The 121,068-nt window shown below is 51.5% G+C and overlaps 3 protein-coding genes across 4 annotated transcripts; 1 reads left to right on the top strand and 2 right to left on the bottom strand.

Annotated features, from left to right (window-relative positions):
- Window positions 1-3,345: 3,345 nt before the first annotated feature.
- POU2AF1 (POU class 2 homeobox associating factor 1) lies at window positions 3,346-96,583 on the bottom strand. Of its 2 annotated transcripts, XM_068159943.1 has the most exons (21): window positions 96,496-96,583; window positions 95,703-95,866; window positions 89,690-89,760; window positions 73,604-73,700; window positions 65,562-65,985; window positions 65,059-65,161; window positions 62,523-62,600; window positions 58,338-58,495; window positions 44,312-44,468; window positions 35,360-35,619; window positions 21,321-21,448; window positions 19,959-20,001; window positions 19,583-19,854; window positions 18,500-18,774; window positions 14,647-14,752; window positions 13,906-14,052; window positions 11,139-11,190; window positions 10,598-10,764; window positions 10,143-10,259; window positions 7,447-7,611; window positions 3,346-6,024 (listed from the first exon to the last, which is right to left on the bottom strand). In XM_068159943.1, exons 10-21 carry the CDS (start codon window positions 35,373-35,375, stop codon window positions 5,953-5,955), a joined length of 1,560 nt encoding a protein of 519 aa, XP_068016044.1. In that variant the 5' UTR covers window positions 35,376-35,619; window positions 44,312-44,468; window positions 58,338-58,495; window positions 62,523-62,600; window positions 65,059-65,161; window positions 65,562-65,985; window positions 73,604-73,700; window positions 89,690-89,760; window positions 95,703-95,866; window positions 96,496-96,583; the 3' UTR covers window positions 3,346-5,952. The 2 variants fall into 2 exon arrangements, with proteins under 2 accessions (XP_068016044.1, XP_068016045.1); XM_068159944.1 differs by lacking the exons at window positions 3,346-6,024; window positions 7,447-7,611; window positions 10,143-10,259; ... (7 more) ...; window positions 95,703-95,866; window positions 96,496-96,583 and having other exon boundaries at window positions 18,330-18,774; window positions 65,059-65,270.
- On the top strand, window positions 65,345-78,641 carry LOC137451959 (uncharacterized). The gene is made up of 12 exons (XM_068159942.1): window positions 65,345-65,585; window positions 68,042-68,163; window positions 68,684-68,732; window positions 68,993-69,036; window positions 69,176-69,837; window positions 72,728-72,833; window positions 73,685-73,831; window positions 73,978-74,038; window positions 74,636-74,802; window positions 74,885-74,992; window positions 75,667-75,776; window positions 76,213-78,641. Exons 1-11 carry the CDS (start codon window positions 65,345-65,347, stop codon window positions 75,760-75,762), a joined length of 1,803 nt encoding a protein of 600 aa, XP_068016043.1. The 3' UTR covers window positions 75,763-75,776; window positions 76,213-78,641.
- A 4,759-nt stretch (window positions 96,584-101,342) lies between the features above and the next one.
- BTG4 (BTG anti-proliferation factor 4) lies at window positions 101,343-105,161 on the bottom strand. The gene is made up of 5 exons (XM_068159945.1): window positions 105,105-105,161; window positions 104,584-104,785; window positions 103,864-104,001; window positions 102,717-102,912; window positions 101,343-101,815 (listed from the first exon to the last, which is right to left on the bottom strand). The coding sequence occupies exons 2-5, from the start codon at window positions 104,754-104,756 to the stop codon at window positions 101,639-101,641; spliced, it is 684 nt and encodes a 227-aa protein (XP_068016046.1). The 5' UTR covers window positions 104,757-104,785; window positions 105,105-105,161; the 3' UTR covers window positions 101,343-101,638.
- Between the last annotated feature and the right edge of the window lie 15,907 nt (window positions 105,162-121,068).

Genomic DNA, 121,068 nt, shown 5'->3' with positions numbered 1-121,068 from the left:
ATGGCCATGGTGGTGTTGGGTTGATGGTTGGGCTGGATGACCTTGGAGGGCTTCTCCAGCCCAAACAATTCTGTGATATCAAAGTCTTCTGATCTAAATGGAGGTGGCACAACTCCTGCTTTCTAATTCCCACTGTCCCAAGGCCTGAGTAGCTCTCTGTGTGGGGTACACAAACCTGTAGCCCTGAGGATGATGATGAAAAGGGAGGTCCTTGGCAGGGGATTCCCCCAAGCCTTTCCTCTTCCCCCTTTCCCTCAGCTTCCCAAGAGAGGAATCCCATGATTCTATGTCAGTGCTTTTCTCTTGCTGCTAATGACCCAGGATCCTGGCCCTGAGCCTCTCAGCAGCAGCCCACACAAGGAACAGCTCCTGAGCAGCATGAAGGTCTCACTTACCCCTTCCAGCAGATAAAAACTCTGTACCTATCGAATCATTTGGCTTGGAAAAGACCTTCAAGGTCCTCAGGTCCACCCAGTAGCCAACTCCACCAATGCTAGTGCTCAGCACCCAGCACACAACCTAAACCACCCCAAAACCCACTGTGCAGCACCCCACTCCGGGGTGGGTCACAGCTCCTTAGCTGCTGCTCAGGCTGCTGTCATGACAGTCCCTGATGGTTCTTGCAGAGAGACAAACCTGCTGTTTGCCAACCGAGCTCAGGGCTTAGCCCCTGGCTCCTGTGCCAGAAGGAGCCCTCAGGCATGCACAGAGCTTCAAACCAAACTCCTCTGGCTGCTGCTCAGCGCCAGCTCCCCTGGGAAGGCAGAGCTGCAGGGAGAGGCTGGTGCAGCTGGGCAGCCCTTTGTCAGGTTTGATCTGCTGGGATCAGCTTTGCTGCATAGCAGCTGAACAGGAGCTGAACGTTTGTTGGTTGGTTGTTATCAGAGCTGAGGATTCCCTGGGCTTTGCATAAACCCAGACCCTCCTGTGGTTGTGTCTCACCTCCTTCTAACAGCACTTGCTGAGGCAGGCTGCCAAGCCACCAGTTTCTCGGCTGAGCAGCCAGACTGGGAAGGAAGAGAATCTCTCCCACAATAAATCCACCACAAACAAGCAGACAACAAACAAGAACTGGCTACAGCTGGGAGGAGAAACCCATCATGGAACTAGCAGTGCACTCACCTCCTCCTCCAGACACTGCTGCAGTTCAGTGCAAAGCTCTCCCCTCCCCAGAGGTGGAATGGCTCACGTGGCCAAGGAGGCAGCAAAGATATCTGATGGTAGCAGGGAGGTTTCCTTCCTTCTACCCCAAACCCCCAACCAGTATTTCCTCACCTGGTGAAGCCTGTGAGGAGCTCACTGTGACATTTGGTTCATGAGACATGTTTATATCAAGCCAGTTACTTCAACCTTCTACCCCCACCTCCACCTGCAACCAGAGCTGGGACCCCCAGTGCAACCCCCAGAGGTGTCCTCACACAGCAAGGGGCAGGTGAAGAGGGTAAGTGGCACTCAGCCAGGAGAGCCCTGAGAAATGTGGAATTGTTTGGGTTGGAAAAGGCCTCCAAGATCCCCCAGCCCAACCATCAACCCAACCCCAGCACAGCCACCAAGCCATGGCCCCGAGCGCCATGGCCACAGACTGCTTGAACACCTCCAGGCATGGGGACTCCACCACCGCCCTGGGCAGCCTCTGCCAGTCCCTGACCACTCCTGCAGCAAAGAAACCTTTCCTCATCTCCAGCCCAAGCCTCCCCTGGCACAATTTCAGGCCATTTCCTCTCTTCAGGCCATTTCCTCTCCTCCTCTCACCAGGTCTCTGCAGGTATGCAGGTGCCTGCTATGGCAAAGGCCAAAGCTGGGCTGAGGTGGAGGCTTTGCCAGGCATCTCTAGAATCATTAAGGTTGAAGAAGACCCTTTAAGACCTTCAATCTCAACTGTAACCCAACTACCAAGGCCACTAAACTATACCCTGGAGTAGCTGCTCTCAGCACTGAGCTTCCCCACTTGCAGGGCTTGCAGGTGGCTGAGGTGCTGAGATGGGAGCATGCTCTGTGCCCTTACAGACAGCAGACACTTAACAGCTGCTGGCCTCACACTGCATGGGCCCAGCTGCCCTGACACCCTCAGCAACTGCAGAGCTGGCATGAGGACATTTCCACTCAGGTGTTTCCCTGCACTGTGCTCTCTGGGCTCTCACAGCTTCCCCTGATAAGCAGTGCTGCCTTCCATGCCTTGCAGCCTCCTCTTGGGTCTCTGTTTCTCTCCTGGTTGTTTTGCAGCCTCCCATGCCAGGGCCTGGGAATGTATTTTAGGCAGCTCCACATCAAGAGCTCCAGATAGCACAGCCAGTGCAAGTAAAAGCTTGCTGGCTGTTGACACAATGATGTCTTGTTGACACAAGGAAGAAAGGGGGGGAAAAAAACCCCAACAACCAAAAAAAAAGGGCCAGAGGAGGACTGTTCAAAGGTTGATTGTGCATTGGCTGGCTGTGCAGAGCACATTTTTTCCTTCTTCCACCTCCCTTCCCACCCCCCCCAAAGAAAACCTCAGGAGGGGTTAAAGGAAAGTACCTTGGGTCACATCTCCAAGAGAGCTGGCACAGCACTACTGAAGCCCTGGCATCTCATCTGCCCCTGCCAGGTGAAGCTCTGCCAGCCTATACAAACACAAAGCCCAGGATCACCTCAGCCTTGAATGGCAGCAAAGCTGGGGAGGGGTCTGGAGCACAGCCCTGGGAGGAGAGGCTGAGGGAGCTGGGGTTGCTTAGCCTGGAGAAGAGGAGGCTCAGGGGTGACCTCATTGCCCTCTACAACTCCCTGAAGGGAGGTTGTAGCCAGGTGGGGGTTGGTCTCTTCTCCCAGGCAAGCAGCACCAGAACAAGAGGACACAGTCTCAAGCTGTGCCAGGGGGGGTTTAGGCTGGAGGTGAGGAAAAAGTTCTATATAGAGAGAGTGATTGCCCATTGGAATGTGCTGCCCAGGGAGGTGGTGGAGTCCCCATCCCTGGAGGTGTTCAAGAGGGGATTGGATGTGGCACTTGGAGCCATGGTTCAGTTGTCAGGAGGTGTTGGGTGAGAGGTTGGACTTGATGATCTCTGAGGTCTTTTCCAACCTTACTGATTCCATGATTCTATGATTGACAAGAGGCAGTGGTTTGAAACTGGAGCAGGGTAGATGTAGGCTGCACATCAGGAGGAAGTTCTGCACAGTGAGAGTGCTGGGACACTGGAGCAGGCTGCTCAGGGATGTGGGGGAGGCCTCATCCTTGGAGACATTCAAGGTCAAACTTGATGCCTCCCTGAGCACCACCACCTCCCTGGGCATCCTGTGCCTGGCTGATTCTGTGACTCTGTGACTCCAGAAGTAAGCCACAGTTACAGAGGGGATAAAAACGAGGGGAGGTTTTATTTTCAGGCTCTTTACCAGCTGCACAGAGCATTTGATCAGACAGATTCCCTCGCCAGCCTGCTGGTGATTGCTCCATGGGTCCACTTCAGCCCATTGGCTTGGTGAGAAGGAGCTTGTGTTATCCAAAGGCACAGGTAGGAAGAGATAAGCTGAGCAAACAAGGCAGTGCTGCTGAGGCTATAAAAGCTACATTGCCCCTGAGACAGGCAGGGGTTAGCTGTGAGCTAAGAGGTTGCTCAGAACAGTTAAGCTCATCCCAGCAGAGAGGATCCAATATTCAGGCCACCTTGGAGCCTCCAAAGGGATTTTCTGGGCACACAGGCCAGGCACTGGCTGGCCTGGCAGGGAAAGGTGCAGGTGCAGGGAGAGGTGCAGGAAGCAGCAGCCTCCAGCTGTCTGATGAATCCAGTCCAAAGACAATATGAGCAGCTTGGTAATTGTGGCTGGCTTCAGAGCTGGCCTCTGATCTCTCAGCTTTAGGAAGCTGAGCACAGATGTGCCTGCAGGGAGAACAAATCCTTCCTGGGTCTGTCACAGGTCCTGCCCTCTGCCAGTCTGCTCTGTCAGCTCTGAGTGACACCAGGGGGGTGATTTCAGTGGAGGAGCCACATCCATCCTTCCCCAGGCTGACATCTCCCCTGGTGGTGCTCACAGCTTACCAAGTCACAGCTTTGGGTTGGAAGGGATCTCAAAGACCATCCAGTTCCAACACCATGCTGGTGGCAGCTCTGCACTGAATACCCAACAGCAGCAGGGGAAACAAGCAGGAGAGAAGCCCAGCTCATGTGTTTGCTCTTCACTTGCTGCAGAAGGACTGCTGCCATCCCAGGGGCATTTCTCCATGGCAAGAAAAGCTTTCTCCATTCCTCCCCAGGCATCACCTGCCACGTGCTGGTCACAACTGTGCACTTCTGCTGCTGGCAAGATCAGGAAATGAGCATTTTATTGACCACTCTTCTCTTGACAAACACCAATGCAGTGAGCACTCAGTTCAGGGCTGGTTCTAACACCCCTTCCAAGTAAGAAAGCACAAGATGCTGCTGGCTGGTGCCCAGAGACATGCAAATGTGTGCAAACACGTGTAAATACAGCCCTGCTTCTTGCTTTTATGTGTGTCAGTGGATGTTGGCAGTTTGTAGATATGACAGAGTGAGAAGCAAAGGCAAAGCAGCAGAGAGGAGGGCTGAGGAAGTCCAGAACCTCGCTGCCTCTCTTAAGGGCTTCTGGTCAGCTACAGAGGGGCTTGAACAGCCCAAGCCTGCCAGACTGCCAAAAGTGCTTTGGAAACCTCCATCCCGTTGAGGTGGGCAGTGGGGTGATCACTGCAGTGATTGAAGGCATCTGCTCTTCACCTTTTTGTCCAGTCCTGTGAGGGAAGAGAGCTTGTGCAACCTGGAGGAGTTCAGAGGGCGCAGCGAGGAGGAGCCAGCCCTCGGGAGGGGGCTGTCAGAACACAGCTCTCACTGCCCTCAGGCATCTGCCTCCAATCAGGCTGACCTGGCAGGGGCACTGCTGCCAGCTGATTGCACAGCAATTCACAAATCATTTCACAGAAAGAATAAGAAGGATCCATTAGAAGGCTCCCTTGGACAGGAAGGGGAACGGGAGAGCACCACATGGCACTCGGGGGCTGCTGCCTGGAGGGCTGCATGGCTCAAGGGTTTCCTACAGCATCCAGACCCAAAGGAAGCCACTGAACCCTACACAGGGGAGGGCTCAGCTCCCCACTCTGAGGTGCTTCCCAAGTGCTTCTTTGCCATCAGAGATGGAGGATTGGATTGGATCAGATGGCTCAAAGAGGAATCCTTTGCTGGGCAGTACTGAGGAGCCACACAGACCTCTGCTGCAGAGAACCTGCCCCGCGAGCTTGCTCTCAAGAACATCCTTTCTCTTCTCTTGGAGTGTGGCAGGGGACAGCTGCCTCAGCTGACCTCCACCAAGTGCTCAGAAGTGGGGGAGCAGCAGCTTGTAGGAAGCACCAGCTGGAGCTCTTGGTTTGGATGTCCATTCACACAGGAGAAATGCAGCCACCAACGGCACCTCGGGCTGACTTCACCTCTTGCACTCAGCCTTTTCCCTCCCCTCAGCTTCCTCCATTCCCAGGCTAGCAGGAGCCATGGAGGCAATTGCACATCACAAAGGCTTCACTTCAAGCAGTACCTCTGCACAGGACCCACAGGTGGCACAGTTTGAGCAGGGTTCAGAGCAGTGTTTCCCAACCTTTCACAGCCCAGCTACCACCTGGAGTTCCATCACCACCATGGGTCTCAGCAGCCACCAAGCCAAGGGCTGGCTGTCAGCTGAACATTTGCTTGCTCAGGTGACAGTCACTTACTTTGTTTGCCTCCTTGCTTGCAAGCAGTGCTTGAGGTTTGGGAGTATGCTTTGGTAGCAAAATGGAGCTTTCACCCACTTCTGATCTGATCTTCTGGTGTCCTACATGCTGCTCACAGCCTGCAGCTTGAAAAATGCTGCTCTCTCCCCCTGCTTTAGAGGCTCTGAGAGCAGAGACAGCTTGGGTAAGAATCCCCTGAATGTGTTTTAAGAGGGCCTTGTGCAATCAGCAGGGGCTGAAGTTGAAGCCATTCCAGACATTGCAACCTAGAATCTGGCATTGTGGTGGCTGGAAAGGAATGCAGATGCAGCTCTCCCTCTCTTCAGCAAATGCCTTACCTGCCCAAAAAGATATGTGGGACCTCATAACAGTGTCTGAAACTTGTCTTGCAGGCAGCCCAGAGCATGGAGACACCCCAGAGCATGGAGACACCCCAGAGCATGCAGACACCCCAGAGCATGCAGACACCCCAGAGCATGCAGGCAGCCCAGAGCATGCAGACACCCCAGAGCATGGAGACACCCCAGAGCATGGAGACACCCCAGAGCATGCAGGCACCCCAGAGCATGGAGACACCCCAGAGCATGCAGACAGCCCAGAGCATGGAGACACCCCAGAGCATGCAGGCACCCCAGAGCATGCAGACACCCCAGAGCATGCAGGCAGCCCAGAGCATGCAGACACCCCAGAGCATGCAGGCACCCCAGAGCATGCAGACACCCCAGAGCATGCAGGCAGCCCAGAGCATGCAGACACCCCAGAGCATGCAGGCACCCCAGAGCATGCAGACACCCCAGAGCATGCAGGCAGCCCAGAGCATGGAGACACCCCAGAGCATGGAGACACCCCAGAGCATGCAGACACCCCAGAGCATGGAGACACCCCAGAGCATGCAGGCACCCCAGAGCATGCAGACACCCCAGAGCATGCAGGCACCCCAGAGCATGCAGACACCCCAGAGCATGCAGGCAGCCCAGAGCATGCAGGCAGCCCAGAGCATGCAGACACCCCAGAGCATGCAGGCAGCCCAGAGCATGCAGACACCCCAGAGCATGCAGGCACCCCAGAGCATGCAGACACCCCAGAGCATGCAGGCAGCCCAGAGCATGCAGGCAGCCCAGAGCATGCAGGCACCCCAGAGCATGGAGACACCCCAGAGCATGCAGACACCCCAGAGCATGGAGACACCCCAGAGCATGCAGGCACCCCAGAGCATGCAGACACCCCAGAGCATGCAGACACCCCAGAGCATGCAGGCACCCCAGAGCATGGAGACACCCCAGAGCATGCAGGCACCCCAGAGCATGCAGACACCCCAGAGCATGCAGACACCCCAGAGCATGCAGGCAGCCCAGAGCATGCAGACACCCCAGAGCATGCAGGCACCCCAGAGCATGCAGGCAGCCTTGCATCCATGCATGTGTGTAGCAATGCACACATACACATATCACAGAATGGCTTAGGTTGGAAGGGACATCAAAGACCATCCAGTTGCACCCCCCTGCCATGGGCAGGGACACCTCCCACCAGCCCAGCTTGCTCAAGGCCTCACCCAGCCTGGCCCTGACCACCCCCATAGAAAGGGACCACAGCCTCCCTGGGCAACCTGTGCCAGTGGCTCCCCACCCTCACTGGCAAGAATTTCCTTCTACTCTCCAGTCTAAGCCTGCCCTCCTCACTGTGGCCCTGGGGAGGACAGGCAGCTGTGGTGTGCCCAGAGGTGCTGGGGAGCAGCAGCAGCAGCAGTGCAGCTCAGGTACCTGCTCCCCAGCCTCTCCAGCAGGAGCCATGTGGATGGGCTGATCGTTGTCTAGGTTTCGGAGGCGGGGGTCTGCCCCGTGCTGGAGGAGCAGCTGGATGATTTCCTGCTGGTTCTTGTCACCAGGCAGTGCAGCTGCCATATGCAAAGGGGTGTTGCCATGTGCCTAATGCAAGGTGGGGGGGGAAAGAAAAGGAGAAGAAAAAGAAGGTGAAAAAGAAAACAAGGGAGAGAAACCTCCTGCTCAGCTGAGCCACCTCTGAGCTCCCCTGGAAATGGAGTCTTGAGAACTGAAAGCTGAAGAAGCCTCAGAAGTTTCACCACCCTCACTGTAAACAACTTCTTCCTAATCTCCAGTCTCAATCTGCCCTCCTCAAGCTTCAATCCATTCCCTCTCTCCATCCTGTCACTACAAGCCCTTGTCAAAAGCTCTCCAGCTCTCCTGTAGCCCCTTCAGGTACTGGCAGCACAGGGAGAAAACACCTTAAAGGCTTCAGTGCTTGTTCTCATTGTGAAAGCCACAAGGAAACAGATTTGGAACGAGACAATCCCAGCAGGAGAGACAAAACATGGACCACAGCATCCCTGCTTTCTTGCCATCTCCATGTTTGGAAGGGCTAAAAAGGCCAGGAGGGGTATCAGGCAACCTTGCCATCATATTCCTCACTGTTCCCAGACAGCTGACCAACAAAACTAAAGGCTCCAAGTGATCCTATCACAGTAGGAAGCTCTCACAGGATTGTGGTCAACAAACAGCAGCAGACTCCCATGGACAAGCCAGCACCTGCCTCATGACTCCCAAAAGATAACAGCAAAAATGCAGTGAAGAGGCAGCAAGGCACAAACCCAGGGCTGTGCCCCACATCCACAGAGGAAAACAACTTTGCTCTCCAGGCCTACAAGAACCTGCAGGGGAAAGCAAACCACAAATGAAGCTGCCCAGCACCTGCTTCCCAAGTGTGCAACTGAGCTGCCAGAAAGCAGGAGGTGGAGAGACCTCAGTGCTCCCTGGAGAGGCTGCAGTGAGGTGGGGGTTGGGCTCTTCTCTCTAGTCTCAGGTGACAGAACAAGAAGAAATGGCCTGAAGTTGTGCCAGGGGAGGGTTAGGCTGGAGAGAAGGAAACAATTCTTGGCTGCAAGAGTGGTCAGGGACTGGCACAGGCTGCCCAGGGAGGTGGTGGAGTCCCCACCCCTGGAGGGGTTCAAGCCATGGCACTTGGGGCCATGGTTTAGTGGCCATGGTGGTGTTGGGTTGCTGGTTGGGCTCAGTGATCATTGAGAGCTTTTCCAACCCAAACAATTCAGTGATTCAGTTCCCTTCTGATGGACACAAGCACGTGGATTCTCTGAGGAGAGCAAGCAGGCTAAGAGACTGGAGCTGTTGAAACAAAAAGCTGCTGCAGTGACCCTCTCAAAAGAGGCAGCTCTCTGTCCTGCTCTGCTCAAGAGCAGCCTTGTGCAGAAGCACCCAGAGTCACCCAGCCCTGCTGAGAGCAGCCAGCTAGCCAAGAGCCAAAGCTCTGGCTGATGGTGCAGGGTGCTGGATGTCTCAGCTGAGGCAGAGGAATGTCAGGAGCTTTGCTTTGGAGCAGGGGGAAGCTGATCCCTCTGCAAGATAGCCTCACTGCTTGGTATCTGCTCAGAGGTGAAGCGTAGGGCAGCAAGGGGCTGGGGGACACAAGAGCAGCACTGGGGAAGTTTCCAGCTTGATGGACACAATCTAGGGCTGGCTGTGCCTGCAGAAAGCCTGCACTGAGCAGCCAGTGTGGGCAAAACTTCAGCTCAGTGAGCAGGGCTGCAGAGAATGTGATCCTGTGATCCTGTGAATGCCTGAAGTAGGGTCTTGAGCACCCAGGGTCAGAGGTGGTCTGCTTGCCACAGTGCCTGGGCTCAAGCATGCTCAGCAGGGATGGTATCTGACTTCAGAGAGCTGCTTGCCTCATGCTTCAGCTGCCTGGCACTGTCAGTCACTGGTTCCCTGCCTGCAGCCTCTGCCTGCCTCCAGTTGCTGCTCCTGGCAGCCGCCAGAGCTTTTGTGTGCTCTGTGAACATTTTGCTTCTCCAGGCTCAGGCCACCACCACAATAAGCAGTTTGTGCTCAGGCAGCAGCAGAGCCAGGAGACTTGTAAATAACACTCAAGGCAGAACATCATCATTTCCCTTGACTGAAACAGCAGCTTCACCCTGCCCATGGGTGGCACTGGTGACAAGAGAGACCACTTGATCTGTGGCTGCCAGCTTCCAGCACTGCCTTGCTGCCAGCAGCAAACCATTGCACCACTGCAGCTCTCTTCTCTCAACCTTCAGCCCTAAGGTTCCTCCTCAGGTAACCACTTCCCATGGCCTTCCTCTTCCCTGGTTGTCCCACTCCCTCATTCTGTAAGCCTGCTGGGAGAGGGGGCTGTGTTTGAGGGCACAACTCAGAGCTCAAGCCAGGCTCTGCTTCCTGGGGGAAGTGCCTGCTGGAAATGCAGCTGGGGGTTGATAATAGTAACAATTAAAAAGTTCAGATTCATCAACTGTGGCTGATGGCTCTCTCCCTGCACAAAAAGAGAACAACTGAGTTCTGCAGGACCCCACAGATCTCCTAATGTCTCTGTCTGCCTGCAGGCTCCCACCACAGCACAGCCCTGCTCCCAGCACCCCATCTGCCTGGGAGCTCACACACAGATCCTGCCCATGCAGGGCCTGACTCACCTTGCTGTTGACAAAGTCCTTGGACTTGAAAGCATTCAGCTCCAAGAAGTACCTGAGCAGGGAGATGTTCCCATCCTGGACTGTGTAATGCAGGACTGTCTTGTTGCTTTTCACATCCTGTTTACAGGCAGAAAACAGACAGCCAGCATTCTGCAGGTCAGCCTGCAGGTATCAGAAGATACAAACCCAGCAGAGAAAAGCCCAGGCCAGCCCTGCACCTCCTTCCCTCCTGTGGCCCTCTTGCTTCAGTGGCCTTTGCACTGACCCTCAGCATTTGCTTCAGGCTGCAAGAAAATAACCCAAAGGCAGCAGCTCCCTCTGCAGCCAGTCCCTTGACATGGGAACAGCCTTGGTCCTCCTGTCAGCTCTTTCCTGCTGCAGATCTGGAGCCCCAGGGCAGACAGGGGAGTGCTCCACACAAACAAACAGCATCTGGCTAACAGCTGGCCCCTTACCCTGCTGTGGATGGAGGCTCCTGCCTGCACCAGCAGGTGGATACAGGACTCCAGCTCTTCCCTTCGGTGCTGCAGATCTTTCTGCTGCTCCTCCTTCAACACCTGGCAGCCTTGCTCCCGGAGCAGGGCACTGTGTGCCAGCACAGCACAGTGCAGTGGGGTATGGCCTGGAAAAGCGAGTGTGGGAGGGAGGTGATGGCAGAAGCCAGGATGCACAGGGAGGGAGCCAGGGTGTCTGCAAGTCTGCATGGGTGGTGTCCAGGCACAAGCCCTCCTCTGGCTTCAAAGGCACCCTGCTGGCTGCAGAGACACTGTGGGACACTCTGGCATGGGCTCAGCACCAGCTGGGCATCAAACCACCACTGGATCCATCAGCACCAGTGAATTCTGTGGTGGTTGAGCACACAGCCACAACTCTTCCCCCTAGGCAGTTTCTAAGCACCTCCAACCACCAGTGAGGTTCAGCCAGGGAAGAAAAGGCAGCACAAGCTTTCTTTGGAGGTCAAACACCCCTACAAAGTATTTGCACAAAGCTCTTTACCTTCAAAATCCTTTGTTTCTAAGTCAAGAGGGAAACCCAGTGACAGTATGACCTAGGAGCAAGAGAGAAATGGGAAGGTTCAGTTCAGCAGAATACTGCCCAAGCCCAAATCAGCCAAAGCTGACAATCAAACCAAACCACACCAGGTCATTATCACTGAACTACAAACTGAGCCTTTATTTGACCCCAGGGTTCAGTGCTGTGAAGCTGTTTCTCAGTGGGGACATTCAGGGCTCTGCAAGACAGTCCTGGAATGGTTTAGCTTGGAAGGGAGCTTAAAGATAATCTACTTCCAAACCCCTGCTGTGGGCAGGGACACCTCCCACCAGCCCAGCTTGCTCGAGGCCTCATCCAGCCTGGCCTTGAACACCTCCAGGGAGGGAGCAGCCAAAGCCTCCCTGGGCAACCTGCTCCAGGGTCTTTCCACCCTCACTATAAAGAACTTCTTCCTAATCTCCAGGCTAAGGTTAACCCCACAACTTGTTGCAATGGCTTCAGCAATGAGGATGCAGAGCTTAAAAATGGCTGTGGGATGTCCCCTCCCTGCAGGTGTTCCAGGCCAGGCTGGATGAGGCCTTCAGCAAGCTGGGCTGGTGGGAGGTGTCCCTGCCCATGGCAGGGGGGGTTGGAACTGGATGCTCTTAAAGGTCCCTTCCAACCTAAACCATTCTAGGAATGGCTTGAAATAGTGGCTTGGAGCTGAGCATTGCTTGGGTTTAGGAGAGAGTGAAAAAGTACCAACTTTGATACTTGAGATGTGCTGCAGCCAAGTGTCACTGTCCAGAGGAGGGCAAGGAGGCTGGGGAGGGGTCTGGAGCACAGCCCTGGGAGAAGAGGCTGAGGGAGCTGGGGTTGCTTAGCCTGGAGAAGAGGAGGCTCAGGGGAGACCTTCTTGCTCTCTCCAACTCCCTGAAGTGAGGTTGTAGCCAGCTGGGGGTTGGTCTCTTCTCCCAGGCAAGCAGCACCAGAACAAGAGGACACAGTCTCAAGCTGTGCCAGGGGAGGTGAGGAGAAAGTTCTTCACTGAGAGAATCATTAGCCATTGGAATGTGCTGCCCAGGGAGGTGGTGGAGTTGCTGTCCCTGGAGGTTGGCTTGGATGTGGCACTTGGAGCCATGGTTTAGTTGTCAGGAGGCCTTGGGTGCCAGGTTGGACTTGCTGATCTCTGAGGTCTTTGCCAACCTGGTTGATTCTGTGATTCCATGATCCAAATGTCTCCTTCTCTGTATTGTTACAGATGGGGGAGGGAGGGGGGGAGAGGTTGGCTCTTGATTGATCAAAGCAAGTTTTTCATGTTGCAGAGCTTGGGCTGAGAACTTTTGGAGGGCAGTGACTCATCCAGAACCTTGTCAAGCCAGACAAGGAGCAGGACAGAGCCCTCCTGCTGAGGGATTATCCCCGGCACGGTGAGGGCCTGTGCCCTCCTTTCATAACAGAACCTGCCCAGCTCAAATATTGACAAGGAGCTGTGAGGTGCCTGCTGGTCAGAGCTCAGAAAGCTAACCCACTGAATCAAAACCCACCAATCCAAACAAACAAACTCCCAAGCATTTGAGGGCTGTGACCACACCGAGAGCCAAACCCCTGGGCGCTTCTCTCTGGTGGTTCTTTATTGTGCCGAGGCAAAAACCCAGAACAAACCAAACCAACCTAAACAACCCAAACCACAAACCACCACAAAGCACTCTGAGAGGCTTTGCTGGAATCATCTGGATGGGGAAGGCTTCCCCCAGCTGAATGAGACACCTGTTTTCCAAGGAACTCAGAGTGTTACACATTAACTGCCTGCTGATGACTTTCACCCAGGCAGTGCCCAAGGCACAGCTAATGAGGGCTGGAGGTGGCCTGCCAGCATGCCAGGTACCTCCTGGCACTGCCACTGCCACCTCTCTCCCCAGCAGTGGGCTCTGCACCCTGTCCTTGGGTAAACTCAGCACCAACCACACTGCTGCAGTGAGACTCTGGACTGAGGCTGCCCATCCTCAGCCCTGACAGCAGCCAAGGAAGGCAACTTTCATTAACTCCCTTTTTGTCCTTGGCCAACTGCTCAGTGTTTGAGATGTTCCATGTCCATACCCATATGTTCCATGCTCTTATCTCTGCTGTGCAATCCCTTCCAACCCCCCCCACAGTGCCTTTTCTAACCTGCTCATTTTCTCTTCAGGGCTTTCCAGACACCACACTCACAGATTCATGGAATGTTTGGGTTGGAAGGGACCTCAAAGATCATCCCTGATCCAACCCTGACATGAGTCAGGGCAGGCACCTCTCATTAGTTCCATTTTCTTGGCCAATAGCTCAGTGTTCAAGATGTTCCCTGTCTATATCCATATGTGCCATGTCCTTATCTCTGCTGTGCAATCCCTTCCAAAATAACCCTCAGTGTCTTTTCTAACCTGCTCATTTTCTCTTCAGAGCCTGCCTGACACAAAACTCACAGATTCATGGAATGGTTTGGGCTGGAAGGGACCTCAAAGGTCATCCCTGACATGAGTCAGGGCAGGCACCTCTCATTAGTTCAAATTTTCTTGGCCAATAGCTCAGTGTTTAAGATGTTCCATGCTCTTATCTCTGCTGTGCAATCCCTTCCAAACCCCCCCACAGTGCCTTTTCTAACCTGCTCATTTTCTCTTCAGGGCTCTTCAGGCACAAAACTCACAGATTCATGGAATGGTTTGGGCTGGAAGGGACCTCAAAGCTCACCCAGAGCCAAGCCCCCAGCTGAGATTTTTGTTGCAGCAATCAGAACCACAGAAGCTTTTCCTACCTGGAGGACTTGGCCATAGCCATATGTTGCAGCAAGATGTAAGGCTGACTGCCCTTTGTTGTCTACAGCATTGACATCTGCTCCTGCCTGGATCAAATCATAGACAATAGCTGGCTGCCTGGCAGTGACAGCCACCAGCAGAGGAGTCTGAAAACAGCAGCACAGCAGATAAGATGTGAGAGTCTACAAACAGATGCCACCATAAAACAAGGGACAGGGAAGGGCAGCCTGGGCTGGAGAGCACCTGGAAACCCAAGGGTTGTGGTGCTTAAACCAAAGACAGCTGCTCACAGACAGGTTTTGAGCCCCATCCATGGCTTCAGAAGATGGGAGGGGAGATTTCCCAGCTCCTGTTGAAGTCTCTCTGGTGTTCTTCAGCCCTCACTTGGATGACAACCCAAATCCAGCAATCTTGAAACACCCTTGCTGTCAGGTGCAGCACTCCTAGCACTGCTCATAAACCCTTGGGCCTCAGAGGCTGCTGCCAGCACAGACACATTTCCCTGGCATCACGTTGCCTTAGGTCACTTTATGAGCCATGGGGTTGAAAAGGCAAAAAGCTCCTTCTCCCCCCCACCTAAACTCAGGATCCTGCCAGAGGCACCTCAGGAAGGTCCATGCAATGCCCAAGGCTTTCTCTGGAGTAACAGAGGTGGACTTTTTGAGGGCATCATTGGCTCTCAGTTACCCACAGGCCCATCCCAAACACCACAGTGGGTAGGAGAAAGTCATCCACGTTACCTTTCCTCTGTGTTCCCTGGCATCAAGTCTCCGCAGCGGCTTCAAGCGCTCTGCAGCTGCCAAGGTATACTCCCTCATACCTTTAGCTGCATAAATATGTAGGATTCTAAGACAGCAAATAAAGACAGTGATCACTGCTTGGCCATGAACCACCCTGGGAGCACACAGTCCTACAGGGCAGCACAGCCACTTTGGGGGTTTGACACCCAGTGTGCTACAGAACCATCCCACCAGCCCCTCAGGGCTTGACCCTCAAGGCACCAACTCCATGGAGAGGGTTTCCTACCCCATAAGAACTGCCTTGCTCAGGAGCCCTCAGCACTCAGCTTGGCTTGCTGTCTCCTTTCCACTTCAGGGCTTTCTGCCAGGTGAGATTCACCCTCGTGCAAGGAGGTGTCTTAAGTCCTCCACAAAGCCTGGTGTTGAGGCCCAGCCTCCCACACAGACTCACAGAATTGTTAGGGTTGGAAGGGAGCTCAAGGCTCAGCCAGTTCCAACCCCCTGCCATGGGCAGGGACACCTCACACCACAGCAGGTTGCTCACAGCCACCTCCAGCCTGGCTGCAAACACCTCCAGGCAGGAGGCTTCCACCACCTCCCTGGGCAACCTGTGCCAGGCTCTCACCACCCTCCTGGGGAAGAGCTTCTTCCTGACATCCAATCTCAATCTCCCCATTCCCAGTTTTGCTCCATTCCCCCCAGTCCTGGGCATGTAGCACTTGTTGGGGTGACAAAGCCTTGTGGGTGAAAAACAGCCCTTCCAAACGGTGTCTTTGCAGGCAGCCTGCTAAACTTTACCTCCTCATAGCTCCTGGGGAGAGGGACCACAACCTTACCTCATTCTTTAGACAGAACTTTGTCACAGCCCATAGCAGCTATGGGCTTGCTAATGGCATGACCCTGAGAGACAGGGCAAGCACTTCAGTGCTGCCCTTTGGCTGGAGAGAAGGACACAGAGCTGCTTGCCCCTTCCATTCTCCTAGGTCCTATTTGCCAGGGCACCAGGCATGCACAGGCAGCTTTGCAATTCCCCTTTGCACAGAAGGGCAACATCCTACAGGCAGTGCACAGAATGGGTTGGGTTGGAAGGGACCTTAAAGATCATCCAGTTCCAACCTCCCTGCCCTGGGCAGGGTCACCTCCCACTAGAAGTTTGCTCAAGGCCTCATCCAGCCTGGCCTTGAACACCTCCAGGGAATGGACATCCATGACCACCTCCCTGGGCAACCTGTTCCAGTGCCTTCCCACTGTGCTGAACCACAGCTGGGTTACCCTTTTGGACAGGAAAGAAAACACTCCAGGCATGTGAAAGTTACTGTAGACCTTTATTGACAAAGATGTTGTCCTTTTCTAACCAGAACAACCCAGAAAGGAATTCTGAGGACAGTTCCTTGTTGGTTTTTTTCTGTTCACACAGAGAATTGACACACACTGGAGTGAGAGGGATTTAAAAAGCCATCTTAGCCACCACAGCCTTGAGCCACAACTGCACCATCCCAGCTTCACCTACTGAATGCCTTTGCACCTCTACAACTGGAGCAAGCAGTGGTGACCTGAGCTCCTCCTCCTCCTCCCACTTAATTTCCTTGCTGGGTTTTCCTGCAGATGCAAGGCACTGCTGTCTGGGCACCTGGGCTGCTGCTCTTTCCAACCAACCTCCTGATCTGTTGCTTATGTTCTTCCAGATTTGTCAACACTCAACCAACCAAAAAACTGTGCTTTGAAAGTCCTCAAAGCTTTCCACCTGGGCTTGAGCACCCTCACTCAGGGATAAAGTGTAAGGTCACTTGAGATGCTGCAATAAACAGTGCAATAAATTATTTGGCAGTTGGTCTTGCAAGCAATAAAACCACCTAAGGATTCTGGGCCTCAGAAAGCAGAAAAACCCAGAGAAATTGTGTTCACCAGCCAGGAGTGCCTTGGGTAAGGAAACAATGAGCAGAGTTAGCAGGGGGATGCAGCTCCTTGCAAATATCTTTGCCTGTGGCACAGCACTGCTGAGCATCTACAATGTCTATAGCTGCAGTGGAGGAAAAAGGAAAGGGAAGGGAATCAGAAAGCCATGAAGAGAATGTGGGCCTGGGAGAATAGAGCACAGAGAAGCTTTCCACAGCACAAGAGAGGTCTCTGAGGTTCCCTGGCACAGCATGGCAACACCAACTTCACACTCCAGTGCTGCAGAAGAATGAAATGTTGCTGGCTAACAGGAATTCCATGAATTCCTTGTCAGACTGAGGCCTCGATTTGGGAAGACCCTCTCTGCTCAATGGGCTCCTGATACAGGGCCATGTCTTGCTATCCTGACACCTGCAAAACTCCTGGTGGCCTCAGTGGGACCAGGATCTGGCCATTGGTAGGATGTGCAGCATCACCAGCAAGCCACAAAAATCAGCCCCTCACCTTGAAGGTGGATCATTTAGAGTCCAACCCCCCAAAACTGGAGCACCTCTCCTATGAGGACAGACTGAAGGAGTTGAGGCTGTTCAGTCTGCAGAAGAGAAGGCTCCGAGGTGACCTCATTGTGGCCTTCCAGTATCTGAAGGGGGCCTACAGGAAGGCTGGGGAAGGACTTCTCAGGATGTCAGGTAGTGATAGGACTAGGGGGAATGGAATGAAGCTGGAGGTGGGGAGATTCAGGCTAGATGTGAGGAGGAAGTTCTTCACCATGAGAGTGGTGAAGCCCTGGAATGGGTTGTGCAGGGAGGTGGTCGAGGCCCCAGCCCTGGAGGTGTTTAAGGCCAGGCTGGATGAGGCTCTGGCCAGGCTGATCTAGTGTGGGGTGTCCCTGCCCATGGCAGGGGGGTTGGAACTAGCTGATCCTTGTGGTCCCTTCCAACCCTGAATGAAACTATGAAACTATGAAAACACTGCCCCACACCTCCTCCTCCTCCTCCTCCTCCTCCTCCTCCTCCTCCTCCTCCTCCTCCTCCATGGCTGTCTTCCCACAGCAGACAAGGTGAGACCTTCAAGTTGCACCTCTGTGTGACCTCAGATATCTTGTGTTGCTCTGAAACAGGGAGGTCTGACTGCCCAGGTGCTTGGTTTAGCTCCCCTGGCTTTTTGCCCTCAGACTCATGCCCCTGCCTGCACCAGGAGAACAAAACTACACATTTCCCTGTTCTCACAGAGTCATAGAATGGTTTTGGGTTGGAAAGGACCTTAAAGATCATCTAGTTCCAACCTTACCTTCACTAGTCCAGGCTGCTCAAGGCACTGCCTAACCTGTCCTTGAACACTTCCAGGGAGGGGACATGCTTGACCTCCCTGGACAGCCTCTTCCATAGTGCAAAAGAAGCAGTTCAATTTAGGAAAGGAAAATGTCAGCTTAGGCCCTAAACCTGGTTTTCTGGTGCTCTGGAGGAGGGAATGGTTCAAAGGCATCCTCACTGAGCTCAAAGAAAGTAGTCCTACTAAGCTAGGTCTTGCCAAGAATAAGGAGCTCGTGACCCCTCACCCAAGGCTACAGCTGGCCATGGCTGCACTGTGCCAGTTTGAGACCATGCCCTGTGTCTGAGGGTGAAAGCCACCTCGTGCTGATGCTGAGCTCAAGAACTGTGCAGTGCCAACAGCCCACCTAGGAGAGGCAGCAGGAACTGTGAGAGCAGAGAAACCCTGTGCTGGGCCTCAGGACAAAGCAAGTTTCACACAACACACAAGCCATGGCGTGCTACAGGTGGACACCAACACCGCAAGTGACATCCCCACCCTACCCCCACCCCCCCAACCCGGCTCTGCTTTTCCTCTGTACTCAAAGCTCACTGTGGTGCCAGGTGGAGTATTGAGTAGGGGAGGATCAGGCCCCAGAAGTGCAACTTAAAGCCCTTCAACAGAGAGAGCATGGCTTAAAACATACGTATCATTGTCTTCGTCTTCCAGCAGCAGCTTCTCGAGGGGCAGCGTGCCGACGGCCCGTCTGGCGTCCTCCAGCTCCTGGGGGCCTGGCTCGGGGATGGAGATTGGCACAGGCACAAACTGCGGCCCAGAAAGCGTGGAAGAAGCTGGCTGGTACTGCAAAGAGGAGGCTGGCAGCGCAGAGAGGGGCTGTGCCCACGGGAAGTAGGTGAGAGGTGGCTGCTGCTCTGTCACCTCCAGCTGAGGCACAACGGCAGGAGTGGTGCTGCGAGGCTGCTGGAGGAGAGCACAGGGAAAGCGACATGGAAGAGCTGCCCGGGTGGGGAGGACACAAAACAGCAGACTAAGGATGCTCAGCCTTCACAGCCCTTCCCCTGGCTCTCTGGGTGAAGTGTTACCCTGGGGGTGACACTTTTCCCACGCTGGCTCCCAGGAGAGCAGTGGCTGTGGGTGTCCCAGGTGCTGGTGGCTCACACTCGTGTCAAGTTCCCTCCAGCTTTCTGTTCCCACTCCCACCCGCAGCGTAAGCCCTTGAGACAGTTACATCCTGTGCTACAAAACTGCCTCCTCTGACAGCCTCTCTTGCAAGCTGAAGGCATGGGCAAGACTTTGCAGCCACAAGGCTGAAGGTAGCTTGTTCTGGCCTCTGTGACAGCACACCCTGAGCAGAAGGCTGGGGAGGGACTTGTTACAGGGGCTTGTAGTGATAGGATGAGAGGGAATGGATTGGAGCTTGAGGAGGGCAGATTGAGACTGGAAAATAGGAATCAATTCTTTCCAGTGAGGGTGGGGAGACACTGGCACAGGTTGCCCAGGGAGGCTGTGGATGCCCTCTCCCTGGAGGTGTTAAAGGCCAGGTTGGATAAGGCCTTGAGCAACCTGGGCTGGTGAGGGGTGTCCAGGCCCAGGGCAGGGGGGTTGGAACTGGATGATCTTTAAGCTCCCTTCCAGCCCAAGCCATTCTCTGAATAAAGACACAAAATATCATTAATTAAATCACAGTACTTAAATCTGGCACTCCCCAGGGCTCTTGCTAGAAGGTAAGGAATTTGCTCTCATTTAATCCAAAGTATTTCTGACTTACTGCAAAATTGGTGAGCAGTGGCTGAGAAGCATAAGTCAGAACAGATGAAGGTCCCACCAGTGTGTAGCTGGGACACATAGGCTGAACATACATATCTGCTGTGTATGGAGAGCTGGCAGCTTCATGAGGCACATAATCAGGGTAAGTGGTCCACTGAGTCAAAGGCTGTAAGGCTGTGGAAGAGGGCTGGGAGATCCAGCCAGAGCAGAGTGCTCCTTCATCAGTGACAGGCAGTGCAGTGCTGGTAACATCCATATCAATGCAAGGCTGGCCTGAAAAACAGGAGAGGATTAAAGCTCACTTCAGCACTGCCTTCCCTGCAGCAGGGTTGACAAGCACTTAGAAAGGCAGGGAGAGAAAGGCAGGGAGTCATTACCCATTGGTGAGTAGGGAGGAAGCGGCTGGTGGGGCAAAACCACCTAGAAGAGAGAAGAAAAACACCCAGGAGTTAAGACCATAAGCATTGCATTCATTCCCCTTTGAGAAGCACAGAGGGACAGAGCATGTTAGCTCCCACCAGCTGATTGCTGAGCCAGCAATGTGCACTGGCAGCCCTGAAGGCCACTCACAGCCTGGGCTGCATCCACTGAAGTGTGGTCAGCAGACTGAGAAAGGTGGTTCTGCTACTTGGCTCTGGTGAGACCTCACCTGCAGTGCTGTGTCCAGCTGTGGTCCCTAACAACCCCTAACAACCCCCACCCAAGCAGGACATGGACCTGCTGGAGAGTGTCCAGAGGAGGACCACAAAAGTGATCAGAGGGCTGGAGAACCTCTCCTACAAAGACAGGCTGAGAGTTGGGGTTGTTCAACCTGGAGAAGAGAGGGCACCAAGGAGACCTTTGAGCTGCATTTCAATATCTGAAGGGGAGCTACAGGAAGGCTGGGGAGGGATCTGCTTAGAAGGGCTTGGAGTGATAGGATGAGGAGCAATGGTTTGGAACTGGAGCAGGGGAGATTTAGGTTGGACATCAGGAGGAAGTTCTGCACAATGAGAGTGGTGAGATAATGGAGCAGGTTGTCCAGGACTGTGGTTGAGGCTCCATCCCTGGAGACATTCAAGGTAAGGCTTGATGGGGCTCTGAGCAACCTGAGCTAGCTGGGGATGTCCCTGCTTACTGCAGGGTGGTTGGACAAGACGACCTCCAGAGGTCCCTTCCAACCCAATGCATCCTATGATTCTATGATGCCAGTCTCAGTGTCTGAGTGTTCCCACCTGCCTGCACAGAAGGGCCAAGAGATGTGAGCTTGGCAGCCAGCACACATAACACCAGGGCTGTCCAGGGGCCTAGCCAAAGCCCACAGGTCCGTTAAGCTCAAGGGTAAGCAGCATTCAAACCTTGTCTGGCAGAGGAAATTCCTCTCCAGTGAGGAGCCACTCGACCTGCTTCCTCCTGGGAGGTCAGACAGAGGTAGGCTGGAACTAAGAAAGAACTAGCCCAGGATGGCTCTGGCTGATCTCTTTTTGTGCTTAACTTCCAAGCCACTTCGTGTTCCTAGGAGCCGGATCTTGCCAAGGGCAAAGCACTTTCCCCCCTTCCATTTAAGTCAAAGGCAATTGAAGGTGCTTAGCACTCCACTCAAAGATCTATTCAACGGTATCTGCAGGCTGCGTCGCCATCCAAATGCTTTGAAATGCAAAGGTTTCATTCACTGCCAGAGTGTTGCCAGCTGGTGCCAGGGCTGGTCAATCATTTAGCTACGGAGGAAAAATTTTCCACCTGTTTGTCTTTTCTCCTACCGTTGCAGCTGCCGTTGCAGAGGCATTGTGAGCGTTTCCCCTTTTCCTTTTCAACAGCTCCTTCACCGGCTCTTTGACACGGACACCTTGATAGGGGCGAGGCTGTGGCTGCTGTTCTGGAGCAGAAGCTGGGAAAGAAAGAAAAAGAGAAGCAGGTGACATTGATTTTCCTGTCCTGCCATTTGCACAGAGGCAAAATCCCTGCGGCAGGCTGCTCCTCCCTGGGCTGTGCTACAGCCAGAGTGGGAAACGACTGGAACAGGTTGCCCAGGGGGGTGGTTGAAGCACCTTCCCTGGAGACATTCAAGATCAGACTTCTTGTGGCCCTGGGCAGCCTGCTCTGGCTGGAGCTGTCCCTGCTGCCTGCAGGGGGGTTGGACAAGATGCCCTTGGAGTGTCCCTTCCAACCCGATGCAATCTGTGAGTCAGGACTTAGAAACATCTTCTTCCTTAGCAAGCAGTGGTGTCAGATAGAATCATAGAGTCATAGACTCAGCAAGGTTGGAAAAGACCTCAAGGATCATCAAGTCCAACCTTTCAACCAACACCTCATGCCTCCTAGACCATGGCACCAAGTGCCACGTTCAACAGACCTTTGCTATTTGGACACTCTGATTATTACAGGTTGGACTTGATGATCTTTGAGGTCTCTTCCAACCTTGGTGATTCTGTGATCTCTTCTTGGTGATGCCTAACTACAGGGCAAGGAACAATGAGTAGAAGCTGGAACACAGGAGGCTCCACATCAACACAGGGAGAAACTTCTTTCAGTGAGGGTGACAGAGGCCTGGAGCAGGCTGCCCAGAGAGGTTGTGGAGTCTCTACCCCTGGAGGCTCTCAAAACCTGCCTGGATGTGTTCCTGGGTGCCCCTGCTGTGGCAGGGGGCTTGGACTGGATGATCTCTGAAGGTCCCTTCCAACCCCTAACATTCTCTGGTTCTGTGATCACACAGATCGATCACAAGGCCAAAGTAAGCTGAAATCAGTGTGCTTGCAGTTCCCTCCAGCTGTTGAATAGCTGCAGCAGTACTGAGCCTCTTCACCCTGTTCTCGTTTCTGGGCTTGGGTTTTGTTGTGGGCTTTTGTTGGTTTTGTTTGTTGGTGTTTTTTCTTTCTTTTGTTTCAGAAGAGCATTCATGCTCAGCTCACAGGATGAGAGCTTACACAGCTCACAGCTGCTGGGATAGTCTGGAAGCCAGGGCTGGTGGTTTCCTTTCTGCACTGGCAGGTGTTTTTATGGTCTGCAGGAGCTGTGTCCTATCAGGCATAGAGTGTGCTGAACATCTTCTGTTGAATTATTAGGCTTTAGACATCTCTGAAAGCCAGGGAGGATGGAGTGCAAAGAAAGGCAGCTGCTGGGGTTGGAAGGGACCCCAGAGATCATCTGCTCCAACCTCCTCCTGCACTGGCAAGGACACCTTCCACAAGCCCAGGTTGCTCAAGGCCTCATCCAACCTGGCCTTGAACACCTCCAGGAAGGAGGCAGCCACAGCCTCCTTGGGCAACCTGTTCCAGTCTCACCATACTGAAGAACTTCTTCCTAAGATCCAATCTAAAGCTACCCTGCCTCAGCTTCAAACCATTCCCCCTTGTCCTGTCTCTAGGCCCCCTTATGAAAAGTCCCTCTGCAGCCTTTCCTTCAGGGATTGGAAGGCAGCTCTGAGGTCCCTCTGGAGTCCTCCTCTCCAGGCTGAACAGCCCCCAGCTCCCTCAGCCTGTCCTCATAGCAGAGGTGCTCCATTCCTAAAAGCCATGGCTGTCAGCAGCCCTCCACCTCATTGTGGGGCTGTGTTTTACACTCATGTGGAAGCTGAGATTATTCACCCACGAGTTAGCACGAAGCATTCAGAGCCCATGAACAGCAGGCAGAGGGGAAGCAGAGGCTATCAAAGCTCAGGGAGGCCCCATGTTTGTAAAGGCACTGATAGCAGCAGTGGCTGCCTGCCCCTTTTCACTGCACTTTGCTTTGCAAACATGCCAGTGCCAAAGCTTCCATTTCACAGGATCCCAACTGGCCTTTGGTTTTCTGAAGGACAGGTGGACAGCCAGCTCAACTCTGAAGCTGAACATTCAGCACTGATTGAGATTCCCATTCTGTGCTTCACATCAGAATCAGAGTTGTCAGGCTTGGAAGGGACCTCAAGGCTCAGCCAGCTCCAACCCCCTGCCATGGGCAGGGACACCTCACACCACAGCAGGTTGCTCACAGCCACATCCAGCCTGGCTACAAACACCTCCAGGGATGAGGCTTCCACCACCTCCCTGGGCAACCTGTGCCAGGCTCTCACCACCCTCCTGGGGAAGAGCTTCTTCCTAACATCCAATCTGAGTCACTTTCTGAACCATTTAATCATGAAATAGTAGAAGCCCCATCCTTGGAAATTTTACAGGCCAGGGGCTCTGAGCAACCTGGGCTGGTGGGAGGTGTCCCTGCCCATGGCAGGGGGTTGGATCTGGATGATTCATAGATGCATAGAGTGGTTTGTGTTGGAAGGGACCTTTAAGATCATCAAATTCCACCCACCCTGATCTTTAAGATCCCTTCCCTGTTAGGAAGAAGCTTTTCACCATGAGTGTGGTGAGAGACTGGCACAGGCTGCCCAGGGAGGTGGTAGAAGCCTCATCCCTGGAGGTCTTTAAGGCCAGGCTGGATGTGGCTGTGAGCAACCTTCTGTGGTGTGAGGTGTCCCTGCCCATGGCAGTGGGGTTGGAACCAGATGATCCTTGAGGTCCCTTAATCATCAATACTTTTGCTAGCAGAAGGCAGCACTGCACTGAACTGTTGTCTTTGTTACTTTCATGCACGTTGGGAAAAGATTTGGCTTTAAAATAGCAGCTGCAAAACAAACCCAAACCAAAACAGATGAATTTGCAGCCCTTGCTTGATCCACATTGGCTTTCTGTGGCTATTTTTGTGGCCCTTTAAAAGTGGGCTGCTCACATTCCCCTGATTCCTGTGGCTTTTGAGATGCAGCTAACAAAGAGAATTAAGGTTAAGGTCACTTGAATTGAGCACAGAAGCTGCATCCATAAGGGCTTTAAACACCAATTTAATTGGTGTTAATTTGGTAATGGAGGTAATATTAATTGGTAATAATGAGAAGTCTGGAGCACCTCTGCTATGAGGACAGACTGAGGGAGTTGGAGTTGTGCAGTGTGGAGAAGAGAAGCCTCCAAGGAGACCTAACTGTGGCCTTCCAGTATCTGAAGTGGGCTACAAGAAAGCTGGGGAGGGACTTTTGAGGGTGTCAGGGAGGGATAGAGCTGGGGGGGATGGAGCAAAACTAGAAGTGGGGAGATTGAGATTGGATGTGAGGAAGAAGTTCTTCCCCAGGAGGGTGGTGAGAGCCTGGCACAGGTTACGCAGGGAGGTGGTGGAAGCCTCATCCCTGGAGGTGTTTGCAGCCAGGCTGGATGTGGCTGTGAGCAACCTGCTGTAGTGTGAGGTGTCCCTGCCCATGGCAGGGGGTTGGAACTGGCTGAGCCTTGAGGTCTCTTCCAACCCTGACAATTCTGTGATTCTATGATCTGAGTGCAAACAATAAGGCTAAAAATGCCACGAGGTCTGTGGTGACAGGTTGGACTTGATGACCTTTGAGGTCTCTTCCAACCTTGGTGATTCAGTGAAATAAAACAACATCAAAGTGTTTTGGTTTGAGCTGCACTGAGAACTCCAAAAAGAAGCTGGAGGTCTGGCCTAAAAACCATCCCAAAGCTGCTTCCTTCACCTTATAAGCCCAGGCTGGATGAGGCTCTGGCCAGCCTGATCTAGTGTGGGGTGTCCCTGCCCATGGCAGGGGGGTTGGAACTGGATGATCCTTGTGGTCCCTTCCAACCCTGACTGATACTATGATACTATGACCTCATTGCCCTCTACAGCTACCTGAAGGGAGGTTGTAGCCAGGAAGGGGTTGGTCTCTTCTCCCAGGCACCCAGCACCAGAACAAGAGGACACAGTCTCAAGCTGTGCCAGGGGAAGTTTAGACTTGAGGTGAGGAGAAAGTTCTTCACTGAAAGAGTCATTAGCCATTGGGATGTGCTGCCCAGGGAGGTGGTGGAGTCACCATCCCTGGAGGTGTTCCAGAGGGAATTGGATGTGGCACTTGGTGCCATGGTCTAGTCATGAGGTCTGTGGTGACAGGTTGGACTCGATGATCCTGGAGGTCTCTTCCAACCTTAGCTATACTGTGGTACTGTGATAAGGGATTTGCTTCATTTGGAAATGGTTTGTTTGCACTTTACTGCAGAGCCCTTCAGAGTCCCTCACTGCTGCTGGCCTTTATGCTCCACCAGAGCAAAGCTGAGCTGGGCTCTCGGCTGCCTGAGAGGCAGAGCCGCACCTCTCAGGCAGTATCTCCTCCCTGAGTCATCACACCAGAGCCTGCTTGAAGAGTTAGGGTGGGGAAGGCAGGCTTTTTCTGGCTCCAGATTGGGGGGGGGAGAAGTAGGGGGGGATGGGAAAGAAGAAATTTACTGTAAAAGCTGACAAATATACCCCAAATAGACCCTTCAGAGCTTCCGGTGCGAGCCCAGCAGCGACAGCAAAAAAAAGGCAGAGAAAAAAAAGAAGAAAAAGGAGATTAAAAAAAAAAACAACAACCCCAAAGTCTGCAGAAGATATTTCAGTTCCCCCCCAAGGTTGACCTCCAGAAATAAAAATACTACCAGCACAGCTGCTTTTCCACTCCTCAAGGGTGTACCAGGCCACCACAGCTGAACCACGGCAAAAGGACTTTTGGCCTCAGCGCCCGGTTCTTCGTAAAGAGAGAGCAATGGGATCAGGTAGAAAGAGTTTGGGGAAAGGATGGCTCTTATCATGGCCTTCTACAGGAAGCACTTGGGCTACACAGGTTGATGGAATGCTTTGGGTTGGAATCATGGAATCAGGGAATTGTCAGGGTTGGAAGGGACCTCAAGGCTCAGCCAGCTCCAACCCCCCTGCCATGGGCAGGGACACCTCACAGCACAGCAGGTTGCTCACAGCCACATCCAGCCTGGCTGCAAACACCTCCAGGGATGAGGCTTCTACCACCTCCCTGGGCAACCTGTGCCAGGCTCTCACCACACTCATGGTAAAAAGCTTCTTCCTAACAGGGAAGGGATCTTAAAGATCAGGGGGGTTGGAATTTGATGATCTTAAAGGTCCCTTCCAACACAAACCACTCTATGAATCTGTGAATCATCCAGATCCAACCCCACTCCCTGCCATGGGCAGGGACACCTCCCACCAGCCCAGGTTGCTCAGAGCCCCTGGCCTTAAAAACTTCCAGGGATAAGGCTTCTAGTACCTCCCTGGGCAACCTGTGCCAGCATCTCACCACCCTCACACAACTGCAGGACCACAAACCAGCCATAGAATCATTGAATCACAGAATTGTCAGGGTTGGAAGAGACCTCAAGGCTCAGCCAGTTCCAACTCCCTGCCATGGGCAGGGACACTTCACACCACAGCAGGTTGCTCACAGCCACATCCAGCCTGGCTGCAAAAGCCTCCAGGGATGAGGCTTCCACCACCTCCCTGGGCAACCTGTGCCAGGCTCTCACCACCCTCATGGGGAGGAACCTCCTTAACAGACACTATATCTTGATTTGCAACAGCTTTCTGCAGCTGGAACAGTGTGAAGCATCAGAAGGCAGAGAGAAGAGAAAGGATCTTGTCCAACCAGCAGGAAGCCTTGCAAGAGGTTCTCCATGTAAATATATTTTAGCTCATGGCAATGCTTCTGCCTGGCTGCCTCCCCAGTGCACGACGTGTGTGCACACTCAGGCTCCTTTCATCAATGTTATCTCTCACTGTATTTGTTGAAAGCCAACAGAAGTCCAGCAACAAAAGTCCAGCACAAACTTTGAAGACTCCTGAGTAATCTTTCTAAGTGGCTGGATAACACAGCAGCTAATGCAAAGGTCTCTGCCACGAGCAAGGTGTGTGCAAGCTGCTGGTCCACAAGCGTGTGCTGGTGGCTCAGAGATGGGGCTAGCCCCAGGGATGGGGCTTCTAGTGCCTCCCTGGGCTACCTGCTCCAGCATCTCACCACCCTCACACAACTGCAGGACCACAAACCAGCCATAGAATCATTGACTCATAGAATTGTTAGGGTTGGAAGGGAGCTTAAAGCTCATCCAGTTCCAACCCCCCCTGCCACGGGCAGGGACACCTCCCACCAGCCCAGGCTGCTCAAGGCCTCACCCAGCCTGGCCTTCACCACCACATCCACAGCCTCCCTGGGCAGCCTGTGCCAGTCTCTCCCCACCCTCACTGTCAAGAAGCTCTTCCTAATCTCCAGGCCCAATGTGCCCTGCTCAAGCTCCAGTCCATTCCTTCCCCTATCACTACAAGCCCTTGTGATGCACAGCAGGGCACTGCCAAACACCCAACCCAAGCAACTTCAGGAGCTGTCTTCCTCTACTAATTTTTTTTTGTTAATGCAGAAAGTGGAGGGAAGATAATGGCAAAAAAAACACCAAACCCAAACCAGCTGCTGGAAGGCTGCAGGTATTGAAGTGTGACAAGTTTCAGATCACTAAAACCTTCAGCCTTCAGCCACTCCTGAGCTACAGAGCAGCTGAAACCTTCCTTCCCTCCAAACAAGTCAGAACCATTTCCCATCAGGCTCATTCTCAGTTTGAAACCCCTCTGCTAGTGGCTTGAAGAGCTTGCAGGGGCTCCCTGCCTGCACCAGCAAATGCCACCCTTGTCCCTGCTCCAGAAGATTTACTGTTTCTTGGCTCACACACACTGCCCTGAGACCTGAGATAAGCCTTATCAAACTCATCAGTGTTAACAGGGTAAATATTTTTCTCTTTGCTTCTTTCATCTGCCAGCATAATAAAAAATTGCAAAGAAACACAAGAAAAGACTTTCCCCTTCCCCCTCCCCCCCACCCCCCCTCCCCCTTATTTGCAGTAATACCAAACAAAAAAAAAGGCAAACAGCAGCTCTGGGCTAGCAAGAAAAGAACAATTTAGATCTCAGTTAACCAACTCAGGAATTGCTGCCTGGGATATCCAAGATAAAATCACCTTAGGCAGATCACAGAATCACCAAGGTTGGAAGAGGCCTCAAAGATCACCAAGTCCAAGCTGTCACCACAGACCTCATGGCTAAACCATGGCTCCAAGTGCCACATCCAGTCCCCTCTGGAACACCTCCAGGGATGGGGACTCCACCACCTCCCTGGGCAGCACATCCCAATGGCTAACAACTCTCTATGGGAAGAACTTTCTCCTCACCTGCAGCCTAAACTTCCCCTGGCACAGCTTGAGACTGTGTCCTCTTGTTCTGGTGCTGCTTGCCTGGGAGAAGAGACCAACCCCCTCCTGGCTACAACCTCCTTTGTGGTAGTTGTAGAGAGCAATGAGGTCTCCCCTGAGCCTCCTCTTCTCCAGGCTAAGCAACCCCAGCTCCCTCAGCCTCTCCTCACAGGGCTGTGCTCCAGACCCCTCCCCAGCCTCATTGCCCTTCTCTGGACACCTCCAAGTCTCTCAATGTCCTTCTTAAACTGAGGAGCCCAGAACTGGACACACGACTCAAGGTGTGGCCTAAGCAGTGCTGAGCACAGGGGCACATCTCTGGCACCAAACTTGTAAAATCATCTGTGTAGTGATAAAACTTCTCTCATCCCAGACATTTATCCAATTAATTTGTTTAGAGGGATCTTTGGTTTGTCCATTGCAACCCTGACATTCTATGATTGTATAATTCTATGTGAGGAACAAGTTCTGCACCAGGAGGGTGGTGGAACACTGGAAGAAGTTGCCCAGGAAGGTAGCTGAGGCCCCATCTCAGATCAAGGCATGGGGGGGGGTGAGTGTGTTGGACTCTATGACCTCCAGAGCTCCCTTCCAACCTCTCCTATTCTGTGAGGAGAGGAGAGGTTCGGAGAGGTTCGGAGAGGTTCGGAGAGGAGAGGAGAGGAGAGGAGAGGAGAGGTTCGGAGAGGAGAGGTTCGGAGAGGTTCGGAGAGGTTCGGAGAGGAGAGGTTCGGAGAGGAGAGGTTCGGAGAGGAGAGGTTCGGAGAGAGGAGAGGAGAGGTTCGGAGAGGTTCGGAGAGGTTCGGAGAGGAGAGGTTCGGAGAGGAGAGGAGAGGTTCGGGGAGGGGAGGGGAGGGGAGGGGGAGGGGAGGGGAGGGGAGGGGAGAAGAGAAGAGAAGAGAAGAGAAGAGAAGAGAAGAGAAGAGAAGAGAAGAGAAGAGAAGAGAAGAGAAGAGAAGAGAAGAGAAGAGAAGAGAAGAGAAGAGAAGAGAAGAGAAGAGAAGAGAAGAGAAGAGAAGAGAAGAGAAGAGAAGAGAAGAGAAGAGAAGAGAAGAGAAGAGACGAGACGAGACGAGACGAGACGAGACGAGACGAGACGAGACGAGACGAGACGAGACCAGGTTGGAAGAGACCTTCAGGATCATCCTGTCCAACCCACCAACCAATCCAACACCACCTAAACAACTAACCCATGGCACCAAGCACCCCCTCAAGTCTCCTCCTGAACCCCTCCAAGATTGGTGACTCCACCACCTCCCCGGGCAGCCCATTCCCATGGGCAATCATTGCTTGCTCCATTGTCTTGTCAGTAGCCTTCCCACCTGCAATTCTGTGTCTCAAGGCTCCAGATCTGCACATCAAGGCCCATTAGAAGGAGTGAACACCCAAAGGACTCAATGTGCAGCTCGTTTTGTGCTTCTGCCACAACCAAATCACCTCTGAAGTGCTACCTTTGTGTTTTGTAAACAACCCAAGCAAGGAAACCTGCCCCGGAGAGGATCATTGGCCCTGCTCTTTGTCTCACCGGGGACGGGGCCTGGAGTAAAGCTGGAGCTAGATGCAAAGCACTGAGCAAACACCTGGGGCAGAGAATCTGCTCTATAATAAACAGGAGACCTCAGGAGCATGAGCAAAAGAGCTGAGTGATGGTTCATTGCTCAGCAGAAGGAAATGAACTCAGGAGGGTTCTGAGCATAATGAAATCAACAGACTAAATGTTTTGCTGGCTTCCCAACAACTCAGGACAGCCTTTGATTAGGCCTCTTTCTGCTCTTCTACAGAGCACTGCTAGCAGCCAAAGTCAGTGAAACACTGATTTGTCAGCTCTGGACTTATCATAGTATCAGTCAGGGTTGGAAGGGACCACAAGGATCATCCAGTTCCAACCCTCCTGCCATGGGCAAGGACACCCCACACTAGATCAGCCTGGCCACAGCCTCAGCCAGCCTGGGCTTAAACACTTCCAGGGCTGGGGCCTCAACCACCTCCCTGGACAACCCATTCCAGGGCTTCACCACTCTCATGGGGAAGAACTTCCTCCTCCCCTCCAGCCTGAATCTCCCCACCTCCAGCTTCATTCCATTCCCCCTAGTCCTATCACTGCCTGAGATCCTGAGCAGTCCCTCCCCAGCCTTGGTGCATCAGTATCCTTATTTTCAGGGGTTCATCTGCAGCTGGAAGGCTGTTAGGAATCAAATGAACTTCGGATTCTAGCAGGTCTGTGTGCTCTTGTACCCTGCCTGTGCCTTTCTTGGGGCCATGGTATGCTTTTGATTATTGCCTCCTTCACCTCTCCAGATCACAGAATCAGAGAATGGCTCAGGTTGGAAGGGACCACAGAGATCTTCTAACTCCAACCTCCCTGCCATGGGCAGGGACACCTCTCACCTGGACTTGGTTGCTCAAGGCCTCATCCAACCTGGCCTTGAACATCTCCAAGGAGAGGGCATCCACAACTTCTTTGAGAAACCTGTTCCACTGTCTCACCACCCTCATACTGATGAGTCCCTTCCTCAGCTCCAATCTAACCCTGCTCTCCCTCAGCTTCAAACCATTCCCCCTTGTCCTGTCTCCACACACCCTCAGGAAAAGTCTCTCTGCAGCCTTCCTGTAGGATCCCTTCATGTACTACCAGGCAGCTCTAAGGTCCTTCTGGAGCCTTCTCCTCTCCAGCTCCCTCAGCCTGTCCTCATAGCAGAGGTGCTCTTGTAGCCTCCTCTGGACTTACTCCAACAGCTCTGTGTCCTTCTTATGCTGGGGACACCAGAGCTGGATGTTGGAAGTGGGGTCTCAGCAGAGTCAAGGGGCAGAATCCCCTCTCTTGCCCTGCCAGCTCCTGGGGAGCTGCCCAGCAACCAACACCCCCCAAAGGTCAAACAAGAGCTGGAAGCATTGACCATGTAGTGGTGAGGGCTACCAAAGATTCTCTGTTTCAGAACAAGACAACCTCTCTTGCAAAAGGGAAGCTGAGATAGACAGAAAGTGTCTTAACCATGAGTCTCACCCTCACAGCCTAATTCCTCCCAGCCCATAATACTCTTTCCATTTTAGTAGTGCAGGCTTTCCACTGAATTGCTTCTGTGGTCATTTGTAGAGCCTGGCACCTGCTTTGTAAAGCATGGATGGGCTCAGCTTTCATGCTATCCATCTTTCCCAGTGGGGTCTTAGCAAAATGAAAACTCCCAGGGTGCTGCATCTTGCAGTTTCACCTCTCAGTCTCATTAGCTGAGACTCTCAGAAAAGCTCTAAGGAGCCCTACAGCTGTGCTGGGCAGAAAGGGCTTCATGCACTTCAAAAAGCCTTTGGGAAGAGGCTTCAGAGGTGCCAAAGCTCAGCTGGACCCAAGCAGTCAGTGGAACAGTTAAATAGCTGAATGCCTGCCCTCTGTGCTGAAGTCCTGCCACAGGAACTGAGGTGTCCAAAGCATCCTCACCCAGCCAAAAGCATCACTTCAATGTCCAACTCTTGCACAATTTCACCCTGCTCATAACAGAAACCATCTGCATGAAAGGGCTGCACACTGTGATTCCAAAATACAGCATGGAGTAACTACCAGGGACCCCCATCACAACAGGGACATGGACCTGCTGGAGAGGGCCCAGAGAAGGGCCAGGGAGATCATCAGAGGGTTGAAGAACTTCTCCTACAGGGACAGGCTGAAAGAATTGGGGCTGTTCAGCCTGGGGAAGAGAAGCTCTGGGCAGAACTTCAGCTGCATTTCAATATCTGCAGGGGACCTGCAGGAAAAGCTGGGGAGGGACTGTTTAGAAGGGCTTGGAGTGATAGGATGAGAGGCAATGGTTTGAAACTGGAGCAGGGGAGATTTGGGTTGGGCATCAAGAGGAAGTTCTGCACAATGAGAGGGGCAAGACACTGGAACAGGTTACAGTCTCACAGTATCACCAAGGCTGGAAGAGACCTCAAAGGTCATCAAGTCCAACCTGTCACCACAGACCTCATGGCTAAACCATGGCTCCAAGTGCCACATCCAATCCCCTCTTGAACACCTCCAGGGATGGGGACTCCACCACCTCCCTGGGCAGCACATCCCAATGGCTAAAAGCTCTCTCTGGGAAGAACTTTCTCCTTACCTCTAGCCTAAACTTCCCCTGGCACAGCTTGGGACTGTGTCCTCTCATTCTGGTGCTGGTTGCCTGGGAGAAGAGACCAACCCCCTCCTGGCTACAATCTCCCTTCAGGGAGTTGTAGAGAGCAATGAGGTCTCCCCTGAGCCTCCTCTTCTCCAGGCTAAACAATCCCAGCTCCCTCAGCCTCCCAGAGATGTCCTAGAGGCCCCATCCCTGGAGACATTCATAGCCTTGCTGTGTCCCTGTGCAGCCTGCTCTGGTTGGAGATGTCCCTGCTGCCTGCAGGGGCTTGGACAAGATGCCCTTGGAATGTCCCTTCCAACCCAATACCCACACAAAGCCAAACAAGAGGGTAGCTGGTGCTACCCTGGGGCTGCCAGGCTGCACTGGGCCTTCTCCCATTCAGCAGAATGGTGCCAGAAGCTGGGAAGCCCCAGCCAGTCACTTCTGCTGTGCTGTGGGAGGGCAGGCTTTCGGGCTGAGACAGCCTGGGGTTTTGCTGGGCGGAAGCTCCCTGTGCAGCTCTCTGTGCCGTGACCCTGGGGGAACCATTTCCAGCACACAGGGCCAGCCATGCAGGACTCCCTGGAGGACAAGAGCCTCTGCCCACAGCAGCTGAGGCCAAAGTCTGTTAGGTTTTCTTCTGTTGCTGCAAGGGCTTTCTACAGAGAGGAGTCCCCTACAGAAGGAGCCCTTCAGAAGATGTCCATGAGCCCTCTGGTGGGGTCTCAGGATGGGGAGACACTGGCACAGGTTGCCCAGTGAGGTCCTGGATGTCTCCTCCTTGGAGGTGTTCAAGGCCAGGTTGGATGAGGCCTTCAGCAGCCTGGCCTAGAGGAAGGTATCCCTAGAGCAGGGGGGTTGGAACTGGATGATCTTTAAGGTCCCTTCCAACCCAAACCCATTCTGTGAACCTCTGAAGGGAGTTCTTGTGCCACTCTTAGCTTTCAGTCTGGGAGAGGTTGTTCTTCTTTGGTGGCTTTGTGTTGTTTGGTTTTGCTGTCATGGCTGGGGAAAGTGTGGGGAAATTTCATTTCTCTCTACAAGTAGCTGAAAGGAGATGGTAGTGAGGTGGGGGCTGGCCTCTTCTCTCTAAAACATTAGGTTGTTAGTATTGCTTTGTCACTGCAGAAAAGCAAACCCCAACCAACCCAACCAACAAACCATTAATGGACTTCTGAGGTGGAAGATTAGATTCAATTCCTGAATCTAATCATCTTGCAGCATGCTCCACATCCTCTGCCTACTGATTCTGCCATCAGCAGGAGATGAAGAAGGAAAGAAGGTGTGTTGTTGCTGCAGTGCTCCCACTTGCTGCTTAATGCTTGGCAGAGCAATGGAAGCAGGATTGAGCAGGCAGTCAGAGCTTCTTGCTGCAGTGTGCAATATCCTTGCACAAACACATCTGTGAGTTCCAAAGTATTCAGCTGAAAAAAAAGCCCCAAGATAGATATGCCAGAGAGAGAAAAGAGCACATAGAAGGGACTCATGGAATGGTAGGGGTTGGAAGGGACCTCTGAAGATCACTGAGTCAAACACCCCCCTGCCAGAGCAGGATCAGCCAGGGCAGGTCACACAGAACACATCCACACTGGTCTTGAATGTGGTCTCCAGAGAAGGAGACTCCACAACCTCTCTGGGCAGCCTGCTCCAGGGCTCCAGCACCCTCACTCCCAAGAAGTTTCTCCTCATGCTGAGCTGGAACTTGTTGTGTTCCACTTTGCATTCACTGCCCCTTGTCCTACCACAGGACACCACTGAAAAGAGCCTGACCCCTTCTCCTTGGCACCCACCCCTCAGATAACTATAAACATGGATAAGATCTCTTCTCAGTCTCCTCTGAACAGCCCCAGCTCAGAAAGAAGCTCTGAAAGAAGCTCAGAAAGGCAGCTGCATAGCAACCCAACCTCTGCACAGCCCCCAGGCTGTCATATGAAGCAGATTAATGTGAGATCCAGAGCAGGTAAGTCACTTTGTGCAAGCAATCAGATCCTTGCAGCCTGGTGTAATTCCAGGTCAGTGCAACAGCACAGTGCAAGGCAGAGGATGGCAGCAGGGCTGCAAAGCTGAGCATCCAGGCAGGGAGAATGAAAACCCTGCCAGAAGCAAACACCTACCTGTGTTGTGATGAGTGAATTACTCAGGCAAAGGTGGGCCAGGGGGGAGTGAAATCATCTTGCAAACAGGCAGACTTATTTCCTGTCAAGTCATAACTGGATTGCCCTCACTTGCTTTGGTCCTTATCTTTATTAATTAGCTGAGAAAACACAACCCCAAACCCACAACAACAACAACAACAAGCAGCGAAAAGAAACCTCCACCAAAGTTCCATATCAAACAAATGACCCAGAAAGAAGATTTCTTACAGGTTTCACTTTTCAAAAGGGAAAGAAAAATCTTCTGGCCTGTAACCACTGTGCCCTTTGATAGCAGACCTGCATCCTGTTATTGTTTTTAATGAATCATAGTCTTCCACTTGATTCATAGTGATGAATGCCAACAAAGCAGCAAAGGGGCAACATCCCAGCTGGGGGGGAAAAATAACCCCAGCCCTAGCATCATGCCTTACTGCCCTGCTTCTCTTCATGAGGCTCATCTCCCATGCTATGGGAGATAAACTTCCTTAGCTCATGGCACCCTTCAGCTAGACCTCAGTTAGGGGGGGGAAGAGAAAAAAGCCCCAAACCAGAGCTCACTTACATTTTTGCCAGTGCATATTCTGAGGCAGGGTGGAAGGTGTTTGTCTCTTGGATGAAGGTGGCTTGGCTCTTTAACAGCTGCTCTGTGTTTGACTCCTTTGGGAGGATGTGACCAGTGGCTCTCAGGACGTCCCTGGCAGCTTTTTAAAAGCCCCATGTTCCCGCTGCAGCCTCTGATGTCATCACATCCTCCAACCACAACCACTTCTCTATTTCCCTTGCTCTCTGCCTGCTGCTCTTGGTGATGCTCAGCAGTGGGCTCTGGAAGATATGATGCACAGAAAAGCACTTTGGCATCACCCAAGGGTGGCTGCACCAAGAGCCCACCCTGCAGCCTGCCACTCCTGGGGATTTCAGCACAGATTGGCAAGGTGAGGTCAGGAGGTTACACAGCAGCACAAAACCCCAATAATCATAGAAGGGTAGGGGTTGGAAGGGACCTCCAGAAACCTCTCTTCACTCAGGAGATTCAGAGAGAGCTCTCCACTGCCTGCAGGACCACCTGCAGAGCTCAGCTCACCTCCTCACTCAGCAGATTCATTCTCTGCTTGGCCTAGGGGCAAGGGCTCTGGTAGGAAGCTGGGGGAAATAGGAAAGGTTTGGGGGAATTCCCTGCCAAGAACCTTCCTTCTCATCATCAACAGCAAGGCTACAGCTTTGTGTCCCCTACATACAGAGCTGCTCAGGCCTTGGGATAGTGACAATGTCAACTGACCTTAGAATCATAGAGTCAATAAGGTTGAGAAAAGACCTCAGAGATCATCCAGTCCAACCTGTCACCCAAGAGCTCATGGCTACTAAACCATGGCTTCAAGTGCCACATCCCATCCCCACTTGAATGCCTAAATCATCAAGTCCAACCCCCCCTGCCAAAACAAAGCTCTTTCACTAAGATTTTGACTTTCTGCAGCACTGAGGATGTTTTTTTTCTCAAGCAATAAGAGAAGAGAAGGCTCTGAGGAGATCTAATTGTGGCCTTCCAAGATCTGAAGGGAGCTACAAGCAAGCTGGGGAGGGTGTCAGGGAGTGACAGGACTGGGGGGGATGGAGCAAAAGTAGAAGTGGGGAGATTGAGATTGTATGTCAGGAAGAAGTTCTTCCCCACGGGGGTAGTGAGAGCCTGGCACAGGCTGCCCAGGGAGGTGGTGGAAGCCTCATCCCTGGAGGTGTTTGCAGCCAGGCTGGAGGTGGCTGTGAGCAACCTGCTGTAGTGTGAGGTGTCCCTGCCCATGGCAGGGGGTTGGAGCTGGCTGAGCCTTGAGGTCCCTTCCAACCCTGACAATTCTATGAGTCAATGATTCTATGGCTGGTTTGTGGTCCTGCAGTTGTGTGAGGGTGGTGAGATGCTGGAATAGGTTGGCCAGGGAGGTACTAGAAGCCACATCCCTGGAAGCTGGAGGTGGGGAGATTCAGGCTAGATGTGAGGAGGAGGTTCTTCACCATGAGAGTGGTGAGACCCTGGAATGGGTTGTCCAGGGAGGTGGTTGGGGCCCTGTCCCTGGGGGTGTTTAAGAGCAGGCTGGATGAGGCTCTGGCCAGGCTGATCTAGTGTGGGGTGTCCCTGCCCATGGCAGGGGGGTTGGAACTAGATGATCCTTGTGATCCCTTCCAACCCTGAATGAAACTATGAAACTAAGTTTTAAGGCCAGAGGCTCTGAGCAAGCTGGGCTGGTGGGAGGTGTCCCTGCCCATGGCAGGGGGGGTTGGAACTGGGTGCTCCTTGAGGTCCTTTCCAAGCCTGGCAGTTCAATGGATCTATAACTACTGGGTTCATACACTGCAGCTGCCCTGCCCCAGCCCAGGCTCCCTGCCTGCCCCTTTAAATGTGCAACCCTCCTGAAACACACAACTTGAGTGCTTGCTCCTCCTGCCTTATGAGAATCTCAACTCCCAGGGGCCACTAAATTTGAACTTCTGAGGAAACACCTGTAAACACTTCAGGCCTCATTAAATGAGGACCTCCTTCATTTAAAAAAAGAAACCTCTTTGTTGTTGTTTGGTTTGGGGTTGGGCTTTTTTTTGGGGGGGGGGGAGGCTGTGTTTTTTTCTGTTGTTTTGATCAAAATGAAACATTTCCTCCCAAAGAAGAGAAGGCCCTTCCAGAACAGGCTTGTTACAGTAGATTGGAGTTTGCTTCTAAACAGAGCTTCCTTTTGCTTCCAGCCCAAACTGAGCTGGGCTGGCAATTTTATTCCAGGAGGCAATTCCCCACATCAGCTGGGGGGTGATTTCAATCCACCACGAGGCTGCAAAGTCAAAGGAAGGCTGAGAGAGCCTTGCCATGGCACTTCTGTTGTTAAGAACAGCACCATTCTATCCTAGCACACTGTTGCATGAGCAGCACTTAAACCTCTTAACATTCCTACCTCTCAAAACCACAGAATCACTGAGTGTTGGGGGCTGGAAGGGACCTTGAAAGATCATAGTATCAGTCAGGGTTGGAAGGGACCACAGGGATCATCTAGTTCCAACCCCCCTGCCATGGGCAGGGACACCCCACACTGAAGTGTGCTGAAGAGCTTCATGGTAGCAGGCAATCTATTAGCTAGCACTGCACAGATGGGCAGCTAAGCTGGAGTCAAATTCAGAGCCCAGTGGAACCAGGTGAATCACAGAATCATGGAATTGTTTGGCTTGGAAGAGACCTCTAAGATCATCCAGTCCAGCCAGCAACCCAACCCCACCATGGCCACCAAACCCTGTCCCCAAGTGCCATGGCCACAGGGTTCTTGAACACCTCCAGGGATGGGGACTCCACCACCTCCCTGGGCAGCCTGTTCTTGCACAGGCAAGAGTCAGCCAAAGGTTGCAGCAGATCCCAGTTGATCTCTGCAGCTGATCTCAGCAAGGATGGCAAGAGTGGAGTGCAGAGATGAATCAGATTGCCTGTGCCCCCTCTCCTTTTCCAGCCAAGAAGGTCCAAGTGCAGGAGAGAGATGCCCAGCATCAGCCTTTCCTTCTTTAAGGTACTAGGGATGTGTTCCTCATCAGACAATACTTGCTGGAAAACCAAGGCATCAGCCACAGCACTCAGAAATCTGCAGCTCCCCTGCTAATAAACCACCCAGCACCACCAGCAGCTAAGAGATTCACCTCAGCACTCAAAGACATTTGGGGGTTCTTTGGGGTTTTGTTTTTGCTCTGTTCTGTTCCCCCATTGCAAGGGAGGGCCAGGAGCAGAGCTGAAGGAAGAGCTGGAGACAGAATCACCAAGGTTGGAAGAGACCTCAAAAATCATCAAGTCCAACCTGTCACCACAGACCTCATGGCTAAACCATGGCACCAAGTGCCACATCCAATCCCCTCTTCAACACCTCCAGGGATGGGGACTCCACCACCTCCCTGGGCAGCACATCCCAGTGGCAAATTACTCTCTATGGGGAGAACTTTCTCACCTCCAGTCTAAACTTCCCCTGGCACAGCTTGAGACTGTGTCCTCTTGTTCTGGTGCTGCTTGCCTGGGAGAAGAGACCAACCCCCACCTGGCTCCAACCTCCCTTCAGGGAGTTGGAGAGAGCAAGAAGGTCTCCCCTGAGCCTCCTCTTCTCCAGGCTAAGCAACCCCAGCTCCCTCAGCCTCTCCTCACAGGCCTGTGCTCAAGGCCTCTCCCCAGCCTCATTGCCCTTCTCTGGACATCTCATCATGGAACACAGCCTGAGGCAGCTTTGCTCAAGGCCCTAGAAGAAATCTGCAGTAGGGCTGGGAACAGAGGCCAAACCTTTTGGGGACAGCCTTGTGTAGAAGTCTGCTTGCTAACTGTGTGCTTCCTGGGGAGTCTCTCACCTTCTCCTGTCATTTCTTTTTCCTTTCCTTTTCTAATACTGCAAGCAACATTGGAGCAAGCATGGCACAACCAACTCAGTGATAGTTGGTCTTTTTGTTTTTATGTGAGCCTCACACCTCCCACTTCACCCTCTGAAACAAGTTCTGATTCATACCTGCAGCTTTGATAAGGAACAAATGATGCACTCTTCATACATGCTTGGTGCTAGAGACGGAGCCCTGGGGCACTGAAAGTCACCATAGACCTTATGACCTCTCAAAGAGTGAGGATCTGACCCTGGGGCATTCCACATCCACTCCAGGGTCACTGCACATAGTTTTTTTGCCCCATGAAGCTTAGTCAAAGAAATCAGAAAGAAATCAGAAGGAAATCAGAAAGAAATGATAGAATGATTTGAGTTGGAAAGGACCTTCAAGATCATCCAGTCCCGACCCCCCTGCCATGGGCAGGGACACCTCCCACCAGCCCAGCTTGCTCAAGGCCTCATCCAGCCTGGCCTTGAACCCCTCCAGGGAGGGGGCAGTTAGAGCACTCAACTCACACTGTGGAAGCAACCCATCCCAAACAGCTACCAGGGGCTGAACAAGCCACAGCCAGTGAAGCCTTGTGCCCAGCTCAGCAGGGTAAGGCAGGGACTTCAGTGCCTCCTTTCACACTCAGATTTTGGCCCAGGCTTGCCAAAAGCCAACCAACTGCATTTTTCCAAGCTCAGGGCTTTAAGCAGGTGCTAGATAGTCTACAATCAGCTCAGATCTCCTGCCAGAAAGCACAGTGTCACCCTGCTTCTAGCTAGTTCCCTCACAGCATGACCCTTGCCACTGTTACCGAGGCAGAAGCCGGAGCGCCGCTTGTGTCACAAGGAAAGTGAAGTCACAAGCACCTGGTCCCTCCTGTGAAACATTCATGCTGAGAGTGCTCTCTGAGCACCTCAGCCCCAGAGTTTCACAGAGAAACAGAACTCAGCAGCTTGGGCAGCATCCTCGTGCCTGCCTTGCCCTGAAACCTGCGATGTACAGCTGCAGAGGAGTGGGCAGAGAGCTGCCAGAGCCCCGTGCTGAGCTGTGAAACGACACAGCAGTTCCTGCTGCTTCATTCAGCAGTTGCTTTTCCGTGAGCTCCTTCAAACACCTGGGGAAACCCCTTGAGGGTGCAGCTGGTTCTGAAAACCCAGGACGTTTGCTTTTCCCAGGACACGAGCAGCAGGGGAAGTCAGAGAGAGCTCTCCACTGCCTGCAGGACCACCTGCAGAGCTCAGCTCACCTCCTCACTCAGCAGATTCATTCTCTACTTGGCCTAGGGGCAAGGGCTCTGGTAGGAAGCTGGGGGAAATAGGAAAGGTTTGGAGGAATTCCCTGCCAAGAACCTTCCTTCTCATCATCAACAGCAAGGCTACAGCTTTGTGTCCCCTACATACAGAGCTGCTCAGGCCTTGGGATAGTGAGAATGCCAACTGACCTTAGAATCATAGAGTCAATAAGGTTGGGAAGAGACCTCAGAGATCATCAAGTCCAACCTGTCACCCAAGAGCTCATGGCTACTAAACCATGGCACCAAGTGCCACATCCCATCCCCTCTTGAACACCTCCAGGGATGGGGACTCCACCTGGATTTGGAAAGCAAGAGCTGTGCCAGCTTCATTTAGATCTTGTGCTTAAGAGAGGGCAGAAGATTTTCAAACTGATTTCACAGAACACCCAGAATTGTTTGGCTTGGAAAAGGCCTCCAGGATCATCCAGTCCAAGCAGCAGCCCAACACCACCATGGCCATCAAACCATGTCCCCAAGTGCCATGGCCACAGGGTTCTTGAACCCCTCCAGGGATGGGGACTCCACCACCTCCCTGGGCAGCCTGTGCCAATCCTTGACCACTCTTGCAGCAAAGAAATTGTTCCTCATCTCCAACCTAACCCTGCCCTGGCACAATTTCAGACCATTTCCTCTCCTTCTATCACCTGGTACTAGGCAGAAGAGACCAACTCCCACCTGACTGCAAGCTCCTTTCACATCAGTTCCCACAATCACAATCACTATTGGTATCATAGTATCATTGCATCAGTCAGGGTTGGAAGGGACCACAAGGATCATCCAGTTCCAACCCCCCTGCCATGGACAGGGACACCCCACACCAGATCAGCCTGGCCAGAGCCTCATCCAGGGCTTAAACACCTCCAGGGACAGGGCCCCAACCACCTCCCTGGACAACCCATTCCAGGGCTTCACCACTCTCATGGGGAAGAACTTCCTCCCCACCTCCAGCCTGAATCTCCCCACCTCCAGCTTCATTCCATTCCCCCTAGTCCTATCACTCCCTGAGATCCTGAGCAGTCCCTCCCCAGCCTTCCTGTAGCCTCCTTCAGATACTGGAAGGCCACAATGAGGTCACCTCAGAGCCTTCTCTTCCCCAGACTGAAAAGCCCCAACTCCTTCAGTCTGTCCTCACAGGAGAGGTGCTCCAGCCCTCTGCTCATCCTCCTGGCCCTGCTCTGGACACCTTCCAGCACTGTCCTGAAGCTGTCCTCAGCAGCATTCAGAGGGGAAATGAGGCAAAAGCCACAGTTTAGGCAAAAAGCAAAAGAAATCAGCTTTTGCTGCTGGTGGTGCCTGCCGAATCAGTTTGCTGCCTAAAGCTTTGTATTAGTTGGGTGCAAATGCCACCTGCTGGCCACCTTCCCGTCGAGCTGCGTGGGGTTTAGGGCTCCACACTTGTGCTAGCAGACTGACAAAGCAAAGATGAGCAGGTCTGCAGCTGCACAGGCACCAAGTCCTGCAGCTCAGCCTTGGGTGATCTGCTCTGCAGCACTCACTACAGTCAGGAACTCTTTAACAGCCCCAAAAGAAAGAGACTACATTACCTAAGAGCCTGCTCCAGGCCAAGCTCCTGTGGTCTTCTGGCACTAGGTTGGTAACAGAAAGAACTCTCCAGAGGGAATTTTAAGTGGTGCTCCAGAAAGAGAGCAGAGGAACCAAAGCTGGCAGCAGTGAAGCAGTGGCACAGGCAATAACATGGCTGCCACAGCTGGTCACAGGTAGCTCAGGTTGGTCTTTAAACCACAAAGGTTTGGATTAAGGAATCACATAGAAGAAAGGAAATGTGCTCAAACCAGTTCTCAAACAGACAGAAAGGTGCTGCCTGCAGCTCGATTTGCATAAAGGCTTCCCTCAGGCCAAAGCCTCAGGGCAATCCCAAGCACCAATATAGGCTGGGCAGGGACTGGCTTGAGAGTAGCCCTGAAGGAAAGGATTTGGGGGTGCTGATGGAGGAGAAGCTCAGCAGGAGCCAGCAGAGAGCACTTGCAGCCCAGAGAGCCAAGCAGAGCCTGGGCTGCAGCAAGAGAAGTGTGGCCAGCAGGGCCAGGGAGGGGATTCTGCCCCTCTGCTCCACTCTGCTGAGACCACAGCTGCAGCTCTGGGGCCAGTTCTGGAGCCTCTGTGACAGGAAGGTTCTGGAGGTGCTGGAAGGTGTCCAGAGAAGGGCCACAAGGATGAGCAGAGGGCTGGAGCTGCTCTGCTCTGGGGACAGACTGAGGGAGTTGGGGTTGTGCAGTCTGGAGAAGAGAAGGCTCTGAGGAGACCTAATTGTGGCCTTCCAGGATCTGCAGGGGGCTACAAGAAAGCTGGGGAGGGACTTCTGAGGGTGTCAGGGAGGGATAGGACTGGGGGGGGATGGAGCAAAACTAGAAATGGGGAGATTGAGATTGGATGTGAGGAAGAAGTTGTTCCTCATGAGGGTGGTGAGAGACTGGCACAGGATGCACAGGGAGGTGGTGGTGCTCAGGGAGGCATCAAGTTTGACCTTGAATGACTCCAAGGATGAGGCCTCCCCCACATCCCTGAGCAGCCTGCTCCAGTGTCCCAGCACTCTCACTGTGCAGAACTTCCTCCTGATGTGCAGCCTGCATCTACCCTGCTCCAGTTTCAAACCACTGCCTCTTGTCAATCAGAGAATCATGGAATCAGTAAGGTTGGAAAAGACCTCAGAGATCATCAAGTCCAACCTAATGCCCAACACCTCCTGACAACTAAACCATGGCTCCAAGTGCCACATCCAATCCCCTCTTGAACACCTCCAGGGATGGGGACTCCACCACCTCCCTGGGCAGCACATCCCAATGGCCAATTCCTCTCTCTGGGAAGAACTTTCTCCTCACCTCCAGCCTAAACTTCCCCTGGCACAGCTTGAGACTGTGTTCTCTTGTTCTGGTGCTGGTTGTCCTGTCACTTCAAGTCCCTCCCCAGCCTTCCTGTAGGTCCCCTTGTGATACTGAAGTGTAGTTAGAAGGTCTCCCTGGAGCCTTCTCTTCTCCAGGCTGAGCAACTCTCCCAGCCTGTCCCCATAGCAGAGGTGCTCCAGCCCTCTGCTCATCTTTGTGGCCTCCTCTGGACCTGCTCCAGCCCTCTGCTCATCTTTGTGGCCTCCTCTGGAGCTGCTCCAGCCCTCTGCTCATCTTTGTGGCCTCCTCTGGACCTGCTCCAGCCCTCTGGTTATGTTTGTGGCCTCCTCTGGACCCGCTCCAGCAGGTCCATCTCCTGTTGTGCTGAGGGCAACACAGCTGGACACAGCACTCCAGGGGAGGTCTCACCAGAGCAGAGTGGCAGAATCACCTCCCTTGGTCTGCAGGCCACAGCAGCTGCCATACAGATTCTCTCTGGCTAATCCTTTGGGGGCTGTGGTATCATCTGCTGTCACTTTGCATTAGGGTGTCACCTCTGCCCCAGCCTTAACTGCAATTGTAACAGTCTGGGAGACCTCACCCCAAATATTAAGAGAGCCAGTTCCAGGTTGCCTATTGGCTTAGAGCAGGCCAGGTGATTTCCAAAGAAAGAATCTGAAGTTGCTTTGGTGTTTGCTGAAGGGCAGAATTTCCATATTGGCCAAAGCTCCCCAGGGCTTGGATTACACATTAAACAGTCTTAAACTCATTGACTCCTTCACAACTGCAGGGAGTGAGGGCACAAAGCCTGGGTCTGCTGGAGTTCAAGTACACTGCACAGAGATGTGCCAAATGCAGGCAGGCCACAGCCAGGGGAATAAATTCAGAGCTTTCAGAAAGAGGCTGCCAATGGTGACCTGAAAGCTGTGGGGAACACTTGGCCACAGGTAACTTACTTTCTGTGCCTGTCTCCCTCTCTGCTCTGGGTGAAGATGAAGGGCTGGGCACTGCCACTCACCTGCTGAGCTGAGTGGATGGTCTACAGCAGCCTTTGTGCTTGCAGCCTGCACTCACACAGACTCCCCCAGATGCCCTTGGCAAGGCAGCAGGTGGGAAGGTGAACACTTGGCTCTGCAGCCAGCATCCTTGGGGTGTTCATCACAGTCAGTCCTGTGCTGTGGAAGAGACAGACATTCACTGGAGCCTGACAGGCAGGGAAGAAAAGAATTAACCTCACAGTATCACAGCATCACAGCACCAGAGTATCACCGAGGTTGGAAGAGACCTCAAGGATCATCGAGTCCAACCTGTCACCACAGACCTCAGGACTAAACCATGGCTCCAAGTGCCACATCCAATCCCCTCTGGAACACCTCCAGGGATGGGGACTCCACCACCTCCCTGGGCAGCACATTCCAATGGCTAACAACTCTCCCTGTGAAGAACTTTCTCCTCACCTCCAGCCTAAACTTCCCCTGGCACAGCTTGAGACTGTGTCCTCTTGTTCTGGTGCTGCTTGCCTGGGAGGAGAGACCAACCCCCTCCTGGCTACAACCTCCCTTCAGGTAGTTGTAGAGGGCAATGAGGCCACCCCTGAGCCTCCTCTTCTCCAGGCTAAGCAACCCCAGCTCCCTCAGCCTCTCCTCACAGGGCTGTGCTCCAGACCCCTCCCCAGCCTTGTTGCCCTTCTCTGGACACCTTCAAGTCTCTCAATGTCCTTCTTAAACTGAGGAGCCCAGAACTGGACACAGGACTCAAGGTGCAGCCTAACCAAAGCAGAGTCCAGGGCACAATGACCTCCCTGCTCCTGCTGGCCACACTGTTCCTGATGCAGGCCAGGATGCCATTGGCCCTCTTGGCCCCCTGGGCACACTGCAGGCTCATGTTTAGGAAGCTGTCAATCAGCACCCCCAGGTCCCTCTCTGTTTGGGAGCTCTCAGCCACTCTGACCCCAGCCTGTAGCTCTGCCTGGGGTTGCTGTGGCCAAAGTGCAGCCCCTGGCACTTGGACTTGTTGAATGCCATCCTGTTGGCCTCTGCCCATCTGTCCAGTCGGTCGAGGTCCCTCTGCAGAGCCTTTCTACCCTCTAACTGACCAACATCTGCCCCTAACTTGGTGTCATCTGCAAATTTGCTGATGTCTGACTCAATCCCCTCCTCCAGATGATCAATGAAGATGTTAAAGAGGCTGGGGTCCAGCACTGAGCCCTGGGGGACGCCACTGGTGACTGGCTGCCAGCTGGCTGTGGCAACCATTCACCACCACTCAACCTCTCAGCAGCCAGCAGCAGAAACCAACCTTTTGGAGGTGTAAGGTCAGAGTGCAGGGCACAAAATATCTGCATCATGCTGCTGGTGGTGGTGAAGGGTCTCCAGAATTTGCATGAAGTTTCCTGTGCTGCCTGATAAGATCAGAGCAAAGCAAACCAAGGCAGCTCATACCGCTCCAATGCGAAGTGGCTGCAGCCAGGTAAGGAAGGACTTTCCCAGCCAAACCATTTCAATAGTGTGAAAATATTATGACTCAGTTGTTCTGATTTGTTGCACTTGCAGCCCTGCAAGGCAAATGAAAGCAGCACACACACAAATGGGACTGAGCTGAGATGCTACACACTTGAGTGCGAGGGAAAGCATTGTTTGCAGTTTCAATTCCGAGCTTTGTCAGTGCTCAATTTACTCCAAACCAACTCTGTTTTCTAAACAGCCACCACCAATGGAACAAGTGCAGCCCTTTAACTGAGGCTGAAAGACTCAAAGCACCACAGTGAATCCTGCCCTGGTATTCAATCACTGGAGGCTCAGGACCTGAAGGAGCTGTTTGGTTTGCTGTGTTGAAAGGAATAAGCAATAAGAACAGAAAAAGCCAACCAACATCCCCTAGCCTCAGTACAACACACCCAGCCAACCCCCAAAGTCACAGACACAGAGCACCAAGTTCAGGAGCCAGGTAGGAATGCTCCCCAGGAGGGCTGAGCTCTGTTTCCACCCTCAGTGACAGACCACATCCAGAGAAGGGCAACAAGGCTGGGGAGAGGCCTCGAGCACAGCTCTGTGAGGAGAGGCTGAGGGAGCTGGGGTTGCTTAGCCTGGAGAAGAGGAGGCCCAGGGCAGACCTCATTGCTGTCTACAACTCTCAGAAGAGAGGTTATAGCCGGGTGGGGGTTGGTCTCTTCTGGCAGGCAACCAGCACCAGAACAAGAGGACACAGTCTCAAGCTGTGCCAGGGGAAGTTCAGGCTGGATGTCAGGAAGAAATTCTTCCCAGCAAGAGAGTTGTTAGCCATTGGGATGTGCTGCCCAGGGAGGTGGTGGAGTCACCATCCCTGGAGGTGTTCAAGAGGGGATTGGGTGTGGCACTTGGTGCCATGGTTTAGTAGTCATGAGGTCTTGGGTGACAGGTTGGACTTGTTGATCTTTGAGGTCTTTTCCAACCTTATTGACTCTATGATTCTATGACTCTATGATCACAGAGTGCCTCAGCCAAAGGGCATTGCTGCATTCCTCCTGCAAGCTCAGTGCTCCACAGCAGGACTGCTCTCTGTCTGGGGGCTGCAAAGGGATACAGAATCCTTCATTCATCTCACAGATTCATGGAATGGTTTGGAAGGGACTTTAAAGACCACCCAGTTCCAACCCCCTGCCCACCTCCCACCAGCCCAGGTTGCTCTGGCCTTGAACAGCTCCAGGGAGGAGGCATCCACAGCCTCCCTGGGCATCCTGTTCCAGTGTCTCCCCACCCTTGATGGAAAGAATGTCTTTTTGATGTGTATCTGCTGGGCTGTCTCCTGCAGGAGTCATGACACCCCCTGCCCAGCATCCCAAAGGCTCCTCTTCCATTCCACCCAGAAAGAGGGCAGGCAGCAGCAGCACAGGAAGGCAGGACACAACATGTCTCGTGGGGATGATTGCATTTGCTTCTGGCTGTGACATGTTTTATGGGGACCATTCCACTTTTATGGCTGGTTGTGTTTGGCTCAAGGCATAAGCAGCCTGATGAAGTGCAGCTTTCTCTTGCTGACTCCCAGTGAAAACAACCCTCTTGGCCTGCAGGATGAGAGAGATTTGCTCAGTGTCTGAGGGGTTGTGAGAGCAGTGGGAGAAAGAGTGTGAGCAAGTCAAATGTGCCCTCTGGGACTGAGATCTGAGCTCTCAAGTTTTCTTTCCCCACTTCCAGCTGGTTTGCTTTAGCTTCAAATCTGTTAACATTTTGGAGCTTATCTTAAAGGACCAGCACCTGGAATCAAGTGGTCAAGAGTATATCTCCATTTCATTGAGAAAAGCCAATCCCAGGGACTTGAACTGCAGAGAAGTACTTGCAAACATGAGCCTGAGAGGGTTCAAGATTCAAGAACAGACTAGAGATAGGAAAACACAGAAGGTTGTTTACTCCTCTTTATCTCAAGGTTTTGAGGACCAGGTTTGTGATTTCAGAGCATTAAAAGCTGGGGACAGCACAGGAGCTGGGCACATTGGCTCAGTCAGCAAAGCCTTGCTGCAGCCACTGCAACTTCCCTAATGTAAAGCAGCTAAAACTGTGCTCTGAAGTGGGAGACATTAACCCTGATGAGAATAAAAGCCTTCTGGTGGACATTTCCATCAGCTAGTGGCTGTTCTAGTAGCAGCAAGGCCCTAACCCCCCCTAGGTATCACATTGGGAAGTTCTTTACTGCTTCTGTTTCTTCTGTGTGTAGAAGGGAGTCACTGACCAAGAGAGGAGTGCTGGGGACAGGGATATCAGAGAGTATGTAGATAGATGTACTAGAGAGGGCCCAACAGAGGCTGTGAGGATGATGAAGGGACTGGAACATCTGTCTGGTGAAGAAACAGGCTGCCCAGGGAGGTGGTGGAAGCCTCATCCCTGGAGGTGTTTGCAGCCAGGCTGGATGTGGCTGTGAGCAACCTGCTGTGGTGTGAGGTGTCCCTGCCCATGGCAGGGGGGTTGGAACTGGCTGAGCCTTGAGGTCCCTTCCAGCCCTGACAATTCTGTGATTCTATGAATATGTAGCTAGATGTACTTCAAACATGAGCCTGAGAGTGTTCAAGATTCAAGAACAGACTACAGATATGAAAACACAGAAGGTTATTCACTTCTCTTTCTCTCAAGACAGGTTTTGAGGACCAGGTTTGTGATTTTAGAGCATCAAAAGCTGGGGACAGCACAGGAGCTGGGCACACTTCTCTGAGGGTTGCAGAAACCATGTGGAATCTTGTCAGCAGAGTCCACAGGCTCTGAGTCTTTCTGGACTAAGAGCAGACAAACCCCAAGCTGTATCTTAGGAGCTTCCATCTCCTGCTTCTAGTCCATAGAAAGACAGCCTCCAACAGGTAACTCATGCAAGCCCTCTGAGTTCAGGGGACTCCCCCAGGATGCCTGTTTGTTTCTTGACTGTGCATGGAATGCAGATGACCAGCTGAGATTCCCATGCCTAGATTATAGATACTGCCCTGAGGGCAGATTAACTTCAACCACAGAGACCAAAGACCTTTCTTAAAGTTCACAGAGTGCTGATATCAGAGCTCTGAATCTGACACCAGGCAAAGCAACTCTCCCAGATCACAGCTAGGTGGGTCTGTGCAAGGAGAGAGAAAGAAGCCTTCCTGGGTCCTGTGCCAGCCAGGGCTCTAGTGACTGCATTGGCCTTGCACCAAGCACAAGCTCTCTTAGCAGAGGAGATCAGTTGAAGCCTTGCACATTCACAGCCCTTCCCAAGCACCAACAGAAAGAGTTTCCAGCAGCATGCAAAGCATCACACCCAGGGAATCACAGAATGGTTTGGGTTGAAAAAGGCCTCCAAGATCATCCAGTCCAAGCATCAACCCAACCCCACCATGGCCATCAAACTGTGTCCCCAGGTGCCATGGCCACAGGTTTTGGGAGCACCTCCAGGCATGGGGACTCCACCACCTCCCTGGGCAGCCTGTGCCAGTCCCTGACCACTCTGGCAGCAAAGAAATTGTTCCTCCTCTCCAACCCAACCCTTCCCTGGCACTATTTCAGGCTATTTCCTCTCCTCCTATCACCTGATACAAGGGAGAAGAGACCAACCCCAACCTCATTCCAACTCCTTTCAGGGAGTTGCAGAGAGCAATGAGGTCTTCCCTCAGCCTCCTTTGTTCTACACTAAACATCCCCAGTTCCCTCAGCCACTCCCTTGTAAGACTTGCTCTCTAGACTCTCCACCAGCTTGGTTGCCCTTCTCTGGACACCCTCCTGTGGTGGGTTTCTCCCTCAGGAGAGAGTGCCTGAAGGAACAGCACCTCCATTTCTCTAAAGCACACTTGGACATCCCCAGGAACCACTCAGACCAGTGTCTGAAAGTTAGAGAGCTGACAGTTTAAGGAGCAGTAGGCTTTGGAATGAGGCAGCCTGATGGTATCACAAAGCCTTGGTGCTCTGCCTGTAAATGTGCACAGAAATTGTCCTGTTGAGCAACACCTCCAGCATCATCCCTGTCTTGGTTAAACTGCTCTCTCCCTGGGAAGAGCAAACACAGCACAGCCAATGCAGCTTACAGCCCTGCAGAGTTAGTGCTCTGAGCACTGCTGATCTAATCAGCTGCCACTCAGCTTGCTGTAACAAACCCAAGTTGTCCTGAGGGGAAGCACTCTGGAGCAAAGCCAGGGTGACACGAGGTGTTGGAGGAAGCTCACTGTCACTGAGAGGCATCATGTTACTGCTGTGCCTCGCTGACACTAACACTCTCAGCTTAAGGTATAGCAGAACAACATCTGCTGTGCACACCAGCATTCATCTGCCCTCTGCTTGCACCCCCAGAGAGGGCCTGAGCCATGCAAAAGGAAGTCATAGAGTGGTAGTGGTTGGAAGGGACCTCCAGAGATCATCCACTCCAGTCCCCCTGCCACAGCAGGGTCACCCAGGGCAGGTCACACAGGAACACATCCAGATGGGGCTTGGAAGTCTGCATAGAAAGAGACTCCACAACCTCTCTGGGCAGCCTGCTCCAGGGCTCTGTCACCCTCACAGTAAAGATTTTCATCATCCTGGCATGGAACTTCCTGAGTTCCATTGCCCCTTGTCCTGTCACAGGACACCACTGAAAGGAGCCTGCCCCCCTTTTCTTGACACCCACCCCTCAGATATTTATAAGGTTCCCCTCTCAGCCTTCTCTTCTCCAGGCTAAACAGCCCCAGGGCTCTCAGCCTCTCCCCATTACAGAGGTTCCAGTCCCTTCAGCATCCTCACAGCCTCCATTGGACACTCTCCAGCCCATCCCTGTCCCCCATGCAGCTAGGGCTGAGGTCATACAAAGAAACTTTCTACCTGCTGGCTCCACACAGAGCAGGGGACAAGTGTCTTGTTTCCTTGTCACTCTAAAGCTCAGTCTCACCATGATTTGGATGCTCATCACTGACCACACCACATCTCAATGGCTTTGTCAGGCTTGGGGCAGGACACTTCACCCTTGCATATATCAGAGCCAAATCTGCTAATCTGCCCCTCTCAAACAATTTGCTGCTACTAATTTTAGTAGATCTTGAGTACAGCCAAGTAAGAAGAGATGGAAGAGGATGCAGGAGGACTGAGAAGAGATAGAAGAGGATGCAGGAGGACTGAGAAGAGGTGGAAGAGGATGCAGGAGGACTGAGAAGAGGTGGAAGAGGATGCAGGAGGACTGAGAAGAGGTGGAAGGGGATACAGAAGGGCTGAGAATAGGTGGAAGGGGATGCAGGAGGACTGGGAACAGGTGGAAGAGGATGCAGAAAGACTGAGAAGAGATGGAAGAGGATGCAGGAGGACTGAGAAGAGGTGGAAGAGGATGCAGGAGGACTGAGAAGAGGTGGAAGAGGATGCAGGAGGACTGAGAAGAGGTGGAAGAGGATGCAGGAGGACTGAGAAGAGGTGGAAGAGGATGCAGGAGGACTGAGAAGAGGTGGAAGAGGATGCAGGAGGACTGAGAAGAGGTGGAAGAGGATGCAGGAGGACTGAGAAGAGGTGGAAGAGGATGCAGGAGGACTGAGAAGAGGTGGAAGGGGATACAGAAGGACTGAGAAGAGGTGGAAGGGGATACAGAAGGACTGAGAAGAGGTGGAAGGAGATACAGAAGGACTGAGAAGAGGTGGAAGGAGATACAGAAGGACTGAGAAGAGGTGGAAGGAGATACAGAAGGACTGAGAAGAGGTGGAAGGGGATGCAGAAGGACAGAGAAGAGGTAGAAGGGGATACAGAAGGACTGAGAAGAGGTGGAAGAGGATGCAGGAGGACTGAGAAGAGTGGAAGGGGATACAGAAGGACTAAGAGGTGGAAGAGGATGCAGGAGGACTAAGAGGTGGAAGAGGATGCAGGAGGACTGAGAAGAGGTAGAATGGGATACAGGACTGAGAAGAGATGGAAGAGGATGCAGAAGGACTGAGAAACAAAGTTTCTGAGGGTCAGTGTTGTCCAGAGAACTGCAGGTGGCCAATCTCCTCTTGCTTTGCACAGGTGTAAGACTCAGAGCAGATATTTGCTCCTCCTTCAGCTCTGCCTTTTCCTTCTGGCATTACTGGAATGATAACAAAGAATCTGCACATTTCAGCTATTGACTGAAATTTCTTGTACTGGGTAAATATTTAATTCTTTTGTTTCCCTCCTCCTGTTTTTTTTCCCTTTTCCTTTTAGCAAGGTCTCTTGATGGGAAGTGTGCTTCCACCAGCCTCTTAACCCAGGAATAAGAGGAGCAAATTCCAAGCAGCACCTGTATTTTTGCATTTTCTCATTTCCCTACACAAATTTACCCTCAACCAGTTACATATCACCCTGGAAAGTTGCATCATCTCTCACCTCTGCTCCTTGAGGAGGGTATTTTGTTTGGAGTGGGATGCAGCTCACTGTAGGAAGCCAGCACTCATGCTGTGCTCATTGGCTCAGTCAGCAAAGCCTTGCTGCAGCCACTGCAACTTCCCTAATGTAAAGCAGCTAAAACTGTGCTCTGAAGTGGGAGACATTAACCCTGATGAGAATAAAAGCCTTCTGGTGGACATTTCCATCAGCTAGGGACTGTTCTAGTAGCACCAAGGCCCTAAACCCCGCCTAGGTATCACATTGTGGAGTTCTTTAATGCTTCTGGTTCTTCTGTGTGCAGAAGGGAGTCACTGACCAAGAGAGGAGTGCTGGGGACAGGGATATCAGAGAGTATGTAGATAGATGTACTAGAGAGGGCCCAACAGAGGCTGTGAGGATGATGAAGGGACTGGAACATCTGTCTGGTGAAGAAACAGGCTGCCCAGGGAGGTGGTGGAAGCCTCATCCCTGGAGGTATTTGCAGCCAGGCTGGAGGTGGCTGTGAGCAACCTGCTGTGGTGTGAGGTGTCCCTGCCCATGGCAGGGAGGTTGGAACTGGCTGAGCCTTGAGGTCCCTTCCAACCCTGACAATTCTATGACATAGCTCTGCACAACCTGGAAAGTGTCCCTGCCCCTGGCAGGGGGGTTGGAACCAGTTGATCCTTGAGGTCCCTTCCAACCCTGACAGTTCTATGAGAGGCTGAGACTCAAAGAACAAAGTTGTAGGGTCAGTAGCTGCAGCATAAGGAAGTGGCAGTGGGATTTGCCCGGCAGTGCAAACGACAAAGGATTAAGATGCAAGTTTGGCACTCACAGAGAAATTAGGTCAGACACTGCAAGCCCTGGAATAATTTATGCTAATGAAATATTAACTCCCAAGGAGGGAGAAGATGTTGGCACTTTCATGGGAATTTACAGCTGAAAAAAACATCACCACCCTAAAAGACCATGTGGCAAAAACCCAACCCAAACAATCACCAGGTTAGACTGGTTTGGTCAGAGAGCTGGATCCTCAAAAGCAATCAGTTATTTACTCATGGCTCAAGTAAATGACATGAACTATAGCCAGAATAAGCCAAAGTAAATCTCCCCTATCACAACTAAGTAAATTTCCATTAAGTATAACTACTCAAGAGTAGCAATTCTCTCATTTGTCCTCTTAAGAGAGGTTTCCAGGCAAGAGGAGTTGCACAGAAGGGAGATTTACTCCCTGCCTGCTGGTGGAGGGCTCTGAGGCAGCTGTCAGTTTCCTTACCTGCAGCCTGGGCCATGCTTCACTGGACAGCAGTCACTGTAGGCAGCAAAACACTGCTGTGAGACTGAGAATTTCTCCAGCACCTCACATCTGCAACAGAGGTTTGAGTTCTCTGGGAGGTGTGAACACAGGTGCCTGGAGGAATGAGCACAGAGTTGCCCTGTTTGGCTGTTCTGCAGTAGAACACAAAAGCTCTGGACCACTGCTGTTTAACAGCTGTGGCCAGATGTTGTCAAGCTGTTCACAGAACCATAGATTGCTTTGGGTTGTAAGGGACCCTCAAAGGTCATCTTGTCCAGCCCTCCAGCTACAGCAGGCTGCACAGGGCCACATCAAGGCTGACCTTGAATTTCTCCAGGGATGGAGCCTCAACCACAGCCCTGGGCAGCCTGTTCAGTGTCTCCCCAGCCTCACTGTGCAGAACTTCCTCCTGAAGTCCAACCTAACCTCTGCCCTGCTCCAGTTTCAAACCATTGCCTCTCATCCTATCACTCCAGCTCTTCTAAACAGTCCCTCCCCAGCCTTCCTGAAGGTCCCCTGGAGATATAGAAATGCAGCTCTAAGGTCTCCCTGGAGCCTTCTCTTCTCCAGGCTGAATAACCCCAACTCTCTCAGCTTGTCCCTATAGGAGAGGTTCTCCATCCCTCTGCTCATCTTTGTGACCTCCTCTAGACCTGCTCCAGCAGATCCACATTGCTGTTGGGAGTCCCAGGGCTGGACACAGCACTCCAGGTGAGGTCTGTCCAGATCAGAGGGGCAGAATCACCTCTCTCCAGCTGCTGGCCATGCATCTTTTGATGCAACCCTGAACACCATCGGCCTTCTGAGCTGCAAGAGACTAATGCAGCCAGGCAAGCAGCACCAGAACAAGAGGACACAGTCTCAAGCTGTGCCAGGGGAGGTTTAGACTGGATGTTAGGAAGAAGTTCTTCATAGAGAGAGTGATTGCCCATTGGAATGTGCTGCCCAGGGAAGTGGTGGAGTCACCATCACTGGGGGTGTTTAGGAAGAGACTTGATGGGGTGCTTGGTGCCATGGTTTAGTTGATCAGGTGGTGTTGGGTGAGAGGTTGGACTGGATGATCTTGAAGGTCTCTTCCAACCTGGTCTATTCTATTCCTTATTCTATTCTATTCTATTCTAGTCTAGTCCTATTCCATTCTATTCTATCCTACCCTACCCTATCCTATCCTATTCCATTCCTATTCCTATTCCATTCCATTCCTATCCTATTCCTATTCCATTCCTATTCCATTCCTATTCTATTCCATTCCATTCCTATTCTATTCCTATTCCATTCTATTCTATTCTACTCTACTCTATTCTACCCTATCCTATCCCATCCCATCCTATCCCATCCCATCCTATCCTAAATGTTCCCTTTGCCACCCTGTTCAACTCACCAGCCTTCACCCCTGTCAGATCCCTCTCTCATTTCCCCCCCTCACTGTGATGTTTCTCCTTCAGCCTGGTGCTTAAGCTTCACAGAACATAAAGGCTTGGTGGTTGAAGCTTACCCCACCAGAGAGCTGGGAGTACATAACCCCCAGAGCCTGGTTTCTTCCACCACAAAGGACCTGGATGCTGCTGAATACCTTTGTAAGCCTTGCTGATTAAAGCAGCTATACTTCCTTATTTTTAGATAAATACCAGATGTCACAATTATTACAGAGAATCAAGAAAGAAAAGCAAAGCAGCAGCTCACAAACCAGGGAACAAACAAAAGCACTCCAGTAATCCTGCACATTTTGACAGAGTTGTTTTTTCAGGGTTCTGCCCTCCTCCATTGTGTTGTTATCCAGGGATTAGCACAGCAAGGTCTGGCTCCAATTTCATCATGAAAATGTTAACTGTGGAGGTCTTGGTGTTGGTTATCCACCAGGAGAGGGGGTTTGTCTGCCACGTCCTCTCAGGCCAGCCAGAGGCTTGTTAAATCAGCCTGGAGAAGAGGAGGCACATTCCCATGGCCAGTCTCTATTTCTGTGAAGAACTTCTTCCTCACCTCCAGCCTCAACTTCCCCTGGTGCAGCTTGAGACTGTGTCCTCTTGTTCTGATGCTGGGTGCCTGGGAGAAGAGACCAACCCCCACCTGGCTGCAACCTCCCTTCAGGGAGTTGCAGAGAGCAAGAAGGTCTCCCCTGAGCCTCCTCTTCTCCAGGCTAAGCAACCCCAGCTCCCTCAGCCTCTCCTCACAGGGCTGTGCTCCAGACCCCTCCCCAGCCTCATGTTCCTCATCCCCAACCTAAACCTCCCCTGGTGCAATGTGAGGCCATTTCCTCTCTCCTATCCCTTGTTGCTTGGCAGAAAAGACCAACCCCCACCAGGCTCCAACCTCCTTTCAGCATCTGTGGAGGATGCCAGCGGCAGCTCCAGACCCACGAGAGCACTGCCCTCATCTCCACCAGCCCCTGCAGAGCAGCCTGGGCAGAACCAGGCCCAGCCACACACAAGGTGAAAGCAGCAATCCTAGGGCCGTATGAACTCACTTCTCTCTTCTTTCATGCAGCCATGGTGGGGACTGCATTCAGTGTCCTCAGAGGGAGTCGTTGCCCTGGTGCTGAAAGCATTTGGATGAAGGCCACTGGGAATGAAATATAATCTCAGTCTATGGGAAAAGGGCTCTGAAACCTGACTCCAGGTTACAGACCATTGTTGTTGGTGACTTTTAATGTATTTGTTCAGAAGGGGAAAATGGGCCTAGAGCCTTCATTTTCTTATCCCCACTTAGGCATTACTTAAAGTATTAACCCTAAATCAGCACAATTTTAGGTAGCTGCCTTGCAGCTAACAGGAGAGTGTTGGTCCATCTCAGTTCTAGTTTCAGTCAGTTGCTCTGGCTTGCTGAATGGCTAAGAGGCTGCCTCCCTCTCCCCAGACTCCAACATGCAGATCTTAAGGAACACAGAATCCTACAATGGCTTAGCTGGGAAGGGGCCTCAGAGCTCATCTCCTCCAACCTCCCCACCGTGGGCAGGGATTCCTCTCAACTAGACTCAGCTGCTCAAGGCCTCATCCAAGCTGTCCTTGAATACTTCCAGGGAGGGGACATCCTGGGAAGCCTATTTGAGAGTCTCACCACCCTCATACTGAAGAACTTCTTCCTGAGATCCTGGCTAAGCCTGCACTCCCTCAGCTTCAAACCCTTCCCCCTTCTCCTGTCTCTAGACACCCTCAGGACAAGTCCTTCTGCAGCCTTCCTGTAGGATCCCTTCAGGTACTACCAGGCAGCTCTAAGGTCCCCCTGGAGCCTTTTCTTCTCCAGGCTGAAGAACCCCAGCTCCCTCAGCCTGTCCTCATGGCAGAGGTGCTGCAGCCATTGAAGAGAGGGTCTCTGAAGATCTAATTGTGGAAGTGTGAAGTTTCTAGCAGGTATCTGCAGTGAGTGTTAGAAGCTGTTGGAGGTCCTGGCCACACTTTCCTTGATGCCCCCCAGGATGCCATTGGCTCCCTTGGCCACAAGGGCAAAATGCTGCCCCGTGGATCCCCTGAGCTTGTGTCTGTCAGGGACAGGACTTACAAGGTGAGAGAGACAACATTGTGAAAGAGCTGGAGAAACCAAGAATGTGCTTTGACTGGCTGCCAGCCATGCCATTGTATTTCAATAGCTAAGCAGATAAATGATCCTTTAGCACAGAAAGGGAGAGGGGGGAAGTCCAGGCTGTAAATAGAGAAGGCTGCTCAAGTACCCAGTCTCAAAGAGAATGCCTGCTCCTGGGTCTAGCTCATGGACACAAGATATTAACCCTAGCTCTGCATCCCTAAAGCAAGCCTGTCTCCTCCAGAGCCAGCAACAGGCCTCTGCATTTCACTGAAGCACTATTTTGGGATGGATGTGCAGGGCTAAATTAAATTCACAGCTAGTAACAGTCCCTGCAAGCTGCAGGGACACAAAAAGGGATCTTTACAAAGGCAGAAATGCCAGGAAGCAGAATGGTTTAAATCTTGCTGTTCAGAAAGGTAGAGATGATGGGGAAAAGAAGCAGCCCTGCTATTTATAGCAAGACATGATAAAGACACTCAGAGTCAGAGCCAGCTGCCTTATTGTCTGCATCTCCTGCTTGCTGAGATGCCTTGGGGTACCCAAAACATCTGCAGTGAGCCAGCAAGTGTGCCACAGCACTCACAGAGGAGCTGCACTGTCCAAGGGGCTGTGGGACACCCAGCTTAGCTAAATAACCAGATGTCTGAGCACATGAATCAAGGCACAGCTCACATGGCAGAATCTGTACCACACAGTCCCTTGTGTTCTGCAACACTCACATTGAAGTGCTACCTACCAGGAGCAAGGATTGGGGCTGTTCAGCCTGGAGAAGAGAAGGCTCCAGGGAGACCTTAGAGCAGCCTCCAAGTACCTGAAGGGGGCTACAGGAGCGCTGGGGAGGGACTTTTTACAAGGGCTTGCAGTGATAGGACCAGAAGGAATGCATTTAAGCTGGAAGAGGAAAGATTGAGACTGGAGATTAGGAAGAAATTCTTGCCAGTGAGGGTGGGGAGACACTGGCACAGGTTGCCCAGGGAGGTTCTGGATGCCTCCTCCCTGGAGCTGCTCAAGGCCAGGCTGGATGAGCTTTAAGGTCCCTTCCAACCCAGACCATTCTATGAATCCTTGGAGATTAATCATTTCACCCAAGGCTCCATCTGGGCAGCTCTGACTTTGTACTTAAGTCCAGCTGCATTGTTGAAAGTGCATTATTATCCCTTTCTGCCCTGAATTCCAGTTACAGCTCCCAGAGAAACTGTCAGCAAGGGCAGAAACTAACACAAGTATTTGACAAGTTTGTGTCAGCAGCCTTGCAGGGAGAGGAAAGGAACAAGAGTGACAATTCTTCCCTGCTCCTCACTGAGGCACAGTTCAGAACAGCACAGAGGAACCCAGGGAAAGCCTCATACAGTAGATGTGTCTCCACAGGAGATTTTCCCCTCCTCCTCTGCGTTTACCTCCATGCTGATCTCTTGCCTCACAGCAGATCTGTCCCAACAGGAGATTTTCACCTCCTCTCCTACATTTACCTCCATGCTGCTCCTTGCTGCCCTCTTGTAGCTGATGGTTCTGCTTGCTGGTGATGGTTTCCTAAGGCCTGGCTCACACCACCATCTACTGACGGCACCCGGGATACCAGGAACGTTTTGCCTCTCGATTTCCTTGGCTTGCTTTGGGGTTTCCATTGCTGCAAATTAAAAGGATGATGAAAAATTAAATCCCCAACAGATTGACAGTGAGTGAAGCAGCATTGACTGAGAGCTGCTCAGTGCTTTGCTCCTCCAGTTGCACCAAGAAGATCAAAGCCTTTGAGGAGAGCTCCCGGGCTCAAGGCTAAAAGGCTAATTCTTGGAGTTGGGGGGTTTCAGATGAAAAGCTTGGCCTGGAGGTTTCTAACAGTAAGAGCAGGCAGTCATGGAGGAAGGAGGTCAGCTTTACCACCCAGGACAGATGTTAGAATAGAATAGAACCTCTCTATCAGCAGTTAGAATAGAATAAAGCAGGTTGGAAGAGACCTTCAAGATCATCACATCCAACCTATCATCCAACACCACCCAATCAACTAACCCATGGCACCCAGCACCCCATCAAGTCTCCTTCTGAACACCTCCAGGGATGAGGACTCCACCACCTCCCTGGGCAGCACATTCCCATGGGCAATCACTCTCTCTGTACAGAACTTCCTCCTAACCTCCAGCCTAAACCTCCCCTGGCGCAGCCTGAGACTGTGTTCTCTTGTTCTGGTGCTGGCTGCCTGGGAGAAGAGACCAACCTCTGCCTGTCTACAACCTCCCTTCAGGGAGCTGTAGAGAGCAATAAGGTCTTCCCTGAGCCTCCTCTTCTCCAGGCTAAGCAACCCCAGCTCCCTCAGCCTCTCCTCACAGGGCTGTCTTCTAAGCCCCTCCCCAGCTTTGTTGCCCTTCTCTGGACACCTTCCAGCAGCTCAACCTCTTTCCTAAACTGAGGAGCCCAGAACTGGACACAGGACTTGAGGTGTGCCCTAACCAGTATAGTGTACAGGGGCAGAATGACCTCCCTGCTCCTGCTGGCCAGGATGCCATTGGCCCTATTGGCTGCCTGGGCACACTGCAGGCTCATGTTCAGCCTACCATCAACCAGCACCCCCAGGTCCCTCTCTGCCTGGCTGCTCTCAGCCACTCTGCCCCCAGCCTGTAGCACTGCCTGGGGTTGTTGTGGCCAATGTGCAGCACCTGGCACTTGGATGTGTTCAATCTCCTGCCCTTGGCCTCTGCCCATCTGCCCAGTAAAAGGACACTGCTGCCTGTTCCCTGCAGGCTTGAACACACAACCCTGGGATTAAGAGTCTCATGCTCCACTGACTGAGCTGACTGTGCTCCTCTCTGTCTTCCCTACCTACAGTCATAGAACCACAGAATGCTTTGGGTGGGAAGGGTTGCAGTGAGGAGGACCCAGGGGAAGCCCCATCACAACTCTCCAAATGTGAAGATTTTTTCCCTTTTGTCTTCATGTCCATATTAGGTCTCTGAGCTCAACCTTTCTGCCCTCAGCTTTGCTGGCTATTTGTGACAGGGATAGCTTGGGGAAGATCTGTGCAGAAAGCTGATGAACAAGCAAGGCTCTTCCCATGCCTGGGCAGTTGTGTGGCAAGCTGAGAAAGCTTGCATGCTGCTTGGGCTTAGGTGATCAACTGCCTGCTTGATCTCTGAAGTGCCTCCAGAGCTCTGGAATATAATTTCCCTGGCACCTCTCTGTCAAGGAGAGAGTTTGACCTCACTGACTAGAATCTTTTGTCCTATCCCTGTGAAGAGTCTGGCACCATCCTCTTGCCCCCTCAGGGCCCTTTGGCTCTCAGGCTGCTCTTCTCCAGGCTCAACAGCCCCAGGGCTCTCAGCCTTCCCTCCTCACAGAGATGCTTCAGGCCCCTCAGCATCTTTGTAGCCTCCACTAGACTCCAGCAGTTCCCTCTCTCTTTTGAACAGGGAGACCAGAACTGGATACAATACTCCAGCTGTGTCCTCACTAGGTCAGAGTAGAGGGGGAGGAGAACCTTCCTCAGCCTGCTGGCCACACTTCTCTTAATGCAGCCCAGGATAGCATTGACCACGGGGGCACATGGCTGTCCTCCATCCCTCCCAGGTCCTTCTCCTTGGAGCTGCTTGCCAGGAGGTCAACCCTTCACCTGTAGCGGTGCAAGGGTCCAGGGAGGTGGTGGAGTCACTGTCCCTGGGGGTGTTCAAGAGGGGACTGGCCGTGGCACATGAAGCCATGGATTGGTAGTCAGGAGGTGCTGGGTGACAGGCTGGACTTGATGACCCTTGGAGACCTTTTCCAACCTTATTGATTCTGTGATTGATTCTAATTCCAGAATGGGTTTGTCAAGTCAGTGAGGGAAAAATGTACAGCACTGCCAGCTCACCTGTGCCCACGGGAGGTCACTCTTGCACCAGCTGTGCCACTTTGAAGTCAGCAGCACAGTTCAGCTCAGGAACACCAACCAGCAAGAGAGTTTTTTTCTCTAGCAGCTCAGAGTTTCTCTCCTTGATTACCTTTTACACTGTTACACCAAAAAGCAAGCAGGGCTTGCTGGTGTTCCAGGCCAGGTTGGATGAGGCCTTGAGCCACCTGGGCTACTGGAAGGCACCCCTGCCCGTGAAAGGGGTGCTTGGAACTAGATGATCTTGAAGGTGCCATTCAACCCAAAGCATTCTATGAAAGGCAGCAATCACCAAAGTGAAAACACATCATCTTTCAGCCAACAAACCTACAGATTTCAGAGCCATGGGGAAGCAGACAGCAGCTACAAGAACAGGCACCCCAGGGAGATCTGAATGGTTATGATTGGTAAAAGGAATTATGCACAGAGTCATGGAATGGTTTGAGTTGGAAGGGACCTTAAAGATCATCCAGTTCCAACCCCCTGCCGTGGGCAGGGACACCTCCCACCAGCCCAGCTTGCTCAAGGCCTCATCCAGCCTGGCCTTGAAAGAGGGAGGGAGAATCCACAAACTCCCTGGGCAACCTGTTCCAGTGTCTCCTCACCCTCACTGTCACGAATTTCTTCCTAATACCATAGAATCATAGATTTGTTGGGGTTGGAAGGGACCCTAAGGATCATCCAGTTCCAACCCCCATGCCATGGGCACAGACATCTCACACTACATCAGGTTGCCCAGAGCCACATCCAGCCTGGCCTTAAAATCCTCCAGGGATGAGGCTTCCACCACCTCCCTACATCCAGAGTAAATCTGCCCTCCTCAAGCTTCAGCCCAAGACAATTAACAATTCCTATTTCAGAGTCATCAGAATGACTAAGAGCTGCCCAGGCTGCCTCGTGCAGCACTGACAGCTCTCATTCCACTTTGCCTCTTTCTGAAGCATCACACACAGGCCACTGGCAGCAGGCATTCCAGATGCAGTTACCCAATGGCCTGTCTCAGTGGAACTCATTAGCATGCCTCTTCCCTATGAAAATGTGAGATGAACTCAGCAGCAATGTCACAGCCTCATCTCACTCCCAGCCTGGGTGCAAGCTGTTAGAAGTCCATCTGGAGGACAGCATCATTTCCGCTTGCCATCGAGGGTGTGCAAGTGGGAACTCTGTGACAGTGCTAGGGTGAGGGGGAAGGGATTGAAGCTTGAGGAGAGCAGATTTAGACTGGAGATTAGGAAGACATTTTTTAGAGTGAGGGTGGGGAGGCACTGGAACAGGTTGCCCAGGGAGGTTGTGGATTCCTCCTCGCTGGAGGTATTCAGTATTCAGTATTCCTAAGGTTGGAAGGGACCTCAAAGATCGAGTCCAACCTGCCACCACAGACCTCATGACTAGAGCAGAGAGGACACTACTGCCCACTGCAGGCTTGAACTCATGACCTTCCCATTAAGGGACTGATGTGCTACCAACTGAGCCAACAAGGCCAGGTTGGATGAGGCCTTGAGCTGGGCTGGTGGGAGGTGTCCCTGCCCATGGCAGGGGGTTGGAACTGGATGATCTTTAAGGTCCCTTCCAACCCTGACAATTCTGTGATTAAAACCTTGAAGGATCTAAATTAGCATCTCCACAGCTCAGCTTTGATTCTGGGAGAGGAGGCAGTGTGGGGAATACAACAGGCTAGATGAGCAGCCTGGGCTGGTGGGAGGTGTCCCTGCCCATGGGAGGGGGGATGGAACTGAATAATCTCCAAAGTTCCAACCCAAACTCTTCTATGAATCTAGGATTTATTTCCCTGTCTTACCTTTCACTCAGCCCAGCCTTAAGGAGCAGTTGCCTTTAAGCAGGTTGTGTCTGTGGTAGGTGCTGCACTGATAGGAACCTGAGGATGACAAATACCATGCAAAAATGAGATGCTATTGACTACTGCAGCAGATGCCATGGAGATCTCTCAGCTGGGTCCCACAGCTGGACACAGCACTCCAGCTGAGGTCCACCAGAGCTGAGGGGCAGAATCAGCACTCTCCATCTCTCTGATGCAGCTCAGGATGCCACTGGCCCTCTGGGCCACCAGTGCCAAGTGCCCATTGCTGGCTCATGTCCAGCTTCTTAACCTCCAGTACCCCCAGGCCCTTTGCTGCAGAGCTGCTCTCAGTCTCATCATCCCCCCCCACCTCCTGATCTCTATGTGAAAGAGAGTACTAATAAAAGAAACCTTTGCAACAAAGGATTCCATAGGCAGACAAGCTAACAGTTGGCAAAGCGACAGCAGCTGAAGGGGAAGACAAACACCTAGGCCAGCAAATGCCATTGCAATGGGTGTGTGCACTCCAGAAACATGTAGCAACAGGGGGTGAAGGAAGCTAGAGAGCATTCATCCTTCATCCAAAGGTATAACAGGAGCTCTACCCTCTGACAGCACAACCTGGGAGCTTACACAGAGAGAGCTTTGCAGAGCTGCTCATCACAGATCAGTTGGAAAGGAATTCAGAGGTTCATAGAATGGTTTGGGTGGGAAGGCACCTTCAAGATCATCCAGTTCCAATCCCCCTGCATTGGCAGGGACACCTCTCACTAGGCCAGCAGTTCCTTAAATGATCTCTCATCCTACTGACTTCAACAGTACCATTCAAAGAACAACACAGAGCTTCATGTCAACAAGGAACCAGCCCCCTGGCTCCAGCTTGTCCCAGATTTGGACAATCAATAAGGCAGCCCAGGTGAAACAGAAAGAAAACAGTTCCCAAGCTGGGCAGAATGTAGCCCTTGTTAGAAACAGAGCCTCAGTATCAGAAAGGTAAACAACCACTTCACTTCTGAAACATCCTTCAACAAATCACTTCCCTGAAGCAAACTGGTACCAGTATCACCCAGCAGGTGATAACACAAGAGGGAATGGCCTGAGGCTGTGCCAGGGAGGTGGAGGCTGGGGATTAGGAACTATTTCTCTCCTGCAGGAGTGCTCAGGCCTTGGCACAGGCTGCCCAGGGAGGTGGTGGAGTCCCCAGCCCTGGAGGGCTTCAAAGAAACCTGTGGCCATGGCACTCTGGGACATGGCTTAGTGGCCGTGGTGGGGGTGGGTTGATGGGTGGGACTGGATGATCTTAGAGGCCTTTTCCAACCCAAACAATTCTCTGATTCTCTGATTCTCTTGGGTTTGTTTGTCTTTTCCCCCCTTGTTTTGGTTTTTTTCTAGCTCTTTTAGCTTTCCTTTTCTTTCTTTTCTTTTTCTTTCTTTTTTCTTTCTTTCCCCTTCATTATTTTTTCATTTTTCTTCTTCTTAGTATCACAGAATCATTCAGGGTTGGAAGGGACCACAAGGATCAGCTAGTTCCAACCCCCCTGCCATGGGCAGGGACACCCCACACTAGATCAGCCTGGCCACAGCCTCAGCCAGCCTGGCCTTAAACACCTCCAGGGACAGGGCCCCAACCACCTCCCTGGACAACCCATTCCAGGGCTTCACCACTCTCATGGGGAAGAACTTCCTCCTCACCTCCAGCCTGCATCTCCCCACCTCCAGCTTCATTCCATTCCCCCTAGTCCTATCACTGCCTGAGATCCTGAGCAGTCCCTCCCCAGCTTTCCTGGAGCCCCCTTCAGATACTGGAAGGCCACAATGAGGTCACCTGGGAGCCTTCTCTTCTCCAGACTGAACAGCCCCAACTCCTTCAGTCTGTCCTCACAGGAGAGGTGCTCCAGCCCTCTGATCATCCTCCTGGCCCTTCTCTGGACACCTTCCAGCACCTCCACATCCCTCCTGTCATAGGGGCTCCAGAACTGGAGGCAGTACTCCAGGTGGGGTCTCACCAGGGCTGAGCAGAGGGGGAGAATCACCTCCCTTGCCCTGCTGGCCACACTTCTCCTGATGCAGCCCAGGATCTGATTGGCTTTCTGGGCTGCAAGTGCACACTGAGAACTCCTGGTGAGCTTTTTGTCCACCAGCACCCCCAAGTCTCTCTCTTCAGGGCTGCTTTCCAGCCAGGCACTGCCCAGTTACTTCCTTCCCCCCCCCCCCCCCCCCCGTTTTTTTTTCTCCATTTTCCCCCCTTTTTTGTTCCCCCACAAAACACCCCAAAACCTTTCCTCCAGGATCACTCCCACGTTTGCACAACCCCATCAGCTGCTCTAAACCAGAGGCTGCTCTTCCCTGCCCACACCATTTACAGTAAACCCAGCAGAGTTTACCCTTTTCTCTTTCACTCCTAAGGACAAATCTCTTCTCCCCCACCCCTTGCACTCAATCTCTCTTCTTGGGAAGAGTAATTTCTTCATCAGCTGCTGCAGATTGTTAGGAAAGAGGGTGGGGCCTCCCCAGGCTGACGTCCTTCAAACCATACCTGAGTATAAAGAGCGAGGGAGGCTGCCAGCCAAGAAGGTTGTTCCTGGTGACTGCTGGGATCCCAAGCCTGGCTTTATCCTGCAGCTGCTGGAACTTGCTGCCTAAAAGGAGAAGAGGGAAGCTGGATCCATCTCAGAGCAGAGAATTAAGTCCAACTACCACCTTCTCAATGTGAAACTGGATTGAATTCATTGACTTTTTTGCCCTTGTTTAAACCAGTCCCCAGGAAGCTTTTTTTTTGCCTCCTCTCTTCTCTTCCATCTTCCTCTGCACGCTCAGTGGGGATGCTGCAAACGGTTTGCATGAGTCCTGACCTCCTGGTCAGTCAAAACAGCAGTGAAAATGAACTCTGTGGCTACAGCCCAGGCCAAGGATCTCCACTGCCTGGGGAAACTGCCAGTCCCAAAAGCTCTTTTCAACAGAGCCCATCGCTGCCAGACTCTGGATTAACTGAATTCAATGTTGCAAGCCCCGAGAGCTGCCCTCCTCCTTCACACAAACCTCAAGAGATGTCTGCTCCTGCTGGTAAGATCAGATCTTTATTCCCACTTTTGGTTTGTTATGCTGCAGCTGTCATGCTTCCTTTGCAGAGCAATAAAATCCCCTGACCTGCAGCTCCTTCTGTGCCAGCAGAGAGCTGCAGTGATGCTTCTGTGGCAATAATAACACCTGGCTACTCATTTCTTGAGTCTGTTTTGCTGTGGCCTGCTGCAGGAGTCAGAAATCACTCTGTCAGGTAAAGGAAGCTCAATATTCCATGGTTTCTGTCTGTCTCCAGCAGTTTGGTTCTGCATCTGGCAGCAAGGTGACAGATGTGACCTTCTGAGTTGTTATGAAGTGTTTGGTCCACCACTGACTTGGCTGAGTTCTTTGGTTTCAAGGATGCATCTGGGTGTGCAAACTGATCCAGCATACAGCAGCTCTCCTATAAAGACAGATTGAGAGAGTTGGGGTTGTGCAGGCTGAAGAGGAGAAGGCTCTGAGGAGATCTAATTGTGGCCTTCCAGTATCTGAAGGGGGCTACAAGAAAGGTGAGGAGGGACTTTTGGGGGTGTCAGGAAGTGATAAGGTTCTGGGGAATGGAGCAAAACTAGAAGAGGGGAGATTCAGATTGGATGTTAGGAGGAAATTCTTCCCCATGAGGGTGGTGAGAGCCTGGCACAGGTTGCCCAGGGAGGTGCTGGAAGCCTCATCCCTGGAGGTCTTTAAGGTCAGGCTGGATGTGGTTGTGAGCAACCTGCTGTAGTGTGAGGTGTCCCTGCCCATGGCAGGGGGGTTGGAACTGGCTGAGGCTTAAGGTCTCTCCCTTCCAACCCTGACAATCCAATGATTGTATGATTTTTACTGTAAAACAGCTTATAAGATACTAACATGTGAGCAATCTGTGTGTGTTTGATCATAAAGCTTTAAAGTGCTCTACAAAGAGTCTCCATTTTCCAGAGCAGCCTGAGACAGAAACCAGGTTTGGTTTGGTTGGGGTTTTGTTGGTGGTTGAGTTTGGCTTTTTTAAGTCCCAGTGTTTTAATTATTCAGGGATAGGTTAAACACTTAGAAATGCCAGAGATCTTAGCACAAAACAACAGCTCAAGAGCTGTGCAGAATGCACCATTTGCTACTTGGGATTCAGCCCCCTCCTGCTGAAGGGGTGTCAGTCTCGCATTGCCTGCAGCAGGGAAGGGAAACAACAGCATGCAACTAGAAACCACATCTTGTGTGGTTGGTTTCCATGCCAATATTGCCTCCTCTGAGGCATTCCAAGTTTGGGCAGCTGCACCATTGCCATCTGCTGAGCTTCCACACTTCACCCCTACAGGACTTAGCCACTCAAACTCCAGCAGCTGCTACACAGCACACACAAATTTTGGTCACAAGTGATGCTTTCAGTCCTCATGTTAGGAGCTGATGGAAGAAGTGGCCTCTCCCTGGAGGTATTCATAGCCAGGTTGGATGAGGCCTTGAGCAATCTGGTCTAGAGGAAGGTATCCCTGCCCATGGCTAGGGGGGTGGAAGTAGATGATCTCTAAGGTCCCTCCAACCCAAACCATTCAATAAAGCTGGGGGGGGGAAGACTTCTCTTAGCTCCAGGAACCATTGCTGCTGGGTGATGATTCCTTATGACTCCCAGTGGCCTTCTCCATGCTGTGCTTTCTGGGCTAAGCAATTGGGAAGAGCCTTAACTAATGCAACAAATCTGTCCTTTTGCAATGAGAAGAGCTGTTACTAAATGCACTCTATATGAGGATGCTGATTCTCAAGGTGGGGGGGGAGGGGGGCATGGACACAGGGTTACACAAAAGGCATTTCAAAAGCAATCCATTCAAGCTCCTAATCTGGGCAAGTCTTTCAAGTTTGGGTGTTCAAGTACCAGATGCAAGAAGACCTAAGACAAACAATTACAGCACTGCTTGTTTGGGCAACTATCTACAATTCTCACACAGCTGTTTCATTGCACTACAGAAAAATCACTAACCCCCTCTGAATCACAGCACCTTGGCTTCCACACACACCAGGAGCCACTGGAGAAAGCCATTGGACACAGCATCACTCTCTCACCTGTGAAACCCTTCTGTTCCTTGTTGGTCCACTGCTGTCAATATAACAAACCACAGGACAGGAAACTGCCAAGCCAGACTTACTGCAGCAGGTGGAAGTCAGAACAAGACTAAGAAAGCCACAAAGGGATTTTTTGGTAGTGACAGGATGAGAGGGACTGGATTGAAGCTTGGGGAAGGCAGACTTAGACTGGAGATCAGGAAGAAATTCTTGCCAGTGAGGGTGGGGAGACACCGGCACAGGTTGCCCAGGGAGGCTGTGGATGCCCTCTCCCTGGAGGTGTTCAAAGCCAGGTTGGATGAAGCCTTGAGCAACCTGAGCTGGTGGAAGATGTCCCTGCCCATGGCAGGGGGGTTGGAACTGGATGACCTTTAAGGTGCCTTCCAACCCAAAGCATTACTTTAAGCATCATGTTATGACTTTTCCAGAGTCTGGCTGTAGCTCTGACCCCCCCCAGAAGCGCTACATGGGTGTGAGAGTGAAGATGCCTGTACGGGAGTTACTGAGGAGAATTCGGCTTTCCAAGGGCCTGGAGCCAGCCCATGGCAAGGTGAGGACCCTCCTGGAGTTCAGAAAGGCTGCTCCCAGAGGTGTACAGCAGCCTGCTGCATGCACATCTCAAGCACTGTTCTGCCAGCATCCTGGAGAGGTCACAGCCACAGCTGCTGCCTCTTCCATCCACCCAATGAATGTTTTTGATGAAGGGGGAGAGTATCCCAACTCTTAACCAGGCTGAGAGCCTGTGCTAGAACCACTCCTAAGGCAGTGACAGCAAAAGCCATGTCCATGCCATGCAATCAGGCCCCAAATAGCCCAAGAACCAATAACAATTTTGCTCTAGCAACCTGCACAAGCAGCCCAAGAAGCTGGTAGAGGCCTGGTCTGCTGCCAGGCTTTGCAATGCTGCATTGAATTCCCCACTCCTGGAAACCTATTCACCTGTGGTCTCTGCTGTACAATGTGCATAGCATGGGGCACAGCTTGCTTTGTACTTGTTACAGCACTTGATTGCTTCATCTTCTCTCACGTGCAAGCAGCTCAGACTGAGTGGAGTGTTTTTGTTTCCTCAGGAAGCTTCATTAATGAAGATGGTAGCCAAAGGATCCTCAGGAAAAGCAGGTTAGGAAACTCCTCTCTTGGTAACAGAGCCTCCTTGCCTTGCAGGATCATCACTGTGAGGTACCCAAATAACTGGACCACTTCCCCTCCCATGGTCACTGACCCCTGCTGGTTCCTAGCTCCCCTAAATTGCAGGAGGGCAGCTGAGCAGCCCCACCACACCAATGTTGTCTGTCTGCTGGCTGGGGCAAAGTGAGAATATTTTCTGCCTGGGCCCTGCCCCCACTCAAATCACTGATTCCTTCCTCTCTTTCCAACAGAAAAGAGAAGACTTCACCCTTATACAGAGAAACAGCTTAGACAGGTATGCATAACACCTTCAGCCCCGTGCTGCCAGCTTCCTCAGGCATGTTTCATGTTCTATCACTGAGGGAGAACAGGACACTTCATGTCTGGGTTCCCTCCCCCACCTTCCTCTCTCCCTGCTTTTGTTGCCGTTTCAGAACAAGCAGGGCATTGGGCAAACGCTGAAAGGCTTAGAGGACCTTGATATCCTGGTGGAGGTCCTGCAGGAAGACTTGAACAAAAGCCAGTTGAAGAGGGAGTCTCTGCATCCTGTGCCAGATGGCTTTTGGCAGGGCTTCTGCACCGATCTGCAGGCCTGGCGGTGGGAAACCGGAGGAGGCAAGCAGGCAGCTGGTGGCCAGCAGGAAAGATGCCACAGCTTCAGCAAACTCTGCTCCTGGCTTAAGGATTTCAACCCAGCACTGCAGGGAGGGTGTTGCAGTTCAGAGACTCCTTTCCATGATGATCAGAAAGCCATGCAAGGGGCCAGCTCACCAGGAATGTTCTCAAGGACAAGTGAGAGGGAGATGAGCTGGTGGGCACCAGAGGCATGCACAAGCACCCAGAAAGATCTCCCAAGGAACTCTTCACAGAGCACATCTCCATACTTCAACCCCTTGAGAAACTGCCCAGAGGAGCTGCTAGAAGCTAACAGAGGCTCTCCAAACCCTGAGGGACATTTGAAGTGGACCTCCATTTCCTTCCCACAGCAGGATGTCTCTGCCATCTCCTTCTTCCAGTTCCAGCTCCACAGGGAAGAAAATGTGCTGCGAAATATCCCAGAGGACAAACTGCTTGCACCTGATGAAAATGGCAACAGGTCTGCAGTTTTCTGTTGACATATCTTGATTGGTATCTCCTGGGGCATCACTTGTCCCAAGCCTTTGCTTGAAATTCAGCTTGCAGTTTGGGGCACAGCTGTAGCAAAGGCTTCCTCGCTGGGTGGGAAGCTCAAACTTGCCTCATTACACACAGATTTAGGCAAAGAGTGAGAATAGGATGAGTCTAAGTTACTCCTGGGGAGATTCCTACTGGAATCCAGAAGAAAATGTTTTCCCCTGAGAGCAGTCAGACACTGGAATCACCTCCCAAGGGAAGCACTGGTCTTGCATTGGTCAGGTGTTCAAGAGGGGATTGGACGTGGCACTTGGTGCCATGGGTTAGTAGTCAGGAGGTCTTGGGTGAGAGGTTGGACTTGATGATCTTTGAGGTCTTTTCCAACCTTATTCATTCTATGATTCTATGGTCAGTTTGAAGTCAGCTTGCCAGGGTGCTGAGCCAGCTCACTGCAACTCCACTCTCACCTAGAATGGTTGGACCAGGTGATCCTGGGGAGGGTCCCTTCCAACCTGGCACTCTGGGATTCCACACTTGCAGCAGCTTTGCCAAGCTGGAGGTGAGCTCAGGAAACCTTCAGAGTGTTAGAGACAGAGTTGGATATGTGGGGATTTTTAGCAGGAAATTAAAATGAAGCAAAGCAGGGAATTGCTAATGAAAAAACAAGAAGGGGAGGAAAGGGAAAGGGAAGAAAAGATCTGCAGAGGAGATCTTTTCCATGCTGCAGACACTTTCAGGATAATTACTGGCACTGTTAGTTGGTAATAAAAATGGGTGGGAGGATTACACCAAAACACAGAGAGGCTGCTAGTCAAGGGCACAGACTTCCAAAGAACTGGGAGTGGCTGTTTGGTGAGAAATGAAATGAAAGCAAAGCTTTTCCTGATCCCATTTGCCCTAGAATGGAATGCAGGGAAAGAAAATAGCTGTTCATTAAACTAATAATAATAATTAAACCCTCTTACAAAGTTCCATGTAGCTCAGCTGCTGTGGGGGAGCTGGGATTAAATCAGAGGGAGGCAGAGCATGGAATAACTTCTGAAGTGTCCTACTCTTAGTGGGGAAAGAGTTTAATCTCTGCTCTTACAGACAACCCTGGCCCCAGTTTAAAGTGCTTACAACCCATGCAAGGAAAGCTGAGCACAGCACTGTCCTCTGCCCTACAGCAGCAGGTTCCATGCAGCATAACAGTTTTTAGTTCAATAGTAGAAGTACAGAGTTATTCCAGCCAGGGTGAGCCACCCAGGACCTTATTTCCTGCCTAGTTGTTGGGGGGGTTTAAGAACACAGGAAAAGTCCTGGTGCATGAATGAAATCATTCACAGTTGTGAAGTGAATCCCTTTCTGCCTGCCCTAGGTGATCCTGCTTTGGAAGGAGGGATTGGACTCGATCTCTAGAGGTCACTTCCAACCCCTAACATCCTGTGATTCCTCTAAGATTGCAAAGCTAAGTTCTCCAGCAGCCCTCTCACCTCACTGAAGTATTAAACCAGCAGATTACCTGCTCAAAAGAACAGAGGGAGAGAGGGCTCCACATCAGATAAACTAACTCTGAGTTCTACTATTGATGACTGTGTCAAAACCCCCTCAACCAATCCCTCAAATCCCCAACTAAACCACTCAAAACCCTAAACAATCCTTCAAAACCTCCAACCAACCTACTCAAAACCCTGAACAACCCCTCAAACCCCCAAACAATCCCTCAAATCCCCACCCAACCCACTCCAACACCCATCTAAACCACTCAAAACCCCAAACAATCCTTCAAAACCCTCAACCCACCCCTCAAACCCCTATCCCAGCCACTCAAAACCCCCACCCAAACACCCAACTAAACCCCCAAACAATCCCTCAAATCCACACCCAACCCCCTCAAACACCCAACTAAACCACTCAAACCCCCATCCCACCCACTCAAACCCCCAAACAAACCCTCAAATCCACACCCAACCCACTCCAACACCCAACTGAACCACTCAAACCCCCAAATAATCCCTCAAACCCCCAACTAAGCCACTCAAACCCCCAAACAATCCTTCAAATCCCCACCCAACCCCCTCAAACACCCAACTAAGCCACTCAAACCCCCAAATATTCCCTCAAATCCCCACCCAACCCCCTCAAACACCCAGCTAAGCCACTCAAACCCCCAAACAATCCTTCAAACCCACATCCCACCCCCTCAAACACCCAACTAAACCACTCAAAACCCCCAAACAATCCTTCAAACCCTCATCCCACCCACTCCAACACCCAACTGAACCACTCAACCCCCCAAGCCAAGCAGAGACAGCAATACCTGTCAGAGTTGCTCAGCTTTCTTATGCTACAAGACAAGGGGAAAGCAAAGTGAATGCCTGCATTACTGTTCCCTTCAGGAGGAAAGGAAGACAGTTCACAAGGGAATAAAACCAAAAGGCTTTTCCCAGCTCAAAGTCAGGGGCAACACTTGCACTGTTGTTGTGGGGTTCAGTGAGGCTGAATACACAGAGGGAACTGAGCTCTCCTCCTCCACAGGACTGAATTACTCTGGACAATATCCTTCTAGGTGCAAGAGGAGAGCTTCCCTTCTCTCCATTTGTGTTTTCTTTACCCTGTACTGAAGGATGCTTGGAAAAAAAGGAGGAGGAAATAGTGGTTGGTAGCAAACAGGAATCCTGGGCTAGCTCCTCCTGACAGCAAGAAGGGAGGATCAAGGCAAAACACCATTACTAATAGAGAGACTAAATAAATTGGCCACTGAGACAGCCCAACACTTCAGCATTTGCAAACCTGAGCACCCCATGCTTGAAAATGACTTTCTCACTCCTGCTTTGGAGTGCATTAATCACTGCTTTGTCTTGCAAGTTGTTTGAAACTCTGTTCTCTTGCAGGCTGCTGCACAAGGCTGTTGCTCAGGGGAGAAGAGCTCTGACTTATGCTCTTGCACAGAGGTTTGCAGCCCTCAATAAGATCGACGAGAAGGATGCAGAGGAACGGGTAGGAGGCTAAGCTGGCAGGAGCTGGAGCAGTTTCTGGCACACCCAAGTGCCTTTTGAAGTCCACTCAAGCAGCAAACATCCCCTCAGGGTTTTTATGCTGTGAAGGTGCTGGGGCCCTGGAGCAAGCTGCCCAGAGAGGTTGTTTAGCCTGGAGAAGAGGGGGCTCAGGGGAGACCTTCTTGCTCTCTACAACTCCCTGAAGGGAGGTTGTAGCCAGGAGGGGGTTGGTCTCTTCTCCCAGGCAACCAGCACCAGAACAAGAGGACACAGTCTCAAGCTGTGCCAGGGGAGGTTTAGGCTGTGGGTGAGGAGAAAGTTCTTCACTGAGAGAGCTGTTAGCCATTGGGATGTGCTGCCCAGGGAGGTGGTGGAGGTGTTCAAGAGGGGATTGGATGTGGCACTTGGTGCCATGGTTTAGCCATGAGGTCTGTGGTGACAGGTTGGACTTGATGACCTTTGAGGTCTCTTCCAACCTTGGTGATTCTGTGATTCCTTCTCAGGAGGGATTCCAAACCTGCCTGGGCATTTTGATCCTGGGCAACCTGATCTAGGCAAAGCTGCTTTAGAAGAAGGGTTGGACTAGCTGATCTCTAGATGCCTGTAGGGGGGGGTTGGAAAGGGTGAGCCTTGAGGGTCCCTTCCAACTTAGTGCAATCTGTGAATCTCTACTGCCCTTGCAAAGAGGGGGAAAGAGGAACATGGGATAAGAGACCTGCTTGGAGCAAACATCAGCACAATGGGGAACAGAACCAGGAGTCCCAAACTCACCTCTCCTTCCCCAGCAGGCATTGGTGGTTGAAGACTCATTTTGCCTTTCACAGCCAGCTTCTCCCATTCTTCTCTTCCCAGACTGCCTTGCATATTGCTGCAGAAAAGAACCAACACCTGATGGTGAGTGACCTGATATCCCTAGGAGCTAATGTCAATGAACAGGACAGCTCTGGGAGAACCCCTCTGCATCTGTGTGCAGAAAATGGATACCTGAGAGTTTTAGAGGTGAGTTGGCCATTTTGCTTCACATATGCAAGGGTTTCCCCATGCCTGCAAATAAGCTTTGGTCCCATGTGGCCAAGGGAAGATGGAGGAGGAGGGATTTTGGCACTGCCAACATCTGAGGCTTATCTCAGTCTTCTTCATTGCAGGTTTTGAAAAACTGCAAAACCAATGGAGTGTGTGTGGAAGTGAACCTCAGTGACCACTGTGGTAAGGGCAGGAGCTAAACCATGCAGATTCATAGAGTGCTTAGGTTTGGAAGGGACCCTCAAGATCACCTAGGTCCAAGCCCCTGCCATACATAGGCAGGGACACCTTCCTCCAGCCCAGGTTGCTCAAGGCCTCATCCAACCTGGCCTTGAACCACTCTGGGGAGAGGGCATCCACAACCTCCCTGGGCAACTTGTTCCAGTGTCTTCCCCACCTTCACTCTCAAGAACTTCTTCTAAAGCTCTCCTCCTCAAGCTTCAATCCATTCCCTCTCATCCTGTCACTCCCAGCCCTTGTCAAAAGTCCCTCCCCAGCTCTCCTGATGGCCCCCTTCAGAGACTGGAAGACTGCTCTAAGTTCTCCCAGAGCTGCTTGAATCCAGCCTACAGAGACAGAAGCCAAAGGGATGCTTGGTGTAGACTCCAACATTTTCAGACTGCAGATTTTATCAAGGCCAAAGAATGTTCAAGGTCATGTTTAAAAAAGTCTAGGAAGAGAGCAAATCAACCTTAGGGCCACTCCTTATGGTTAGCCAAGCATGGGATGGCTGAGTGCAGTGTGTGAGCACTGACCTTCCCTGTGGTCTGCTCTGTTCAGGTTTAACACCACTGCACCGTGCTGCCCTTGCCCACACTGCCCTGGTGGTGGAATCCCCAGAAGCTGACCTGGACACTGCCAGGGGAAGGTTCCTCAGGCTCCGCAGAGACCAAATACTGGAGGGAATTAGCTGCTTGTTGCAAATGGGAGGAGAGCTCCAGCTGCAGGTGAGCCCCAGCAGCAGGCTGCTCACTGTGGCCTGAGGCTTTCATCTTCTTTTACAATCACAGCTTTCACTCTCATTTGCAGGTACCAAGCTCCCCTCAGATGGCTGCTAGCTCTTTGAAACTTGAGGAGAACACAGAACTCCTCTGCTTGCTTCAGGCTCATAAGCCTAAAGGACAGAGCATTCAAGAGGTAACTATCTCCCAGCTGCTTGGACACAGGCTCTGGCATTCACAGCCAAGAAACTAAACCCAGTACCATCCTGTGATGACAGCAGATGCTGCTCCTAGCATCTTGCAGAGGGCAAAAATGTGTAAAACCCACTGCACAAACCCTTCCCACACTGCCTCCCATGCCAGCTCTAGGCACTGGTGTAATTTAGAGCAGGCTGGCTGTACACAGCTGCTGCCAGCATGCAGCTCACCTCTGCCCCCAACCCAAACTGCTGCTAGCAACAGTGCCTTCATTCCCAGCATTTCACAGCACACCAAGCCAGACTGCATTCGTGGAAAGGGGCCTACAAGAAACCAGGAAGAGACTTTCTACAAGGGCTGGGAGTGATAGGATGAGAGGGAATGGATTGAAGCTTGAGGAGGAGAGATTTAGACTGGAGATTAGGAAGAAATTCTTTAGAGTGAGGGTGGGGAGACACTGGGACAGGCTGCCCAGGGAGGCTGTGGATGTCCCCTCCCTGGAGGTGTTCAAAGCCAGGTTGGATGAAGCCTTGAGCAACCTGAGCTGGTAGGAGGTGACCCTGCCCATGGCAGGGGGTTGGAACTGGATGATGCTTAAGATCCCTTCCAACCCAAACCATTCTATGAGTGACTTTTAACACTGGAAAATTCCTGTCCTTCCTTCTTCTGTAGAGTTACAGCTTGATGGATGTTCCAAGGAGAATGTCCTATCCCTCCTCAGCAGATAACTTCTCAGAACTTCTTTCCATATCATCTTTGGACCTCTGACATCATTCTTAAAGGTATTCTGTAGCAGGAAATTGATTCTTACCTAGGGAAGGTCTTTGTTACTCAACACCTGTAATGCAGGAGCTAGCTCCAGTCTCTTTCCTCTTCAATAATGAACCATCAGCTCATGTGGAGCTGGCAGAAAAGATGCCCAGGGCCTTACCAACAGACTGCAGACTCACTTCAGCTTTGTGCACAGAAGCTCATTTGCAGGAGAAAAACCTCCTTGCTCAGCCAAAAGCAAGCAGGTAACAGGGCAAAATAAATAGATGGCATTAGAGGAGGAATACTTGGCAGGTAGCTTGTGCTGAGGGAATTTTTGGGGCTCTGGTGCTGAGGGAATTTTTGGGGCTCTGGTGCTGAGGGAATTTTGGGCTCCAGTGCTGAATATTTGTTATGCTGAATAATTTCATGATTATGCTGAAGATGTTTTGGTTCATTTCCTTCCAGGGAACTGCTGCTAGGAATCATTACCTCCCTCCACCTCATGGTCTGTGTGCTGCAGCTGTTGCTGAAGACTAGACAAGAGAACAGACAGCAAAAGCCTTCAACTGTATTCTAGCTTGGACTGAGTGTTGAGAACATCTCCTCAGGACCCAGAATCCAAACTAAGAGATGGGGGAAACCTTCAAGTCAGGTTTCAAAAGCAGCAGGCATTCAGTGTTAGGTGCTGCAGTAACTTAATAGACCTCCATTTTCTCCCCAGGCTGAGCACCTGCCCTTCTCTTCTGAAGATCTCAGGCAATGCCTAATTTTAAACATGAGCTCTGGGGACTCAGAGCCTGCTGGGCTATGATTAATAGTGTCTGCACTCTGATTCTGAATTTATCCAAGGTTGGAGCTGTCACACTTTGAGGTAGTCCTAGTGAGGAGCAAAAAAGCTCCCTCCAAAGGCCCCACCTGCCCCTGCTGCTACTTGGTGTGGGCTTCTTTTGCCAACATGAATCAAGCTCTGTATTTATGCAATCAGAATTTGCCATCAGCAATGGATTTTAGATCAAGTCTGGGAGTGAGTGTGTTTTGAATTCCCTTTACTTGGGCTGAGCACAGAATCATTTTGGTTGAAAAAGACCTTGAAGACCATAGAGTGGAATACTAGAATGGTTTGGGTTGGAAGGGATCTTAAGCATCATCTAGGTCCAACCTCTTGCCATGGGCAGGGACACCTCCTACCAGCCCAGGTTGCTCAAGGTCTCACCCAGCCTGGCCTCAAATGCCTCCAGGAAGAGGGAATCTGCAACCTCTCCCAGTGCCTCCTCACCCTCACTCTAAAGAGTTTCTTCCTGATCTCCAGTCTAAGTCTTTGTGTCTGGAAAAGCCTTTTCAGATCATGCAGTCCAACCATCAACCCATGGCCGCTAAAACCTTGTCCCAAAGGGCCATGACCACATCTTTCTTGAACACCTCCAGGGAAAGGCAACTCCATCACCTCCCTGGGTAAAAATATTGTACCAGGGGAACAGACCTTTATACAATAGAAGTAGACAACACCTTGCAAGGAGCTTTTTGGGTTTTAATAGCTGTGCTAAGCAGTTAGAAGGATAACATAGAGCTGAAATCATTCTGTGCTGCCAGATACAACAACCCCAGGCAGAGCTAGAGGCTGGGGTCGGAGTGGCTGAGAGCTGCCAAACAGAGAGGGACCTGGGGGTGCTGATTGACAGCTGCCTGAACATGAGCCAGCAGTGTGCCCAGGTGGCCAAGAAGGCCAAGGGCATCCTGGCCTGCATTAGGAATAGTGTGGCCAGCAGGAGCAGGGAAGTCATTGTGCCCTGTGCTCTGCATTGGTTAGGCTGCACCTTGAGTTCTGTGTCCAGTTATGAGCTCCTCAGTTTCAGAAGGACATTGAGAGACTTGGAGGTGTCCAGAGAAGGGCAATGAGGCTGAGAAGAGGCCTCAGCACAGCCCTGTGAGGAGAGGCTGAGGGAGCTGGGGTTGCTTAGCCTGCAGAAGAGGAGGCTCAGGGGAGACCTTCTTGCTCTCTACAACTACCTGGAGGGAGGTTGTAGCCAGGTGGAGGTTGGTCTCTTCTCCCAGGCAATCAGCACCAGAACAAGAGGACACAGACTCAAGCTGTGCCAGGGGAGGTTTAGGCTGGAGGTGAGAAGAAAGTTCTTCACTGAGAGAGTTGTTAGCCATTGGGATGTGCTGCCCAGGGAGGTGGTGGAGTCTCCATCTCTGGAGGTGTTCAGCAGGGGATTGGATGTGGCACTTGGTGCCATGGTTTAGCCATGAGGTGTTGTGTGACAGGTTGGACTTGATGATCTTTGAGGTCACTTCCAACCTTGGTGATTCTGTGACTTCCTCTAAATTAGACACTGTTCAAATCCAAAGGAATGTCAAACCCTCCTCCTAGACTGGTCAACATTCCCTCTTCATTTCTGATTGTCAGTCAGCTGGTTTCTATGAAACTTCCCTGTTTGCTACATAGGGAGCAATCTACACTTACAGAACCTCTGCAGTGATTGATCAGGCAATCAGCTCCTGTAGGTACCTCCTGTTGAACTAAGAGGGAGATTTCTCCTGTCTCACCCTAGCAGGATCCAGTATTAAGTACTCAGCATGTTTGGAGAATTGTATCTTATCTTTAATTATTTTAAAGAGCTCTTTGCATTTTCTTCTTGGGGGGGGGGGAGAGGGAAGAAGGTTACTTGACTCTCAGAGGATGTTCTTAAAGGTTAAGCTCCAAGAGCTGTGTTGCACAACTGAAAAATGGCAGTTTAAGTGAGTCTCACTGGGACTGGGGTCCTATCTTGTGTTCCTTATGCCCTGAAAGGATGAATTGTACCCTTCTGTATTTTCCTTAGTCTGCAGGAGCCTGAATACTTCACAGCTTTGAAGTACTGGATTAATAAAGAGATAAACAGAGTTGTTACTCACGTGGGCAGTGGTAAAACTCTCCAGGGCTTTTTCATCCCCCTCCTTCCATAGGTGCTCCTCATGTTTGAGTCATGTGAAGGGTTGTCTTTTCCCCTTCCTCTACCAGGTTTTTGCTTGGCAACCCCAGGAGCTTTCCCTCTGATGATTTTTTGTCTGTTCACCCTCACCCCACCCCTCTTTTTAACTTCCTCTTTGCATTTTAACTCCCATCTGCTCTCCCAGAAGTTCTTATCCACTCAAAGAGAATTAATGAGGATCTCCTAGGTGACTCAGCTGCCATGTGTGTGATTTAAAGATGAGCTCCACCACCCTCCAGAGATCATTGAGTCCAAATCCGCTGCCAAAGCAGGGTCACCTAGGGCAGGTCACACAGGAACACATCCAGATAGATCTTGAAAGCCTCCAGAGGAGGAGACTCCATAACCCCTCTGGGTAGCCTACTCCAGCACCCTCACAGTAAAGAAGTCTCTCCTCATGTTGAGGTGGAACTTTCTCTCTTCCAGTTTGTACCTATTACCCCTGTCCTACCACAGGACACCACTGAAAAGAGACCTTTCTCTTTCAAAACCAACACTGTAAGGTGCCAGGGGGAAGCAGGACACAGCCACAGATGCTTGGGTGCTGCTCCTACAATGTGCAGCATGTCCTGAGAACTGAAGCCTCCAATGCTAAGCCCTTGAGCTCTGCTGAGCAGCTTTCCTGGTGCACACAACTGCACTTCCACCACCTTTCAGCAGTTATCAGTAACACAACCACCCAGGGCAGTCTACTACCAGATGTGAAGCACAAGGCCCAAGTGCTGCTGTGCAGCAGCTCACCTGTGCCTGTGAAATGTACACAGGATACACTGCAGGGGTAGCACATGCTATTGCAAAGGATGAGAAGATGAGGGAAGATAGCTCCTGCATCAGCAGCTGCCATTCACAAAGAAACTCTGACATTTCCTCAACACCTCTGCATCCCACTTCCCACAACTCCTCATCTCTCTCTTCTCTTGACGACAACCAGGCTGACTTGCAAGCAGAGCTGGAGGAGCCAAGCTTCTGAGCCAAGCAAGAGGGAGAGGCTGAGCTTTTGGCTGATTCAGATTCTTTTAGAGTAGTCTCACCCATCAGGTTTGATTTTTCCTGGTTTCTTTGTGGCCAGAGAGACTTGGAAACCAAAGGAGCCAATTCCAAACAAGACATGTCTCTGCAGCTGTGCTGAGCAGGACAGAGGAGGGAGTCCCAGGAGCTGAATAACTGAGTGTCTGCAGCACTTGGAAGAGGGACCACGGTGGGGAAGAAAAGGAAGGAGGATGGGGCATTGCCTCTCACTCAGCTTGAACAGCAGCAGCAGTTGCTGTGACCCAGACTGTCCCACCATTGCCTCTCACTCAACTTGCACAGCAGCAGTTGCTGTGACCCAGGCTGTCCCACCATTGCCTCTCACTCAGCTTGAACAGCAGCAGCAGTTGCTGTGACCCAGGCTGTCCCACCATTGCCTCTCACTCAGCTTGAACAGCAGCAGCAGTTGCTGTGACCCAGGCTGTCCCACCATTGCCTCTCACTCAGTTTGAACAGCAGCAGCAGTTGTTGTGACCCAGGCTGTCCCACCATTGCCTCTCACTCAGTTTGAACAGCAGCAGCAGTTGTTGTGACCCAGACTGTCCCACCATTGCCTCTCACTCAGTTTGAACAGCAGCAGCAGTTGTTGTGACCCAGACTGTCCCACCATTGCCTCTCACTCAGTTTGAACAGCAGCAGCAGTTGCTGTGACCCAGACTGTCCCACCATTGCCTCTCACTCAGCTTGAACAGCAGCAGCAGTTGCTGTGACCCAGGCTGTCCCAACCACATGCACACACAAGCCAGGAGCTGCAGTTCAGTGTTGCTGCACAGGTTAATTTAGCCAGGAGTCTCACTTGTCCTGAGGACAAGCATGCTGTGCAGCTCAGCACTTGGAGCTTGCAGGATCAGCCCTCAAGGAGTCCCTTCTGTCTTGAAACAGGCTAAGTGGGCAGGAGTTTCAGGCTTGCCTGCTTGCCCCAGTTGCTTACATCCATGAGAAGCTGCTCCCATGGCACCTGTGCCCCCAGACAACCACACCATCATTTCCCTCTCTTCCCCCCTGCCTTATTCCAAGTGGTTTCTAGGAAGAGGAAAGAGTTTAAACTGAGGTTATCAGGAAATGTTTTTCCTGGAGAAAGAAGGTGAAGGGCAGGAGGATCTTGTTGAGCTTCCTGCAATGCCCAGGAAACAATTCTTATTCATTCCTCCCTTGATTTCCAGCTCACAAGTTTCAGTTTGTCATCTGCCTTGAAGCCACTTCACCTTTGCTTCAGTGCCACACTTTGGGCACTCACTTGGTTTAGCAGCACAGTTTAGTCTCCAGTGGATAAAACATCACTTAGCTACAAAACCCCAAGAAGATGTTAACTGCTTGATGTCAGGAAGGCCTCAGGCACTGCTGTGCTCTGTGCTTGGCCATATTTCACTGCTGCACCCACACAAAGCCTGTCTGGGTAGGTCCCAGCTCTTAATTACCTTCCTTTGTTATCTCTCACTACCATCAGCAGCCAAATAAGTTTACAGAAGTCTCCTTTTTTCCCCCAACCATGACAAGATCTCCAAATACAAGCAACTGAAGTGTGTGTGGTGTGGTAAGCACAAGCAGAAACCATAACCCCAGCACCTCAAGCCAGCAGAGAGTCACCAGTGTGTGGCTCCCTTCAGGTCCAAAGCAAAGCATGCAGCATGAATTGACACAGAATCCCTCTGCCAGACTTCAATACTCAGATTGGAGTCAAAACCTTCTGCACCCCTCTGCTGCTGCTGAGGAAGCAGTTCTTCAGTCCTTCACAGTGAATCCCAGGAAGGTATTCACAGCCAGCTGGTCACCAGTGGCACAAAGTCACCAAACAAACTGCCTTCAAAGGCCTCCACAAGGGATTTCCATCCACACAAGCCCTGAGGCCTAACAAAGCATCTTTAGGAGCCACAAAGCACAACCTCCTCAAAACTCCAGTTCTTCTTTTCCCCAGCAGGCTCTGGTGCATCTCTTCCTGCTCCTTCCAGGAAGGTAGGCTCCCATCTCTACCCAGCCTGTGATGAAATCCTCTTTCAGCTGGGCAAGAAACCTCTGCCTCTTAGGCTGACTCTAGGAAATACAGTGGACAGTTCCTGATCTCATTTTCTGGTGCTGCCAGGTGCACATGGTTTGTCTCCTAGATAACATGACCTTTCCTTTTCACTGGAATTATTACTCACACACAAAGGCAACCCATGGGCTGAGATAGGAGAAGAGAGATAAGCTTCTGCAGAACCCAGCAGTTCTTCGAGTTCACAGCCAAAGGGAGTGCTTGCCAAGGTGCAGCAAGCACACCAGGTCCACCTTGACGACATCTGTGGATGGAAGAGGTCATTTCAGGAGTGGATTTGTATTCTCTGTGCTCCCTTTGCTTACTGGAAACTGCAAACCTCAGCTACATCCCTGTGCAGAACAAACCACCTTTGAGGCTTAATCCCCGGAGGAAGTGAAAGCTAAGCACTGTTGTATTCCCCACACTGCCTCCCCTCCCAGAATCAAAGCTCAGCTGTGGAGATGCTAATTTAGATCCCTCAAGGTTTTAATCAGAATTAATTTAGATCCCTCAAGGTTTTAAACAGAATTGTCAGGGTTGGAAGGGACCTTCAAGATCATCCAGTTCCAACCCCCTGCCATGGGCAGGCACACCTCCCACCAGCCCAGCTTGCTCAAGGCCTCATCCAGCCTGGCCTTGAACACCTCCAGGGAGGGGACATCCACAGCCTCCCTGAGCAACCTGTTCCAGTGTCTCCCCACCCTCAGCATAAGGAATTCCTTTCTAATCTCCAGTCTAAATCTCCCCTCCTCAGATCTTCAGGAACTCGTTGCAATCCTGATATGGTTTTTTTTTCCCCTCAAATTTTGGGGGATAAAATTAACTTCACCCCTCACCCCCCCCCCTATCCAGTTCAGCCACCTGTGAAACTGAAAGGCAGCACAGGGAATGCTCTCTGTTCATCATAAGGTCCTCAACCCTGGAACAAGGCAGAAGGAGTCAAAGCATGTTAGAGGGTTTAGAGTAGTAAGTCCCCTGAGAGTCACTTGTGAGTAATGCCACCAAAAACCCATCCAAAAACAGGACAGAGACAGAGAAGGGCAATGAGGCTGGGGAGGGGCCTGGAGCACAGCCCTGTGAGGAGAGGTTGAGGGAGCTGGGGTTGCTTAGCCTGGAGAGGAGGAGGCTCAGGGGAGACCTTCTTGCTCTCTACAACTCCCTGAAGGGAGGCTGTAGCCAGGAGGGGGTTGGTCTCTTCTCCCAGGCAAGCAACACCAGAACAAGAGGACACAGCCTCAAACTGTGCCAGGGGATGTTTAGGCTGGAGGTGAGGAGAAAGTTCTTCCCAGCAAGAGCAATTTGCCACTGGGATGTGCTGCCCAGGGAGGTGGTGGAGTCACTGCCCCTGGAGGGGTTCAAAAAAGGCTTGGGTGTGCCACTTGGTGCCATGGTTTAGTTGTCAGGAGGTGTCAGGAATGAGGTAGTAGGTTGGACTTGATGATCTCTGAGGTCACTTCCAACCTGGTTGATTCTATGACATTCCCTTGGCTCTGTGCCAGCTGTCACAGCCCAGCCTTTCACTGGAAGTCTTTTCAATTAGTTCAGCATTTGCATTAGTTTCTCTTCCAGAACCCCAGATGACTGTAAAGCAAGGCACCACCTGAAGGTAAGTGACCTTCTTGAGCTGAGTCAAAGGCTGCTGCCAACATTCATTACTCAGGAGAACTGAGTTTGTGTGGCAAAACAAAACACCCCCACCAGCACTGTCACTGTGGAGTAGGTTGGGCAAATACTTGCAGAAGGAGACACACCACCTGTGGCTGTGTGATCACAGCCTTCCCTCTGTAGGGAAGCATTGATTCAGTTTTACAGAGAAATAAAAGCAAGGGGTTTGCCTGCCTGCCTTGCTAGGGGTCTCACAAACACATTGCTGCCTGCTTGCTCAGGTACCATGGAATGAAAAGGGCAGAGTCACAGCTGGCATTGGGTGGGAAGGGCATCCTCCAAGGGCATCTTGGCCAACCCCCCTGCAGGCAGCAGGGGCAGCTCCAACTAGAGCAGGCTGCACAGGGACACAGCCAGGCTGAGCCTGAGTATCTCAAACACCTCCCTGAGCAACCTGTTCCAGTGTCTCACCACCCTCATTGTGCAGAACTTCCTCCTGATGTCCAACCTAAACCTCCCCTGCTCCAGTTTCAAACCATTGCCTCTCATCCTATCACTCCAAGCTCTTCTAAGCAGTCCCTCCCCAGCCTTCCTGTAGCTCCCCTTCAGGTATTGAAATGCAGCTCAAAGGTCTCCTTGGTGCCCTCTCTTCTCCAGGTGGAACAACCCCAGCTCTCAGCCTGTCTTTGTAGGAGAGGTTCTCCAGCCCTCTGATCACTTTTGTGGTCCTCCTCTGGACACTCTCCAGCAGGTCCATGTCCTGCTTGGGTGGGGGTTGGTAGGGGTTGGAAGGGACCACAGCTGGACACAGCACTGCAGGTGAGGTGCAGGTGAGGACCTCCCTTCCTGCAGGCCCCAATGCCCAGGAAGAAGGAAGCCCAACAACAACATGAATCTGCTGTGGCATAGCCTAAACCCAGCAGTGATTAAGGTCAGCAAGGGGGGAAAAACCAGTAGGACTCCCAACCCAAATGACTGCATGAGCTAGAACACTGTGTGGGCACCAGGGATATTGGGGTGGGTTTAGGCTATGCCTTTAAAATTGAGCTGCAGATTTTGAGCAGGAAAGTAGAAAAGTGTAAATAAATCACTCCTGGGTGTAAGAAGGACAAACCAAAGATCCCTCCAAACAAACTCACTGGGTAAATGTCTGGGATGAGAGAAGCTCTATCACTACACAGAGGGTTTTACAAGTTTGGTGCCAGAGATGTGCCCCTGTGCTCAGCACTGCATAGGCCACACCTTGAGTCCTGTGTCCAGTTCTGGGCTCCTCAGGTCAAGAAGGACATTGAGAGACTTGAAGGTGTCCAGAGAAGGGCAACAAAGCTGGGGAGGGGTCTGGAGCACAGCCCTGTGAGGAGAGGCTGAGGGAGCTGGGGTTGCTTAGCCTGGATAGGAGGAGGCTCAGGGGAGACCTTACTGCTCTCCACAACTCCCTGAAGGGAGGTTGTAGCCAGGAGGGGGTTGGTCTCTTCTCCCAGCCAACCAGCAGCAGAACAAGAGGACACAGTCTCAAGATGTGCCTGGGGAGGTTTAGGCTGGAGGTGACAAGAAAGTTCTTCCCAAAAAGAGATGTTAGCCACTGGGATGTGCTGCCCAGGGAGGTGGTGGAGTCCCCATCCCTGGAGGTGCTCAAGAGGGGACTGGATGTGGCACTTGGAGCCATGGTTTAGTTGTCAGGAGGTGTTGGGTGACAGGTAGGACTTGATGATCTCTGAGGTCTTTTCCAACCTCATTGATTCTATGATCAGCAGGGGGCTGCTCTGCTCTCTTCAGGAGCTATCTGAGAAGGTGTGAACTCTCCAGTCTCTCTGTTCAACACTAAGATGCCTTTAGAGGCTGCTTAGCCAGCAGCCTGCACATTTCCCCCTGTCTTATTTAAAGAAGGAAAGAAAACCCAAAAGCTGGAATTTATTGTAGTCAGCCTCCCCCTGGGGTGGAATGTAAAGTTCAGGAAGATACTGACTGAAGAGTCAGTGTGTTGGCAAGGCCTCTGAGAGTGAATGCTTCAGGCACTGATGCTTGGTCCTGCTGAGAGTCACACAACACGTCATGGAGACAGCACACTGCCAGCCCCTGCCAGCAAAGCAGCAGCTTGACACACACACATAGCAACCATGTTTATCAGTTCTGATGAACAAGGAAGCTGTGTGGCTGCTCACCAGCCCCAAAACTGGGAAGCACTGTCCCAGGCTGCTTCCTGCTCCCAGACACATCCCCACCAGGCAGGGGCTGGTTCGTGCAGCACACCGGAGCCAGCCACATCACCGCCAAACTATTCCTAGGGGCAGGAAAGCTTCCTCAGGTGTTCTTTGCCCATGAAACCCCAGGCCCAGAGGGACAGGGATGGACTAGAGAGTGCCCAAAGGAGGCTGTGAGGATGATGAAGGGACTGACACATCTGTCTGGTGAGGAAGGGCTGAGAGCCCTGGGGCTCTTTAAGCCTGGTGAAGAGAAGGCTGAGAGGAGATGTGATCGATGTCTGTAGATATCTGAAGGCTGGGGGGCAAGCAGCAGGGGTCAGGCTCTGTTCAGTGGTGTGCTGTGACAGGACAAGGGGCAATGGGCATAAATTGCCACCCAGGGAGTTCCACCTCAACATGAGCAGAAACATTTTTGGTGTGAGGCTGCTGGAGCCCTGGAGCAGGCTGCCCAGAGAAGCTGTGGAGCCTCCTGCTCTGGAGACTTTCAGGACTCATCTGGATGTGTCTGCTTCGGTGACTCTATCAGAGGCAGGGCTGGGAGCCTTGCCCCATCTAGGCTTCCCTGGGGAACAAACCCAATCCAGCACCAGAACAGATAAGCAGTGGGACCAGAGCCTGCTGACAGCTGGCTGAAATACAGATGCACTGCTGGGGGGAAGGAGCTGAACACAACCACAGAGCTACTGACTGCTGTGTCTACACTAGGAGCAGAGCAGCTGCACAGCTCCAGCTGAGCAGAGCAGCTGCCTCAAGGCACTCATTCCTCTAGGGGCTGCTTTTTGCTCTCCTCCCTCTGCTCACTGATACAGACTGGCAAAAAGCTTATGAGGTAAGAATTGGGGACTGAAGCTTTGCTGGGGAAAGGAAAGGATGGAAAGGACATGCCTGGGTGAGTGTTCCAGCTCCAGGGACCCTGGCTGGCAGGTGGCTTGGTCTGGGTCTGTGCTTATTTATTGAGAATCACAGAATCAACCAGGATGGAAGAGACCTCCAGGATGATCAAGTCCAACCCATCACCCAACCCTAACTAATCAACCAGGCCATGGCACTGAGTGCCTCATCCAGGCTTTTCTTAAACACCTCCAGGGACATCAACCCCACCCTGGGCAGCACATTCCACAGGGCAATCTCTCTTGCTGGGAAGAAATTCTTTCTAAGATAAAGCCTAAACCTCCCCTGGCACAGCTTGAGACTGTGTCCTCTTGTTCTGGTGCTGCTTGCCTGGGAGAAGAGGCCAACCCCCACCTGGCTACAACCTCCCTTCAGGCAGCTGTAGACAGCAATGAGGTCTGCCCTGAGCCTCCCCAGAGGAGGGATATATTCCAGACCATTTCAGCACCAAATGAATGTCTTTCTTCCACAAAGAGCTCCCCAGCAGCTATCAGCTTCAGCTTCTCAGCTTGGAAAAACTACTCTGAAATGCTAAACCATTCTTGCAACCTGCCCAGAAACCTTTCCTGTATGTCCTGTGGTCCTCTGACTGCAAGCAGCCTTGCCTGCCCTCCCCTACTGATTCAAAAACAACGAGAGCAAACCAAAACAACAAACCCAAAACTACAAAGGAGGAGGAGGAGGAGGAATGAGTGCCCTCAATTTGGCAACTACCAGAGCTTGCTAGGTGTGCCCTGAGACCGAGGTACCAAAGCCAAGCCCTGCAGGGGACAAGGGAAGAGGCAGAATCACAGCTAGTTCCTGCATTCCAATCTGTTCTAGGCAGGACCTATGCACAGGATTTCTCCAATGGGGGCAATTCCAGGCATGCTCAGAGATGAGGTCTCTGTGTTTAGGGAATGCAGGCTCCAAGAGATGAGTTTGGGCACTTCCAGCACTAGACAGCCACGGAGTGGGAATGCTTTGGATTGAGATTTGAGGTGCAGGGAACTCAGGGCTAAGTAAATCCTGCTTTAAAGTGCAGGGAACTCAGGGCTAAGTAAATCCTGCTTTAAAGTGCAGGGAACTCAGGGCTAAGTAAATGCTGCTTTAAAGTGCAGGGAACTCAGGGCTAAGTAAATCCTGCTTTAAAGTGCAGGGAACTCAGGGCTAAGTAAATCCTGCTTTAAAGTGCAGGGAACTCAGGGCTAAGTAAATCCTGCTTTAAAGTGCAGGGAACTCAGGGCTAAGTAAATCCTGCTTTAAAGTGCAGGGAATTCAGGTCTAAGTAAACCTTGCTTTAAAGTGCAGGGAACTCAGGGCTAAGTAAATCCTGCTTTAAAGTGCAAGGAGTTCAGGGCTAAGTAAATCCTGCTTTAAAGTGTGGGGAATTCAGGGCTAAGTAAACCTTGCTTTAAAGTGCAGGGAACTCAGAGCTAAATAAATCCTGTTTTAAAGTGCAGGGAATTGGAATTCAAGTCTAAGCAAATCCTGCTTTAAAGTGCAGGGAACTCAGGGCTAAGTAAATCCTGCTTTAAAGTGCAGGGAATTGGAATTCAGGTCTAAGTAAACCTTGCTTTAAAGTGTGGGGAACTCAGGGCTAAGTAAATCCTGCTTTAAAGTGCAGGGAACTCAGGGCTAAGTAAATCCTGCTCAAAGTGCAGGGAACTCAGGTCTAAGCAAATCCTGCTTTAAAGTGCAGGGAATTCAGGTCTAAGCAAATCCTGCTTTAAGCAGCAGAGTGTTTACTGGCTGCTGTGCTGCACACTGCCCTGCAGAGCAGCTTTGGTCAGGGGACTCCAGCCAGCACTGCATTAAAAGAATTGCTGCATCAGCTAAGTCTTTGCTGAAAAATCAGAGAACAAGCCATTTCTGGCCAGCTGCACACTGGCAGTTAAGATGCAGTCCTAACTTTTGCACAAAGCTAAATCAATATCTCCTCCCTGATTAGGACAGAGCAGAATTAACCAGCTTAGAAGAGACCTTTGAGAACATCCTCTCTTACTTCCCATTTCTTTCTCCAGGCTGCCTAGCCACTGGAACAGTGATTGCCATTGCAAACACCTCTGGAGGTTCACCCAGCTGCAGCTCTTTGAACTTAAGAGTTGTCTGAAGGATCTTTAAGAAATGCCTCTGCATTAAGTAGGGCCTCAGGAAGTACAAACAGAGGACAGCAAGGTGAAATATCATCCAGAAAAGCTCCTGGACATCTAGTGAAATACTGCACCAGAAAAGAGAAGTCTCTGCAAGACAAATGCCAGCTCCTTCCCGCAGGCAGAGGGCCAGGATAGCAGCTGCCTTTTGTTACAGATTGCATCAGGTTGGAAGAGACCCCCAAAGATCATAACCAATCCCCCTGCAGTCAGCAGGGACACCCCCAACCAGGGCCACACCCAGTCTGTTCCTGAATGTTTCCAGAGACCTCCACCACATCCCCAGGCAGCTGTCACACTCCAGGGTCCTGAGCCAACCCTGGGCAGCTGAGATGCAGAAATTCCCTTGGAGCAGACTAAAGCAAACCGACACCCGACGGCTGCCAGGTTGGGTCTCTGCAGGAGAGGCTCTCCAGCCCTCGGAGCATCTTGGTGGCTTCCTCTGGAGCCTCTCCAGCAAGACCTTGTCCCTCTTGTGTTGGGAGCCCCCTGCTGGCCGCCCTCGGAAACGGGGAAAGAGGGGAGAGCCCCACAGCAAGTCCCTCAGCTGCCCGCCAGGGTCTGCCCCCAGGTCTTGAGCAGAGAGGACAAAGCAGCCACGAGTAACTGTTTCCTACAGCAAACACCACAAAGAGACCGACTGCAACAGCTTCTGGGTTGTGCTCATCATAAACACAGAGCACAGGACGTGCAGAACCCAGGATGTTCTACCTCAACAGCAGGAGAAACTTCTGTGAGGCTGCTGGAGCCCTGGAGCAGGCTGCCCAAAGAGGCTGTGGAGCCTCCTTCTCTGCAGGCTTTCAATACCCACCTGGATGTGTTCCTGTGTGACCTGGCCTAGGTGATTCTGCTCTGGCAGGGGGGGTTGGACTCTGTGATCTCTGCAGTCCCCTTCCAACCCCTCCCATGCTGTGATTCTGTGATAAACCACACAGTGTGTTCCCAAAGGAAACTCATCACACATCCTGTGCTGACAGATCAGCCCTGGTGGTAAGCAAGGATTCACAGACTTTGAAACCCGGTGGCTGCTGTAGGGACCCTGAAAACACTGAAGCAGAGCAGCCAATTGCCTCCAGTCACAAACCAGGCACTTACTTGTGCAGCAGAGGTCATGTTTCAGATGTGAATTCTTCAGACTGGGCAGAGAACAGCTTCTGAGAGGTGACCTGTGGGGGAGTACAACAGGCTCAGATAACACCCATCAATATTTTACACCAACACAGCAGCACAGCCTGAGCTTCCTCTGACCATTAAACATTCAGGGGCTGAAAGCAATGCTCCCCTTGAGCCTGTTTGGCACTTCACACTGCTTGGTGCCACAGAGAAATGGCTCTCCTCCTCTTCTTCCTTTTCTCTGCCTTTGCAAGCTTACCCTGTGGCAATGGAGAGCTACAACTTCAAAGTAGTGAGGACTGCCAAGGTGGAGGTTACTGCAAGAGAGAAGAGAATCTCCCCATTTGTCCAGCAGGTATTCCTAGATCATTTGCCTGAGGTTTCTGCCTTCTTTAGCATGCTGCTGAGCCCCACTCTGCTCCATAAAGATGACTTTAATTTGGCTGAATACAAGAGGAGCTCTTAGATAATCGATTGGGCTTGCTGAGATTCATGTTGTAAAGGGTAAGGAAACTTAAACAACAAGTGGGGAGCATTCATTTTGCTTGTAATGCATCAAAAGGCTTCCTTCCTGCTCTGGAGAGTAAAACAAGACTGAAATGGGGCAACAGTTATTGAAGCAGGATTCATGTTGCTGATTTAGGGGTTGTGTTAGCTCCAATAGTGGACTGGCAAGGAACTAAGTCATCCATCAGCATCCCAGAAGAAAAACTGTGAAAGGAGCAGATGGGTTTGGCCAGGGGTGGCTCATGCCTGGGCAGTGCAGTGAGATGTGCTCTCCTGGCCTGAAGCAGCCTCCAGCACCTAGAGCTTCCCCAGCACCCAGAGCTTCCCCAGCACCCAGAGCTTCCCCAGCAGTGTCTCCCTGACTTGGGTCACCCTGTGGGCAACTGGGCAGGAACTTCAGCAGTCAGAAAGAGAAAGTCCTGTGTCCACAGCCAGGAGAGACCCAGAGAGCAGCCTTCCAAGAGCACTTAGCACAGCACAATGCTTTTAGAGGAGCCTAGCATCTCCCATGAATCTGTCTCAGGCTGATGGGATCCCATGCACAACACTCAGCTGAACTCCTCAGAAAGCCAAGACAGAGAGACCCAGAGCCTTGCTCCTCTGGGAGCTGGAGCAGGGGAGGGCAGGGAGCTGGGGAAGGGCCTGGGAATAAATCTGATGAGGGGTGACTGAGTGAGGTCATGCTGGAGGGGGCTGAGGGGAGACCTCATTGTTGTCTGCAGCTACCTGGAAAGAGGTTGTGGAGGGGTTGGTGCTGATCTCTTCTCACAGGTCATCAGAGATAGAACAAGAGGGAACAGCCTCAAGCTGCACCAGGGGAGGTTTGGACTGGACAGCAGGAAACATATTTTCCCAGCAGGAGTGGTCAGGCACTGGGATCCCTGCACAGGGAGGTGTTGGAGTCACCAACCCTGGAGGTGTTCAGGACAGGCTTGGATGTGGCACTTGGAGCCATGGTGTAGTTGTCAGGAGGTGTTAGGTATCAGGTAATAGGTTGGACTTGGATGATCTCTGAGGTCTTTTCCAACCTGAATGTGTCTGTAATTCTGTGACAACATTTTTCCTGCTGTTCCAAGGCTTTTTCTGCCCTGAAGGAAGCACCACAGCAGTCCCCTGTCCCCCAGGAACGTTTCGCTCGGCAGGAGCAGCGCCGGCAGCGCACAGCTGCTCCCTCTGCCCAGTGGATTTCTTTAACCCCATGCCTGGCCAAAATGCATGTCTGCCATGTGGCTCACAGGCAGTGCAGCCTGCAGAGGGGCAAGAGACCTGTATCTGCCTTGGGAAGGGTCAAGTGTTCCAGGTACAGCAGCTCTTCAGTCCTCATGCACATCTGTATTGCTCCACACTTCATTCATCCCCTCTCCCTCCCCTGCCCTGCCTTACTCGGTCTCTTTCTTTAGCACTGACAGCCCTCAGCCCTACAGCTCCTTGCCAATTAGACCTGTGGGGAGGGGGACAGGAACACCAGATCTAATAACAGTCTGAAGTTCTTCAGGGCTACATCAGTCCTTCACTGGAAGCTAAAGCGTATGTGTATGGGCACGAGCCTTCTCTTCTCCAGACTGAACAGCCCCAGCTCCCTCAGTCTGTCCTCATAGAAGAGGTGCTCCAGCCCTCTCTTATGAGGACAGACTGAAGGAGTTGGGGATGTTCAGTCTGCAGAAGAGAAGGCTCCCAGGTGACCTCATTGTGGCCTTCCAGGATCTGAAGGGGGCCTACAAGAAGGCAGGGAGGGACTGCTCAGGATCTCAGGGAGTGATAGGACTAGGGGGAATGGAATGAAGCTGGAGGTGGGGAGATTCAGGCTGGAGGTGAGGAGGAAGTTCTTCCCCATGAGAGTGGTGAAGCCCTGCAATGGGTTGTGCAGGGAGGTGGTTGAGGCCCCAGCCCTGGAGGTGTTTAAGCCCAGGCTGGATGAGGCTGTGGCCAGGCTGATCTAGTGTGGGGTGTCCCTGCCCATGGCAGGGGGGTTGGAACTGGCTGATCCTTGTGGTCCCTTCCAACCCTGACTGATACTATGATACTGTGATCTGCATGAGACTGCAGGCTCCTACCCAAAACCTCTCTTCCCTTCCAGCCCCGTGATGCTCACTGCATGTGCCCTCCAGGTTACTTGAGGTCCTTAAGTGATGGGAGGCACTGTGTCAGACAAACATATGACATCTGCAGAGACTCAGCCTCCAGAAACCAGGAAGGACAATGTCTGACCAAGAAGGAATGGGCTCAGTACTGCTCAGAGAAGGTATTTCAGTTCCTGCTTTAGTCAAATCCAAAGGCCTTGCAGAAACAGCCCCTAAAAGGCAACTTCCAAACTCTACCTCCAGAAGGCACAGACACCATGGCAACCAAGTGTGAGTGGTATTCTCACAGGAGGCTTTTATTGCCTCTTTCTTCCACCTGCAATAGGAAGCCCTAATTTCCCTTCTCACTTGAGGAGCATCATCACTTGCACTGCTGTTTTATTCCTTCTGTTCTGCCTGCAGGTCTGTGCTGTCCCCAGAGACTATCAGGGCTATGACAAGGTTCTTGGCCTCTGCATTTGCCAGACTGACAGCCTGGAGAATGTTTGCAACTCTCAGTGCAGAAGGCAACAAAAAGCTATTCTGCAAGTCACTTGTGCAGGGAAAAATGTTCAGCTGCTTCTCACTTACAGGAATGGGAGCAAGGTAAAAGCTGCAGCTAGTTCCACACAACCTCCCTGGGGCTGATAGTCCTTTAGTGATTTATGTTCTTTAGGGTGAGGGAACAGGGAGGCTGTGGATGTCCCCTCCCTGGAGGTGTTGAAGGCCAGGCTGGGTGAGGCCTTGAGCAAGCTGGGCTGGTGGGAGGTGTCCCTGCCCACAGCAGGGGGTTGGAACTGGATGATCTTTAAGGTCCCTTCCAACACAAAGCATTCTGTCAATCATCTTTTAACCACAGAACAGCCTCATTCCTTGTTTTTAATCAGATAAATACAGAAAGCAGCTCTTAAAGCCTTTATATTGCAACTGTGTGGCTACTCCAGGTAAAAATCCTCCTTGAACTCTCTTTCTGCCAGACTGCTGTTTCCTTAGAAGAATTAAGAGCAGTTCTCCTGGGACCCTATTTCTCTTGGAGAGATGTCTGCCCTTCAGAAGAAAGCAAACACAGCCACCCAGCACACATGGTGAAAATGAGTGGTAAGGGAAAGCACCAACACTGCCCTGCCAGAAGAGGCAGGCAGGGGAAATACCTCCTGGGTTGAGCTTTTGTAGGTCTTTCCTAGGGGTCCTCTGGGGAGTGGAGAAGCAAAAGTGACCAAATGCTTTTCACACTGCTTCAGGGAAAGGATTTTTGGGGGTGTACAATCCTGACCCACAACTGTTCCACAACTTCATTGTGCTAAATGAGGCTTCCTCACACCACAAGAACAGCCCTTCTCCAGCAGCAGCTGCAGGTAAGGTCTCCTCTAAATCTCCACAGCACCTACTTAACTCAGCTGCTCTAAGATTTAGCTGTGCTTTGTCTCATCAGCCATCTCCAGAGAGTCACAGGATGGTTTGGGTTGGAAGGGACCTCAAAGATCATCCAGTTCCAACCCTTTCCATGGGCAGGGACACCTCCCACCAGCCCAGCTTGCTCAAGGCCTCATCCAGCCTGGCCTTGAACACCTCCAGGGAGGGAGCATCCACAGCCTCCCTGGGCAGCCTGTGCCAGAGTCTCACCACAAGATTTGTGCTTTTACAGTTAAGAATGAATCTGCCTGGGTACAAAACCTGAGCCCTTCAAACTCCACACCAAAACTTGTGTTGACTGGCATCTTAAACCCTACCACATGCATCAGTGCTAATGTTGTCATCCTGTTCATTGTCTCCAAGGAGCACTACCCAGTGTATGATGTGTAAGTACAACTGCTGAATGTGGGAGCTGTCAGCTAATGCCCTTCCACTTAGGCTACAGAGAACAAGGCTGCAATTTTCCCTTGCTGATGTGAGTCCAGAGGAGGCCACAGAGATGCTCCAAGGGCTGCAGCACCTCTGCTACAAGGACAGGCTGAGGGAGCTGGGGGTGTTCAGCTTGGAGAAAATAAGATTCCAGGGGGACCTCAGGTCTGCCTTGCAACAGCTAGAAGGATCCTACAGGAAGGCTGCAGAGGGACTTTCCATGAGGGTGTCTGGGGATAGGACAAGGGGGAATGGTTTGAAGACTATTAGAAGTTCAGTGCCTAACTCCACTGATCCTCAGTTATTCAGTGATATGGATGAGCCTTGAGTGACAGCTATGCCTTAATAAAAGCCTGCTGTGGCTTTGAGCCTGCACTGGCTAGTGACAAGATACCAACTGCTGTGGTTTTGCTCCTAGAAACAACCTGTACAACACCAACGCTGCATTTGACTGGGCAGAGCTTCGAAGCCTCAGAGAGGAAATAAAAGAGGCCTCCCAAAAATCCCTCCTCTTCTTTTTCCAGTTCCACCACCCTGGTACCTATGTGCTACAGCTCAGCAGCAACCAGCACAAAAAAATGGTTTGTATCAAGGAATCTTCTCTCTCTTTTCCACCAAAAACCACCCTGGCCACCAAACCCTGTCCCAAAGTGCCATGGCCACAGGTCTGTGGAACCCCTCCAGGCATGGGGACTCCACCACCTCCCTGGGCAGCCTGTGCCAATCCCTGCTGACCACCCTTGCAGCAAAGACATTGTTCCTCACCTCCAACCTAACCCTCCCCTGGCACAATTTCAGGCCATTTCCTCTCCTTCCATCACCTGAGACAAGGGAGAAGAGTCCAGCCCCCACCTCACTGCAACCTCCTTCCAGAGAAGTGCAGAGAGCACTCAGGTCTCCCTCAGCCTCCTCTTCTCCAGACTGAACCACCTCCAGCTCCCTCAGCAGCTCTTCCTCAGCCCTGCTCTCCAGACCCTTCCCCAGCTTTGGTGCCCTTCTCTGGACCTGCTCATGTCCCTCAATGTCCTTCTCAGAGTGAGAGGCCCAAAACTGAACTCAGTATTCAAGGTGTGGCCTCAGTAGTGCCCAGTGCAGGGGCCTGCTCCCTGCTCCTGCTGGCCACCCCACTGCTGATCCAGGCATATTTAAGTGCAAAGTGCTGGAGCTGCTGAGAAGCTTTGACCTAAGGCAACAAACAAAGCAGCCCTTGGTGTTTGGATCAGCACAGGTGTTCAGCTCAGCCTTTCTGTTGTTTATGCTCATCTCATGAAGTACATCAGGGTCATGCCACCTGGAGGACAGTGTTATGAAGAGGGGCCCTTCTTCCCCACCACCCCCAGATCTGCTGTGCAGATGGGCATTGCCCAGAAGCAAGACCTCCTGCTGAAAGCTGACTGGCCAGCGATCGCTGGAGTCATCATAGGACTTCTCCTGCTGCTTATTGCCTCTGTGGGACTGACAGTAAGTAACAGTCACTTAGACCCTCAGGGTCTTTGCCTACCAAGGGATGCTGCATCCTACTCTGTGGGGTGAATAATGTGTGAACCACATCAGCAGAACGTGGCAAAATAAGGAAAGGAACTTACCTGCTTCCTCTGGCTGTGCTTTGCAGCTTCTTTGTCAGAGGCTTGGCTGGTCACAGAAGGGCACTCCCAGCCCTCCATTCCGGAGGCAGCAGCTGAAGTATAACCTGGACAGCTACTCCTCCGAGGTGTCAGCAGTCTTTTCCATCAAAAAGCACCACCCCTCGCTGCAAAACAAAGGTAGTGTGGATGTAGAGTCGCGCAGTAGCGATGGGACAGATAACAAAAAGGCTGCACAACAGAGGAGCTGCCTGCCGGCTCGCCGGTCACGGAGCATCAACCCCGCGGGGAGCTGCTAAGGGCAGCGATTCACATGCAGAGAACCCTAATCAATGCCTGTGCCTCTTGCAGCCTGCCTTCTGAAGAGGGGCGATGCCTGGGAGCCCGAAGAACAGATAGACCTCGAGTCATTTAACACCAAGGTGTTCTTTGAACTCCTGCTGAGACAGTCCCTGGCTGTCACAAGCAAACTGGACCATTTCAAAGAAGAGGTAAGGGGTGGCCTGAGGGTACTCATATTACCTTGGCAGGGCCTAAAAGATGGCATTTCACTTGTCCCCATTGCTTCTTTCCCCTTGGGCTCTTAAGTTTTATTTCAGTTTTCCTCCTTTTAGGACACAAAACACACAGACCACTCCCAGTGCTGAGCATCTTCTCTGTAACTCATAACACAGTGGGGGAGGAGGGGTTGGAAATCATTGAGCTCAAGGCAGAACAGTTTCTTTTTCTTGTGGTTCTGCCCTGAACTGATTTTATTTTGGGGAAGTGATTTCACCTTCCAGCTTCAATTCTTCACCTGCAAAGTGAAAATCATGTGGATTTCCTAGCCCTCCCTGGAGGTGTTCCAGAGGGGATTGGAGGTGGCCCTTGGTGCCATGGTTTAGTCGTGGGGTCTGTGGTGACAGGTTGGACTCGATGATCTTTGAGGTCTCTGCCAGCCTTGGTGATTCTGTGAAACACTTGAGAGCTGCAGATTAAATGGAAGACAATTATGAATAAATGACTACACAATAGCAGAGCCCTGGAGCCACATTGCTGTTTGGATCTCAGAATGATTTCTCCACTGAAATCCAAGGGATAGCATTTCACAGCCCTGATGTTGAACCCACCTGTGATACTCAGCTAACTCCATTCCAGTGTCTGAAGAAAGCTGGGGAGGGACTTTCTACAAGGGCTTGCAGTGACAGAATGAGAGGGAAGGGATTGAAGCTTGAGAAGGGAAGAGTTAGACTGGAGATGGGGAAGACATTCTTAGCAGTAAAGGTGGGGAGACAGTGGAAGAGGCTGCCCAGGGAGGTTGTGGCTGCCCCATTCTTGGAGGTGTTCAGAGCCTGGTTGAATGGGGCCTTGAGCAAGCTGGGCTGGTGGGAGGTGTCCCTGCCCATGGCAGGGGGTTGGAACTGGATGATCTTGAAGGTCCCTTCCTACTGAGGTTTAAAGGACAGCAGAGGGAGCTGGCATTACAGCAAGCAGCTCACAGATGAGTAGCAGGGAGAAACGACCATACCCTGAGCCAAGCTAGCACCAAGGTGTTCTATGCTGAGACCTCAGACACCAGCATGCCCAGACCACCTCTTCCCCTCCCAATACAACATTCTTCTGTTTTAATGATTTTTCTTTCTACCTCAGGTCAAAACTCTATACCACAAGATTACAAGTGAAGTATCTTCACTGAAAGAGCTTTGGATAAAGGCACTAAGAAACCCAGAAGGGGAGAAGGTTTCTGCAACCACAATGAGAGAAGCTTACTTGAAGGCAAAGCAGCAGGTAGAGCTCAGGAAGAACTCAATTCTTAGTATTCCCTCCATAATTTTAGCCATGGCCATGTGAAAGCTCAGGGTTGGAGTTGTAGGCCTCTAATATCTCCTAGGCTGCAAAACAATTCCTATTATATGTGGCCAACAGGCTACACTGGCTCCTTGAGCCTGCTGCTACTGCTTTGTGCTACCACAGAAATGCCTCTCTGGGAGGTTTCTCTCTTCTTGCCTTCTCTTGCTCTATCTGCAACACATCCATCTTGATCTGCATCCATGCATCCCCATCTCTTCTGGCAGCTCTTCTCTCTGTCTCTGTAGAATAAGTTGCAGCTATGAAAACAACATCAACTTGTTTATTTGAGCATCCTGGCCTGCATCAGGCACAGCGAGGCCAGCAGGAGCAGGGAGGTCATTGTGCCCTGTGCTCAGCACTGGCTAGGCCACACCTTGAGTCCTGTGTCCAGTTCTGGGCTCCCCAGGTCAGGAAAGATGTTGAGCTGCTGGAAGGTGTCCAGAGAAGGGCAACAAAGCTGGGGAGGGGTCTGGAGCACAGCCCTGTGAGGAGAGGCTGAGGGAGCTGGGGTTGCTTAGCCTGGAGAAGAGGAGGCTCAGGGGAGACCTTCTTGCTCTCTGCAACTCCCTGAAGGGAGGTTGTAGCCAGGTGGGGGTTGGTCTCTTCTCCCAGGCACCCAGCACCAGAACAAGAGGACACAGTCTCAAGCTGTGCCAGGGGAGGTTCAGGCTGGACATTGGGAAGAAGTTCCTCACAGAAAGAGAGATTGGCCACTGGAATGTGCTGCCCAGGGAGGTGGTGGAGTCACTGTCCGTGGAGGTGTTTAAAATAAGAGTGGATGAGGCCCTTGGTGCCATGGTTTAGTTGATCAGATGGTGCTGGGTGATAGGTTGGACTGGATGATCTCAAAGCTCTTTTCCAACCTGGTTAATTCTATTCTATATCCTAGAATGGCTTAAGTTGGAAGGGACCTCAGAGATCATCTACTCCAATGCTGCCATTTCTTTTCCCACATTAGAATTGTGCATCATTGACACTGCCCTGAAGGGTCTAAGGATGAAACAAGGTCTTGAGGACAGAAATATGCTCACTGTCTCCTCTGGAAAGATGTGTGCTGGGCAGTAAGGAGTTGCAAAAGCTAAATGCTTCTTGAAGCCTTACTGCATGACTTGTTACAAGGATGCTCTAAGTTACCTGGGTCCTCAGATCTAGACTCTTCGCCCTCATGGCCTAAGGTAGATATTGCTACAGAAAGAAAGAAATCTTCTTTCCCACCTTTTTTTGAGGTGAACCTTTGAGGAGGTAGTAAGAACACCTGGGAGGCCTGGGCTGGTTGATATGAAAACAAATCTCATACCTAGAAAAATGATTTGGCTTCAAGGCATTAAGGACAAAACAATCTGCACAAGGAGAGCCATGAAAAATGTATTGGAAGAGTCTGTGAAAAGGCTTTCTCAGTTACCACTGATCTGCTTCCTCCCCCTCTGTGCTTACTGCTTCACACATGAAGAACAGCCTCTTGCTCCACAGAAAATGTGAGGAACCACTGAATGACACTTTCCTTGTGAGCAAAGCAGAGCACTGCCCCCCTGAAAAGGGCAGCTTTGGATGGAGGACACGGTAAGAGCCCTTGGACAGGAGCTGTTTAAGAACAATGTTGAGATGCTGGAAGGTGTCCAGAGAGGGGCAATGAGGCTGGGGAGGGAGCTGGAGCACAGCCCTGTGAGGAGAGGCTGAGGGAGCTGGGGGTGTTTAGCCTGGAGAAGAGGAGGCTCAGGGGTGACCTTGTTGTCATCTACAACTCCCTGAAGGGAGGTTGTAGCCAGGTGGGGGTTGGTCTCTTCTCCCAGGCAACCCATGACAAAAGGAGAGGACACAGTCTCCAGCTGTGCCAGGGGAGATTTAGAATGGATGCTAGGAAGAAAGTGTACATAGAGAGAGAGAGAGAGAGATTGGCCATTGGAATGTGCTGCCCAGGGAGGTGGTGGAGTCACCATCACTGGAGGTGTTTAGGAAGAGCCTGGATGAGGCACTTGGTGCCATGGTGTAGTTGATTAGATGGTGCTGGGTGAATGGTTGGACTGGATGATCTTGGAGGTCTTTTCCAACTTGGTTAATTCTGTCTCATTAGGATAGCAACAACTGACCAATGCCAGGAGGTTGATGCAAAGCAAATCATGATAGCTCTTCATCATAGTTGTATGAAGTGAGACAATCTCTGTAGCCTTTCTTCACCTAAGGATGCTGTCTGAAGGACAGATTTGACTTTAGGATAGGTCACAGAGGCAAATTGCTTCTCTCCAAGTTCCCCTGTCTTTCTCAGCAACAGACAAGTGAAGTTCCAGTGGAATTTGTCTTTCTGGCTTGCTCCTTGGGAAGAGTTTATGGAGCAGTGGCACAGCTGCTTTCTGATTTTAACAATTGCTTTCCCATTTCATTTAGGTTTGAAGAGGAAAACTCTGCTTCCTTGTCCCCCTCAGAACTTGAGGACAAAGTGGATGTGTTGACTGAAGAGTTGGTACAAGTCATAGAGGATGAACATCAGTTTTTAGACAGTAAAGGCAATGAGGAGTTGCTTTCTTACTACCTTGAGATAACTAACTGGGAGAAAGCCTGCCTGGTGAAACAAATCAATGCATTAGAAGAGAAAATAGCCCTGGGCAAAGAGTTGTAATGGCACTCAGAGGAAGACTGGGTACTTTGGTTCTTTTGTTCTCACTTGCTCCTCTGCCTTTGTTCCAAGGCCTTGAGCTCAAATCAATCTTTTTTCCATGGTCAAAACTAGAGTGATTTTTTTCCCCCCTCATTCATACTCAGGACTTCTTGCACTGAGTGAAAGCTAATTAAATACTAAAGCCAATTTAAAAGCCTTCAGCCTATGTCACATTCCTGCCTATATCCAACTGGTGGGGAAAAAAAAACCCAAATAGTGCTGCAAAGTCTCAGAATTCCAGAGAATTCCATTGAGTTCCAGAGAATTTAATGCCCTCTCAAGACAGGATTCTGGGGAGGGGGGAAGCAAAGAAGGGATCAGCACTCCTTGGAGCCAGCAAGGAATAGTCCAAGCTCTTGGTGGTCAGTGTCCATTCCAAGAGGGTCTTCTGTGGTAGATGCAACAGACAGACCCCAGAAGGTTTGGTCCTTTCATAGCCTTCACCAAAAGGGTCATAAAAGTACCAAGGATGTCACACCTTGAGACAAGAGAGTCATTAAGGCTATCAACCTTGTCCTGCCACATTGGTTGTTTTGGGACAATGGAGCATTGGGCTGTGCTGTAGGTTAAGAGAAATCAAGAGTTAATTGGGATAACCCCAAAGAAAAGTCCTCCAAAAGCTAGAGGGTGCCAGAGGGGGCAGGCAGCTGGCCCCAGGACACTGCAATCTATTCTTCTATTCCATTTTCCTGTATTTCTCTATTTAAGGGAGTGTACAGCTAAAGATCTCTTTCCTCCCTGGTCAGGACAGGCACACTCATCTTATGATGTGTGGAGGAGAGCTGCTTTTGGCTGGCAGCAAATGCCCAGCTCCATCATTCCACAAGCTGATGGGAGAGCTACACCACCATGAGTTCTCCTCTCTTGCCCCTGGGGCTATGAGCTATAGCCAAGAAGGAGAAAGCCCTGCCAGAGCCCCAAGGCAGTCTTCCACAGCTCCATCTACAAAAGCTTTACTCAAGGTGGAGCAGAGCTGAGTCTGCTTGTGATGTGTTGATGTTTTGCTCACAAGACAGCTACTCCTGCTGACTTCATCAGAAGAAAGCAGACCACTCTTCAAAACAGCTTGGAGGATGTCTTTATCCTTCTTGGCTTGCTTTAGAAAGCTCAGAAAGCTTTAACACACCCTTCAGAGCACTGAGAGCAGAGCAGATGGCTTTAAAAAGACCCATGAGCAGATTTATTGATATATGCATTTCCTTTTTGACTTACAAGTGAAGCCTCACATTCAAGTTTTCAATCTCATATTCACAGCAATAAAACACTTAAAAAGGTCACACAATAAAACACCTCCCCCCCAAAAAAAACACACACAAACAAACCAGGTTTCACAAGCACAACAGGAAGACAGAGGGATCAGACAGGAAGTGCTTTCTTGTTTTTAATTCCAGCTTTCTAGTGCCAGCCTTCACCTCATACCCCAGAGCTCAGTGCTTCAAGAGGTGCAGCCACACATCTACCGCTTGGTGTTGACCCAGTGGTACCTATCGACACGCAGTCCTGTGAAGGCAGCTGTTGGCCTGTAGGCTTTGTAAGGCCTGTGCTGGGCATAGCATGAGCCATCAGGCAGATAGGTCTTCCTATGAAGGTACTGAGACCAGGGCTGTAGGGGTGCCTTGCAGTAGTCACTGAACTGAACAGCAAGAAATGACAGTGTGTTAAAAATCAGCTTGGGAAAGATGGGTATGAGAGCAGGCCTGGCCCCCCAGGCTGCCCACATACAGCTGGGACAAGAGAGCAGGCCTGGCCCCCCAGGCTGCCCACATACAGTCATAGTATCATAGTATCATTCAGGGTTGGAAGGGACCACAAGGATCAGCCAGTCCCAACCCCCCTGCCATGGGCAGGGACACCCCACACTACATCAGCCTGGCCAGAGCCTCAGCCAACCTGGGCTTAAACACCTCCAGGGACAGGGCCCCAACCACCTCCCTGGACAACCCATTCCAGGGCTTCACCACTCTCATGGGGAAGAACTTCCTCCTCACCTCCAGCCTGAATGTCTCCACCTCCAGCTTCATTCCATTCCCTCTAGTCCTATTGGGACAAGAGAGCAGGCCTGGCCCCCCAGGCTGCCCACACACAGTCATAGTATCATTCAGGGTTGGAAGGGACCACAAGGATCAGCCAGTTCCAACCCCCCTGCCATGGGCAGGGACACCCCACACTAGATCAGCCTGGCCAGAGCCTCAGCCAGCCTGGGCTTAAACACCTCCAGGGACAGGGCCTCAACCACATCCCTGGACAACTCATTCCAGGGCTTCACCACTCTCATGGGGAAGAGCTTCCTCCTCCCCTCCAGCCTGAATGTCTCCACCTCCAGCTTCATTCCATTCCCCCTAGTCCTATCAGGACTAGAGAGCAGGCCTGGCCCCCCAGGCTGCCCACACACTGCCAGGACAAGAGAGCAGGCCTGGCCCCCCAGGCTGCCCCCACACAAGCAGTTTGTAAGTTCACTTCCTTCCTTCCTGAGGCAACCTACAGGGCAGGTGCTCAGCTCTCGCTCAAGCCACACAGTACCACCATACGCTTACCTGGTAGACACTGTTAGGATTGCTGACAGTAGGGATAGCTCTTGGCTCCTTGCTAGAGCTCTCCTCATCTGAGGAAATGCCAGAATGGTAGTCTAGAGATGCTCTGTCCACAGCATAGCTGATCTGCTGAGGAAGCTCTGGGTTCTCCTCTCCTTCAAAGCGCGCGACTGCGAAGGGCCGATTCTTCTCGCCGTATCTGAACGGGATGGAACACAGCAGAGCCCATTCAGGCCACTGAGTCCAGCCAGCATCTAACTCTCCCAAGTCTGGTGTTAAACCATGGCCCTTAGGACCACATCTGTGTGTCTCTCAAGTGCCTCCAGGGAAGAGGATTCAACCATGTCCCTGGGGAGCCTGTTCCAGTGTGTAATGCTTACAACAAAGGTTTCTTCTGCTCTAAACCTCCCCTGGAACAACTTCAGCCTACATCCTCTCTTCCTATCACTTCTTACAAGGGAGAAGGGACTGGCACCCACCTTGTTTCAACCTCCTTTCAGGGAGCTGTAGAGAGCAACAGGGTCACCACTCCTCAGCTTCCTTTTCTCCAGGCTAACCAACCCAATTGAGTGTCATCTGCAGACTGGCTGAGGGGGACCTCAAGCCCCTCATCTGCATCATTGCTAAAGGTGGTAAAGAGAACTGGCCCCAGGACTGAGCCCTGGGGAACACCAGGCTGCCAACCAGACTTAACTCCATTCCCCACCACTCTTGGGGCTCATCCAGTAGGTTCTTAACCAAGCAAAGCTTCCACCCATCCAAGCCAGGAGCAGCCAATTTCTCCAGGGGGATGCTGTGGGAGACAAAGGCTTTACCAAAGCCCAGGTTAACAACAACCACAGCCCTTCCCTCAGCCATAAAGCAGGTCACCTCATCATGAAAGCAGATCAGGTTCATCAAGCAGGACCTGCCCTTGATGAAACCATACTGACTGGGCCTGGGTGCCCAGCATGTGCTGTGTGAAGGCACTCAAGATCATCTGCTTCAAGATCTCCCCCAGCACCGATGTACAATGCAAGCCTGCACTAGCAGTAAGCCAGCTGACATTGCAAGCACACCCTCAGCCACTAAGAGCCTAGCCACAGGCTTGGAGCTGATCTGCTTTGCACAGGGCACTTAAAGATGTGTTAGCCACAGCTGCTCCACTCACCTGCAACACACCTCAAATGGATCGACCCACAGTGTCATCTCTTTTGGCAGGCCAAGCTTATCAAAGTCCACATCACTCTCCACACAAGCTTGCTCCAGCAGTGGATCTCTTGCCTGGTGCTTGTTTATCCTTATGCACCTACACAAGAACAAGGTGCAGATGGGGTTTAAGATTACACTGCAATTTTGCAGGTCCTGCCCCTGCACTCAAGTTCAGTATTTGTTTTCTCAACACATTCAGCCTGCTGATGCAAGTTCTCACCCCAACCAGCAAGTTGGCTTAGCCAGCTCATTTATAAACCCAAAGCAGGTGTTGTGCCTTTGAGACAAACCACAGCAGCTCACTTCAGGAATTCTCAAGGGAATTAAGAGCAGTTGCAACAACCCCACAAGTCAAAGCCAACTTGAGCTCTGCAAGTCAGGAAGCCAGAGGCTTACACAAGACACTTGTCCTTAAATTTCCACCTCAAGCACACAACTCCATAGTCCTATCTTTTCCAAGCTGGTTAATTCTATTCTATATTCTATTCTATCCTGTGAGGCCACTTTCAGAACAGGTGACACATCTGTCCTCCAGCTTCAGGCACAGCCAAGTGGTTCTCTTGCAGTTTTAGATCACATATTTCCAATGTAAGGGCTCCAGACACTGGAGGGACTCAGTGCATCTTGAATATTAGGCAAAGGCTCCATTCCCCCTCCCTTGCTACTAAAGGTCTCTTACCTGAAGGCTTGTCCTCTGGAAGGGTTGTCCAAGTACCAGTGATTCTTGTACTTCTCAAACAGTATTGTTGTCAGCTTAGCTGCAAGTTTCTCCACTTCCTGCTTGCTCAGCTTGTCTTCCCTCTTCACTAGCCTTGTGATGAAGAAGACTGCAGCAGCAATTTCATCTTTCATTTTAAATGGAAGTGCAGCAGGTGCTTTAGCTGTTGGATAGTCATCAGTAGAGATGAGACACCGCACTAGAGAGATTTAATAACATTAAGGCACTACCAGGCTCCAAGAATAGATGCTGCAAAACCTGCAGGATCTGTGACAGACAGAGCCCAGAGCTGCCAAGCAACTGATACATTAAGCCCTGGGTAGCAAAAATGAATCTAATGCACTACTAGAAGCCACTCACACTGAGCAGTGAAGAGTTTAAAATGCAGGACTCATTATTATCTCTAACTTGCACACTACACTCAACAGTTAGCAACTCTTGCAATGAGAGAGGCCTTTCATACTCAAGGAAGACAGCATTACCTCCTGAGCCAGAGCACTGGAAAAATCTGATAGGGGCTTCACAGACAGCTTCAAAGAGCCCCCCCCCCCAAAAAGCAGAAACAAAAGCACAAGAAGCTACAACATTCAGACAGAGGAGAAGGATGGAGGAACCCCCACAAGTTCCCCCTCACTTTTCCCTTCATGCAGCCTGCTTAGGGTTTATATAGAAGAGGAAATCAGGGGGGGTTGAGGAAGGGAACAACACCCAGGTGTGCTCTGTTAAGCTCACTCACATGCTGGTTTCCAGGCTAATTGACATCTCCTTGGGGTTAGTCCAGGATCAGCTCCTTCTTTTAAGGTCTAATTGATCCAGTCCTGTGTTCTGGTGTGCTCCTCAGTGTTCATCTGTTGGACACTTTCTAATCTATCCCTGTCCCTCTCGAAGTGGGGGTGCCAAAACTGGACACAATACTCCAGATGGGTTCTCAGCAGGGCAGAGCAGAGGGGGAGGAATAGAATAGAATAGAATAGAATAGAATAGAATAGAATAGAATAGAATAGAATAGGAACAGAGTAGAGTAGAAGATAATAGACTAAAATAGAGTAGAGTAGAAGAGAATAGACTAAAATAGAGTAGAGTAGAGTAGAGTAGAGTAGAGTAGAGTAGAGTAGAGTAGAGTAGAGTAGAGTAGAGTAGACCAGGTTGGAAGAGGCCTTTGAGATCATCAAGTCCAACCTATCACCCAACACCTTCTAACCAACTAAACCATGGCACCAAGTGCCTCACCCAGGCTCTTCCTAAACACACAAGGGAGAAACCTCCTTTGCCCTGCTCTCTACACTCTTCTTAATGCACCTCAGAAGCTTTAAGGAATAACTAATAAATAAATAAATAAATAAAATATGTTTTCTCTTTCTTTTTCTCACCTACCCAAACACTCGTGGGTCCAGAGGAGGTGACAGAAATGGGCAGGGGGCTGGAACACCTCTGCTCCAAGGACAGGCTGAGGGAGCTGGGATTGTTCAGCCTGGAGAAGAGAAGGCTCCAGGGAGACCTTAGAGCTGCAGCCCAGTACCTGATGGGGGCTACAAGAAGGCTCTGAGCAACCTCTAGTGGAGGATGCCCCTGCTGACTGCTGGGGGGAGGGGTTGGACTGGATGACCTTCGGAGGTCCCTTCCAAGCCAAAGCATTCTGTGGTTCTATGCAGTGGGGACCTTCCAATAACAACTCCAGTGGAAGAGAAATCAAAGTCTGAGGTAGACAATGAGTCTTCAGACAAAGCATTCAGCAGTGCCAGGAGCTGAGCTTTAATCCAGTACCCAGTGCTGTAACCACCAGAGCATCCTTAGCATGTGCACTGCCCTTGGCTGCAGGGATTCTGCTGCATACACAAGCCCTGAGTCATTCCTTCCCTCTCACAGACAGCATGAGAGGGCAATGGGAGCCTGCTCAGTGCTTCTGGAGGAACGATGGAGGGCAACAGGAAACCACTGCTGGGCAGTGCTGGGCACAAGTTCCACACAACTTTTTTTAGGAGCTGCTCAGCCTCTTTCTACGCAGCCCTGGGAGATTTATTTGTTTTCACTCACTGCTGCTGGCTGCAGCCAAAATTAGCTCTGAGCAACAGATGAGCATTCTTCAAAAGGCAAACTGGAGCTTTGTGCCTGAGGCCTGACTCTTAATTCTGGAGATCAAACTTGCTTTAGAAATGTCAGGCAATGGATGGGTCATTTTCTGGTCTGAATGGATTCCCTTGTAAAGCCCAAAGATCATGTCTGCAACTGCATCAGCTTTATCATATTACAGTCTAAAAAGGGATGTGACTTCTTCTAAACCTTCTTTTCCTTTTATTCTTCAAGCATCAAAGCTGAAAGAGCATCCCCACTGCAAAACTCCATCGTGGGGAGTCCATCCCCAGCCCTGCAGTCCATCATTTGACCAGAGTTTCTGTGTGGGATCTGACACAGTTCAGCCTCAGGAATGTATCCATTTACTATCTTTTCCTTACTAAGTGCCCAGCTGGTTTGGATGAGTGGAAACATCATCTGATGGAACTTTGAGCTGTTTCCTGCCTTCTGACATCCTCCAACTTGTCCAGGCAGGCCCTGCGAGTCAGTCAGGAAATTCTGTGACAAGCCTGAAGTGACTGAGCTCCACAAAGGATGACTGAAGAGGAGTTCTGAATCCCTGCACCGCCTTCTTCTGTTGAGTTGGTTGTTCCCATAGCTAGCAGGCAAGCTGCAAACCAGCAGGCAACAAACTCTCCACCTGAGAAACCAGATCACAGCGGTGCAACCAGCCAGGAAATAAGGTGCTGGGTCTTGGAAGTCTTGGAAGCAAAAGCCAGGCCAAACTGCACACATTGTTAGTAACAAACAGGAGAAATTAGCCAAGCTGGCACTCCATCCAGCTGGCTCTAATTATTAAGCTGTGCCATTGACACAGAAGGTTCTGAGAACTTTGGGAATTCAGAGGGTTTAATGTCATGCAGGAGTTCAGAACTATTTCTGTCAGTGGCACAGGAACCAACAAGACCAAAGAGAATTGCTGGCTGTACTCTCCAGTGACAAGAAATCTCTCTTAATGAGGTAGAGTCACTGAACTCTAATTCTTGATGATGCCCTAAGTTGTCTTCAACTTGCAGAAAGTGGAGCCCTGGGTAGTCAGTGTGGATAATGAGCAGCTAAATGTCACAACTGAAACCTGAACAGCCCAACCCAATGTGAGCTCTGCTAAGTAACAGGCAGCAAACTGTGCTCCCACTCATCCCAGCTGCATCCAGACAGAAGCATCCTAGCAGACTTTGCAAACCCCACGATGAGTAGCCAAGGGTTCTGGCTGCCAGGGTGCAGGAGATGAATGAGTAACCATTTGTGCCTTTCTTACAGGGTGTTGTTGGGGCTTAATCCTTATCACAGAATCACAGAATCATTTGTCAGGGTTGGAAGGGACCTGAAGGCTCAGCCAGCTCCCACCCCCCTGCCATGGGCAGGGACAACTCACACCACAGCAGGTTGCTCACAGCCACCTCCAGCCTGGCTGCAAACACCTCCAGGGATGAGGCTTCCAGCACCTCCCTGGGCAACCTGTGCCAGGCTCTCACCACCCTCATGGGGAACAACTTCTTCCTGACATCCAATCTCAATCTCAATCTCCCCACTTCTAGTTTTGCTCCATGCCCCCCAGTTTCATCACTACTTGACACCCTCAAAAGTCCCTCCCCAGCTTTCTTGTGGCCGCCTTCAGATCCTGGAAGGCCACAATTAGGTCTCCTCAGAGCCTTCTCTTCTCCAGACTGAATAACCCCAACTCCCTCAGTCTGTCTCCATAGGAGAGGAAGAGTAATAAAAACCCCAACCCACTGAAACCCCAACCCACTGCATTACAGTGCATGGACAGCTCATGGATCTGATCCAGAGCTCACTGAAATCAATAGAAACCAACCCAGAGATTTCAGTGGGATTCAGATCAGGCCCCTGACTCAACCCCAGCATTCTTAGCCAGATTAAATCATGGATCTCCTGGGCCACCAGGCAAGCCTAGGCATGATCTACAAAGGGAAACTCTGTCAGACAGAGTTTCTCTAGTAACTGCAGGCCAAACCAAGAGCAAACACTGCTTCCCTAAACACTCTCCTGGGGAGAGCCACTTCTGCAGAATGAGTTGCAGTTTTCTTGCTTGAAAGGATGGAGTAGATGGAACAAAGCAGAGTGCAGCTTGCTAGTAGCAATCTTCCTTCTCCAAGCCATTTGGGGGTTGTGGATGATGGATGACAGACAATTTCTCCAGGTAAGCAGCTGAAGTTCCCAACTGTTGATATTAAAGCCATAAAAGCTGAGTTATCTCCTGGGTTGCTCCAATACAAAAAAGGGGCAAGGCAGAACAAGGAGCAGAGGAGAACTTAAAGTGGGGTCAGCATTGGCCTAAGCCATACAGACTGATCTGTCTGACTTCTGCCCCTCCAAACATAAATGGTAGCAAGATGAGGTTGTGTTGGAGGTGACTGTGAGGAAGAAAAGAGCAAAGGATTAGTTAGAGAAAGAAGAAGTGAAATGAAAGGCAGTGAGAGGGCAGGTGGAGAGCAAGGAGGTGGAAATGGCTGGCTAGGCCCCCAGGAAATATCACCACTGGATGTAGATGTGCAACATGTGGCTCCCACTGCAGCTCAGAGCCAGGAGCAGAAGATAATCATTCCTTTGAGCTCCTAGTCTGTCTATTTGGGGACCACTTTCTACTGCAGCTAGATTTCTGGGATGAATAAAACCAGGCTGCAGCCCCAGTGTCCAGCTACCAGCCTGGAGGTGTGTGCCTGGACTGCCTCCTGTGACACTACAGCCTGGATCACCTTAGATATCCATGACACAAGCATTTGTCCCTAGGAGAAGGGTGGAAACTCCCTTTGTGCTCCATGTTGACTTTGCCCCTAGATACCTCTTGTGCAACAAAGCTTCCTGTGGCAGGAGCCATCTGCACCCTTCAGAGCCACAGTCCAGCCTCCATGCACAAGCCTCAGCTGAGTGACCATGACAACAGAGTGTACACAAAGGTTACAGGCATGGGGCTGACCCACAGCCCAGACTGGAGACACTCCAACCCAGCAGTCCCAGGGGAAGAGATGGGGCACCCAGGGGCCACCCAAGGCACCATTCTCAGAGGCATTTCTGCCAGGGCAAGACTGAAGAGGTTGTTGTGTTAGCCACGGGACAGGGAAGGAGATGAAGAGGGAAGAAGTTGGACATTTCTCCCTTACCAGGGTCATCACAAGGTAAGCTTCTTGAGGGGAAGTCCTGGATGCTTTTTGTGCATTCTGACAGTGAAACCCTCCTGGGTGAAAGCTTGCAAAGTTGTCTCATCTGCAGACAAACTTATCCCTGGCACCTCTCTGACTCTGGTTCATTCCTAGTTTTGGAGTGGCCTGAAGGATTGGCTTGTCACATTAGCAGCTGCATCTACTTGTGTGAGACACAAGGCATCACTGATTTTAACTGCCTCCACGGATTCAACCTGATCTAGAGGAGGATGTCCCTGCCCACTGCAGACTGGATGACCCCTGGAGGTCCCTCCCAGCCCAACCCATTCCATGATGCTTGGATTCAGCTTTGTCCTGCAGCAAAGATCTGCTGATTTCTTTAGCTGCCACGAATCAGTCTAAGAGGTCTGAGCAGGCTGCCACTTGACTACCAGCACAGCCTGTTTGCTGGGAAAATGCTGCCCCAACCAAGGATAAGCCAGGCTCAAGGTGGTGTGTGCTCTAGCCTGCAGAGCAGGTAGAATGTCAGTGATGCTGAACATTTTGTCTTGGCCCAAACTTGCATCTTCCAGCTCTGAATGCAGCTACCCTCAAGTCCACATCCCTGCAGCCAGGACTGCATGCCAAGAATGTTCTCCTTTCCATTGTGGTGCATTGCAATGATTTCAAGTTTGGTTATCTCACTGCTTTGGTTTTGCTCTCCCCCAATGATTTTTGGCACACATTCACCCCCCCCCAGTGTTTAATTATTAAGAACAATTAATTTGTGATATTTTCAGGTGAACATCAGGAAGAATTTGTTCGCTGGGAGGGTGACAGAGCACAGGAGCAGGCTGCCCAGAGAGGTTATAGAGTCTCCTCTGGAGACTTTCAAGACCTGCCTGGATGTGGTGTTGTGTGACCTGCCCTGGGTGACCCTGCTCTGGCAGGGGGGGTTGGGCTCTTAGCTTCCAAGCCTTTTGATTTAGCAGAGTAACACCGAGGGTGATGTCTCCAATGTTGTTAACTCCACTCCCGTTAATTATTTGTTGTTAGACGAGCACTTGAGGAGAGAAGAGGATGTTTATGGCTGTCCATGGCTCCATGGCCCAGTGGAGGCCAGGGACAAGCAGAGTCCCTCAGGGATCAGCCCTGGGACCAGGCTTGTTCAACATCTCTGTGGGTGCCAGGGACAGTGGCACTGAGTGCACCCTCAGCAGGTTTGCTGATGACACCAAGCTGTGTGGTGCAGCAGACAGCTGGAGGGAAGGGATCCATCCAGAGGGACCTGGACAGGCTAGAGGGAAGGGATCCATCCAGAGGGAGCTGGACAGGCTGGAGAGGTGGGCACAAGCCAACCTCAGGAGGTTCAACAAGACCAAGGGCAGGGTCCTGCAGCTGGGTGGAGGCAATCCCAGGCACAAATCCTGGCTGGGCAGGGACTGGCTGGAAAGCAGCCCTGAGGAGAGAGACTTGGGGGTGCTGGTGGACAAAAAGCTCACCAGGAGCTCTCAGTGTGCACTTGCAGCACAGAAAGCCAATCAGATCCTGGGCTGCAGCAGGAGAATTGTGGCCAGCAGGGCAAGGGAGGTGATCCTCCCACTCTGCTCAGCTCTGGGAGACCCCACCTGGAGTACTGCCTCCAGTTCTGGAGCCCCTATTGCAAGAGGAATCTGGAGGTGCTGGAAGGTGTCCAGAGCAGGGCCAGGAGGATGAGCAGAGGGCTGGAGCACCTCTCCTGTGAGGACAGACTGAAGGAGTTGGGGCTGTTCAGTCTGCAGAAGAGAAGGCTCCCAGGTGACCTCATTGTGGCCTTCCAGGATCTGAAGGAGGCTACAGGAAGGCTGGGGAGGGACTGCTCAGGATCTCAGGCAGTGATAGGACTAGGGGGAATGGAATGAAGCTGGAGGTGGGGAGATTCAGGCTGGAGGGGAGGAGGAGGTTCTTCACCATGAGAGTGGTGAAGCCCTGCAATGGGTTGTCCAGGGAGGTGGTTGGGGCCCTGTCCCTGGAGGTGTTTAAGGCCAGGCTGGATGAGGCTCTGGCCAGGCTGATCTAGTGTGGGGTGTCCCTGCCTATGGCAGGGGGCTTGGGACTGGCTGATCCTTGTGGTCCCTTCCAACCCTGACTGATTCTATGATACTATGAATGGGATGATTAGAAGCGCTTTCTTTTTTCCCTAGGTTTGAATGTCCACGACCTGGCCACAGGAGCAGTGCTTGGTTTGTAGGCAGTGTAGTTAGCTGATTGTCTCCATTGCTTCACAATCACTAACTTCACTGCCATCAAAACAAGGCACAGGAGTCCATGCTCCAACCTCAAGCACAGGAAGATCAAACCTCTGCACTATGAATCATCCTGGCAGCATCCTGGTTCCTAGTGGGAAACCACTTACAAGGTTTGTTCATTTGCACCTGGATTGCCTGATTTTAGCTGTCCCACAGAAGCATTGGCAGGATCAAGTGGAACCTTGGATTGCTGCAAGTTGGTGCTATAATCCTCAGGGAAATCCCTGGAGCAAGAAGGATGTCTGCTGCCTTACACTCTTTAGCCACACACAGATTTATTATGCACTCAATTGTTCATGCCCCTAGAATGTTTGTGGCTGTACCCTTCAGATCATCTGCCAGTTACTGGGGTAATAATCTTGCTTTAGCTTTAATCTCTTATTTAGCAAGTTGGTAAGTGAAGGGCACTGTGAGCAGGCAGCCAGCACCGGAACAAGAGGACAGAGTCTCAGGCTGTGCCAGGGGAGGTTTAGGCTGGAGGTTAGGAAGAAGTTCTATACAGAGAGAGTGATTGCCCATTGGCATGGGCTGCCTGGGGAGGTGGTGGAGTCACCATCCCTGGAGGTGTTCAGCAGGAGACTTGCTGGGGTGCTTGGTGCCATGGGTTAGTTGTTTAGGTGGTGTTGGATTGGTTGATGGGTTGGACACAATAACCTTGAAGGTCTCTTCCAACCTGGTTTTATTCTATTCTATTCTATGAGAGGGGTCAACTACTGCAACAGGTTGCCCAGGGATGTGGTTGATGTCCCTGCAGATATTCAAGATCTTGAGCAGAGCTCTGACTTATGCTCTTGCACAGAGGTTTGCAGCCCTCAATAAGATCAACGAGAAGGACGCAGAGGAACGGGTAGGAGGCTAAGCTGGCAGGAGCTGGAGCAGTTTCTGGCACATCCAAGTGCCTTTTGAAGTCCACTCAAGCAGCAAACATCCCCTCAGGTTTTTTATGCTGTGAAGGTGCTGGGGCCCCGGAGCAAGCTGCCCAGAGAGGTTGTTTAGCCTGGAGAAGAGGAGGCTCAGGGGAGACCTTACTGCTCTCTACAACTACCTGAAGGGAGGTTGTAGCCAGGTGGGGGTTGGTCTCTTCTCCCAGGCACCCAGCACCAGAACAAGAGGACACAGTCTCAAGCTGTGCCAGAGGAAGTTTAGGCTGGAGGTGTGGAGAAAGTTCTTCCCAGAGAGAGTTGTTAGCCATTGGAATGTGCTGCCCAGCGAGGTGGTGGAGTCCCCATCCCTGGAGGTGTTCATGAGGGGATTGGATGTGGCACTTGGTGCCATGGCCTAGTCATGAGGTCTGTGGTGACAGGTTGGACTTGATGACCTTTGAGGTCTCTTCCAACCTTGGTGATTCTGTGATTCCTTCTCAGGAGGGATTCCAAACCTGCCTGGGTATTTTGATCCTGGGCAACCTGATCTAGGCAAAGCTGCTTTAGAAGAAGGGTTGGACTAGCTGATCTCTAGAGGTCCCTTTCAATTCTTACTGTTGATTCTGTGATCCTTTTGGACAAGCTGTGGCTACTGGGTTGACACTGGAGCAGGGCAGATCTAGGCTGGATGTCAGAAGGAGGTTCTGCACAATGAGAGTGGCAAAAGACTGGAACAGGTTGCTCAGGGATGTGGTTGAGGCATTGAAGATCAGCCTTGACGTGGCCCTGGGCAGCCTGATCAAGTTGGAGGTGTCCCTGCTGCCTGCAGGGGCGGTGGACAAGATGCCCTTTGAGGGTCCCTTCCAATCTGTGAACCTGTGAATTTCACAAGCTGGAATGTGCAGGGGATTTTGAGCAGTGATGAAATGTTAAACAGCAGTGTATGCTATAAGTGGTTTTCTTCTACTCTGACCACTTTGCTGAACATTCAAGAACACTACAAAGGAGAAACCCTGAACCTGCTGGAACCTGCTCTAAGAGGTTTTATTAAACAAAAAACCCCAAACCCAGCAGACTTCATCAATGTAGGTGCTTGAAAGAAACTGCCTCTTACATCAGCCTGGTTACCAGGCAGTGTAGTTAGCTGATTGCCAAAAGGAACAATCACTAGCCACACAGCCAGGTAAAGAGGTCTGGAAGACATCTCAATGGAAATCTCAATACCTGAAAAGGACCTACAGGAAGGCTGGGGAGGGGCTGTTGAGAAGGGCTTGGAGTGGTAACATTGAAACTGGAGCTGCCTTAATGTGATTTTACCTTCCAGAGAGAAGCATTGCTTCCCACCACAGCTGTCTCCAGAGAAGGGCCACAAGGATGAGCAGAGGGCTGGAGCACCTCTCCTGTGAGGACAGACTGAAGGAGTTGGGGCTGTTCAGTCTGGAGAAGAGAAGGCTCCCAGGTGACCTCATTGTGGCCTTCCAGTATCTGAAGGGGGCTACAGGAAGGCTGGGGAGGGACTGCTCAGGATCTCAGGGAGTGATAGGACTAGGGGGAATGGAATGAAGCTGGAGGTGGGGAGATTCAGGCTGGGTGGGGAGATTCAGGCTGGAGGGGAGGAGGAAGTTCTTCACCATGAGAGTGGTGAAGCCCTGGAATGGGTTGTCCAGGGAGGTGGTTGAGGCCCTGTCCCTAGAGGTGTTTAAGCCCAGGCTGGATGAGGCTCTGGCCAGGCTGATCTAGTGTGGGGTGTCCCTGCCCATGGCAGTGGGGTTGGAACTAGCTGATCCTTGTGGTCCCTTCCAAGCCTGACTGATTCTATGATATTATGATACTAAGGATGAAGCAGTGCACACCTCCAGCTTGCTAAACCTCTATTGCCCAGGTTTCTGGGATAAATTTACTCTCAGGAATAAACCAATAAGCTCTGGATGCTAAAACTAAAGTAAAAGAAAAGCATCTTCAGCAGGTAAGTTGCTCCCCATGAGGGTGGTGAGAGCCTGGCACAGGTTGCCCAGGGAGGTGGTGGAAGCCTCATCCCTGGAGGTGTTTGCAGCCAGGCTGGATGTGGCTGTGAGCAACCTGCTGCAGTGTGAGGTGTCCCTGCCCATGGCAGCAGGGTTGGAACTGGCTGAGCCTTGAGATCCCTTCCAGCCCTGACAATTCCAACTCCTTTTTCCCCCCCTAAATATTTCCATTGACTACCTGTCAGCTGGTGGAATACTGAAACTCTGGAAATGACTTGAAGAACAATAATGCAAATTGCCTGGCCCTGGCCCCTGGAGTGGTTTGCATGATGCAGCTTATTTCTGGATGGTTAGCTTAAATTTATTCCTTGATGGCTTGGGGCAGGGCTGAAAGCAGCAGGGCTTGTGTACTTCATTTCTTCCTAGTAAGCACATACTGCCTGCTCTGATTTAGTAGCTGCAAGCAGCCAACTGAGAGTGCCCTGATTCAACAGTGGACGGTTTTGGGGAGGGGAAAAAACCAATCCACCAGTGCTGCATGCACTTTCACACAACCAACCCTGGCAGAGCCACTGAAGCACAGCTTAAAGCATGAGGGTTTTTTTTCTTACTTGTCTCAGTTATTAATAGCTCTTCTCCATTAGGCTGTGCCCAGCAGCAGCTGGTGCCAGGAGCTCACGGAGTGAGAGGTGCGGGAAATTGGGTAGGGGGTGGTTGTGAAATCAGCTTCCATGGATCACATCTGCCTCAGGCTGTCACTCAGGCACAGGGCTAGCTGATGGCTTTTTAGAGGGCTGTCACTCCAGAACTGCTAGCCCAGCCCATTTCAACCTGTTGAGAAACTGCTTAGCTGCAGAACTGTGGATGTTAGCACCCAGCAGCAATACTGAGTCCTGCCAAGCCAAGGCCTAACTGGGATCATGTTCTGCCTTTCAGGTTGGAACCTTCTGGACTGCACAGAGCTGACTTAGTGCAGTCAGCTCCTTCTACACTCCACAGACTCAGGCTCAGTGGAGTTTTGCAGAAGCAAACTTCAATCCAGTCTGCAACCATCCACTCAGCACTTTAGTTAATGCTTCCTGTGCTTGGTGGGTAGGATCAATAAGATTTAGCATGCCATAAACTCCTGTTTATGCAGGGAGGCTGTAGCCAGGTGGGGGTTGGCCTCTTCTTCCAGGCAAGCAGCACCAGAACAGGAGGACACAGTCTCAAGCTGTGCCAGGGGAGGTTTAGGCTGGATGTTAGGAAGAAGTTCTTCATAGAAAGAGAGATTGGCCATTGGGATGTGCTGCCCAGGGAGGTGGTGGAGTGACCATCCCTGGAGGTGTTTAGGAAGAGCCTGGATGAGACACTTGGTGCCATGGTTTAGTAGCCATGAGGTGTTGGGTGACAGGTTGGACTTGAAGCCTCCTCTTCTCCAGGCTAAGCAACCCCAGCTCCCTCAGCCTCTCCTCACAGGGCTGTGCTCCAGACCCCTCCCCAGTTTTCTTGCCCTTCTCTGGACACCTTCAAGAGCCTCAATGTCCTTCTTTAATTGAGAAGCCCAGAAGTGGACACAGGACTCATGGAAACTTGGACAATTAGCATTAAACACAGCCCTAACACCTTCAGCCTCTCTAACTGCACTTTTTCTTTTTCCCATGGTGGTAAAACATTCCTCATTTTTACTGAAAAGCCTTGGTGTGGGAAGCAGGCCAGAGGAGAGCAAGCTGCAAGAGGTGCAGAAAGGTGCTGAGCTCTGCAAGTCTTCCCTGCAAGTCAGCAATCCCCCTTTCCCAATTAATCAGTCCCCAAACTGCCTCTCATCCATTACCATCAATTAGCCTCCTCCCTGAATTCTGGCTGCAGCCAGCAACAGTTCCCTGAATCTTCTGCTTGTGTTACTTAAAATTCACCAGCCACAGAGAAGCAAAGTTGTGCAGCCCCTGGCACCTGGCAGCCATAAAGATGACTGATTGGCTGCTGGGAGTGAATTGCTTTCTACAGCTCCAGGCCATGCTCCAAGCCTCATGTAAGTCTAAGAAGATTAAAATGAATGCATTGACTGAAATCAGAACACTGTTTACACTCTTATCAGTCATTTGCTGCTCAAATCCACATTCCAGAGCTGATTCAGAGGCTCCCTTTCTGCAGCATGTCCCCAGGGAGAGAGAAGCAGGGAAGCTCTGCTGTGTAGATCCAGGAACTGAACTGTGTCTCGACAGTGGAACAGGGACAGGAGAGCTTAGCTGCACTCACACAGCTGTCTCACAAACTGTAAAGACATCTCACAACAGTAAAGACATGGAGCAGAAATGCTTATTTTAATTAGCTACTTTCAGTACCTGGAGGGGGCTACAGGAAAGCTGGGAAGAGACTTCATACAGGGCTTGTGGTGATACAACAGAGGAGTATGGCTTTGAGCTGGAAGAGGGGAGATTGAGACTGGAGATGAGGAAGGAGCTCTTTCCACTGAGGGTGGGGAGACTCTGGCACAGGTTGCCCAGGGAGGCTGTGGATGCCCTCTCCCTGGAGGTGTTCAAGGCCAGGTTGGATGAGGCCTTGAGAACCTGGGCTGGTGGCAGCTGTCCCATGGCAGGGGGGTTGGATCTGGATGATCTTGAAGGTCCTTTCCAACCCAAACAGTGATATTGGAAACATGTTCAAATGTTTGAGGGCATAGCTGACTGTTTCCTGATGCTACATTTCATTGTTGTGCAGGAATATGTCGAATCAGTCAGCTAGAAGCAGCTTGCCTTGGCTGCTTTCTCAAAGACATGAGAATAGAAGAGCAACTGAGAATGGATTACAGAGCCACAGGATGCCTTTGGTTGGAAGAGACCTTCAAGATGATCCAGTCCAACCTCTGAGCCAGCACCAAACCATGTCCCTAAGCACCAGCTCCACAGGCCACTTAAACAGCTCCAGGGATGGCGACTCCATTGCTGCCCTGGGCACTATTCCCATGTTTGAGAACCCTTCCAGTGAAGAAATATTTCCTAATATCCAGCCCAAACCTCCCCTGCTGCAGCTTGCATCCCTTTCCTCTAGCCCTGCATGCCTTCTTGCAAGCTGAAGGATGACTTAGTACATCAAAATCTGCACAGAAATGTGGGGATGATTATGGGAGGAGCAGAGAGGAGCTGAAGCTGGCCTGCAGAGGCAGATAGGGAACACTGCAAACAGGAGACAGCCTTGGAAACTCACAGATGGGACAGAGAAGGGAAATAGAGCAGAAGGGGTGACCAGAGTGCTGGGGGAGTGGCAGTGAGGACTGGGGCAGCACTTTGCTGAAGGCTCTGTGTTCTCTGGGGCTCTCAGTGTGCGCTTGCAGCCCAGAAAGCCAACCAGATCCTGGGCTGCAGCAGGAGAAGTGTGGCCAGCAGGGCAAGGGAGGTGATCCTCCCCCTCTGCTCAGCTCTGGGGAGACTCCTCCTGGAGTACTGCCTCCAGTTCTGGAGCCCCTATCACAAGAAGGATCTGGACGTGTTGGAAGGTGTCCAGAGAAGGGCCACAAGGATGATCAGAGGGCTGGAGCACCTCTCCTGTGAGGACAGACTGAGGGAGCTGGGGCTGTTCAGTCTGGAGAAGAGAAGGCTCCCAGGTGACCTCATTGTGGCCTTCCAGTATCTGAAGGGGGCTCCAGGAAAGCTGGGGAGGGACTGCTCAGGATCTCAGGCAGTGATAGGACTAGGGGGAATGGAATGAAGCTGGAGGTGGGGAGATTCAGGCTGGAGGTGAGGAGGAAGTTCTTCCCCATAGCCCTGGAATGGGTTGTCCAGGGAGGTGGTTGAGGACCCAGCCCTGGAGGTGTTTAAGCCCAGGCTGGATGAGGCTCTGGCCAGGCTGATCTAGTGTGGGGTGTCCCTGCCCATGGCAGGGGGGTTGGAACTGGCTGATCCTTGTGGTCCCTTCCAACCCCTGACTGATACTATGATCCTATGATGATACATACTAAAAAGCCCTCAGCTGTTTCAATCAAACCAGTTTGAATACAACCACCATGTCCCAGTTTCTCAGTGTGCTATAGCAGAGGAATCTTCACAGCCTGCCCATTCTTAATTGCTAAGGGTTTTTTATTTCCCTGTTGAAACACTAAAGCTCAGCTTATGACAAAGCTGTTCCACTGGCTGCAGCTTGGACAAGCTCTGCTCCCTACAAAGCTCCCATAAAGCAAGTCTGAGCAATGAAAGGAAGAGCTCCATGGAGGGGTTTTCATTGCTCTCAGGAGCAAACCCTAGATTCACTGATCTCTAATGGTTTTGCTTGGCCTGGCTGGCTGCTTATCAGGAGGATCAAACTCAGGAACAAGAGGTCTGCATTATATTAAAGCAATTCTTTCCTTCAGCTGTAATTCACCAGATAGAAAGCAGAGACAGAGGGGGCCTTACCCATTGGAAGGTTAACCATCTGTCCCTCTGAAGAACTGCATGTCCCAATTAATACAATCTCATTACTGAAGAGCAGAGAGCAGAACTGAAATCCTGAAGCTGATAAGTGCAGTGATTTGAGAGGTAGCTTGGCAAACAAGATTTCAGATGATAGCACAGATCCATTTGAGACATAAAAGCCTCTTTTCTTCTTCCTCCTTCTTTAAGCTTTTAAGTGGGTTCATGTCAAGCACTTCCTCTGCCCAAAGTCTACTAAATTTCTGAGCTGAATGTATCTGCTGTGTCCAAACCTGATGCACTAAAGCCAGGCCTGAAACAAAGCAGGAGAGTGGCTGAGAGCAGCCAGGCAGAGAGGGACCTGGGGGTACTGGGTGATAATAGGCTGAACATGAGCCTGCAGTGTGCCCAGGTGGCCAAGAGGGCCAATGGCATCCTGGCCTGCGTCAGGAACAGTGTGGCCAGCAGGAGCAGGGAGGTCATTCTGCCCCTGTACACTGCACTGGTTAGGCCACACCTTGAGTCCTCTGTCCAGTTCTGGGCCCCTCAGGTTAGGAAAGATGTTGAGCTGCTGGAAGGTGTCCAGAGAAGGGCAACAAAGCTGGGGAGGGGTCTGGAGCACAGCCCTGTGAGGAGAGGCTGAGGGAGCTGGGGTTGCTTAGCCTGGAGAAGAGGAGGCTCAGGGGTGACCTTCTTGCTCTCTCCAACTACCTGAAGGGAGGTTGTAGCCAGGTGGGGGTTGGTCTCTTCTCCCAGGCAAGCAGCACCAGAACAAGAGGACACAGTCTCAAGCTGTGCCAGGGGAGGTTCAGACTGGATTTTAGGAAGAAAGTCTTCACAGAGAGAGAGAGATTGCCCTTTGGGATGGGCTGCCTGGGGAGGTGGTGGAGTCACCATCACTGGAGGTGTTCAGGAGGAGACTTGACAGGGTGCTTGGTGCCATGGGTTAGTTGATTAGGTGGTGTTGGATGATAGGTTGGACTTGATGATCTCGAAGGTCTCTCCCAACCTGGTCTATTCTATTCTATTCTATTCTATTCTATTCTATTCTATTCTATTCTATTCTATTCTATTCTATTCTATTCTATTCTATTCCATTCCATTCCATTCCATTCCATTCCATTCCATTCATTCCATTCCACTCCATTCCTTCTGACACAGTAACTCAAATGAGGTTTATGCTCTTGACTGCTCAGGTACCCCAATAGCACATTAAAAAACCATAATCCCAAGCTCTTTACTATTGCTGGGGACATCTTTTGTGGCACTGGTTGCAGAAAGCTGTCTTCCAGGAAGCACAGTCAGTTTAGAATGCATCTAAACCCTTACAAAGACAGGCTGAAAGAATTGAGGCTGAGAAAACTCCAAGGAGACTTCAGAGCTGCATTTCAATGTCTGAAGGGGACTGACAGGAAAGGTGGGAAGGGGCTGTTTGGAAGGGCTTGGAGTGACAGGGTGAGAGGCAATGGTTGGAAACCAGAGCAGGGGAGATTTAGGTTGGGCATCAGGAGGAAGTTCTGCACAATGAGAGTGGTGAAATATTGGAACAGGCTGCCCAGGGATGTGGTTGAGGCTCCATCCCTGGAGACATTCAAGATCAGCCTTGATGTGGCCCTGTGCAGCCTGATCTGGTTGGAGGTGTCCCTGCTGCCTGCAGAGGAGTTGGACAAGAAGAGCTTTGAGGGTCCCTATGCAACCCAATGCAATCTGTGAATCTGTGATGATCAATCACAAGAGTTGCTTTAGGTTTAGTCTTTCATATAATCTTAAATCTATTTTAAGATATGGCT

The sequence above is a fragment of the Melanerpes formicivorus genome, unplaced genomic scaffold, assembly GCF_026170545.1.
Source record: "Melanerpes formicivorus ecotype bairdi unplaced genomic scaffold, bMelFor1.0.p_v2 SCAF_47, whole genome shotgun sequence".
In the NCBI taxonomy this organism is placed as follows: Eukaryota; Metazoa; Chordata; class Aves; order Piciformes; family Picidae; genus Melanerpes; species Melanerpes formicivorus.
Note: the sequence above shows the minus strand (reverse complement) of the source record. Positions and strands in the feature narration are given on the sequence as shown.

Bases quoted from the DNA above. Each gene is read 5' to 3' on its own strand.
- LOC137451959 (XM_068159942.1), top strand. From the start codon at position 65,345: ATGCTGCAAACGGTTTGCATGAGTCCTGACCTCCTGGTCAGTCAAAAC. The intron at 65,586-68,041 runs GTAAGATCAGAT...TGACTTTTCCAG, and splicing joins AGAGATGTCTGCTCCTGCTG to AGTCTGGCTGTAGCTCTGAC. The intron at 73,832-73,977 runs GTGAGTTGGCCA...TCTTCATTGCAG, and splicing joins GATACCTGAGAGTTTTAGAG to GTTTTGAAAAACTGCAAAAC.
- BTG4 (XM_068159945.1), bottom strand. From the start codon at position 104,756: ATGAAAGATGAAATTGCTGCTGCAGTCTTCTTCATCACAAGGCTAGTG. The intron at 102,913-103,863 runs GTGAGTGGAGCA...CATCCCGTTCAG, and splicing joins CCATTTGAGGTGTGTTGCAG to ATACGGCGAGAAGAATCGGC. The intron at 101,816-102,716 runs GTAAGCGTATGG...CTTGCTGTTCAG, and splicing joins ATCCTAACAGTGTCTACCAG to TTCAGTGACTACTGCAAGGC.
- POU2AF1 (XM_068159943.1), bottom strand. The intron at 20,002-21,320 runs GTAGGAGAAAAG...TCTCTCTTCTAG, and splicing joins CTGCAACGGCAGCTGCAACG to GTGGTTTTGCCCCACCAGCC. The intron at 14,753-18,499 runs GTATGTTTTAAG...TTGCTGTCTTAG, and splicing joins GAAGACGAAGACAATGATAC to AATCCTACATATTTATGCAG.